Source organism: Haliaeetus leucocephalus, unplaced genomic scaffold, assembly GCF_000737465.1.
Source record: "Haliaeetus leucocephalus isolate CR32 unplaced genomic scaffold, Haliaeetus_leucocephalus-4.0 Scaffold0, whole genome shotgun sequence".
NCBI lineage: Eukaryota > Metazoa > Chordata > Aves > Accipitriformes > Accipitridae > Haliaeetus > Haliaeetus leucocephalus.
This window is the reverse complement of record NW_010972436.1, coordinates 28,686,389-28,830,567: the sequence shown is the minus strand read 5'-3', so window position 1 is coordinate 28,830,567 and position 144,179 is coordinate 28,686,389. Positions and strand designations below refer to the sequence as shown.

Sequence of the window (144,179 nt, the reverse complement as noted above, 5' to 3'; positions counted from 1 at the left end):
CCAGCGCTCCAAGTCCGAGAACTGGAGATCCTGAAAGCAAGGACGTTCACCCACAGATGTCCTGGATGCTCTCTGCATGGTACAAAACATGTGCCTGGAGTTTTTCAGCTGAGCCTGGCTCTACTAGGCAAGGCTGGACATGCTGCTTGTTGAAGCCAGTGGAAGGGCTCTCCCCAAGGGCAGCTTATGGACTGTTCCCAGATGAGAGGGGAACCCACCAGATGAAAACCCTGGAGCTCAGCAGAGATTCCAGCCCTAGCTCTGCATGACATCATTTTCTAGCCATTGATCACATAGTGATGGGCTCTGGTACACACAGACATGCTCCAGCACCACAGCTTCCCTCTGAGATGAACTCACCTAACTTATTTTCCATACAAGCAGAACACCTTATCCTGAATGAATTTCAATTTGGCTGCAGAAGTTTTCTTGAAATGTTAAACTGATCTGAAACAAAGGCTGACACTTCTCTTGAATAATCTGAAACATGGGATACCCGTCAAAAGAAAAAGAAAAAAAAAAGGCTTGATTGATTTGAGCTGGTGGGAAGCTCAGATAATGAGGGCTCTTTTCGAGACATGGCAGCTTTTTGAAAACTGGCAGCAATCTTGGGGTGAAATATGGTGTTTCACAATGCATAGCAGCATAACACAATACTGTCAGACAGGAACTGAGAGCAACTAATATAACTTCTTCCACCTTTGAGGTTATTTTAGGCTGTCATTAACAAAGAATAGACAGGACAATGAATTTTGGAACAAAAGAAAAAAAGAGGTAGTAGTAGAACACTTAACAGCCAAACCCTCTGTTTTATAAGTACATCAGAAGAAAGATCCATTCACCTTCATATCTTTTCTCCATTCCATGATTATTAACCCAGGGGGGATTTAAAGGAAAGGGATTATACTCACTGGATTAGTAACGCTATGCTTCCCAAATTGGACCTCATAAATCCAGGTGGATGCTTACAGCATCTTCAAAGCAGAGGAAATTAATCCGTGAAGGTGAGATTTGCAAGTGAAGATGGCAATATGAGTGAGGTGAGGAATCTGGAAGTGAAATTACAAACGGTCCCTGCACAGTTCCCTCCGTCTACATGGCCTCATACCCTGCTTGCGGGTGAACATTGGGCTGGAGGTAGACTGCAGAATGCAACCAGCCAGCCCATATTTTGGGGATCTGAATGGCTTCTCAGGGCTCTGGAGAAATGCAAGACACTTGCCTGTATGTGGTTTCTTCTTACGTGGGGAATTCTGGGCAGGTTACATACCCTTCATGGAAATGGAGCAGAAGTGAGATCTGCAGCAAATAGGCATGAAATCTGCTTTCCTTGGTATTCAGCTTTTTCTTCCATGGAAGCTCTCAGCTTGGTGCATGCTTTTGTCACTATAATTACTCGGTGAGTACATTAGATCCCTGCTTTTCATTTTTATTCATTCTCTTTTGTTTCAATGCTCTTTTTCACTGAGAAAGAGGCATTCACTTCTGGTTGCTGGTCTTACATATAACGACCCACGCTTGTCACTTTGGGGTGCTACTTGCTGGGGGTGAAACAAATGTTTTCAGGAAACACTGCTGCTTTACCAGATTCTGGCAATGTGTCAAGAAGGGGGAGCTGACTGTCAGGAAAGAAGCACTTCAACTGCTGACGGGCATTATACTTGAGTTTAGGCCAAGCGTCTGAGTCCACTTAGTCTTCTGATTAAACGAGGGAATGTGCCTGTGGGGCTTCATGCAATTTGTCACCATGGAAGGGGCCTGGGAAAGCATAATTTACTAGGAGAGGAAATGCATATATTTGCAAAGAGCCAAGAGTCCTTATGTACGGGCTTATCGATAGGGTGGAAAAAAGAGAGGCTGGTGGCTGTAATACCCACGTTCCTATTTACAGTCACTGTATTGTCACCAGCGCGTTAGGCTGTTGGAGTTCAGCATTTCTTCTCTGGGTTCATACAGCGTCTAGTACAGCATGTGTGGGAGAACATGAAGGATCCAGACTATGCCTGGAGCGTCAGGACAAAAAAAAAAGAACAATTATTCAATTAAAAGATAGCGCTTTCATGCCTGAAGAACAAGCCGTATGTGGAGAACAGATGGGCTCAGGCAGAAGGGCTGTTTTGGAGCTGATAGAATTAAGAACATTGATATATATGATAGACTAATGGAGATATGATGGAGACGGATGGAGACGACAGATGTGCCTGGGACCTACCCCCTGGCTGTAAGGAAGGTAGGATGACTTCCTCCAATCTGGCTCTGTGTGCAGGGGAGAATTCAACCCCAGGATGAATCCCAGGATCTCAGTGGGAGACTGACCATACTTAACAAACAGACCTCTTTTCCTTTGCCTCCTGACGGATGAAGAAGTTCTGTCAGGCAAGGTGAAGTTAGGGACATGAACCTGTGATCTCTCCTCCTGCAGAGTAAATGCAAAATGCATGAGGTTTAGACAAAGGAAAGTTAATCTGCTTGCAGCTATGAGAACCAGTCCCTGGCTTCCCTTGCAATAGCATCCCCCAGGTGCTCAGCAGGGCTTGCTAAATGATACAAACAAATTAGCCATTAATTGGCCCTTCATTTGCGCTGAATATTTTTCTTTATTCTTTATCTCAAAACTCCCCAACTGCAGAGAGTCATGTAATTAATCCTTCTTCTTTTTTTTGGCCAAGATCTATTTTATAATGAAAGAGCATTAGAATTTCCCCCTTTGAGGGAAAAGAAGAGTGTTATTCCTGGCTGTGATAAGCCGAGAAGTTATTAAGCTTCCTCCATGAGTCCTTGAGCTATTCTGCTCTTCTGTAGCGCTTTCCATTAGCAGTTTGCAGAGTGCTTTGCCATGGACATCAGACTTATTGCCTTAAAGAGTGGCTGCAAGTTACACAAAGGACGATGTCGTGAGTCCTAACCTGCTGCTTCCATCAACACAGACAAAATTGCACTCCTGGCTGGTTTGGCTGCATTTAATGCTGGTGAAACAAAGACAGAACAGGGTCCTGAGCACTGTCCCACCATCATCTATATTATGCAAATATTGGCATGATCTGGCATGGTTTTGGCCCAGGCCAGCTGGTGCTGTCCTGGACCATGCAAAGGTGCTGTTCTGGGCATAGTTCCCCCAGGGCAATATGGCCAGGTCTGCATTACGTTTGATTCCTTCCACAGTCCTCCAACACTATCCCAGAACTCTCTGGAGTTTCCAATGCTTGCTCACCCCAGGTTGCTCCATGTGCAGCTGTGGTGTCCACCAAACTTTCCTTGCAGGGCTTTGAATCTGAGTTTCTCAGAAAATGCGCATTGTGTGTTTGTTTTACAGCTCAAGGCTGGAGGCTGTGGGAGGATTTCCTACCTTCCCAGTTTGCACCTAGAAAGACAAGGCAGAAGTGGGAGATCTGCAAGGAAAGGCCTTTCCCTCTGGTGGTGGTTGCAACCAGGAGAGGGGAAGGCATTTGTAACTGAATGTGGAGTTATGACAGATGTAGAGCTTGGGGCTGGGTAGCCCTGGGGTGATAGTAAAGGCTTTGCAGGCAGTGTATAAACCATGCTGTGCATTGCTAATGTATGGGCAATTGCTTACTTAGGTCCCACCAGAATACTGGGCTTGATCCAATCCTCAGGAGTGTTCCTCTGACCTTCTGTGTGCTTTTTCCCTGCTGCAGGGGAGAAAAAAAATCATGCCTCTGGCCAGACTGGTGACCCCCTTCAGAGAAAAGCCATTGAGAGCTCAGCTGAGGGACACCTGGATGTCCTGCTGGGGTTCATCGGTCCTGGACAAATCCACACCAGCAGCACACACTTGGCTCCTGGTGTCTTAGCTTTGGTTGTTTTCTTGGTGATGGCACCTAGGCAGCTTCCAGACTTAGAGGGAGGTTGAGTCGAAATGCGGCAGGGGAACAAAGACCCTTTAACATTTGTCTCTAACATAGAGATTAGAGCCAGGGCATTTTCCAGGGTTCAGTTCCTGGCTGAGAAGAGATAATAAACTAAACTTGGATTGGGTTTGATTCACCTGTTTAAGCTAACCTGGTGTGTCCTGATGGAAAAAAGAGCAGTTGATTCTCATGCAGGCAGCTTGGCAGGTTGATGGATGTGAGGAGAAAGAGGACTTGGGGAAATGTCATCAGTAAAAACTTTTTCTGGGGAAATTTCAACAGTGCAAAGTAAGCAATAATTTCTATATGCTTTCATATGGATTTAGGTCTTTAACTGCTTCCAGGTTTTTGGAAATCTCCCCTATGGAACAGGCTTGATATAAACATGGCAAGGACAGAGAAATGCACTCATCAGCAAAAGCATGAAGAGAGGTATACAGAGGGAGCTGTTTAGAAAGTTATTTGAGTATACAAAGCATTGAGAATGATGAAAAAATCATTTCACTTTGCTGCAGAGAGCAATCTCTTGGCATCTGCTTAAACCTGGATGGTGGACAAGTGTCTTCTGGCCTGTGCAAGGCTAATGAGGCTGAAGATGTACGTAAATATATACTATTTACCAGGGAAGAGGACGTTAGTTGAGGAAATGAATAATTTCAGAGAGTATAAACTAATCAGAGATGTTTGGAGAAGGAAGATGCTCATATAATTGGATTTGATCCAAAGGATAATGCAATCAAATGATAATGAAGGCCGGTTGTTTATCACCTGTTGTAAAAGAGTTGTCTGGGCAGAGAATAAAGAAAGAAAGAGTGTTATGTCTCTATAATAAGAACCTCCAAATAGACTCTTACAGATTTGTAGGGTTTAGAGCAAGATGGAATAATGAGATCTTCAAATCTGACCTCATGTATGCCATTGTCCTTCCAGCTTCACAGTCATCTCTGTGCTGACTCTGTTACATTGGGTTTGATGACAATAAATCTTCTGGAAGAGTATTGAGTCTTATTAAAATCTGTGAGTCAATTCTGTAGCTCAAGTTCCCAGAATTGCACTGATTTAAAGTCACGGAGATTTTGATGCCATACTTAAAGTAATAATAATGATAATAATAAAATTTGTTTCTCAGTTTTTTATAGTACTCTATGAGATCATTAAAAATGAACCTCTGTTAGGAATCATCCTGGCTTTTAACTAAGTGCACTCTCTGTTCAGTTTAGAGACTGGAAGAAACACAAGCCTTATTTTCTGATCAAATTGTTTTTGCAAACCAGTGGGGCTTGCAGTAGCTTGCAGCTTTTTGCATCTTGCAAAAAATCCCTCTTTTGTGACACTCCCTAGGATTCTGGTTGAAAAGTCACCTCCCAGCCAGCAGCACATGAAAGGGCTGGCATCTTCAGCTGACTTTCATTAACCCCTCAACCCAAGCTGGATGCATTCAATAAAGCTGCTAGTTTTTTACCATCACACTGTGACCTGTTGAATTCTCTCTGTTGCTTGGACCTGGCATCTTTAGTAGGTGAGTGGTATCATAAAATATGCTATTAGTCCGCAATGCTGCACACCTCGGTGGCATTCAGAGTCTTCACATAGACTTAGCTCACAGGCAGGCTGTGGAGGGAATTACTGAATTACCCATGCATGCAGTTGCCTTGGCAGTAATCCCCGTGGTTGTAGCTTTGAATCACACTAGAAACAGCTCATCCTTCTGAGGTAAATTAAATTCATTACTCTGTAAAGGTCATTTTGAAGGAACTTCAAAAAATGGAGGCCTGCTTTGTTGCTTTCTGTAAGAGATTAAGACTGATTTCTCTTCCACTTCCCAGCATGTGTCAGAGTTGGGATTCACCGGTGCTAAGTACCCGATAAACAATTTGGAGATGGTTCTTGCACCACTGGTCTCTTGCCTCCCCCAAGCCTGGCTGCTCGGGAGCCTCATTCACTGCTGAGAAGCCAAGTGCAGGAGATGGGGGTTGCCCCAGAGGCCATGGCAGGACTAGGAAGGTAATTCAGATCCTACAGACTTGCATCTGGGCTTCTTAAATTTATTTTTTCTCTACAGTCTTGCACAACGAGTGACACACTGTTTCTCACAGCCCACGTGGCTGCATGTCTGTGTTGGAAGAATATAGCTTTTAAAGCACATTCAGATCGTTCAGGCAAGATTTCCTCAGAAGTGCTTTTCCTTCCAATGATATAAAAGTGCTGAGGACTGTGGGCTGAGCAATGAGTTCCCCAGGGTTCACCTTCCCACCCAGCAGCATCATACGCTCCAGTGCTGAGTAGTTCTGAACTAACACGAGAAAGATATGCATTTCCTCATCTTGATGTTAATCCTCTTTACAGAGACTATGAAGTAAAAGTAGTTCAGGGACAAAAGAGGAAAAAGCAATCCATGGAATATTTTGGTTTATCTGAAGTAATAGGCAAAAATCTTGGGACAGCTTTTTTGTTGCGGATCTGGAGTTTACCTAGAAGCTAAAGAAATGGGATATGAATGTAGAAAAGGAGGAAGCTTGAGGGACAAACAGAGAGAGGAAGGAATTGACATGGAAAGTATGAAAGTATGCGAGATCCCAGGGCATGGCAGTATCTGCCCATGCAATATGCGTGGCTGGTGGAAGAAACCCCTCCCAGATCTTCCCATCCTCTGCAGACAACATTTTGGAAGCTTCCTGGAATTTCCCACTTACTCTGGTCTATGAACCAGCAAATCCACGTGAAATTCATGACTGCCATCTCCAGACTCTACACTGCTCACCAAAGTCCATGAACAGCATCCAGGCAAGTGAACTTTTATTAGAGGAGTGTTCACCCGACCAGAAAAAGGTTCATGGACAGGGAAAAGAATAGATTTGACTTTTCTTTCTTTTTTTTAAATTTTTTTAAATTTATTTTTGTTTTTATTGCCTCTTTGGGATTGTTCAATCAGGTTGTCACTTAGGGATATGGGACAGTAGATAACTGGAGTCAGGTTGATGAAGAACTGAGGCTATGTTGGGATCAGTCACAGGGAAGTGAAGAATTGTATTTCAATGTGGGTTTCTGCATCCCTGCTACCTCCTGGGCTGGGACTATTAGAGGAATGGGGTAATTAATGGCTGTTTGAGCTGAACCCAAAGCAGGACTAGAAGTCTGAGTCTCTGAGCATCCCATGAGACCCATAGGGTGGAATTCCCAATGGATAGGGTCTCCACAGATCCACCAGAGGCCAATTTCAGCACTTGTCCAAGCGGGAATGGCCTTGGTGCACCACGGGCTACCACCTACCTGTGCACACCTGAGGCTGGTCTGTACAGGCAATGGAGTGCCCCACCTACATCTTAAGCTGCCACGGACCACTTCTGGGAGATAATTTGCATTTGTAGGAGACATGGGACATGTTACCATGTCTCAGCTCTGTAAGTGTCGTGTGTCTTGCAAAGTACCAGCCGAGTGCACAGGGTTTGGCACAGTCCCGTAGTGCTGTCTCAGCAGGAATTGTGTGCCCACACAAGCTCATGCTGTATTTGCAAGTCACGAAACACCCACCCACAGGTTCATGCTATAAACATATTGCTCTGGCAGGTGGTGCAACAGCCTTCCCTCTGTATCAATCAGGCACGCTGAACAGAAAAAAACCCCATGCACATGTAAATAAAAATGTCTTAGACTGACAGGGACACCACATGGGGTTGATGACAAACTGCTGTGTAGCTTTGACATTCAAAAATAAAACTTTTCAGCTTTTGCCTTATAGAAGTGGAATGATCCATTATAAAGTGACTTTAAATTCAAAGTTGAAGCATCAAGAGCAGGGCTGAATAACTCCAGGACTAAGTGAAATATTTTTGTGTCAAAAAAAATTTCTCAGATTCATCCAAAATGGAAAGATCAGAATTAAGTAATTGTCAAAAAGCATTTTTATCTTGTCTGCTGAATCCTTTCCGCCCTCCTCCTTCCCCTTCTTCCTTAGTTTTGAACTCAGCCACTGAACCAAAACTCCCATTATTCACCCAGCTCCATGCCAGCCATTTGCAGAGGGTTTGCAACAGAAGTGTGGAGAGGGCAGCTCACCCCATTCATCTTAGCAATGCATTAATATAAATCTGGGGTGATAATGCATGTGTCAGCACAGCAAACTCTTTCTTCAGCCTCTCAAAGGCTATGTGGAGATGGAGGGATTTTGTTTTCAAGGTCTGTGCTGCCTATCTGGAGTGACAACACTCTTTCTTTGTTTCAATATCATGCGAGGTGTTTTTGGAAAATCATCCCACACAGTATTGTGGGCAAAAGCATAGACAGTATGAAGAGCAAAAGAATAGCATTAAGTCAAAGGCAATGGAAAACCAGATTCAGCAGTGGCTAGCAAACCAGTAACAGCATAACTTAGATAAGAGCATGTAACTGCAGAGATAGTAGAGATATGAGCATGAGCTGTAACATCCTGTACAAGGGGATTTGGCTGGGCAGGAACAACCACAGGAGAGGGTTAGTGTGGTTTGAGTCAAAAGATCTGATGGATACTGTCTAAAAAACTTGCTTATGAAGAGAAATGGCCTTACTCAAGGGATAACACTCAGAAAAACTGGCTGGCCTAAAATTGTTAGCCCTGTGAGGCTGGCTGGTTCTCACGTTTGTGTTTGCATGAGAGGAACCAGAGGCAGGATGGTCTTATGCTGAGTGAAGCTGGCTTTTATAATCACATTGTGCTTCAAGTGCAAAAGTAAGCAATGACCTGAGTCTCTAGGACTCTCTTCTGTTCCTGATATCCTCAGTACCTTGAGGCACCAATTGTCCTGACATCTGACTCCCCCCAGGAAGAAAAAAATCCGTAGAAGTCTAGCAAGATCCTTCAAGGTGCCTGAGCTCACAGAGGTAAAGTCCTGGAACAGTGACAAAACCAAGGAGGGTCCCTGAGAGACGCATTTTGGGTGGCATCTCTTTCTGATGGCTAAAAGCAAGGAGCTTAATTGTAAAATAGAGGTACCTCCTCTGTCCCCCTCGTCTCCCATCTAAAGCTTTCCCTAAATAATTCCTCTGCTGAGCTTGCTTTCCTCTCTTTCTCTGTGTCAGACTGTTCCTCTTGCATCTTCACTGTGACACAGAGGAAGGAGATGATTCTACAGCAATAACACTCATTCTACCCATCAGACTTAAAAAGCATTACGATAAGAGCATTTTAAGCACTCTATATATGAGAGCCCTCTAATAATTTGAACTGGATATTGATGCCCTGGTGTGCTGAAAACCTCTCATGTAGTCTCCTCTCAACAGACAATGTCTACTCTTAACAGATCCCTGTCAAAGTGAATGAGAAAGACTGAAAACTGAAGGGGAGCAAAAGAAAGAGGTACAATTGATTTAAATTGCAAGAAATTTCTGATTAGATACCAGAAAAATAAAAAAAAAATACAGTGACAGTGGTCAGAAAATGAAACGGGCCCAGAGGATGTGGAATCTCCATTCCTGGAGATACTCAAAACTCAAGAGAATGTGGCCCTGAACACACTTTGAGGTTGGATCTGCTGCTAAAGCTGGCCCTGCTTAGAGCAGGGTGTCAGACCAGACAACCTCCAGAGGTCCTTTCCAACTTAAATTATTCTACAGGAATATAATAGGCTTCTTCCAGACTTGCCACCATGCATCCTGCTATCATGTCCTCTTGGTTATCTTGGCCTGGGTCTCCTTGGAGAGGACTGTTGTTTCCAGTTTGAGGTGGAGTAGCATGGAATGCTGCACACCCAAATATCACTGTATTGGCAAGTAATGCCAAATCCAACAGTGTGGATATACATGGAATGCAAAGTCTAAGAAGATATATGGAGGGATGTGTATATACAAGTTTTCCTATACATATGCATACATACACAAATATATTTTTATATATGCATGTAGAGAGAGGAAGATATATGGAGGGAACATGTACAGAGTGACCCTGGTGTTCATCAGATGGATTAGTGTTACTGGACTACCACAGAAACCTTGGCCAAGAATTTGGTCATTCTGAAATTTTTAGAAGTCCCTATGTTATACCTAGGGGCTTCTTTTTATGCCAGATTGCCTCTCCAGGCATTCTCAGTCATGCTGCTCCATGCAAGTCCCACTGCAGGTCTTTCGAACACGGGACTGATCACGATACTTTGAGGGGAGAGGAAAGGGGAGAGGAAAAGAAAGTTCTAAGCTGAAGCTATCTCACCCTAGCCTCACATCCCCTATAAAACAACCAATTTATTTTCCCAGTGAATGAGACCCTCTAATCTCGTTACCCATGTGTAAATCACTCTTTTCCTCATTTTGGCTGGTTATCTTTACCTGTGGCTTGTGAGTCCAAGGGAACTGCCTACTTGGCATAATAACCAGACATGAGTGTCACACCGAAATTTCCAGAAGCACTCCTTTCTCGCTGAAAAGGTATTCTTTGAGCAAAGCACCAGGGCTAAAAATATGCATGGTGGGGATGTGATGGCCTCTGGCTGCCCAGGACAAACTGATGGGGCAGCTTGCTTAAAGTCACCCAGCCTTGTACTCTGGAGGAGAATGTGATGTCTCTTCATCCCACTTAAAATTTCCAAAAGTGTCAAGGGACAATTTAGTCACAAAGTACGGACCCCCTGAACACCTACACTGCTGCCTAATCCTGCCCCTAACCAGGGTTTATCACTGGCCCAGCCAATGAATTTTGGGGAAAGCTTAAGATAAAGTAGACCTTTATGCCACTGTGGCCCAGTGGGTATTTGTCAGCGTGGAATGAATTTTAGGCCGATTTCTATTTTTAGGCATGGAATGCAAGGAAGATCTCAGATGTGTGTGAAGATTTATGAAATTGCCTTTACCCCAAACCCATAACAAGGTGATGGAAGATGTTGGGGGGTGGTGGTGAATGAACAAGGCAGGACAGAGTGAACTCCAAAAGAAGGCAAAACCTCCTACCATAGCTGTAATTAGCTGAGGGACTGAGGGAAAGATATATTTTCAGCATGTCTTTTGCAGCATTCCAGATGTTTAACTTTTTATTTCTTTGTTGAAACTTAAGACCCCATTCCCCCCAAAACCCAGATACTTTTGTCTAAGGAAATGATTCAGAAGGCAACAAAGACGTGTTTTCTTCACTGTGCAGATTAGGACTCAGTGGCTTCACACTGGCAGATAGGAGCTGACCAGAAAAATGTGCACAATAATAAACAAGAATAATTGTGTTGGACTGGATGAATCCCTCTGGATTAGACTTGTGTCTTCTTTTCCTTCAGCTTTTTCTTGCCAGACACTCCCCCACATAACTCTCGTTCCCCTTCAAATGGCATTCCTGGTTCTTGTGAGTTTATTGCAGGTTTCCCAAGAGCTGGCGTTTTCCTCTCAGGACTCCACTCCTAAAGTCCTGTGGTTACCAGAGAAGCCAGCTTTCTTTCAAAACCAAAATTAAATTTCCAGTCCTCATGGCTGTGGAGAAAAACTAAACATGGCTCAAGTCTAATCTGAAGTCAAATATAATATGATCTTTTTCTTCCCAAAAGCAAAATAGGAGATCATGTTTTATAGACTTGACTCTGGATTGTGGATCCAAAGCAGTTATCAACAGTGCAGGCAAGCTGGCTAATTTTTAAGCTATGCTTGATGAGTTTGTGAGTGAATTTACACAGCAGGGTCCCCTAAGCAACCCCGAAGATCCTCTGTATTCCGTAGTCCGGTGTCCCCTTTCCCAGATTTCCTTTCTGCACTTTCAGGGCACAATTCATGGCAGTCACTACTGTTTCTCTGTAAGTAACCAGAAGCAGCAGCACCCTCCATTTGGGAAAGCAAGGTTTTACAATGGAGATACAGATCAGGGAAGTACAGACAGCATCAGTAACCGAATATGGCACTATGTAATATTAGAAGAAGAAGAAAATAATCATTTAATAATGCAATACTAGCTGCTGTTTTATTAGTACAAAAAGTAATGTGCTGTTTTTTCTCCAAACACTCCCCCGTGTAGAGCAGGCAGCTGTACAACCACCTTTGCCTGCTTCGTTCAGGAGAGGGAGGGTAAGGTCTGGGATTTTGTTAGGGAAGGGAACAAAGTGGAGCACGTGGTGAAGACCATCGGCATGGAGGGGCACATGGGAAACCTGCACCTGCCTTTCCTAGTACTAAAGCTGCAGAAGCTCAAGCATGATTATGAAGCTGCAGGTTGAAAACAAAAGGTGGTGGAATTTCAGACTGTGCCTAGTCCAGCTGCACCTCTAGGAAGTAGATCTAGAAAAATGAGGAGGGACAAACACAAAGGAAAACCCTTCTGAGGGCTGTGAAACTCCATGATACCCCTGAGCTCCAGCTAGCAGGTGTACCCCCTGGGAGTGCCTTTGCTTGGTTAGCCTCCAGGTATATCTGCCCCATTGCAACCTTCCTCTGTGGGCAGCAGAAGAGCTTTGGGGCAGGGAGGCACCTCTTCCACATTGCAAAATGGGAGAAAGATCCCCAGGGTGCCCTCAGGAGGGGATCATGTGCTGACCATAGCAAAAGCAGGAGGGAGGTGTTTCAGCAAGACTTCACTTTACCCGCTTTTACGACGATTACACTCACCAGCAAGGACCTTGCTTCATGCCAAAGACCTTTTCCACTTTAAATCTTCTCCCTCTTTTCCTCCACCATATCCTGGCTGGTAGCCTAAGTATCTCCCCACCAAATGAGGCTGTGATATGCCTGTGTAAATCAACATCATCCCTTGGAGCTCAGTGACATTTTGCTGATTTACTTGCGTGCAGGGTCTGGCCATGCCGTTGTGTGTGATTTAAACAAGATGTTCCTCAGGCTTAGACATAAGTGAATAAATGATGCTTGACATTTTGGAGAAGCTCGTGTTCGCTAAAAACATTTCTTGTTCCAGCGGACTTACCCTGGTCGTTTATTCAGTTAGTTCCTCTGTATACTTTCTCCTGCTCCCTTCATCTCACCTCGGTACTATAAAGCTTCCAGGACTCTTATGTTTAGAGATTTTTCTTCATATGTGAGCTAAATCCTTCTTGGTCCCATCTCAGGTTCCTTCAGCACTTTCTCTGCAGATATTGTCTTCTGACTGAACTCTCAGTGTATCTGCAATTATCTACTGTTAGGTAGGAACCAAGCCTTGAGGGGGAGTTGGGTTCGCTTCTGGTCAGTGATATCTCTCCCATACAGACGTAGCTCCCTCCTTCCTATTTGGAAGACCAGTATCTCATGTGTTTTCAGTATCAGGGTTTCTTTCCTGTTCTGTGACCCCAGTGCCTGATGGAAATTATTGATATTCACTGCTGACCACTCAGATCTAGACTACAAGGTCATGGTATGGGAGAGAGGCGAGAGGATTGTCTTGGGCTTGTCTTGTCTGGAGCTGTCATGGGTAAAAAGTGATTCCTGCAGTTGGGTAGGAATAATTTCCCAGCTACAGGCTAACTCCTGGGCTCTCCCACAGTGAGGGATCTCATGTGACAGATGAGCCTTTCAGCTCATGACCCCCAAAAGTGGCAGTTCAGCCCACTGGAGATTTCATTGTTTGAGAGACACCATGGTTCCTCCAAAAAAGTTAATGAGGTCTCATCTGTTTAACTTCTGGAGAGCTAAGGTGTCCTCCAGGATTGCTTACTCCTTCAGGAGAGAGGAAGGACTGCAGCAATATTGGGGGAGACATGGATAGAAACCTTGCAAAATCAAGCTTGAAATTTAAGGTTGGAAGAGACAGTCCATTTAATTCCCTCTCAGACTAGTAGGAACTGTGCATCAAGTAGGAATGAGCAGCCTTTAAGAATAGGAGTTACAGGTTTCTGCTTTATAATGGTGATTTTTCTACTTTGCTATCTCCCAAGCAGCCCATAAAGCACATTCAACAAGTATTACATGAGCTATTTTGATGTTGGAATTGATAGAGATACTCCAGATAGACTCATGGAGTAGCCTAGCTGGCTCACATACTATTGCATAGGTGGCTGCAATTTACCACTTGATGAAGCCCTCCTACCTCACCACACACACGCACAAAGCAGCTTGAAACGTGGTTTGCAATTCACCTGCTGCTGCAGATAAATCATTCACCATTGTTGCATCCAGTGTTCCTCCTACAGAAGATTTATACAGCACTGCGTATAAAACCCAGCTGTTAGCACTTTGGCAGATATCAATCCTTCTCTTCTCCAAAGGGATATTTCTTCCAAACAGACATAGTTTGGATTTAATTTATTTTTCTTGCTCAAAGTTTGGCTGCTTAGATGTCCTCTATTTTCCATGGGCAGATGAAGGTACTCCAGTGGAGCTAATATTACTTGTTAATCTCTGTGGCATTCAGTGGAGCACAGAGAAATGGAAAATTCTTTGCAAAATTTTCGTTCTTCGAGAGAGAACTGAAGAGATTAGGAACTGCCAATTGCTCAGCCAGCAGCAAACTGAGACTTGTTTCTCATGGGGGAAAAATATGCATGTGTCAGTCTAGATCTGGCTTGTTTATTTGTCTTCGATTCAGTATCACTACCTCCCTTTCCAGGTTCACCAAGGTTGCATTTAAGTGCTTTTAGCTCTCATCTGCCCCTGACTGGGTCGAATTGTTGGCTCAAAGTGCAGAAAAGAGTTGGAGAGAAACCGTCTTAACAGTGAAACTTCTGGCAGCATGGGTGGGAGTAGAATGGCTAAGTATCTAGGGATATGCTTAGGTGCTCACTGGGAGAGGGTTACACTTGTGATTCAGCCCAACTCCAGGCAGAATGCACCCAGCCCACCTTGGTTCTGCCAGCTCTTTGCACCACAAGACCACTGCAGGAGAACATCATACTGTGCTGGTCATCTTCCTTTCTGCTTCACAGGCAAAATGATTCTGCCTAATTAGACAGCCTGTGTATGATCAACATAGGAGCTGCCAACGTCCCATGCTGCTCTTGCTTCACCTGTGCCCATAAGCAGCCCAGCATAGTGAACCTGCTACCCAATCTACCCCAGAATGGGATGGTGCATAAAGTCACATTTTCTCCAACTGGTGATGCCTGGGAAGAAAGCAGCTGGCTGCTGTGGAACCAGCAATGCAGGATGTGCACAGTTGGCATCAGCTGGTTTAATCCACCGTTTGTTTGTAGAGCATAGAAGGGCCCCAATCTCACATAGGACTGTGTGAAGCAAGAGTCTCCACTAAGTTGGGCCTTGTGCATAACTAAAATTGAGTGCTTAGTTGTGGACTCTGAAACCATTTAGTTTTGGATTGGCTAAAAGAGAAGGGAAAGGTTACAGGGGGAATGAGTTCCAAAGAGTGCTTGAAAGTACTGAGCAGTCTAGCCAGTGGGGATGACATTCTGTAAAGGTCTCCACCAGTTAGGTTTTACTGTGATTATATATCATACTCACGAGGAGCAGCGTTTGCACTTGCCCAGTTACAGCCTTCTCTCTCTGCGAGGGCAGCGGTCCCTGCATTGTTTGTGCTGTGCTGGATGAAGGCATGGAATAGCTGTGAATGGAATGAGGTGCCCCTCATGACACTGATACCGTGAGTGTGTCAGGTGGCATGAGAGCATCCTTCAAAATAGCCACTGCAACCACACTAGAACAATAGAGCTAGAAGGCACCATGCTTTGGGACTAGGGAAAGAGAAAAAGGTGATTTTTTTCCAATTTGCCTTTTGCTGCTGCTTTATTTTGTTCTGCAATTTTCTACTGCATTCTCCAGCTGATGTTTAGGGCCAGGGCCAAAGAGATGCCATGCACCCTTTTACTCCAATGAAAGTCAATGCAAATGATGCAGGAAACAGTCCTAATGTGATATGAAGGGAAGGCTCAGACTTACCGAACTGCATCACCCAAGCAACTGCTATCCACATGGTTGGCCATTTACCAGCTTCTGTTGGGTTTGAAGTCACCCATGCTGTGCTTGGAAAGAATTGAGGCCAGGACACCTGGAGGTGGACAGGCTGCAGTATGCTCTGTCCTGTTCCTCTCTGTTCAGGTGAAAGAAAGCCTGGCCAAAAGCAAAGATTTGGACTCTACCTGGCCTATCTCTATTAAGATCCAGAGTTCAGGTTAGAACCTGTGAGCAAAGCTTGCTTGTGTGTAAACAAAGTGAATAGGATGGGAGTCACACCTACTCAGGCGTCACACCGAAGTGGCATTGTAGACACCCACACGGGATAAGCGTGAGGAGCTCTGTATGGGTGAACACCTTCTGCAATGTTATTCTCTCTCCTGGTTGTTATCTGATGTTGATATTGAAGTCAGTAAATGGGATAAAGACACTCAATCTATACAGTAGCCCATCTCATTCTCAGCCAAGACCTGCAGAGCTCCATCTGGAGCCAGTGTTTGTGCAACTGCCTTTATTCAGCAGTGTTCTCACTCCTTCCTTGCTGTGGGACCTGAGCATTTTTGGAAATCAGGCCAATCATTCAAAGTTTGTCCAATTAAAAGAGCAGAAAATTTTTACTCCCTGTTTTCACCTGTAGTCATTGACTGGCTTTCCTGAAAATATTGCTGGAATGTGACTGCTGTTGGAGTGGTGGTACACAGCCCACAGAGTGTATGCGATGTGCTAAATGTTGGGACAAAGAGTGCTGTTGCCCAATTCTTCCTCCTGTCCAAAGCACACTTTTGCATCAAAAGAAATGCCATGACTAAACTCAGGGAGGAAAAGCCTTAAATTTCAGCTTCAGTAAATCAGCTTGCTTATTTAGAAGCTAAACCATGCGTAAGGAGAAGGTTGTCAGCAGTTGAATTAGCAAGTCTCCAGAAGCTGCTGCCCAGCAGGAAGCACGGATGGGAGCTGACCACGTTTGTTCCTATTGCTCCTGAAAACCATAAAGTTAAGTGGGTATTTAAGCCACCCAGTGTGAAGTGTTCCCAAAGGTTTTCCAGAGACATAGCTCACTCCCATCTTTCTGTATCCTTAATGAGCCGGAGGAGCTCAGGGAGCTCCTTCCTCATGAACCCAGAGGAATACCTAACACATGTGATGCCCCTGAGGCTCTGAGTCCTATAGGCAGGAAAAGACACAGCAGAAATGTTCCATGAGAATCAATAAAGGTTTCTTTTTATTTTAATTCCCTTTTACATACACCTGTGGTTTGTCATTTTCCGCTTGTTACTTTGGTCCGTACAGAAAGCAGAAGTGGAGGAATGTAAACCAAATGCCTGCCTGACGACACACACAAGGCAATGTCCCCGTAACGCATAGAAAGAAATCACAGTTTTGTCCTTTAGTTTTTCAGTTTTGTCCCTCTTTTGAAGTGAAACAAGGTCTTATAAACCACTTCAGTGAAAGCACTCCCGTTGGAGGGGGGAGAACACACCCCAGCTCCTTCCCCTCCTGCTCGGACTAGAAAAAAAGAGCCAATATCTTGAAAACAGACTCCTCGGGCTGAGCCTGGCAGACCGCTGGGAATGGCTGAGTCCTTTTTCTAATGCCCAGACCCCATCACTTCTGGTGACCACCATGGCTGGGTCACCCTGAAGTTGATGAGACGAAGCAATGAGTTTTAGCAGCAGGTCTGTCTCTTCATGCATACCCCAGCTCATGCAGACGGCAAGAGATCGACATAGTGTTTCTGAACACGGGGATGGGGCAAGGGGATGGGTTTGGGTGATGGTGCTTGGCTATGCCTGTCCTTCCTCTTCTGCCACCAACTGACTTTCCTCTACCGCCAGCTCTACCTCATACAACATGTCCTTTAAAAGATTTCACATCTAATGACAAATGGCTTCTTGTTCATCCCTCCCTGCAGCTCTCGAGGAAGAATGATTAATTTAGACAGAGAAAAATAAAAAGGTAAAAGCTTGGCCTGGCAAGAAGCACCCAACTCTCTATTTAGAAGGGCTCATGCCTGTCGTAATGCTCTGGTTTAAATAGATGACGCTTCTCTGGTGAAGTCATTGTTTTGTCTTCTGTTTTAGGTGCTTGAGGTCTGCTGTTTGGAGAACACCCTTCATTTAAGCTTGTTTTAGGCAGTCTTTCAAGTGGATATTGTATCTCTATTTCAGAGGATGTAGGCCCAGGCATTTTGGAAACCCAGTGCACACTAATCCCATTTATCTCAAACATTTTAATCCCATGCCTTTTTCTAGCCAAATATCTACCACATCCTAAATCCCCAGATGTAGAAGCCGATACCAATACAAAAGCCTAATGTTGTCACTCGTGAAGCATTTCAGGAGACAAGCCTGCCACTCAGACCGTCTTCTACCTCTTGATGTCTGCTTTCTGGTCTTGTAGTGCTATTGATCTAAAGAAAAAAGACACCCTGAAATATGGGTAGCAAGTAAGGTTTTGGGAACAGGGGAGGTAATTTATTGGCATCAGAATTTATGGGTGAAACCCACTCCACTGATATCAACAGACATCTTGGTGTTGATTTTCATGGGGTCAGGATTTCATCCCAAATTGATACCAGCACATCTGTGTTGTTGCACACCACATTGCTAGCCCAGAATCATTAACCCTCGGTCTGAGGAAGATAATCAAATGCCATCAAATTCCTTAGTTAATATGCCAGGAAAACAATTGCTACGGTCACAGGGAGAAGTTACTCTGTGGGAACCAGGAGAAATGGATCTGAATCCTAGGTTCTCATGTTGAGGTTGTTCTAACGTACCCCTTTTTTCAGGTGAAAAAGAAGGGAAAAGTACAAGTCAAGATGAAGAAGAAGAGAAAGTTGTACTGACTTTCTTACATGCCCCCATTTGCTCTCTCAAGACATCCCCGGTTTAGAAGGGAATGTAACTGTGCAACAGAGTCTACCTCCGTTAGATCTGTGCTGGATAGAGAGGTCTTCCTGAAAAGAAGCCAGATTTATAAGACTTCCTAATTACTCATGATCATCTGGGTCAGCTCTTCCCTAACTTTTTCTTTTGTTCCTGGCCCCTTCCAGACATTAAGCTGATTTCCAGCCCTGCCCTGCCTCACTGGAGTCTTGCAAATCTGTTCTGAATTAGGACAAAGCTTGTTGCACTCTCTTCTTGCAAACGCTGCCTTTGGCTCCCTTACAAAGCAGCACTGCTGCCCGTCAGTACTGGATGCCATCAAGAGACGCGGTCAGAGAGGAGATGGCCCCAGATGGGTCCAGTAATTACTACCTGCCACAGATACAAAGGCACTTCAAGGGACAGTTCTGGAAGTGTGCCCCAAAGCAGCACTAATGTACCAACCTAGGGAAGGATACAGAAACCACATGAGCAGATCAGAATGTTAAACTTCAGTTAAACAAGAATATTTAATAGGAGTGTACCAGCTCTAACCCCAAGCCCTCTGAAGACAGTGGAAAGACATTGTGTGAGCTTTGCAGAACATACTGAATGGCTTGAGATCTTCTATGAGCAAAACATGAGTGAGTTCAGTAGGAGGATGAAATGCTGTGCCAAGGTTTGCAAACCTTTCCCTGGCCCGTGGGAAAGGTTTCAGAGGAACCTTGTTTAATGTTTCTTTTAATGCTCCCCTGTGACATTCTTTTCCTCACTTGTCTCCCAAGTCCTGGCAACATGTTGATATTATCTTGAACTTTGTATACTATGGGGCTAGCGTGAACCTGGAAGACAGCAAGAAAACTTGGAGGATCTGAGTTCACATGCAATTAGGGTAGAAAAGAAAAGAAAGAAGGAGCTAAGAAAAAAATCCCTATCAATTGAAAGAGCTGAGTGTGGCTAAGTGACTACAGCGTATGGCAGTGGGGAGAACACGCTAATCTGGACAGGAACAGATAAAATGGGATTGTTTTATGTGACCGCTGATGCCTTGGGTGTCCTTTTATTTAATCCCAAACAGCAAGCCTGGTCTCTAATTCTCAGCAGAGTATTTCTGTAGCTAGAGTTGGAAGCTTTATTTTCATTCCATTATGCAAATTGTACATGAGTCCTGAACTGTGGTCTAGAGTCAGACCTGTTTTGCCTTGGCATTAGACCGAGTTAACTCGATTAACTTCAGTGGCGTAGCTCTCGCCTTCTGCCAACAAATATAAAATCAACATCAGGTCTGTTTCTAACTGTCCTGCCCTAGAGACCGGGTTTGAATGACTCTGTCCGCTCATTATAGCTATTCTGTCCACCACAGAGAACTCTGTCCACTTGGGAGAAGCCAGAAAACCAGACACTGCACAGACCCCATCAGAGCACTCAACAGAACCTGAAGAAATAAACAAAGGATAACTTATAATTACTATTTAATTGTTTATAATCTTTCTTAAGTGTGGCATAAAGACAGCGAGTCTTTTTTTTGCTGTCTGTACCCTTTTCTTGTTAATTCACTAAGAACAAAAGACTATTTTGATCGATCGACATTCCAGCTCTGCCAGGGTACCTGTGCTCTGAACCCAGTGCGATGGGTATGATGAGACCAGGGCACCGTGCAGCTGATCTGAGCAAATCATGTTCCCAGCCCGATGCTCTAGATTGGTTTTGAAACTGAGAGTTGAGATGGGCTTCTAGCAATAAAAACCCCTGTATTTGCATCCAGTTAAAACGGAAAATTAAATGCTTAACCAAGTTCTTTAAATAAGTTTTTGGGGGTTGTTTTGTAGGGTCAGTTTGGAAAAAAGAAGTTAAGTGTAGAGAAGGACTCCAACCAATCTGAATTTGGGATCAATATAGAGGGTAGGAGTGTACACCCTGCTGGTGTCCTTTTTGTGGGCTTCTCTACCTGCTAGGGACGAGCAGCCTCAAAGGTCTAAAACAGTTGATAGTCCACCATCAGCCTAACGCTACAGGTGAAGTAGCTACATGGGAGTCCGCTAGCACTGCCAAAAGATCATGCCTCAGTCCTGTCTTGAACTGGTGGACTCTCAGTAGAAGATACCTGCTCTAAAATCTTCAAAACCTGCCACAAGACAAAGAGCAGCCAGCGAAGATGTCTGTTAACACTGAGTAAAGAGGCACCCTCATTAAGATACCCTTTGCCTATTACAAGTTTTGATATATAGACAACGAATTAATTTGGGATTGACCACTAAATGAAGCACATCAGCAATATTTCTGTTTCAACACAAGATTGCTTGATGTCTCTGAGCTTTAAATGACCAGTAGCTGGTCATAGGCAAAGGTGGATTCTGAGTCCTATGTCCATGTATCGCTCTCCATCCCAACTCATTTACAATGGCTTGTGGAACATTTCCTACAGAGAGGTCAAGGAGGACATGGAAACACCAAGGAGATGAGATTTCTGGCTCAAACTTTCTGGCCAACTGAGCATTATTGGAGGGGGAAAAAAAAAAAAAAGAAAAGAAAAGCCAACCTGCATTTTTTTGTCTTTTTCCTGAATGAAAGAAAATTCAATCTGCATTTCCCAGGCTTTTGTTTTTTTGGTTTTTTTTTTTTTTTGAATCAAAGTGGTAGAGTTATGTTTTAATGTTTTTCAGTTAATTATGTGTCTTTACAACAACTCACCTCTACTTTCTTTTGCTCTCCCACCTTTAATTAAGAGCTAAGCTTGAGTCTTGATTTTATGAGAAATAGTTTGGGTGGAACAGGATAAACCCAGTAATTTGTATACAGATAGCAGGATTTGCTGCCTCTAAACAAAACATTCCTTTGGGCCAACAGTATTTGCTGTCTGGCAGATTCAACCTTTCACTTCCACGGGCAAACCCAGGAGAACTACCTTCCAATGAATGTCCACAGAGAGGGACATGCTCTTTATTTTACTTATACAATTCATGAACTATTATGTTTTCCAGGCAAATCCAGACAGCCATGGCCAATCACGATGGAAATTTATTTATAGGGTCTTTCACAAACTCATTTCCTTTACAGTTTAATATTTTTCTCATTTCAAGACACCCTAGAGGAATGGGATATAAAATCTACTCTGTCTGGAGAATCACACTGGATGCTTGAAAAGCTCTGCAGCTGGCCAGGGATATCATATATGTCCTCTGTTTACTCTGCAGAACATGGCAGCCCATCAGCAATAGCAGTAAAAATAATAATAACAAAAAATCAATCAGCAAACTTGTTCCAGCATAAAGCTTGTTGAAAAACCCCTGATTTTCCTAGACCTGTCTGAGGGTGCAATGTGATCTCTTACCTAGCAGGTGCTGTCAGCAGCGAGGTGGCATGGTGAAGACATACTTTAACCTGCTCATGGCCTTGAAGCAAAGTTTCCTCACCTGCTGAGCAGTTTACAACTTGCAGCCATTAGCGAATGCCAATTTGTGACATAGGATATACAGCTGAGGAGCTGTTACCCCCCAAGTTTGGAACATGCTGCCCCAGATATTTTTTTCTTTTTGCTTCCTGTTACAGCTAAAATGTCATAAAATTCAGGTAAGGCCAGAAAGAGATGATGTGAACCACATTACTTCTGCATAACTTTCCATGAGGAGGGACAGATTTGTTTTCAGCAAACTTATGGGCACCAACAGGTGGAAAAGAGCATATACACTAATAAGAATCAATGTTGCACATTAAAAGACTTCACAGGTTCATACAACCTCTCCCTTAAAGGTCAACTCTTAAAGTGCTTTCTCTCATTTCATGCAGTCCTATCTCAGGTGAATGAGTCTTTGACCATAGTGAGAGATTCAGGTGAGTTAAGAGATATGCTGATCACTCTCCTCATCATCAGTAATTCTGCTTGAAGCTTTCTCGGTGGAAGGTATGCAGAAAAATCAGCCAGTGAAAGAGCAAGAGAACCCAACCTATAAATGATTTGTCTTAACTTTTTGAAACATCAGAACCTGAAATTTAAAAAACTTTTAAGCCAGCCACTGAGTTTATCAAAACAATAAACAGGAATAAGAAACTGTAGATCTTCCCTCTTAATGTATTTTAATAGTTTATACAATGGAAAATTCTTACCAGCACTGTGGATGTTCTATGACCTTCAGCCAATTGCTCATAAACAGATAAACAAAGCCAATCCCTGGCTGAAGAGCTCAATTTTGGGAGATCTTTGTGAACTGATTTGGCTCTAATATGTGTCAGACAACAAGAAGCAGAGTTGAGGAATGGTGAGGAATAGGACAAGACATGATCTCATCTGAACCAAGACCAAGCAGTATATAGGAGGTGTAAAAACTTTTGTCTGCACATATCCAGACAAAGCAGGAATGACAAGGCTGCTGCCAAAAGTCATCCTTAAGAAACACGAGGCTGAGGAACATTTAACAGCTCTGTGTCCATCCAGAAAAGAGGTAGATTATGTAGGAAGGATTGATGAGGAAAAGTATACTGGGCTGCTGTGGGTGGGAATAGAAGAGCTGCTGGGCTGGTACGATGAACCTGGCAGGGGGTGAGATTCCCTGCCCAAGCCTAACATCTCTGTGGCACTGGAGAAGAGGACACCCACCCAAAAGATGGGCAAGGAGATTCCGCCTTATGTGAGCCGGTCAGCCGGGATATTGGAGTGAGCAGCTTGGCCTGTGCCAGCCCAGCAGGCTTAGAGAAGCAAGAAGGTCTATAGGACTCCTGAGAGTTGTCAGCTGCTTGACAGGATGGGAAGAAAAGGGGCACAAAGCTGACACCAGGGAGGAGGGAAAACTGGAAAAATACAGGCAACCAGCTCCTTTGGACCTAGGCCTCCTCCTTGAAGTGAACTTGAGAAAGTCTCTTTGCCTATGTATTCGCTGCACACTGACTCCAAAGCAATCTGTTCTCTCTGCTCCCCCATCCCATGTTGGACCTGAACCAGGATGGGCACAAACCCTGTCCTGCTTGCAAGGTTTGCAGTGATCACTAGATAAATCACAGACAAATGCGTCCTCACCTCACCATGTTTCTGTTTCTGTTTAAGGCCTTTGGGACTATGTTTGCACTAGTAACTCAGACAGGAGAAGAACTGTCACCCCAGGTGGACTCAGACCTTTGAATAGGGAAAAACCATCCTTGAGAAACGTCCTCATCTTCCGGTGATGGAAGAAGCGAAGGGGACCCCACTCTGAATCTAGAGGCTTTGGCTAAGCACCAGCAGGACTGCTCTGCTTGCCCTTCCAGGGCAAGTCACAACAGCCAATTGTGGTTTCTTCTCTGGTTTTAGACATCACTGGTCTGATCCCTTCCTCACTAAAATCAGTGAAGGATGTCCTTGGACCACTAGCTAATAGATGGTGGCCTATACACTCAATCAAGAGATTGTGATCAGCCCAGGAAAGGTAGGAACAGGCTTTGACAAACGTACAGTCTGCTATGCCTTAATGGCAGTTATTCCCCTGTTTCGGTATCAGCATTTTCCCAATATTTGCATGAATATTGTTCATGCACATGAACACCCAGAAATAAAAAAAATATTATGTATGATTTGTAATTGAAAGGATTAAGAAAAGATTTCTTTCCCTGTACATCCCTTGTGCGTGTAATTTTTGTCTAGGTTTAACAACAGTTTTTAGACATTTATTCTAAATAATCCAATGATGAAGGCATTTCAGTGAGGGCTGCATTTTATGAGGGGTGTTGTATTTGTTTATAAATAATTTTATGGCTTTTGCTAATTCCTTGAACCTTGCTAAGTGACTGTCAAACATGTTATTTATTAATCTTGAGTTCTCAGTAACAAACACAAGCAAATAGTGAGTCACTGGTGGGGGGTTTTTTGGTCTTTTCTTTGCTTTGTTCCAGCAGTGTAACGACACTAAGCAATTTCTTTGAGTGAGAAAAATCAGGAGGGTCATTGCATCTACTTGGCAGGATTTAAGCACAACGTACTTCTGGAAGGGTAGAAAGCCAGAGCCAGCATATTCAGTGTTCTTCTCTCTGATCAGCGGTTCAGCCACATGGGATGCTAAATAACACAGCTGTATACACTCTGACAGCCCACTGTTAATAATTTCTGCCCCCTTTGATTGCCTCCAGAAGCCATACCAGCATCTGTGAGGAAAAGGCGAGCAGTGAGTGTAGCTGGGCTGACCCAGATTTCTGCAGAGCTGGTTAGCTCTCCATGCCAAACTTTCGCTAGAGTTGACTTCTCTTGCAAGATTACTTAACTTCTCTGTAATACTATTGCTGGTATTGTTATATGAATAACAACAACAATAATAAGGGAGCATGAAAAAAGATTATTCTTTGAAAACCTTACATTTTAATAGCTGCCATTTGGTGGTAAATGGTTATGATGAGCTTTGACTTATTTCAATGATGCAAAACAAGAAAAGAACATCACAAATAAATACTGGCTTTTAAAGACCTGCTCATGCATGTCTGCAGCTGGTGGAGAGGTGCTTCAGTGCCTAACAGAGGACTGCCTCTCAGCCACCACATCCCCTACCAGGTCTGAATCCAAAACTCAGAGATGTCAAACGGAAGAGGTTTTTTTCCTTGAATTCACTGGGATTTGGATCAGGCACTAGTCTGAGAAGTTGTTTAAAGATGTGGTACAGAGAGTCAAGATCCCAACTGCTCTGTCTGACCTCCTTCAGAGTTTTGGGGGAGTTAGTCCTTAATTTGCTCTCAGAGGACCAGCTGATTGCATCGACTTGATGTATCTTAGAAGTACTGGTTGATGTGATGCAGCAGCTCTATCTAAAGGATCAGGATAGAGAGTGGATTGTCCCATCGGCCCCACCTGCATCCTAAAGGACTTCTGCAAACTTGCCTAATACTTCTTTCCTATTCCATTTGAGTAACAGCCAGGTGAGGTCAAAATGCTTCAGGTACTAGAAACTTGCCAAGAAGGAAAAAAAGAAATAAGAAAAAAAAGCACCATGAGGACCTGACTCTTAGACTGCAGCAAGGGAATAGCGATGTTATGACAGGGGCTGAAGAGAGTGGCCAGGCTGGCTCAGCCAGAGTCCTCCCTTTGGGGAAGCACGTGCTGCGATAGGAAGTTTAGTTATTGTTCCTAATTTCCCACTTCTGGGCAATTCTGTATTATGCTTGGAAACTGGCAGAGACCCTTCGCTAGATGATCAGGTGGTGTGAAACGGACCCAGCACGATGCACTGTTGGCCAACAAGGGCTGTACCTCTTCATCGCTGCTGAAGATGACATGCATCAGAAAACAACTTTTTCACACACCCTGCAAAAAGCACTAGCAAGGGAAACTCTGCACGGTAACAAAATCTTCCTGGTCTCTCTCCTGTAGGAAGGAGGCATTTCCTTGTGCTCTTCCCTTTGGAGGCAATGGCAATAGCATTTCCTCATCTGAGCATCTCCATGCAAACTCAGTGTCTTTGGTTGAACTTAGACTTGTTACACCAGCTGAGTCTGACCTGGTGTACATATGTGTGTGCTTGACCAAAACACAAAGAATAGGACAGTTCGGAAGATGTTCAGAAGGTGACCATCCACGAGCAATCCCTGTGCTTTTACCCAGCAAATTTTGCCTTTGGATCTCATGAAGGTGGGTTTGTCTGGCTGTATCCAGCAGCTGGTGCTTCTGAGTGATACAGGCAGACTGTTGATGGAGTCTTTCTCCTCGTGAGGGTTTGGACAAGCGAGAAACAGGAAATTCAGAGGGCAGAATGAGAAGCAATTTAGAGGTTTAAAAAATGACTGAAGCTTGTTTCCATGAGCACCCACAAAACGGGAGGGCTGAGTTAGCTACCCTCTGAACTGATTTTAGCCACACACACACAGGCACACATACCCAAGATCTGCAAATTCCCTGCCCTGCCTCAACCCGCTTGGTGGGCCCCTCTCCACTGCTGCATCTGGAAGAACAAAAATGTCGCACATTCTGATAACCACATTTTCCATCCTAAAATTGCACTGGTTTCTGGCTTGCTACTGGGACTCAGGTCAGGGAAAGGAGAACAGAGTTTTCTGCCTGCAATGAGCAGCCATGAGCTGTTCACCCTGCCCACCCCAGAGGAGCATTTTGCCAAGGAGTGAGATTGCCCAAGGGAAGAACATGCGACCGGTGGTACCGAGCTGTCCGCGTTGAGCACTCGTCTGCAAGACCGGGCAGCACGAAGACCCCCGAGAGGTCTTGATCAGTGCTGTGTGTGTTACCAGGCAGACTTTACAGGGAAAGCGCAAACCAAACTGAAGACACGGATGCCCAGGGTGGCTTGTACCCTCACAAGAAGATGGTTCTGTACACTCCCTGCAAGACTCTTGCTTTACTGGGTGAGACTCCTGTCCTCCTCGGCTGCCCACGCTCTCCAAGAGGTCCAAGGACCACGTGCTGCTTTGCAAACCTCCCTCGCGAACTCTCAGTATCTCTGTTGTTCAGCAGGTAGCAAGGCCCGCGGGTCTGGATAGCCCTGCCTCCGTTAACACCAGAGAGACTTAGATCACTGACTATATGGATGTGATCGACAGCTGGCCACATTGGTGGCTCACTTTTTTTTCCCATATAACTTAACCTCTCGTTCCACAGAACAGAGAAACTGTATGGAAACCCTTGGCATCCGATGCGTGGCCTGATATTCTTTTGCCCACTAAATGCTCTCCAGGAACCTTTTTCACCCTTTTGCTTCTTTTTTCTCCTCCTCTCTTTACATCACTGTCTCTCTTTCTTCTTCAACAAGTACTGTGGGTCTGTCTCCATCGTAAAGCCCAGAGCCATTCAGATACTCCTCATCTTTGTTGTACTGCTCTGGTCCAGAAGAAGGCATGGAGTTTTCAGAAATGGAGCCATTTTTTACATAACCTGGCAAATTCCGGTGTCCATTGAGGGTCCCTGGTATAAGTCTCGTATTGAGATGGAGGGCAAGTGCTCCTCTTGTGGCTACATTTGTGATGCTGGTGTGGGAAACCATTGGTCCATAACTGTAGGTTGTGCTCCCACTTCGTGCTTTCCTTTTAAAGTCAAGTGCTAATGTCCACCTGCTCCATGACTTCTTTATTTCTGCTTGGACCTGAGAGACAAGGGGGGAAAAAAAAAGCATGAGTGGGAGGAGAGAGGGGCAGAGAGTATCAGAAGGAGGTAGCATCCACAGACAGAATGGGTGAGAAACTCTCTGGGGAGTGAAATTGGAAGGAACAGTAAATTCACATTACATGTGCCCTTTCCAAATGAAATATTTGACATTGGGAAGCTTGAATGCCTGAAAACATAAAACTGAAAATGGGGGTTAACTCTCTCCCAGGGTTAAGGGTTGGTGAGCAGCACATCCAGGAGACAGTCCTCTCAAGGTACCATTGGCATCAATTATAAGCAGGGTGAACCGCCATCAGAGATGCCTGAGTCACTAGAAACTTCCTCTAGAAAGGAGTTAGCTGACTACTTTAGACTGAGTATTCCACTTTTAGATGGCTAAAGGTAGGATGAAATCAATTCCCCTTATGGTATGGATTTTATCTTCATTTTGTGCTGTAGAACATAAGCAGCATATTTGTAGTTGCATTTCCCCTTAAAATACATAAACTTAGGCCAAACCAGCCTTATGCTGGGCCATGAAAGTAGCTCTGTTTTTTTCTGATGTGCATCTACTGACCATCTAGTTTCTTAGTTTGCAGCCATAGAGGGAATTAATGGAAAAAAAGACATTAAAACATATCACTCTGGAAATAGAAAAGAAGGTTCAAAAAGCCTGGACAATGAAAAGAGCTTGCTGGTTAGGCAGCTACTCTATCAGTCCACTTTTCTTCCTGCCACACATCTGAAACTAAGCAGCACTAAACAGCACTCATGCTGGGAAAAGAAAAAACACACTTTTTTCTCCATTAGCTACGTTCAGTAGCTCATTTATTGGTGACATATTCACCTGGATGTCTTACATGACCAAAACCGAGCGTATGAACTTTCTATGTGGACTGACAGATCTCTCACTGAGTACAAAACAGGGTTGTGTCTCTAGAATAAGTGAGGATATGCTGATGTGCATCCACTTTACCATCTGTGTGTGGAACCAATCTAATGAAGGAGGAAAATAATTAAGAAGCTGGTGACTTACCTCTCCATTGCAAAAACAGTATATGATGGCAACAAAAAATCCCTAGAAGGAAGAAGAAATGACATATTAATGTTAATCTTGCTGCATGTGAGTACCTCTTTCCTGATGGTGCTGCCCAGCATCCCTGTGTTCCTCTGAAATCAATGACATTCTTAATATGCTGTATACAATATGTGTAAGAAACCTTGCATTGTTCAGTAGCACATGAGAGACAGATAAACATAGACATTTCCTTGCACACTACTGACAAAGTAGAGAGACTATATAAGCCTTCTGGGTCATGGTTTAGCTACCAGGTCTATTTTCACCCCCAGGTCTTTTGCAAAGATCCTGAGATGGTGATGGTGCCTGGGATGGTGGTGGGGTCTACCTCACTGGAGGCGTTTATGAACTTATGGGATAAACATTTCCAGTGTTTTACATGTAGCTGATCCTGCTGTAGGATGGGAGGGTGGAAGATGGTCCTGACGGGACTTTTCCAGCTCCGGCTGTAAGTGGGGCTGCCTGTGTGCGAAGCAGAATGGGCTGAGTGGGATTAGCAAAGGAATTCAGATGTGAGCAAACCATCCACATCTTTTTTGTTTTGCCAATAGTTTACCCAGGTCTTGCTAAGTTCTCCCACTATTTTAACCCATCTGCCCCAACAGGACTTGTGAAAGCACATGAATGAAGCTTGGTCCCCATCTCCCTTGCAGTTTCTTTAAACTGTCATCTGGCCAGACCCCACTGTCCACCTTTCATCATTCACGCTGGTCAAACAAAAGGTAGTCTCTCAGGGAGGGGTGTGCAGTGACGATCAAACACTACTCTGCTTGTAGAGAGTTGTGTATTCTTGCTGCTGTGTCTTATATAGGACCAGTCCTGTAACTGAACCTGCCTTTTGCCCAAACCTAGAACTGAGGAATCCATTCACAGGACTGAAAGACAACTTGGAACAAGCAAATTGGAAACAAATTTGAAACAACGTGTCTCTGTGGATCTCTACCAGCTTACATCTAACCTGGATCTAAAGGGATTTATTTTGTGAGGCAAGCTATCTTTCAACAGGAACATTTTTTTGTTGGACACACTGAGCCTTTATATGTTATGTTTTGCAAATATAAACCATACTTGATGCTAAAATACTGTCAAATCACCTTGTGAATGAAAGCTGGTGTATTGTAAAAACAGTCCTGCTTCCAAAGACAACCTTGCACTCTCATTTCCCTCCTCTTCCCATAGAAATTCTCATAGTTTTCCCCCATATTTAACAGTTACAATACCTGGAAAGAGTTGAACAGCATTTCATAGTGCATTTGAACTTGCCAAAGAATCCCTGACACATCTGTGTATGGCATAGCCATGAAAACAATATAGTGAACACCAAACAGAGGCATAAGGACGAGGGTAGATTTCAGCAGCTTTCTGTAGCAATAAGGAAAGAGAAAGACACAGAGAAAATTAGTGGATGGCGTAAACCTCCCTGTCAGGCTTGTCCACCTCATACCTTGGGCACAAGTTGCATGTAATTTTGTTCTTGCTTACATGTCCCCTTGGCATTTACACAGGCACTGCATCCATCTGCAGTTTCAAACTGTTGCTTCTCTTATGGCGTGTTGACACAACCCCCTCCGTCCTCCAGCATGTCTTGATGTGCTAGTCTAACCCGCCCCACATGCATGCCCCCACGCGATGCTGCGGTAGGTACTGGAGATGACGACGCTGAGATGTTTTTTTCAGCCTCAGACTCTCCCCAGCTTTGGGTCAGGATCATGTGTACAGGGTGGAAGGGTGACTGGAACGCAACACGCGCTGCTGCTTCCAGCCTTCAGCCTCTGACTGGCTTGTCCGTGTCCCTGAAGGATGGTTCTGCTTCAGCTTACAACGACTGGACACGGTCCTATACAACCTACAGTAGCTGACACTGCTTGAGTGGGGGGGGGGTGGTCTAGATGACCTCCAGAGGTCCCTTCTAACCTCAACGATTCCGTGATTCTGCCTGCTTATTGAGGCGAGGCACAAAGGTCCACCCTGAGTTAGTGCCTCCTGTGCAACAAGCAGCGCTGATGGAGAGGGAGGTGCATCCAGGAGCAGAGTTGCTCTGGATATCAAGGGGAAGAGGACAGTGCGCTATAGGGCAAGCAGAAGGTGATCACTCTTAGGAGATCCTTTGGACTGCAGTATCGCTTGGAAAGCCCCTTTTTAAAGCAGCAGCTCCATCTCAGCATAGGACCTATGTACTTGGCTGGGTTTGCTCCTGAGGGAACCAGCCTTGCCTGGAAGTGATATTAATTGAAGGATTAAACCTTCTGCCAAGAGTTACAGCAAGTCACCAAGTGCAGGCAGTTATTGAGAAGGGCAGACATCACTACCAGAAAGGCCTGGTACCTCCTCTGTCCAGCAACTGGAAACCACTGAGGGAATTGAACACATTAAAAGGAGAAGGCCCCATCCAAACCATAATTAATAGCAAGCTTCAGCCAGGGAGAAATAAATAAATAGATAAATCAGAGCCCTGACAGGGCAGCAAAGAAAAATGGAGAGGTGTTTTCCTGCCAAATCTCATTCCTGCTTCAAATGAAACTTCTTGTGTTTGGAGAGTGAGATGGTAGCAATGAGCTCATGGTTTGCAGCCCAAATCATTCTGCTCTCCCTGCTTTGTGTATGTCATGCTGGTCAGTCGGGCTCAGGAGGTTATGAGAAGCCTTGGGAGCTCTCAAGCAGCCGAGGTGTCTCAGCAATCTGCTTTTTCTGTCCAGTTTTCACCATGCTACAAATACCCTTAATTATCAAGAGAGAAGAGCTGGCAGGACAAAGGAAAACAAAACAAACAAGGAAGCGCCAGATTTCCAGCAAAGAGTCAGGAATCTTTTTTTCATTTCAGCAAAGGCACTGAAACACCTGCTGAAGGGCAGATTTAACAAACACTACCAAGTTTTACACAGCACAGGAGGGAAATAAATAGAAATAAATAAATTGGTACAAATTTTAGGGGTTTCAGCAGCATAAGCAATGCTTTTATTTTTGCACTTTTGGTTCAAGGCCAGCACAGTCACTTCCAAACTGGCTGAAAAAACTGAATTCCTCTCTTTAACCTATGAGGCAGGTCCCCCACACTGGATTTGAAAGGTTTAGGGGATGTTTAAACTGCTGTTGATTCATTCTGCATTACCAGACTTGGAAGACAGCATTCTTCTCACCTTATTTTAGGTGTCTACAGTGCAGACACCATGAACTAGTCACCCTGGGCTCCCTCAGTAGTCAAGGGCGTGAAACAAGGACTTTGAAATCTCCCCAAAAGTGGAGAGGGTATGTGACTCACCTGTACTGTTGTCTTGAGTCACACCTCCCTGCATTCGTCTCTCGTAGCTTGGTTGCTAGGACTCTGATAATATTGATAAAAAGAATAAAATTTACCTGGAAGAGGTGGGGAGGGAAAAACAACAAAGAAAGAATAACTGTTAAAAAAGATCGAGATGATGACAGTGTTGTTTAGTCAGTGCTTTCCCCAAGATGAGTCAAGGGGCTGTGGCGATGACCTGATCGTGCTGTGTATGAAGCTCCTCCTGGGAGAGCTTGTCCTGTGGAGGGGAGCTCCCCAGCAAAGACCCAGTGTTTGGTGGGATCTAGTCAGCGGTGTTTCACCTGGATGCTTGAGAGAGAGAAGGGAATGGCTTTCTCTGACAAGGTGTGGGCATTTCACATGGAAACACCTACATCTGAGCTAGCTAGCCCGGCAGACACCTGATAACTGGATATGATATCAATATATAAGGTAGTGCTTACCAGGCATTTTGAGGTATGGACTACAGACAACTCAGTATTTTTCACATCAACTTTTTTTAAAACTCCATACAGTGATATGGGTCATTTTCATGGCCTCATAAATCTTTCAAACTTAGTTCAGGGTCTAGGGAGCAGACTGAAATTAGGTTATATTTGTCTCTTGCAGCCCACCTGAGATTAAGATCTCCTCAGGCTAAAAGAAGTGTTAGTAGGATGCCTTTCCATATTTCCATGTGCAAAAGCAAAGAAGAGCAAGCAAACTGCACTGTGATGAAGACAGAGAGCAGACCTAACTAGAGATGACAGATCAAGAATGCAGAAGGGCAATACAACTGTAAAACTTCTCTTGTATGTCTACCGCTAACTCTCCCTCTGGAGGAGTGTTTATTATGGACCAGATAAGGAGAGTAAGGAAGCAATATCTACTTCCCACACAGGGAGCCACATCTATGAACCCAACTTGTGGCCAGCTGCTCAGCCAAGCTAAGCTAGTCCCACAGGAATATGCTCATGGTGACCCATGCAGCAAAAGGTAATGACAACATCTGGTGGCTACGCTGCCACTTAACAGAGATGAAAAATGGTGAGATACTTGAGGGATTCGGAGACTGGTTTCACCAGGGCTGGGATTACACCTGCTGCTGCCCCATACAAACCCATTCTTGGGACTAAAGCCACAAGCAGAACCATTGTGTAACTGTCTGCACTGGGCAGATCCATGTTGCTGGGCTAATGCTGGTGCCTATGGGTTTCTCTGAAGGCTTGCAGCACTCATTTGAATCCTGATGCCAGTATAGCAGCATTTCAAGGAAACAAATTACCATGCCACACACAGGTTTATAGTTTTACTCCAGAAGGGACCATTGTGAACCTCTAGTTTGATCTCCTGCAAAATGCAGTCCATAAGACCTCCTTGTATTCATTTTTGTTTGAGCTATAGCAGATCTGGGTTTCAGTGTTTCCATGACGGAGATCCTACCACAACCATTGGTAAGTCGTTCCAACAGTTAATTATCCTCACTGTTAAAACAAGTAGTTCCCTGAGCTGCTGAATGAACACAGCCTGGTTTGCTATGGCTTTGTCTTCTGTGGTTGGATTCCTTCTCCTTTAACGAGGTGCAAGTTCATTTTGAACAGCTCTCCTCTGTGTTAAAAAGGGGGTAAGGTCGTACCTCACCCTTTCACTTGAAGGGGCATTAGTAGAATATCTCTCCCATATCTATTTGACTGTTTTCATGAGGTTTGTGGGAATTTAACATCCATGCAACCCCATTCCCTTAGTTACATTTGGTTGGAATTTACTGACTGGCACTAAAGTTATAAGGGAGGGATGGATAGACTGACAGGCAGAGAAGCACACAGCCTGGGGGCATAAAATTCATTTTCATTGGAAACCAATCTGAAAGGAAAAAAAAAAAAAGCAGGCTTTGTTTCTCATATGAGCTTTTCTAGCTTCAAATGCTCAAAAGTGGGGTCTTGTTCTGCATTTGTCGGCTAAATTGAAGATGTCCAAGCTTATCACTGTCAGGAGGAAAACTCCTCTGACTTCCCGAAACATGTGCTAAGTTTTAAAAGAAATCCAGACTACTGAATAACATCAAAGCTAGCAGCAGAATGGAGGGATTTTTGAGCCCCTATGTCTCCAAATTCTATGCAAGTACATCCAGAAAATTCATAACTTAGTCCAGCAACTTATGACCAGCCAGTGTGGGAATTGAAAAGGCAGCCAAGTGAACAATATGAACCCACAGAAATTAAACAGAAACAACCCACAGAATATTTTTGCATGATAAATAGCTGCATTTGCAAATAGCCAGGGTACAAGCACAGCAGAGCTTCATGGAGAAGCATTATTTTTGCAAGGACAAGCCTCAATTGAGCTCTTTCTCCTCTGCTAATTGGGCTTTAAATTAAATGCAATGGGGTTGCTGGCATTCATCTGGTTGAACTATCTGAACTTTCTTCTCCATCCTACTATTTCATTTCCAATGACCACGATGTGGGCTTGGTGATTCGTTTATTCCAAGGTGCAGAACTAATTGCTAGAGCCAGGTGGAGAATTTCCACCAAAAGGAAATTCTGATGAAGAACCTCTCCCCCCCTCCCCACCAAGTCCAAAGCAGCTCACCTAATTGCACATATAAGCATATTCACCTCAGAAACTTTCCTGCTGTTAATATGCATATGGTCTGACTTTCTTCTCACCCACACTGATCATCTTCCAAGGCCTCCTGATTTTTGAGTCAGAAGGAAGTATATAGAGCTTGATGCAAAACTCTCTGAAGACTATAGACAGATGGTTACTGACTCCACTCAGCTACTCATAGATGAATGTAAAGGGGAACTAGGATGTGTGGGAGTGGACAAGTTATTTTTGCAAGCACTCATCTAACCATCAGAAGATGGAGTAATGGAGATCCACAGGGAAAGACAGAGGGAGGAAAGAGGGTAATTCATGAAAACTGTGAAGCGGGTTCTCTAGTGAATTAGGACCCTGCTCAAGCAAACGCATAACTACCCACTGAATTCCCGTTGTGCAGTTAATCACATCTTATAATGGCCTCTTCAGCTTATGAGAGCTCAGTCCTGTGTCTGAATAATGTCACTTATATCCTTTTTGTCCCCTCTGGCTCCTGGGTAGGGGCTGAAGTAATCCTCCACCACTGATTAACATCATGTCCATTCATAGCTGGGATCATTAACTTTTATCCCCCGCTCTGAGGTATCGCAACCTTTTATCAATTCAGAAAGGTGACTCTGAAACAATCTGATGACACTGAGGCATGCCTGGGAAAAAAGTCTGGCCCAGCTACAGAACCCAGATTCCAGTTCTTCCCACTGGAAATGCCTGGTGAGAACGTGTTATGACACCTGAAGGTTTCCAGTATCACATGGGTTGGAAATAGTGGCTTGTATGTTTGTTTCAGTAATGATTTTAGGGTCTTATCCCTGTGTTATTTTTCTCTCCTAAGCAAAACTTGAAGTTGCTCATAAACCCCTCTGCTGTATGCAGCTATCAAACTTAAAGGCAGGTCAAATATAAGGCCCTTAAACTGGATATACAGAGACTCCCCACTGCTAAGGCAGGAGCTGTATTAACAGGGGGATTAGAGTAGGGCAGCCTGGCTCAACTCTTCCCACTGAGCCTGCACTGACGAAAGGCGCTGCCTCCCACCCCTGCAATCAGCCAGTACTCACCACGATAGCTGCCAGGATGGGCACCTGAATAATCCATTTTAAATTGCCAGCACTCAAGTCCCAACACCTGAGAAGAGATTGACATCCCATCAGGAAATCACTGGTTACAAAGAGCAACAGATTCAAGCATCTTGTTGGAGAAATCCACCCTGGAAGGACGGGTTCCTCCACAGCCTGGTGCAGTGGAAAGACCTAGATCTAACCCTGCCTTCAGTCAGCATGGCTTCGAAATAGCCCTTCTCCTGCTGTTATACTATTCAAAACTGAAACCACTACTAAACACATTTAAAGTTATTCTCTCCAGATGGTGGAACAGCTCTTTCCACAGTCATCAAGACTTGTCCCTTCTGGGCAGGAACCCACCCTTTTCCACTTCTTCTTCACCTCCTTACCAGAAAAAACTACACGAAGAGTAATCCAGCTTTCATGGAAACAAGAGAGGCTGAAATGGCCTAGTATTATCCCTTAGAATAAACCCACGCAACTTTGCATGGTTGTCTTCAGACAGGTCCTGTCTGAAGACATGGTGATGGGGACAATACTGTGGTTCTACATTCCGTTCCTGTGCTTTCTTCAGCCCTGCTCTTGCAGAGAGACCCAGCCATGCCCCCCAAAAGTCTTTATCTCCTTTTCATCTTCAGCCCTTATCGAAGCGAGGACTGGAATGGCAAACTGTTGGTGGCGTGGATGTTGGGCTATGGTCCTCCGTCTGCCAAGAAGGGGCTGAACGTTATTTCCTCCGAGGCATTTCCAGCAGCCATTGAATAAGGTCGCTCAGTGTTAATTACTCTGTTTGAATTCTCTCCAACCACGGAGAGTGGAGTGCCACAGGCTTTTCTTTATCTGAGCCAGACAGCCCCCACATGGCAGCTGCAGTTTTCATTTCACGGGCCAAATGCTGCCCAGGCAGCTATTCAAGGAAAGCGAGAGGCAGGGGCAGAGAAACCACCGGTGCTGACTGAAAGGCTCTTCAAGGACGAGCCTGTGCCAATGCAGATGCGTCACACTTCAGTAGCTGTGCCACCCCGTCCTTCCAAGCCTAGAGCTGAAATCCTGTTTGGAAAGCAGCGTCCTTCCAGGCAAAGCCATTTGAAAAGTTGCCTGGGGACCCCCACACTTTTGCTGGCAGATCGTGGGCAGATGAAAACTGTTGTGTGGTCAAGCCTGTGCATTATGGGGGGAAAATGTGATTGTTCGGGGGTTTGAAGATTGGATGCTATGGATCCTTCATTCAGCATACTGTAAGAATATGAGGCCATGAGGATGCATGTGTAGGACCAAAGAAGCAGCTGATCCATATCTTGTTTCTGACAGTAGCCAGGAGCTGGTATTTAAGGTGGAACAGGTAAGCAGGCAGTAATATTTTTCTAGAGTATTCTTCCACAATTTGCTGTTCAGGGTGGCTTCCTGAGCCAAAGCATTACTGAGTACTCCTAGAGGAATTTATCTTCCATGAATTTGTACAAATGGTTTTTAAACCTAAGGACATGCTGGCATCCACATCTCCGGCGGGGAGGAGTTACAGCTTTAACACCTCATCAACACCAAACTGCCTTCTTTGTGCTGAACCTGCTATCTCCCAACTTCATTTCCATTCATTTGGGATTTTAAAGATCCCTGTCCTGTCCCTGCCTACCTGTGAAGCAGCCCCCTTTAGCCCCAGGGATAAGAGCTGCAGGTGTTCGCATTTATCAAACTCTGTAAAATGAAAGGAAATCTAGGAAGGTTGCACCCACTTTATCCTTCCCTGCCACATACACTCCCAAAAGTTTGCTAACTTCGTAGTAGAAATCACTTCTGGCTTTGCCTGGTTCCTTTTTTCCTTTCGATTCACCCACAGTCACCATTGCCAAAAGCCCCACAAAAGCATCGCATGTAAAAAGGAGAAAAGAAAATCCAATGCGACTCACTCTGTGTCGGCTAGAGTGGCTCTCACGCTGGCCCACGCTGTAACAAATACAGCAGGGAGTCCTGCAAAAAAAACATAGGTCAAACAGGGTGAGTAGGGGGACTAGAGGGCTCCGTTCCCATAAGCCCACGTGGAGTGGGCCAAAGGAAGGTGGAAGAAGCAGTTTTAAAATATTCAAGCATAACTGAGACTAGGAAAGCCTGATCTTGGTCTCATGTCTCTTCTGTAGTCCAAATGGTAAACCAAACAGTGGCAGGGAGACTTTTCTGGAAGACAAATGTTGTGGTCTGGATGTGTCCACCCTACTGAACTCCCCTGGCTTTCAAAACGAAGCAGCTTGCTTTCCCAAGTTGCCAGCCGGGAGATGTCCAGGCTTAAGCTACCTCCTGATTCATGTTTGGGAGATACCCAGTTGCTCTGGGCTTGAGATGGGTCATGGTCTTGACAGGATAAGTCATCAGGTCCTATGCCTTTCCTCTAGCACTACTTTATAGATACATACCCAGTAGTGCTTGAACCCAGGTGACTTGATACCTGCTCTAGCCAACTCATTCAATTTGAAGCAGAGAAGGGTTTCATGCAGCACACCCTTCCTGAGATATTTTTCTCTTCCCCTGACGTCAAGGAAAGGCGGATCTGGAGTCAGGCTCAGACCATTTCTCCCAGCACAGGGCTGGATGGATTAGAAGCTCTGTTAAGTGTGAGAGACTTGCTGCATGAGGCAGATAAATGCTAGAATTTAGGGTAATGCTTGCAAAATACTCTAGCCAAGGGTTCATTCCCAAATGAACCATCCTTATTTCAGCACAGTTACACTGGGCATCATCTTTTCCCTGTGAAAAGTAAAAGAATCACCAATATCCAAATGCAATCTTCTATTTATTTTTTTAGGGTCCAGTTCTGCTTTATTTGTACAACTGAGTCCCCTACTGGCTTCCCTTAAAAGGCAGGATCAAATCCACAGTAGCTTCCACAAATTCAGGAAGAATAGTCCCTTTCAGGTGAAAAAAAAAATTAAAAAATAAATAAAAGCAACATTTATCACTGATGACTGTAAATATGCTGTTCACAGTCTAAGCTCATTGGGGCTCGGCATGCATAAGCACACGCTTAACTTTCAGCATGCACTTAAGTCTCATTAGGGTGCTTAAAGGCTTTCCTGACCACGGACGCTTTCCTGAGCTGGGGTGTGGAGCAGGGACGCCTGTCTCATACACACATGGACAACGGGGCCGTTATCTTGGTTGGAACCTTTAAATGCCATGGTAATATAAGAAAGCATAAATAATTAAACACAGAGCCTCACTCAGGACCAGAGCAGCAGCCCTGCCTACAAAGATACATTTATAAGGAATGCACCCTGCTTTACAGTCCCCTGCGATGGCTGGCATTGGAAAGAAAATACTTAACCTATTGCACTGGGAACCCGTGAGCGTGTTGAAGCTGAGGGCTTGGGGAAGTTGGTGATTTATTGTGACAAGCACCATTTATTTCCTCCTCACTGTTAATCACCTATCTATGAAAAATACGTGCATGCTCCAAACTACTGGCTGAGCTATCGAAGGCTTAAATGCACGTAACTTTGCTGATATCGTTGGTGATGTTCCAGTTTATATCAACTGAGAAACTGGCCATGTTGAGAGGCTGACATGCCTGCTGCCTGCCTGCGAGACGGTGGATATTCACCCACTATTGTGACGCTCTGAGTTTGAAAGACGGATTGTTTCAGAGATGTGGATGTTTGACACGTATTTGTTCCTCCCTACCCTGCCTTGCACTTCAGAAGAGACACTGTTCCCATTCATACTAATCATGTGCTGTGTTCAAGGTTCCTACCAACAATAAAATATACAGGAGAAAATAATTATACCTAAAAAATCCCTATGTGTGGATTTATTGTGCCCTGCGCACTGCTGCCTCACTCCGTTCAGGCAAGCTTAGGAAAAGGATCCTTGACATATTCTGCAAAACACACAAAGTAAATTCCTGGCACCAGTTTTATTGCTACATTTGTCTTTCTGTATCTCTTACATCGCTCTTTTTTTGCAGTGTGAACAGTCGTAAATGTTCTTAAATGTACAAAGAGTGATATGAATCCTCTCCCTCCCTTTCCTTTGCCTCATTTTTAGATTCTCTCTATGTCAATGCAACATGGAGTGCTGGGGCCATCAGGTAATCTCTAGAGCTCAATCTTTTTCCTCCACTCTGGTAAGCTAGTCTTTCAATGTGAAGAGTCAGAGGCTTAGCTTTGTCTCCAGCACCTCTTCTACTTTCAGAGTGTGATGACTGACTTTTTGGTGTCTCTACTTTGAAAGTCCCGGTCTGTGATGCCCCAAGATTGACAATCCCTCCTGCTGAGCACTCACAGCGCCCATTGATGGGAGAACCATGAACCCCCAAATCAGGTCTGAGGTCCTCAAAGTTAGACATCCAAAGATATCCACAAACAGCAAGACACCCAAGAGGATGCAGCTCTGTAAGCAGGAAAGTCATACGTGATTAAATGCATCTGGCCAACCCACCAGAGAAAGGAAAGTGAGTCTCCAAGAAGCCTGTGATCTCCCGGGTGGCCGTGAGCACAGACAGATGCAGGCGTGGATGGATGCATGCATGTCCTCCCCCTTGCACGTATGTACCCCACGTGCCCGACTGATGTGATGCAGGACGAACCCTACCAGGCGGCGATGCCGTGAGCGACTTCTACAGAATCCACATTGTATGCGCTGTGCATTTCCAGTCAATACACACAGTGTGTACAATGCAGGTGCTATAAAGTCAGGTATCTCCCCATCAGCTGGAAAATGTGCACACTGTAAGCTGGGCGAAGTCTGGTGGCCACCCCAACACCCTGCTCTCCTCTGTTGCTTTTCTTGTGTACGTGTCTCCTGGCAGTTGGAAAAATGGCTTTCATGCATGTGTCAAAGCTGTGAGTAAGAGAGGCGGTTGCAAAGCGACTGCTAGAAGAAAGCTTATGAATAAAGACCTTATGTAGGTCTGGAGAAATCTGGTCTCAGTTCCCTGCTATTGGAAAACCTCTCTGAGGAACAATGCATGTGTTTTTTCAGTCCCTCTGTGTCACAGTTTCCTAATATTAAATGGGACTAATATACCCTCTTATGCCTCTTGTCCTGTTAGGCACGAATACTTTCAGGCAAGGATGACTTCTGCCTAGATAAACATGCGGGGCTGACCATCATGGGTTTTTGGACCTGAGCACCTCTAACAGTAACACATCGATCTGTTTGTGTTTTCCAGGTCTCCCTGCAATCCTCATTTGCACCGTAGCTGAAAGCCAGTGCAGTCCAGCCAGCGGGGGGGAATTAACACGGTGTGAACGAAAAATGCCAGTGGAATCAGCTTGGGTTTTCTAGCTATTGGTCATGCTTCTTAGACTTCCTTCATAAAACAGCTGCAGGGAACTTGAAGTCTGCTGGGGAATTTATTGTTGCCCAGAATACCATTATTTATTTATTTTTGGTGGGTGCTGGCAAGGAACAAGTTCCTTTCTGTCATCAGTGTCTCCCTTGCAAGAAAGACGCCGTGGACTTTCACAGAGCTGTGCTCCCTTGTGCCAGTGAGGATGTGGATTGAAAAGACTTGACAGAAATCTTTGGGTCTGACATCAAAGAGTAACTATATGCTCTGGTTTCTTCAGTAGTCTGGAAATAAGATGTTGTAGGGTGATTTTTGCTCCCCGCCCCCACCTTGGAAATTTCCAGGCAGGATAAATGCGCTGCTGTTCATTGTTACACAGGCAAAAAAATATCCCAGCTTTTGGGGCAAACTTGTCTTTTTGTACCTATGTGGAATGCCGTAATTATTTATCACTGATTCCCTGTCATTCGTTGCTGTGGTATGGGCAGGATCCAGTGCCCACTGCAGGGAACTGGAGTTTTTCCACTGACTCCAGTGGGTCTTGGATTGGGTTGCCCTTTCCAGTGCCCAAAAGCTATCAAAACAATACGTCTGTGCGGGTGTGTGTGTGTACATTATCATGCTAATCAAAACAAAGCAAAAACAAATGCAACTGGAGGGTTCCTATGTTCTCATTCCAGAGGAATTTAAATTGAGCAGCCTCAAACTTTTGGAAGCACATAGATGATTGGTGTTGTGACAGGTGTGACTTCAGCTTTGTGGTTGCTCTGATAAAATGATTATACTCTGGCAGTGGTTGGAAGAATTAATGAGAGGAACCCATGCCTGTTAGACTGTTTTCCTTTGGCTGCATTACGAGCAGCGTCAAGTTGGTTTTTCTTGTTAAACATATGGCATTATTTTTCAACTGCTTCCCTCTCTACCAGAGTTTGCTCTGGGGAATTGCTTCTTTAAGTCTGCTCTGTACAGTTTAGTGCCATTTTCTGCGAAGCAAATTTTACATAGCTTGAAGGTTTGGAAGAGGAATTTTATTTTTTTTAATCTGCTTTTTGTTAATTTGTTTTAAAAAAGAGGTGACATCTGAAGTCCTCTCTGTCTCACAGCAGCTGAGGTAAGAAATGCCCTGTCCCCAAAATATCTCTATTTCTTTACTTTCTCCCAAACCTACCAGCTGGCTGGGACTAGACTTTGCCGGAGAGATGGGTGCCCACTTTGGGACTCGTATTTACACCTCCTGTCTTTATCATATAGCAGCACTAGCAGTTTCTGACCTATGCACCAGCTGAACATGAGGTTAACAAGGAGCTCATGGTCCCCTTCGCCCCCACATCACACTTTGGAAGGAGGAAAACTGGAGAGAGTCCTGTGGGCTGGACTGCCCTGGGTTACTGAATCCCTTGCTTGCTCTCACAAAGCAAAAACCTGCAGTCCTCCCTAAACTCGGTTCTGCACTATCTGGCTCGCTCAGAGCTGCACTGTTAGTGACACCAGTTTTATTCTGGAAGAAATCATGTTCTGGAATAGGGATGGTGCGGTGCACACATTAATCTTGTCCTAAAATGCAGTCAGGATGTGGCCAGGTGCATTTTGGACCTGGAAGCTGGGAAGTGCTCCTGGGCCATACGCTTTAGAGGTAACCATAGACATCTCTGAACAGGCTTTTCCTGCTGCAAGCTCCTATGTAGACCTACACCCCATTATTCTTCGTTATGTCCTGGAGGATCATCTAATATGTTTCCTGTTCTCCCTTACAGTCCACACACTTCAGGCAACTGTGGGCAGTTGTTTTATTGTCCTCAGCCTACCAGCACCTCATAACTCCTTGCAAGCCAAAGCTAATGCCAGAAGTGAATGGAAAACACATTCTCGTCCGAAATGTGCATGCCCACAATGCCTTCCACTAATGAGCACCCTCCCTGCACCCACATCCCGCCCCTTTCTCCTTACTCTGAGAAAAGACGCCCAAGTTAAAAGAAAAGGAAAAAAAGGTCTTCCCCCCAAAACTGTAGGTTTCTACTGGTGCTCCAACGCTTATGAAACGTCAGGAGCTTTTTAAAGCTTAAATCTGAGGTAGGAAATCAGAGCTTAGGTCTGCTGTGGGAAGCAGATGCTCACAGCCTCACGCAACTTTCCATCCCTCCAGCCCAACGCCTGTTTCTCAGCAGGAGGCACTTGGCAGAGATGGAGATAACTCAGAAGGTGCACTAAAATCAGCTGTCGCATGCACACATCTGCTGCCCTGGAAGGATGGCAAGATGTGCTGTCTCTCCAAGCCTGGGCAGATCCTTCCAGAGATCCTGGAAGTGCCACAATGTAAATACCACAATTTAGAAATTATAAAGCCTTCACAAGAGAGCTAACCTGTCCTTGCAAGAGTCACTGTGTCTCTGATGCTCACCCTGCCTCCGTCCCCTCTCCTGTATTTATGTATATGCACTAGCTGCTTCAAAGACTACCTCCGACAGGCTTCTTACAGATCAGACGTAAGGAGCAGCCATGACTTACCCCAGCCAAATAATGTGAATCCCCAAAGATACTTCTTCTCTGAGAAAAATGCCATGAAGATGAGGCTGTGGAGATAGAGCCCTTCCACCAGAATCCAGTAGTAATTGGTTGCCAGGAAGTAGAGGAAGAAGGTAACCGCTACTTTACAGCCCACCTGCAATGACCACAGAAAGACAGGGCTATGTGAGGAACATGGTGTGAAATTCTTGTTCTGCATAAAGCCATACTTTACCAAGATGGGCTGGAAAACAAGATGGAGAAAGAAAAAAAAAAAATCAGAAAATTCTGTTGCAGAGCTTTTACAGGGGACAAAAATCAGTGCAAGAACAGAAGAGATGAACAATTGAGAAGGAAGCTTCCCCTCAGCCTGACATCTTGTCTCCAATAGCAGGTGCGTTGGGAGGAGTAGGAGGACAGGGCACATGTGGAGAGATGCTGACCTGATCCTACTCTCTTCCAACCCTGGTGAAGAGGGGATCACACACCTTCTAGGGCAGCTGTGTTTCATCTTTACCCCGTGTCTCTTGCCCATGTTAGAGGACAAAGGGCTGTGGCCAAGTCGCCTCATTCTGGGTGACCTGGTGCAAGTCACATCACTTGGAAGTATGACTCCCTCCTTGGCTTGTGGAGAGATGCGGGCACTGTGCTGAAGGTGAGTCATGCCACCCTGTCACGAATGTCCAAGACAGGGTTCTCCAGGGCTGCCTGTCTTTCCTCAACAAGCGTGAAGACACCCTAGATGGCTGCTGTAGGCTTTGGTGACTGGTCCTCCAAGAGCAAACAGAAGCTGGAGGATTTCACCCACAATGTCAAGGTGTTTTCTGAACAGACCTGAGCTGTGAGGTGGAAAGCCTGGTAGAGTCTTCCAGGACACACTGGTGTTAAATGGGCTCCTAAGCTGACCTCTCACTCCACACCGACCTGCAAGCCTTTGCTTTCTTGAGAGGAAAACCCTGACTGCGACTGAATGCTCCCCTGCCCTTCTGGCAGAGTGGGGCAAAGCCACCCTTCTTCCAACATTTCTCAGCCCTAGTAGAGAAAGGCTGCAAAGTAATGATGATGGGGTTAATTGGTACAAAGGGACACATGAAGCCATCTCTTGTCAATGTGGAAATGCTAGGACTCTCGGTAGTTTGATTTCGCAGGAAGCCTATGATTACCAAACACATCCCGGGGCAGCAGTACATCTCCATACTGCTCCTTCCTTTGAGAGGAGTACAAGCAACTTGCAGAAAATGTCAATAATATGCACCTTGTAAATAAAAAGAGAATTTTTTATTCTGGCACAGCTTTTATGCTAATCCTTTGCCAATCAAAATGAATATGCACATGTTATATACATATATATGTATATTTATAAAATATGGACACATTTACAGCCAGTTTCTTTTACAGATAAAGTGAGTTAAAATAGAAGGAAGATGAATTAAAAAATCCCCATTCCGATTTAATAATAATTTTTTATATTTAAAAAAATCACCATCTACCCACACACAGGGAGCAACAGGCAATAATTGCAAAGGTCCCACTTCACTTGGAAACAAAAGAAATACTTTAATTGTTGCCTTCATCACTTGTTTGCCTTTCAATTTGGAAGAATGGGAAATGCCATTAAATTGCTAATATTCAAAGAATGCAATGTATTATCCCAATTATTGCTTATAATGAGTCCAGCCCAAGGAGAAACAGAAAACAATACAGTAAAACATTTTGTGTTCTTTCCAAAAAGGGAGTGTTTTGACGTGTGCTGAGTGCTCCAGCCAAAGACTCATCAAATTAATGAAATGGATCTCTGAAATGGGAAGGAAACATGATAACAAATTTCCATTTAGGGGGACTTGGATGCGCAGTGGGACACTTCATATATGATGATTTTATGCAGAGGTGTTGGTGGCCAGGTCCCTGGTAGTAGCACAAGCTGCGAAAGACTTGAGAACCCGAATGAATACACAGGCAGAAAGTTTGTTACCACATTGTGAGAGCCACTCCACTAGGATGTTTGAGCTAGCTCAGATTTTTTGTGTAACCCTTGATCTTAGATACTAAAATCTACCTCCTCTGTCTCTGCAGCATCTGACAATTCATGGATGGTGAGCTATCATACCTAGGATGCACCATGGGAAATCTGGGATGAGACCAATGACAAGGAGAGCAGACATCTTCAGCAGGTGGGGATGACTCTGAAACCCGAGGATGGGCTTCATCCCCCCCCCATCAGATGGACGATGCAGATATTGCCATCTGAGCTTTCTATACAGTGAAAAGAAACATGTACTTTTGGAGACAAGTTCAACTGACCTCACTTCAATTTTTTATTTTAGGATGTGGCTCGTCATACCCTTGACTCGACTGGCTGTGTTGACCATACTGACTCAGCTGACCATAGATTGAACCTGAGGTGACTAGATTGAATGAAGCTGTCTCCTTTGTAGACATCTGCTTTTTGCAGATGAACACTACCCTTTCTTATGGTAGTGCATAATCCCTCCATTATCCCTTCTATAATGTCTTTTTTTTCAGAGATGGGAGTGATAAATCAGAACAGGAGCAACCACCTATGGTTTGCTGCAAAATTACAGTGAGGTGAGATGTCTACTGCTGACCTTCTTCCTTACAAGCTACCTCTGCTCTGGCTCTGGAGTCAGGGCTGAGAGCCTCCCAAGACACGTTGAACCATGGCTTTGCTATATCTGGGCTGTCAGTTTGATGCCACAGGTGTTACAGCACAGTGATGCCTCCATGTGTCATGCAGAGAGGAGCTCCAAGCGGAAAATCAGCCAATTGCACATTGTGGTGGAAGAAGCACACGCTGTGAAATGCAAGCACTGACGTGCCTCGCGCTGAGATAGCCAGGGGAGTTTCCAGAGCCATACACTTTAGGGGGCATCAGGGGAACATTGAAAATAATAGTTGTAGATGGGAACCAAGACATCATCCCAGACTTTACCTTTGACTGCCATGGGGAACAGCTCTTCCTTAGCTCTGGGGCTGGGCAGTCCCTCTGCGCCAGTGATTGAGAGGTAGTGGGAAGGGATGGGGAGAGGCTGTGGAGGGTGACCCTCAGTAGGGTGGAAAATCCCCTCGAAAGAGGCGAGGTGTTGAACAGAGAGGACAAAGGCACAAAGGCTGGAGAACCAGCTGCTCCGGCGATACTCACAAACTGCGATTTATCTGCTGGAGGTGCTTCAGTAATGGATTTCAAGTCTTCCTCTGAGATCCGTTCCATCTCCTCCAAAGCCGACCCGGAGTACAAGACTGCGTCCTTCACGAAGATGCTCACGGCTCTCAGCATGAAGGAGACAAACAGGTGCATGTGGATGTAATTTCTAGTGCAGTGCAAACGTCTGGAGGAGGAGACAGAGAAGGATTGGAGTAGTTTAGCCCACCTGCTAGACAGTCTCAGGGTCACCTCTGCTTCTGAAGAGCCCCAGCTCCTCTCATCAGCACCTTGCCATCATAGGGAAGCAGTACTAGTGCTGCTGCCCTGCACTTACGGTTCACCCATGGGGTTGGTAAATGAATTCATACCTACTCCAGGGGTTTGGTTGCAGCACACTGCTGCCAACTTTGCATTAGGACGATGCTGTGCCTGTACTCGTATAAACTCCTTTATTTCTGACTGGGAAATCTTGCAAAGAAACAGGGATGCATTTTGCCTGTATGGGGCATGGGTAGTGAGCATGCATGCATGCAGTGGGCAGTGAGTCTACATCTGGAGGATGGCGTGTGTGCAGTGCACATGCAGCTGGAGGAGGGTATACGATGTGCAGTCCATGCTCCGTGTGTGCAAATGTGGAGTGCAGTGGGTGTGCAGTGTGTGTGCAGTGTGCATGCATCTGGAGGCAGGCAGAGGTGCATTCGCTATGATGCACCTGTGCAGTGTCTGCACATCTGGTGAACATCAGGATGAACGCAGCGGGCGTGCAGCCAATGCGTAGGGTGTGTGCAGTAAGCGTGCATCCAGCGTGCAGTGTACCTTCAGAGAATGCACATCTGCTGTGCAGTGCAGTGCAGTGAGCCAACAGCTGTGCAGTGTGTGTGCATCCCTGTGTGCAGTGTGTGCATGAGGAGCACGTCCCTGGTTTTCAGTGCACGTGCACGAGTGTGCATCAGACATGCAGTCATTTTCCAAGATGTACAGCCAGAAGGCAGGACACACGCACGGTGCTCACTGATACTAAAGTGGGTATCCTGTGTGTGTCCCTTTCACTGTTAAATCCATCCCTCCAACAAATCTACCCTTCTCAAAGTCAAACCCTGCATTTAAAGACTTCACTTTTCTCTGCACTTTCTGCAGAGCAAATGGACTGCAAAGGCTACAGAACTTGTGGCCACTAAAAACCTTGCAGAGGTTCTTGTAAACTGCTAATCTTTGCGCCCACTCCAAATTTAGTAGCAACTATAGCAGTAACTATAGTGTGCTGGGCTGTTTTCTCTGTTTGCTGTTAGAGACACTATCCTTTGCTTGGTGATGTTGAACAGTTTCTGGGCTCCACCCCAGCAATGGCAGCAATGACCCCGCAAATGCTGATTGTAAAGCGCTTTAAGATCCTTTTGGGGGAAAAGCTGGATGGTAAGAAGTGAATGGGTTAGACCCATATCTATCAGGTGTGTTTTAGAAACAGTGATCATGCCTTTGGAGAGAAGAAGGAACTAACTAACTGATATGTTGGGGTCCCCTTCTGTCCTCTATAGCTCTGTTGCCTGGCTAGCCATGCATGAATTTATGAATGGATTTATACCCTCTCAAATCCCCAGCTCCAATAACAGAAATAAAAAATAAAAGCTGTGTTTTTTTCTCCTTTGGAGGAGATTGTAATAGTAATAACAGTTGTTTCCTGTGCTAGTATAATAAAAATTACGCCAAGTGGAACTGCTGAGGTAGAAATGAAGATGGGCTTTGTTCCCTGCATTTGAAAGGTAGTCAGTGAATCTCTGGATCATGTGCTATCTGGAATAAAATCTGGTTTGGCCCCTGCTGCTGCTTTGATCCTTGGACAAAGATGCTTTAGCCCAGTCGCCCATGTAGTCTGGGCTGTAAGTGAAGTGCTCTGACTACGTGAATAAAGAGAGAGCATGTCTCCTGAAACTAGGAGTACTCTTGCATACATGGACATCAAATATTTTAACAATCTTGCCGGTGTCCTGTGGGAAATGAAACAGGAGAGAAAGGGTTGGGAGGACAGGAGGGTGGTGGGACGGATGGGTTCTGGGACTACCTCATGTGAAGTGCCTCCAGGAGGGGTCTGCAGTCCCCTTTGGCTTGTCTGTGTCACAGATTAGGGCACTGGGACGCTCTGCTGTCCAAGCAAATCCCCCTGACCTCCTTTTGCTGACCACAGAGAGGTCTGAGCACTTTTAGAGCCAAAGGCCACGCATTTTATTCCCAGTGGTATGTGTCTGGGGCTTAGCTTGAGCTTGCATGGTGGGAGCTGCTGAGTCCGTCTGCAGACACCACGTGGCTGTTTGCTGCGTGGAGAATTTCCCTCCACAGCTGTTGTCTGGGTCCTGCTGTCTGCTAGGAGAAGATACTGCCAGCCACCAAAGGGAAGCAAAGCTGGGGCTCAGGAGATCGGGGCTCAGCACCCTGCTCTATCTGCAGCTCACCAGGTACGGTTTCCCAAAGGACAAACTTCTTGCTGGGAGTGACACCTTTCATCCCTCCCATCCCATGGTCTCTGTTTCAGCAAGAAAATGCAACAGCCAGGTCTGAGGAATGGATGGCATGGGTTCAAAATGGTATTTAGGGGTCTACATCCCTTGGCAGGGGTGGTGGAAAGGGAGGTCAGACAATCACAGATAGGAGGGTGAGTGATCATTTTTGGATCCCTAGGTACAGCAGCAGCATGGGGAGATTGGAGGAGTCAGTCCAGCACTTCTACATGGCTGGGGTTCCCTTCAACTGGTCTATCCTTCATGAATATTTGGGTTTAGAGTGGAATTTCCCTTATGAAACCTATCTAAAAATTAACCATCTAAATCTAAGCCAGTCATCTGAAGGGGTAATAGGGGCAGAAAACCCTAGATAGCCTTCCAAGGGAGACAAACCTCTTCCTGGAGACACCTCTCTTCCTGTTTGCTACAAAGAAGGTCTAGAAAACTCCATTGCAGGCAAGTGGAAGAAGTTCAGACAACCCACCCACCATCCTCCAAGAAGTTTGGCCTAAGTGACACTAACACAGCCCAAAGCACAGATGCAACCTCTTGTGGCTTGCTGAAGAAGCACATGCCACCCCAGTTTTATCCTTTAGGAAAGCCCGAGGCTTTTCCAGTCTAGTGACAACTTGCTTAGGTAGAAACAGAGCCGCCTACCTGAAGTATCCCAGGATAAGGACAGCAACTGTGAGGGATCCCAGAGAGATGGAGTATCCAACAGTATAAATCAAATAGAGGCGATCAAAGACCTCCTGCAGTACAAATGATGGAAAAAATAGCGTCACATTAGAACGCGTCCTACTGCATCGTAACACAACCGTGGTAGCAGCACAGAGATTCAGGCTATCATACCTGCTGGGGGTGTACAGCTCTGGGGCTGGGAAACTTTGGCAATCACATTTGTTGTCGCCTTTTTGACATAAGAGCAGCTTGGAAAGCGGTATTCATCTTTCCTAAAGACTGGGGGCAGCTGGGATTTTTGCAAGGGACTAGGGATGGAGTTGGGTTAATCCCATGCCTGGGAGGTTTGCAGCATTTTCATCCCAAAGGAACCCAAAGCGCTTTACAAACTCTCAGCTAAATCCAGAGATCACTTGGCAACTTTTGCTTGAACAAAATGCCCACTGACCTGGGATTTTCGCTGGAACTGTAAAATGTAGCCATAAGGCTATGCCATACCATTGCTGAATGACTGATGTCCAGGCTGGTGGAGTGTCAACCCACCACAGAAAACATGGGGAGGATATACTTTGGCTGCAAGATATGAGAAGTCACCTGCATATATTTTTCTTTTTTTAAAATCAAAAGCAGCCTATGACTGTGGTTATCCAATCCAGACACAACTTTAGCTTGCCAGAGTCCCATTGGAAAAGGTCCTGTGACAGGAGAGCTCATAGTAATTAATTCTGTAGGTGGTTTTAGTTCTCTTGGCCCTCTATATTTTAGCTTTGGGCTTAGAAAACCTGAGCTTTCCATTAAATATTGAGATGTTTTTCTTCATCCTGTGTTGGGACATGCAGCTTAACTCAGGGATTACTGGATATCTGCCTGAAAAGGGTTAAAACGCCTGCCACCATCCTAACTTGTACTGCCTTTCATCGTCTGAAATTAGAAATAAACCCCAAAGAAACCAACCAATTCAGCATCTTTCTCCTCACTCCCTCCTCCCCTGCCTCCCGTCTTTCCCTCACCCCACCCGCTGGGTTGCAATAACATTAGTAACGCTGGGCTCTGAATGACAGCTCTGATTTTGATTTGAGGCTAGAAATGCTGTCCTGGAATGCGAAACCTCAGCCCTATTACATCAGAATCCCCAGATATGTGAATGTTTCTTTGCGGTTTCCATTGGCAGAGTGGTGCGATTGCCAATATTAATCTAGTGTGTGTGTATGCGCGTATTTTTATATGTGTGTATATATATATCTCTATCTGTGGAGGCAGCAGGCAGTAAAAAGCCAATGTGAGCAGATTTGAGAGCTTTGGGGGCGGGGGGGGAAGCTCCTTCCCTTCAAAGCCTGGTGCACTTTTCCCAAGCTGGAATCCTCTTTGAACTGGAAAACATTTGCCTCCATGGAGAAAATTTAAAAAAAAATAAAAATCCTACTGCAAGTTTAGGATTCTTGGTCAATCGGCAGTTGTGAAGCATTACTCTGCCCAGCTGAACAAAAGCATCCCTGATCCCCATTCAGAAATTTAACCGGAAAGATCCACGTTCCTATCGGACAACGACACCGTTGTAGCAGCAATGGGCTTGGGAAGGGCCTGCTGATTGGCTGGCAGGACGTTTTCGGAGGCTGTGGTTAATTCCTCTGATTAACCACAGGGCCTCTTTTTGAAAGGATGTTGAGTCAGAACTGCCAAGACACACACATGCATGCATGCATGCATGCATGCACGCTGGTGTGCTTTCTTGCAGACATAGGTGCCGCAAATCTTACCCGGTGTCACAATGGGGAGCCTTCAGGGAAGGTGATTTTTTGGATGGGGTGCTTAGGTCCTTGGTGAAAGCCTTGGGAGCAAAAGGTTGAGGTTCTCCAAAAGGCGGTGCAGGGCAGCCCTTGGGAGGGCAGCTCCTGCTTGCTAGTTCCCAGGAGTGTTTGTCCTCAGGAATGGTGAGACCTGGATTTACCCAGGAGGAAAAAAAAAAAACCTCTAAAGGCAATTCCAGGTCTCACTCATCTCCTAGCACAAGGGAGGTCCCAGCTCAGTGGAAACCGCAATGCTGAATCAGGAAAGGTCCTCCAGGTAACAAAATATTGAGTCATTTGCCAGCTGAAACAACCACCTCCATGGTCTGAGAACCCTCTTTTTGGAGCTGAGATGTATGGGAGTTTAAATAATTCACAGAAGACCACAAAGGTCATGCTTGGCCGAGCCATGGACACAACCTGGACCTCCATAGTCTCAAGACAGTGCACTACTTACTAGACCATCCTCCTACAGCAGGAGCTCTACCTAATGTCTCTTATGAGTACACCTTGAAGACAAACTGACCATCACTGGTCATCCACTGACCTATTGGAAGAGGCAACCCCACCTGCAAAAATCTGGCCTTGCCATATCATGGGACCCTGGTTTAAAAGGTGTGATACTTTAACCAGTGTCATTTAATTTGACTCCTGCAGTAATCCTTCACTGTTTCGACTGTTGACATCTGCACTGAAAAAAAGAAAAGTTGAAAAAAAGCTAAAGTAAAACCAGAAGGACAAACCCTCCATATCTATGATTCCAGGGGCTGGGATTATCAGCAAAATATTGAAAAACTCACAATACAGTATCAAGATTAGGAAACATCAGTTTCAAAACTGGCATCCTTGAACGTTGCCCTCTGCCCACTCCATCCCATGCCCTGCTGGGATAAGGTAATGACGGGGAAGGTGTGGGGCGGCTCTGACCCCCTCTTTTTTCCCATCTTTTACAGCTTTCCTGTGCCTCTTGCCATCTCCCTAAGGAGCACCCAACTTGTCCCCTTTCCCTGCCAACAGGGCCTCCAGAAGAACGCTCTGGAGGCCTTGCCCTTGCATGGCTGAGCCAGTCGTGGTTGCTCCTGGAGGGTGCTGGGCAGGATGAGGCCCCCTGATGTGGCTGAGCTGGTTTTGGAGTTGGTGAAATGACTTCCCATCAAGTCATGCACCACGCATCCTCTCTCAGTCATGGTCTGTAGTGGTCTCAGGCACTGCACAGCCTCAGGGCACTTCTTTTCCCTCATCCTCTCTGGTCACACATTGCAAAGCTCCACCAAACCAGAGCCATCTATCTTGTATAGCCACGTGAAACGATCCGTCTGCAGTGAGCTAGCCCACCTGATCCTGCCTTCCCGACCTCACTTCAGCCGTAACTCAGAGACTGACAATAGAGGGAACCGCAAAAAACGTAATTATTATTTCAGACGTATTGCATGTTGAACCCGTAACAAGATCTCCCTTTCCGCCTCCCTCTTGGTTTGGTGGGAGACTTACTCTCTGCTCCCATTTGCATCTCAGCTTTCCACCAGCCTGACCTCAGGGTAGAAACTTCACAGCAGCCTGGTGGCTTTGGGAGAACGTGAAACCAAAACAGAACTGGCGATGGCTTCTGCATGAACTCAGTGCGTAGAAAAAACAAAATAAACAAAACCTAGCCACCATGGGCATCCACGGGCTGGATGTGCCCCCCTCCCACAAAGGTCCCTGCATTCCCCACTCCCTGCAGTTTGGGCACCTTCCAGGTGTGCTCCTCAGAGCAGCTGGCGGTTACTTTTTCATACTGTGCTCAGGGCTTAACCTGACTCCTAATTTGTATACTTCCACCAATGGGGAGATAATGTGCATTGATCTGAATCCAGAGGAAAACTGCTTTCCTCTGCAGGACAGCTGAGAGCTACATCAGAGCACCAGGCGTGGGGTTTTGAGGCCCCATCCATTGCAAAACCACGGCTGTGCTTTTATTTGTGCCTTGCAGCCAGCTGTAGGACAGTCTGTGTGAAGACTATTTCTGCTCCCTCAAATTCTAGCATGGGTACATGGAGTTTGTACATAGTGGATGTGGTCCTCTAATTTATATGTCTATAGCTCTATCAGAGCTGGCCACCTGAGGTCTCAGCAGCAGTAAGAACGGAGTGCTGTAAGCTGCAATTTATCTATTTTAATCACAGGATGGTGCCCTCAGCTGTCAGCTGCATCGACTGGGTTGTCACAAGAGGACTCCAGGGTGACTAGCTCAAATAGAGGTGTTTACATTTATATAGCAAGTCCCATCCATCTGACTCTCAGGTAAGAGGCCTTGTGACCCTTAGGACTCAATTCAGTTGCCCTTCCATGTGTCTCATGCCATTTTAGACACCCAAGTGTCCTGTCTGGCTTCAAGCTGCTTTTACAGTAGGGAACGAGTTTCCTGTAGGTCCCATGTGGTAGCTGCAGTTCCCCTGTAGTTGTCTCATATACCCTAGGACATCTCATCTAACTCTGGGCATAAACATAACCTGTGTTTCAGCATCTGGATGAAACCTTCAGGGCTCTGGTGTTCATGTATTCTGTTTCCTTCCAGTGTCACAGGAAGGGACGTGGGTGACTGAGACATGTATTTTCCTGACGACGGGTGGCAAACTCCATCCTGAGTGAATACCATTGCACTGTGCCCTGTATCCAAATTTCTCCTTTCCTCCTTTTTCTTTCCCCCTTTGTGAGACAATAGCAAGGCTTTGCAATATTCAGGCTGTGAAGCTGAAATGGATCCAGTGGTCTATTGAAGGGTTGGCAGGCTATGCTGAAGGGTGGGATTAGCAGTATACGAGGATGGAAGCATATGTAAGGGCTTTCCAGATCAAGTATCTGCAAAGTTTCTCAAAGCTGCTAATTCAGGTGTTGCTAATGACATGTTTGAAATTAGCAGGGGAAGCATTTTACTGCTTTGAATGATAAGCAATGCCAGAAAAGCCTCTGTCACTAGCTCTAGTCATTGCCTTTCTTGTCTTTTTTTACAATAAAAGATGTGACTAAAAAAAACCCAACCTTAATGGCAGGGAGAAGGGATATTTGCAAAAGGCACAAAACAGTCGCTGATTTCCAAAGCCTAAGGGAAAACACTGAGTGTTGAACATGACTTTTTGCTACAGAATTCTGTTCCCCTCATCTATAGAGGTGCCGGGCACTTCACATCCTCACAATCTGGATAGCGACTGGGGTCAGCTCTCAGACTAAGGTACCCCAATTTAGATGTGTAAATGTGCATCTATGTGTGTGTTGAGTGTCTATGTTCACATGATAGTCAACAAGGAGACATCTTCAGATTCAGTTGCCTACACATAAGCACTAAGTGCTGTGTGAGATGATCGAAAGTACCCATGTGGACCACAGAAACTGGTCCAGAAGAGCATGGGTCTTGATATTTGCCAGCCTTGTGCTAATACCGTAGGTAGCATAATGCATCTCTGGTGGTACCAGGTGTCTGAGTGTAGGCAAATAAATCGGACTGCTTAACTGCAGTCAGCAGAGCTGGAGAGTTGTTCAATGCTATAGAACAGTCTATGAAAAAAAAAGGAAAAAAGAAAAGGGTGGGAGTAGACCCATGTCTCAGAAGGCATCTGAGCTCTTTGTGTGCCCCACAGCTGTATTCCTGAAAGGTAGCGCTTTTCCATGTTGTGCCCTACAGTATTCACAGCCACAGGATATCCAGGAGGCCACAGAAAAACCGTGCCCCAAATCTGCTGTTCACATTAATAGAAAAAAAGTTCTCCAAATCCTAGCTACAATCACATGCTGAGAATGGCCCACAGCTGCAGGCTCTTGGAAGGCTGTAAGTAGGGACAAGAACACTCTTTGCTTGCCAGCCTTTATAAACTGTCCTTGAACATCTACTATGGGCCAGCAATGGTTAAATATGGGGTAAAAGGGGACTGTATCTGACCCTGTGTGTTGTGTTGTGAGAATCCTTGTGCTTTCATCTGAAATATTACTATGTTGCTGTTATAAACAACCAGACTTTCTCAGCAGACTTGAGGCATGGACTATTATCAGCAGCACCATACTAAAAGGTGATAGAGCATTTACAGGAGCCCATAGACCTAACCTACAGGCATGAAATGAGGACTGCATGACAGGGTTGTTTGCAAGAATGAAGAACACATCTCAATGATGCTTTTTTTTTTTAATTCCTACACGCAGTTTAAAACATCTGCCCATCTTTCATGGTGCCAATAAACGACACTTTGATGGCATTTCATCTGTGTAACTCAGTATACACTATGTAAACAAGTTTTATGCCATCAGTTTGAGGCTACACAAAGTTGTTCGCTTTTAAAAGGACCCCAGAGAGCTCCAAGAACAAAGGCCAGGCATAGAAGATTTTTGGTTTGAACAATGGAGTTTAGATAAAGCAGCCCTGCAACATGCTGTGCCTTTCCCATAGTGTTTGGTATGTGATAGATTCTCGAGGCCTCTCTGATTTCCCTGGAAGCAGTAAAACCACCATGATATAAACAAGCAGTGACAGATGAAGACAGGATTGGTGGGCTGAGGTTAGATCTTAGGACAGTCCATCTTGCTAAGCTGGTGGTTTCTGAGCTGAGCTAACCTCCCAAGTTGCTGGCTCATATTCCCCTTCCCCATGATTTCAGTAGATGTAGGTCACATTTACCCTTAAGCTCATCCTTGAAAACAGGATGGGTTTGACCTGCTTTAAAAAAAGAGGTGTTTGGCATTAATGTTGTTTTGGGGGAGATGGGAATGAAGGAAATTTCTGATTATTGAGCAAAATATGCCATTACTCCTGCCAGTGTCTGAAAACAGAAAAATGACCATGCTGAAGGTGCTGCTATTAGCTGGCTGTGCAGAAGGGAAGGCGTCCATAGTCAAAGCGCTACTATGATTTTTGGAGAGAAATTGCCTAAAAAGCTGCCTACTAATGCCAGCGGCACATCAGGACTTCCCACGTGTGCCACGTTTTATTCAAAGATTGAGGAGCTCCAAGAATACAGGTTGCCCTCACTCCTGTTTTTAAGGGAACCTAAGAAAGCTGTAAGGAGAATGGCCAATCTGGGCCAGACCAAAGGTCCTTTTAGCCCTGCTGCCTGTCTCCTACATGCCCACGAACAGATGCTTAGGGAAGAGTGTAAGAAGAGAACAAATACAGAGTAAATATATGTATATACACCTATGTGTCTATCATCTCGTGGTTACGTAGCAGTGCTGTATACCCTCTCCCAACGTTCAGCAGCTTGTATAACAATGTGAAAAATGCAGCACACACGTAAACAGCTGGTGTTTAACCACACTGCCCTCCTCAAAGAGTGAACACTGGCCAATCCATTCCCCCTCCTTCCCTTGTCCTACTGTCTCTCTTTAAGCATGGGATGGAAAATAAACAAAGCAGAGCTGCCTGGTCAGGGTCCTGGGGTGGGAAGCCACAGATCTCTCCGCTTATCTGTTCCGAGGCAGGGAGACTTTCTGAAGATCCAGGGTGCAATTGGGATGGGGGATGCCCACACGTGTCTCCTGGGGGAGGAGTGGAAGAACAAGATATTCCACCATCTCTGCCGCACTGGTGAAGGGTTCTCTTAAAAGCAGAATATGAAAGAATATATACAGACTGTGGTGTAGCGGTGGCTTTCAGCACTGCCCAAAGGCACAAACGAAACTGCCTTATCTTCCCTGCTAAGATACCTTTCCACAAAACTTCTTCCTAACCCATGCTAAAAAGTTGTCTTCCACAGACCGTGTCCGAGGCATGGTTGTTCACGGTAAGGTTAATGCTATCTGCAAGGTATATGGGGAAACGCACTTCAATAGCTAGCTGCAGCCTACCTGCTCTCCTGGCTAAAGAGAGGACATCAATCTTCAGGGACGTCAATCCAGCGTCCTTCAGCAGTGCTAATTTTCCCTTAGAAAACAGCCCAAAAGCAATTGCTTGCTGGGCAGTTACGAGCTGTTAATTCTCCTGGCTCTGATGGCTTTAGCACACTTTGCTAATTTCAGAAAGCGGTTTCCGTGCTGCTCTGTGTGAAATAATCCTATTTATACGGTTCAGGAAAAGGTAGCGAAAGACACAAACTTTCTCTGGGGCTCTCTGTTTGCTGCTTTGGTCAATCTTATAATTACCCCACAGTGGCTAAAATGAGAAAACTACACACCTAAACAAACATACATGGATATATATATGTGTGTGTGCACATGGACGTGGGTGTTTATTTAGGTGTGTATATCTGTATATATAGCTATCTATAGATATAGGCCTATTTCTAGAGATAGCAATGCAGAGAGAGAGAGATATATATAGTCACAGACAGACAGATTTTTCCTAATGCTTTCTAATGCATAGTTTCTTCAAAGATCCTCTGGTTACATCTGCTCGGATGCTGTCCTACTCGGAGTCAGCCCACGATCTCCTTTCAAAATGTTGGTTAAATGCAGCTGTTACTGGTGACGCAAAGATGCTGTTCCCCAGGGGGGGAAATAATAATAGAAAACAATCTCTCTCTAAAGACGACTAGTCTATCTTGCCAAATTCCCTGATTCTGACATCTCTTGACATATTTACTTCAAGGAAAAAATCAAAGAAAGGTTTATTAATACCAGTGCTTCAGAGCCATGCTTGGGTGTGAAAGACAAGAGGCCTTCCTTGCTCTCTGAAACTCATCACCCGACTGAGAAAAAAAGGTCATTCCTTTTTTCTTTTATTTCCAGAGCACTTTTCATACTGGAAGGCCCAAGAGACCCACAGTGGATGTATATGCACTGCTTCACTTGTCACTAAAATGCAGCCACCTTTATGGTAAGACATGGCAACTACATGACAGCATGCAGCATCTCTAGGAGGCGAGTGCAGGGCTGGGCTGAGGAAAGCAAACCCTTGCAAATACAAGATTAATAGTAATAATAATAATAATAATAATCAGTAATAGATGCTGTTGAAAAGTATTTGTTAATCAAGATACAGTTCCAAAGCTGGGGGAAACTTCCATTTTTTTCTCACGTTCTTTGCACTGGGCAGGCATCACTTAGGCAATACCATGTTGCCCATTTAATCTGAACAACGATGATGGTCTAATTTGTCTTACTGTTAAATATCATTAAGTTCACCCCTGTGTAGCTAGAACAGAAAACTCATGGCAAAAGATGACTGAGCCTTGTGTACAGAATAATGAGGATGATTATATTGGGACGGTTTATCAAAACAGCTCATAAAGGGAGAGGTCATGAGGAGCAGTAATTTCCAAGTAACAGCAGAGGCTGAGAATAAAAATGAAGTCTTCTGCATTGTGACACCTCATCTAACTTCTCTCCTTTAGGAAGCACAGTCCAAGTCCCCTGTTTGTGCAGTGACCACCTCTACACCCAGGGGACACAAACAAAGACAAGTACATGAAACCCAGGACAACAGACTTTGCTTTCAGCCTTTTTTACCAGCCTGGGAGTGGAAGGTCTCTATTTCTTCCTTGTGCTGCTAACAAATAGACAACTCTCTTCTCCTTTGTACCCTTCCCCTACTGCTTTACCTTGACCAAGTCCTAGCTGCCAGCATGGGAGGTTTAAAAGAAGGGACCTCCCTTCCCTAGGGGAAATCTAGGAGACTTGCTCAGATGGAGAGGTCTGCAGCAGATGACTCCCATCTCAGGACATGGCTGAGAGAGGTGGGACGGGGGAGACAGTGACTTCAGCGAGGTCAAGGAGTTGTGCAACTTAGTAAAGCTCTCAGCGTGAGCAAGATGCTCAATGACTCCGACACCTACTCCAGAAACTTCCCAGAGACCTCTGGTGCTAGAATAGTTCTTTCCACTATATGGACTGGGAAAAGATGAGTCCCACCAAACTTCTAAAAGTGAACACCGTCCAGCACCGAGACAACACGCTTTGCCATTAAGTAGCTGGAGCAGTACCTGGTGCATACAACCTTGCCTGTTCCTTGACTGTGTGATGTAATGCATGCAGATGTTCAAATAACATCTTTGCTCACTAAACAGCTTCATTCATATGTTGCTTCACTGTTGAGAAAAAAAATAAATACAAAAACCTATGCTGTGGTTGGATTTAAAATTAAGAACATTCTCCCAAAGGGACTGTGTATCATCTTCAAGCCTACTCCCTACCATGAAGCTTGTGGTTAGATATTTATCTCCAACTGTCTGAAAATAACCTTTGCTGCAAATGATCAGTCCCTAATGCCGTACCCCATATCCAAGGAGGACGTCTTCCAAGTACCACTGAGAAACCAGAGGTTTCTGCTAAATTCTTTGCAAATTACAGAAATAGAGCAGCGTGTGGGTGGAAATGTCTTTCTCTGCGAAACAAAAAGGTCACATCCTCTCAGGTGACTCCACTGACAGCTTTGCTGTCACATTAGCACAGAACTGCTTCTGTGATGCACTCGGTTTGGGAAACATTCAGAGGCACTACAGAGCCCCAGCTGGGCTCAGACCCAGACAGAGAGGTAGGAAATTTCTGCCAGCTACTGTTTTGCCAATCACCTGAATTTGTGTAAAAATAAGGCCCATAGATCTGATGTATAGATAGAGACCTTTTTTTTCTTTTTTTTCCCGGGAGCATACAAACCCTCTCCATATGCTATGAATCCCTTTTCTAACTTTGGACTGGTGTCCCCGTTTCAAAATTGTGACTATACTAGAATTAGTTAAATCTGTTCTTACCTGTTAATTTGCTTTAGCAAAGGACTTTGTCCCCACCCATCTCCAATGAACAGACCACGTAAAATGTCTGATCCTTAATTTATACCTCTCAATAAAGAGGTTCTCTTAATCACCTACAGAAGCAGGGCTGCTACTGGTTTGATTGACACAACTTTGAGCTCTGTGTTTGTACATCCCCTAGCACAGACAAGCACATAAGCATTGGAATTTTTGGTAACAACCTGGTAGCAAAAGGATTGCCTGGTGGGGAAGAGGGAGTCTCAACGGCATGGAACAACCTCCAATCACTTCTTAGTGCCCCTGAGCCCGCCTCAAGTTTCCCCAAGATCTCTTTACAAATGGGATTATGGCAGCTGGAGGAATGTTTTCTGGCTTTGAGGACAACTTCCAATTCAAATAATTCCCCATCAAAACAAAGATGTGGCTTTGGAAAACTCGGAGCTAGTTTCCAAGAGGAGGCAGCAAACTAGAGAGTTCATCGAGGGTTTTAAATGAGACAGTGCTCCTTAGGTGAGCCCTGGATGAGGCCAACACTTCATGCTCCATGCACAAATGGAATTGCCTACCCTTTCCCTCGTCTCATTGGTGAGGAACTTGGCACATTCACTGTAGTTTGCCCAGGTGCGGTTGTTGCCTGGGACCAATTCCCAGCTCCCGTTCAGGTCACACCGGCGATAAGCATGGCCTGTAGGAGAGAAACGAGAGACAGAGTAAACAGGACTAGACCTGGTAGAACAAGAGAAACTTCTTCCAGGGATGGATCCCATCAACCCTGATGCCTCCTGTCTGCTTTGAGCTCAGCTGCAGGAACACAATTTCCATCTCCTTAGCAACTTTATAAAATTTCTAGCTGGGAAACACCAGAGAGCTAATAACAAGTTGCACTTAATTTAGGTTAAGATACTGGGTCCACAAATGAAGGAGAGAAGCTTTGAAAAGTCCCAAAGCACAGAATCATCCTCAGAGTTGCAGCTCTCCCTATGAAAATAAACAGTGATCTATATTATGCTGCTCTTTGTTTACAGATTCAGTGCATCTCAAGACAGATTTTTCTATGGCTACCCTACCCATGATGACGGAGAAAGAAGAGAAGGCAAGGTCTCATAAGATGAAAATATCCTTGTTCAGATGTCTGTGTGGGATTATCATTGCATGTGCTGTGTGTAAAAAATCCTATTACAGTTAACAGAGATGAAACCAGTCAACAGATGTGTCTGTCCTGTGACTACAGAGGGAGAATTTATAGACACCTCTGCATATAAGGGTCTTAATCTGAATCCCACCCTAGCTGACTTGACCAGTGGACATCAGTGAGGTGGGGAATCCATGTCATGCTGGGTTATGGAGAAAAAAAGGATCGATTGCCTGTTCCTCCTGGCCTCTGATGTGAAGTGCATGTGCAGGGGTCTCTGCGAGAAGTCATCAGCCAGGCGTTAAGCTGGCTCAGCTCACAGACCCTTACAGAAAAGGCAGGACAGACTGAGTGCAACCAGGGTGCACTGGAATATCATTACTTGTTTTCTGAAAACAGCGTCAGTGCTCTTCTGGGAACATATAGTCTTAATTCTTTCAATTAAATCTTTCAATTTTTCAGTCTTTGGGTGCACAGCTTTGCCTGAGAAAAGAGAATGCTTTAGCTTTGAAAATACACTGAAGACCGAGTGTACTTCAATTGCTTCTAAAAACATGCACAGACTTTGCGGCACCACAAGCAAGCCAAGAAATGTGCTGCCTGAGGGAATGAGAGATAGGGAAGAATTCACATGTTCTGGTTACCAGCACTGTTCTCAGATACCCACCGTAGGGGTCTGGGCAGAGATCAGGGGCTAGAATTAACAAACCTATGAAGTGAAGAATATAAATTGGAAGAATATCTTGTGGGTTTCTATTGCTACGCAAAGTCCGTGGCATCAAACAAATACAGGTTTGTAACACTGCAAGACTACTCAGTTGTAAACATGTAATCGGTGCTTATGATGCCCTATTAGAGTCTGGGTGGGGCAGGTAGGAAATTTGTCATTGTTTAGGTTAAAACAGAACATTTTTTTCAGCATAAAAAATGATGTCTGTTTCTTTACTTCCTTTTCCCTGGCTTTAGTCCTGCTTGGAGGGGAGTCACCATGTGATAAAAAAGGGATGCTAAAGAGGATTTCTAATTTTCTGACTCCCAGGCCTCCCCTTGCTGCAGCTTGCCTGGCTCTGCTGACACTGCAGACAACACCTACCTTTGTGATTGAAGTCATAGATGTATTCCGGACATGGCATAGCCACCACTTTGCCTGGCACACCTTCGGGCCAGCAGACAATACCATCCCACTCAGGAAGACAAAAGCCATCTGTGGAAGAGACACAAAGATAAAGAGAAGTCACTGGACCCGCAGAGGTGACACGAATGCCCCACCGTTTGGAGAGGGCTCTCCGTGAAAAAGCCAACAACACTGTCGATCAATTCAAGAAAGCCACTCTTGGGCATCATTGCAATTTAATTCTTAGTCTTTAGCTCCAGAAGGTGCAGCTTCTCTCAAGTTTTATTTCAGCAGGACATGGTTAGACAGGGGATACTAGCTGAGCGCTCACTGAGAGGGGTCAATGATTCTGGAAAGTTGCTTTCCCTTGTGGGCTGGAAGAAATGAAATCGGGGCAGGAGAGCAGAGTGGAGAAGAGGGGGACTTGAGCATTCAGGACTCTGTAGACTGATGGACAACCTGGAGATGCCCAAGGGAGCCTGGCTGGGTATAGCCTTGACATGGCAGCACAGATTTGAGCCTAGGCTACCAAGGAGCTAGATTATGCTGTGGCTACATTACTGTGAGGCTCAAAGCTACCAGTTCAGGCTTCCCTGAAAGGTACTCATGCCTACAGAGTAGATTGGCTATGATTTAATGCCTACGGACCATTAATCCAAATTCAGCTGTAATTTTAACTCATTATTTACATCAGCCAGTGCCATGCTATACCATGATGCTTTGCTGCTTTCTCAGATGCATTTGTGTGCCTGAATTTGGGTGCGCTTTTAAGTAACACTAAGACTAGCAAGAATCTATAGAGAGGTGTCTGTAGCAATATTTCTAACCATAAATAGAGAATATTTCATTACTTTGCTTCACAAGGAATGAAACAATGGAATTTCAGTTTCCTAAAGATTTGCTTCCTTTCCCATCTGATATCCTTTTCGCCTATGACTTCACTTGTCCCACCTTTCCTCTCCCACCATTTCCCTGTGATGTCATCACAGGGCAAGATGCAGGTCATGCACTGACTGACTTGGAGCCATGCCCATTGACCAGTCACCTGCTGCCAAGCACAGCATACAATGGTTGAGTTTTCCTAGCCTTGCCCCCGTGCTTACTCCCTATTTTGGATTTCTGGTCTTTGCTCAGTCATGGGTTTTCAGAAAAGGGGCAGAAAGAGAATGAGCAGGTGGACAAATTGCATGAGCTCCGTTCCCTTAGGAATGCAAATATCCTGGGAACTCTCTCTCTCTGTTTTACCACTTTGCTAGGCTCACTGCTACTTCCTAACCTTTTGAGAAGGGAACGGTGGGGTGGTTGTTACAGGATTTTTCTTTAAATCGTCCTTGTTCTCCCTTTTTGTTCATTGAAGAAAGCCAAAATAGCCCTGAAGGAGAAATCCTGCCTCCCCCCATACACAGGTCTCCTATTCCCTCTGTGTATGTTAGTTTATTTGCAGAGATTTGTGATTTATGTGCTTAGGGCAAGGAAAAGCAGAGATACAAACCAAGAAAAAACTCCTTTCCCACTTTTCATGTCTGCCTTTTTTCCCTCAAACCTTTGAAAACTGGCAAGTATATAAGTATATATTTAAAGTTCTTTAATTGTCATTTTGCAGTTCTCCAGAACTTGAGGGGTAATTCAGCAGGTCTTCTATCAACCCGTAATTATGAGAAGCTTCACTTCTCTCTTCACAAACAGAGGTCCCAGCCAATCATTCAAGGGCTCCAGCACCATGTCCTACGTGAACATGTAGGCTAAGAGGGTCATGAAGGAGCTCTGCAGCCCATGGGGTTTGCCACCAGCCTCTGAAGCAGCTGAGATACCAGCGATGGAGGCAGACTGCCCTGGGAAATGGGTTGCTCACCCTCCTGGCAGTCTCATCTTCCTCACTCTCTATTCATTCAGTCTGCAATGGACAAAGCCAGAACTTATCCATATTTAGAAGGGCTGAGAAATCCTCCAGGCCTCTGAAAGCTGTGGGAATTGACCTCATTTTCAACACTGCTTTAAAAAGAGAGAAGTCAAACCCTGTTCCCCACATCTTACATCCTTCCAGCTTGTCAACCACCCATTTCTGCAGTTTTTGATCCATAAGCTCCCAGTCCCACAAGGGAACAAGTTCCCAGTCAGGTGTGGATGTTCAACGTGGGCTGCATTTCCAGTCCCTGAGGAAGGAATATGCACCCAAATCTAGCCTGGTGCTTACACACGCCTTTGCGTTGGGCTGTATTAACTGCACCTATCAGTTAAAATCCAGCTGCGGTAGAGTGAAGTGAAAAGCAAAAACCAGTGAATCTGCCTCAGCTCTGCTTTCAGAGCAGCATCTGCTCTCTGTACCGATGGCAGCCCGTGAAGGAGTTTATCAACAGCGTACAAAGTGTCTGACAGAGAGGAGTTACGTGCGAGTCAAAATAAAATGGAACAGTCTGCTTTTATCTGCAGAAGAGTTCCACTAGGAAAGAAATGATAAGCACGGCCAAGATCTCAGCATGTTTCATTAATATCAAAGCTAGTGCCTTAGCAATCTTTCAACCAAACAGTAATTTATCCTTTATAATGAATGTGCATTCACAAAATTAAATAAGAATCCAGGATTGCTTTAAAGACCTTTGGCTGGTGTGGTGCGCTCCAGGGTCAGAGCTGACAGTGATCAATTCAGTTTGCTGGTATTTTAGGACATGAAAAACAACTCATTGCTTAACAGCTGTTTTCTTATCTTTAATTTAGTGCTGATGAAAACGACTAGACTAATCACTGCCTATCTTCTAAAGCATTAACTGGGAGTGAGGGTAGAGGAGCTAAAATCCCTCAGCATGGGTGTGATAAAAAGGAGGAAGACGTTTATTGCATTTTCTTTGCTTCCAGTCACATTAGAGGAAGAATAATACTAGATTTCCTATCCACGAAAACTGGGAAAGCCCTTCCCTTTGGCTCCTTATGTTGCAGGATTACTTACACTGTGAACACCAGTTTATTTATTTTTCAGTTCTCTGGAAGGATCAAAAGAAAAAGGAAAAAAAAGTGCTCCACAAAGTTTGGATTAGGACAAAATGTTATTGTCTCTGAGGTTTTTTTGCAGACAAGAAAGTAAATAAAGATTTAATTTAGCCCTCAAAGTGGTCTTACTTAAAATAAAACCAATTCTTTTTACAAAATAAATAAATTTGGGTAAACTTTAAAATGAATGCTGTGGAGAAACAACACTGAGGAGAAAAAAATTCATCTAAATGTCATGCTCTGAAATGCTGAGAAAAAAACCTTCCACTTTTCTAAGATCTTCAGAACAACTTGCAAATGTCAGCCTTCACTTGTAAGTAGTTTCATTTAGTATCATACTGCAATATTTGTCCAGAAAATATTAATGTGGAAAAATATCTGGTGGGTACGCCCTCCTCATGCTGTAAACATACACACACACATATTTGCAATGGACTCATTCAAAAGAAAACTGATGTTTCTGGATAACAAAGTATGCAATTATTTCTTTTTGGTTACTTTGATCCTCACAATCCTCCCCAAAAGCAAAGGGTTGAAGGCTCAGTGCAGGAAACACAGTGCAAGCCAGTGTTGGCACACCTCTGGACTGCTGCTTTATCATGTGGACGATTTGGGAAGCCATAAGCTGCCCCAGAAATTTGAAAAAAAGATCATCTTTGCTGCCTCTCACTGCAGCTGAAATCTTTCCCTGCCTCTGTGTATTGACCCGTGGAATTGATTCATTAAAGACGATAAGGATATGGTGAGACTTGATCTTCAGAAAGCATCTGAGTCTCCCCCCAAAAGATGCAAATGAATCTGTCATCATTATCATGAACTGTCACAACATAGAGAAACCTCTTTAACCCCTCTCCATCTCTCCATCACCCCCTGCCTCTCTCTCCCTGCTTTTGGAAAACCCATTTGAGCCAAACTTGAAGCAGGGTAAGACATCTCAGTCATCATTTCCTTCCTGCAAATTTCGTGGTGATTGGTGATTAGTAGAGGGAAGGGCATTTGGCAGGTGCCTTTGCTGACTGACCAGCCAACTGGCGTATGCATAGCTTAAAATTAGGCACAGTGTGCCTGTGTCTCACCAATCCAGGGCACCATGGGGGCAAGGGGAGAGAAAGTGGGTTGGGAAAAGGGACTGCACTTATTAGTTCGTGGTAGGGGAAAGTTGGGGGAAACATCCCCAGGTCAAGCCAGGTGCCTCTGGACCTCCTTGTTGCAGATGAATTGAGAAGTTCCTACATTGACTGCAAGTCTTGGAAAGCATTTTTCAAATGGAAATATTGACTGACGTCAGGACCAGCCACACTTTGTGACTGTTGGATCCACATTCCTGGGTTTTAATGCAGCCAAAAGCTGTCTCTCCCCTCTGTGTCATGCCTGTTGTCCCAGACAGGAGCCCCGCCGTCCTTCTCTCACTCCTATCTCTAATACCTCCATTCCTCCCATCTAAGGAGACAAACCATCGACCTTCTGATAGGACAAGGAGTAATGGTTTTAAGCTAAAAGAGGGTAGATTTGGACTAGATCTAAGGAAGACATTTTTTGATGATGAGGATGGTAAAAGCCTGGCACAGGTTGCCCAGAGAGGTGGCAGATGCCCCATCCCTGGAAACATTCAAGGCCAGGTTGGACGGGGCTCTGAGCAACCTGATCTCGTTGAAGATGTCCCTGCTCACTACAGGGGCAGCTGGACTAGATGGCCTTTAAAAGTCCCTTCCAACCCAAACCGTTCTATGATTCCCCACAGGCTTGGCTTCCTCCCTCCCTCCACTCCCTCCCTCCTCTAGTCTGCACAGCCATGCGGCACCTTTACCACTAATTTCACCAGCTTGAGACCACCAGTGTGATAACTGGGACCAAATTCTGCACCTTCTGCCTCCAACTTTCTCCTATTTCACTCACTCTGGAGGTCACTTAACAACTGAGCTGATGATAAAATGGGGCGGGGGGGGGGGAAATACCATCTATTCCATTGGCATTCTGCTGGAATCCAAACCAGACTTTTCTTTTTGTTTGTTTTCCCAAATATTTCCTCCAAATATTTTTTTATTGGTTTATAAAACTATTAACAGTACTAACAACTTGGCTTCTCTCTGTTGTTTTCCTTTTCTCCTGGTCATTTCTCAAAAGAGATCCATGCTGAATTACAAGAAATCTGAAAAATGGTGAGGAGTTTCAGGAAAACAATAAAAAAAAAAAAAATCCAAAAGTCGACAGTTTTTCCTGATGGCTATGCTTTAAAATAAAAAATAAAATCCATTTTTTACAGCCTTTTTTATAAGCTTTCATTAGGAAAAAAAAACCAAACACCCCACCACCTGCAAGCAGTGTGCTTTTGACATGCTAAAAATAAGGCAGTCTCTCCTGAGACACTGTTAACAATATTTAGAAACATAGAAATCAGAAGGGATCCAGTTGGTTCTAAATGCTGAATGAAAAGTTGAAAAACTTCTTTTTTTCTGAAATATAGTTTGAAGGTTCAAATATACTGTTTGAATTGATACTGGTGGGTAGGTTTGGGACATGAAGTCGCATGTTGCAAGTGAACTGGGAATGCGAAACGTTTCTTTCCTTGGAAGAAATAGTAGGATTCACTGAAGATATAAGTCAAAAGGAATTAATAAACTTTAAGAAAATAAGTAAATCTCATACATATCCCACATCCTAAGTGTCTGGGATGTGTATCTGTCATTCAGGCAATGCTGAGTAGAGGATATTGCTTCTGTCTCAGGCATGTATGTATGTGGGTGAAGTTCCTCCAAATTCAGAGCTGTAACTCTCATGAATAGAGACAGGGAAGATGGGAATTGCACTGGAGTTTCTCATGTTTAGAGGACATCACTGACCACTTTAGTGCTAAAGAAATTAGTCTTGCAGGACAACATGAGTAGTTGGAAAGTGAGGCAAGACCTTTTTCTTCTCCAGAGACTTCACAGATGCTTCATCCTGGTGTCTCCCTTTCTGTCTCCACAGTTTGATAGGAGTTCAGGGAGACAGGGTGACTGTACTTGTGCAGAAAGTGAGGACCGGTGACCACCACACTCCCCGACTACAGACCTAACACAGGCGGGTAAGTGAGGTTGGTAAAAGTCAACTGCTGAGGCAGGAATTGAAACTTTGTCTCCTAAGACTTATTCTGCTTCTTCATCCCATAGTAATTTGCTAGAAGAGGCTTCACAGGTCCTGAGACATCCTTGCTACTGGTCAAACAACCTCTCCGGGGAAAAGCTCAGCAGTCCCTTTGTTGAAAAAGAACAGAAAGAAAAAATCTTCCAGCGATAGGGAAGGACTGGTAGGGTAGGAAGATTTCGCTGGTGGCCCTGGAGGAGAATAAAAGGCTTGGTCTGCTTAATCCAACAAGAGAGAATGAGAAAGAAGGTTTTTCTCATCCTATTGGTAAGCAGTATGAAGGCAGATGAACTACAAAAGTGGAAAATAATGCAAAATTAAACAGATGTAAACTGGCAGTGAACAAAGCTTATACTGGAAATTAAAAGAGAGCTTCTACCCTTCAGATGAATCATGTTCAGGATGAGGTCAGTAAATTTCATGTCCCTGAGTGATTTTAAGGTGGTATCATTAGAGCAAATGGAGGCTGCGGCATTAATGGGCCTGGGAGGAGAGCACCATGTCACTCACAGCTTCCTCTGCGTGTAACACTCAAGCTCTGCTGCCATCCGTGCGCTGGCTGGGACAGGTCAGTGCATCTTCATCCTACTTCAGTGTCCTGTATGCCGCTGTCTCATGATCAGCAGAGTCCCTTGTACTTCCCAAAGACACCTCAGTTTTCCAGTGGCTACCTACCTTCACTCCAGATATTAGAAATCATCTTACTTACACTGGTGGCAATCACTTCCAAGGACAAGAAAAATTCCAAACCAGTCCAGATTACTCCTTCCTTCCTTCCCAGGCACAAAGACCCCATACACAGCTCCCGTATGTAATTGTGCTCTCATCTCTTGGTCTTGAGACACCGAGCTCATCACTTTCTCAAGACAAGCTAAGCCACAGCAGAGCTCAGCCTTTCTTCCCACCACTACATCCCTGCATCAGTAAGGGTCACCTCCTCTCGTTTCCTGATGCATTTCCTATAAGGGTCTTTTTTACTTCTCAGCCCATCAATCCAGCTCACCCAAGTCCTCAACTTAAGCTGAAGGCAACCCCAAGGGTTCAGGCAACAAACCCCTCATGGAAATACAGACTTCATTCTGAGGGACACATGTTGGGAACGATGGTGCTAAATGCTACTTTCACCCACTGCCTTCCTGGGGCTGTGCTGGGGCAGGGACTCACGTCACCAGCAGACAGCTCCTACCTGTCCAGCTCTGCAGAGGACACCGCCACCATCACCACGAAATAAGCACTTTGAGAAGACAAGACGTGTGGAAACGTGTCAGTTCACCATCTAACTAGAAGTTACCAACACCTCATCAAAATGCATGGAATGACATCTTACTCTAACATCACTCACAATAGGAGAGGTATATACTTGCCATGTATAAGTCAGAAAATCCGATTTCCTTCTCTGTATCTGCGTGCCTTTTTATCACAGACTGTCTTTGCCCATCTGCTAAGGCTAGACTGTAAAATCCTCCAGGCACGGCATGTGTCTCAGTGCCTGAGGTGTCTGAAGGTTACTATTATAGTGTACCCATTCATCTCACCGTTGCTTGGACTGTCATGAATACTCCCTTACAGTAGTACTATACTACAGAGTGATTATAGTAACACAGATTACCGTAGTTTTAGAACAGATGTGCCTTGCAGCTCTCCTTAGCCCTTGAGGGTTGAAATCTCAGGGCATGGAAATCGTAGTCATTATCACAAGCCAATGCGGTATTCAGGATGGAGCAAGCAAACGCTCTGATGTCATTGCTGCGGGACTTGCCTTTTGAAGGCAGAAAGGCCAGTCACCGAGTGCTTTGTGAAAGGGCTGCGCCACAAACATCTCTCATTTTGCTCTTTCTTCTTTTCTGCTTGCCCACCTGAGCCTAGTCAGAAATCCCAGCATGCTGCACGTTGCTTTGGTGGAAGAGAGGAAAGGAGAGGCATATTTGGGCCATGCCTGTTCACTGCTCAGACTCTATCCCCAGGGTGCAATGAGGGCTATTCTCTCCTGCCTGCTACTTTTCCCTTGCCTCCTCCTTCCTTTCCTTCCCCCAGTCTCAATTCTGAGTTCTGTGCAAGTGGTACATGCACGTGGAGAACACATTAAAACCATCTGCAAGGCTGCTTGGCAGCTGGTTAAATGCAAACACGGTCTCGAGGTGTTTATCTAGGGGTATGGAATATAAATCAGCCCGACTTATTCTGGCACCGTGCAAGGCACCAGGGAGACCACATTTGGAATACGGTGTGCAGTTGTGGTCACTCTATTACGGGAAGGACATTTGGTGGATTGGAAACAGGCAGGGAGGAGCGACCAAAAAAATGACCCAGCGTTTTGGGACAGGGGCGGGAGAAAGGGAGGCTTGGAGGGCCAGTGCCTCTGTATGGGGGGTTTTCATGTTGCAGATGCATTTAAACCTGGCTGTCAGAGCATGGTGTATGAATGCCTCCGTATGTATATGTATAGATCTATAGGTGGGTATGTCTGTAGGAAGGGGTGTGTATTGTTGTTGACCTGTGTCGTGCAATGCAAGGGGAGCATGTGTCTGTTTTGGGGAAGGATGCTCTGCATGCATCCAAAGGCATTTGCATGGGTAGCTGGGAACACAGTGCTACCGTGTCTCTCAGTGGAGTTGTGTGCAGCGTGTCCTGCACCAGTGCGTGCGTCTCTGAACATCTCTGTGTGTGTATGGGTACTGTGTGTGGGCCAGCAGGACGGGAGGGTGAGGAGAGCGGATGGATGAACTTAGGTTCTGCCTGTAACTACTCAGAGACCTTTGCTGGTCTGCACACCAGGGTTTAGTGGGCCAAACAGCCCTTGCATGCTCAGGCCTGGAGGAACTGGACTTTGGAGGGGAAGGACGCATGGGCCAGGGGCTGTTCCAAGTCACAATGTGTCTTTACTCACCCCAAGGCAGAATGGGAAAGTCACAAGGTTATGAGCGCTACCAGACAATTGCTAGCATGGCACAGCTCCAGAGAGCTGACTACCCTGACATTTCACATGCTGCCTGTCCACTCACTGTGCTCACAACCTGAAAGGAGAAATGTCACCTTCAACGTCCCATCCGATAACATCCGACCTACCACTACCAGCCTGGCTCAGCCCAGGCATCCTTCTTTCCTCATTCCAGTACATCTAGTCCTCCCCCCCACCCCTCAGATCTCCCTCTGAGAGGGGATAATGTTGGTCATACCAATCATTAAAATAAGCATAGAAATAAGGTTGATAATTAGCAGTGCAGTTTAGCCATCCTATGGACTGTTTTTCACCCTTTGTCCATGTTACTTTACATAGCTAACACATGGATCGTTTATGCCCATCATAACTCCTGAGACCTATTCCTCCTGTGCATTGCAAGACCTATATAGCTGCTCAGCAAACATTTCTCAATGGGATTAGAAGCCCTTGGCCCATAAACCTTTGCAGGTAGAGGCCAGCTGTTGGTATTTCCTATCTCTTGCTAGCTCTAATTCAGGCGTGACTGGTAAGTAGCCATCTGCGAAGAACTGCGAGCTCTTGCTAGTCATCGCAGTCTGCTGGCTTGAATGGTAGCTGTGGTAGATGGGTTGGGTGGGAGATGACCTCTCTGTAGGGTTTCAGTGCTCTTTTGACCCATCCCAGAACCACAGATGCAAGGAGAAAACCCAGGCTTGACCAAGACTCACTGATTACATCTATACTAGTCAATACAACAGACCGTAGCCCACTTTCAGGCCCTTCAAGTCTAGCATGGCCCATATACACAAATCTGAACTCCCCCTCATGCCAAAACTGTGCTGGGAGCATGCTAACAAGGGACAGTTTGGTTGTTTGCAGGACAGTATTTGGCCAATGTTCTGGCCCTGCATCATTGAGTCACAAAGACTGAGAACAGAAATATGAAGAAGATAGAAAGAGCAGAAGATACGGGTTTATAGAGGTCTGGGGTGTTTAGGGCAGACCCCGAGTGCCTGGGATGCCTTTGTCTCCTTTAACTTTTAAGGCACCTGAAGTTACTCACAACCTCTGAGGAGACCCTGGCAGGATGGATAGTCAGGGGATGGTGCTTGAGCCTCTGACAAGAAAACCAGGAGCAGGTCCTGGGCTTCTGCAAGCCCACAGAGAGCCTGCGCTTGGGTATAGGTCCTTTAGGGACAATGGAGCCATAAACTCAGATGCACAACCCACACACCTTAGGTAAATACACACAGCTTCTCAACTAAAAATAACCCCTTCCCCTAGCAAATAGGTTTATTTATTAAAATAACAAGCCATTTTGAGGCCAGCTGCAACACCTTGGACTCTGAGAAAGGATTGCCGATGGCCTTTGCTAATAACAGGTTTGTGTAAAAATCTCTCTTCCCCCACAAAATGTCCCATCTCCTTTTCCAAACCAGGGAAAGACAGGCTTTTAATTCATGGGGGGAAAAAAAAAAAAAAAAAAAAATCAGGTCTGATGGCTTAAGCTGGGAATTTCACTTCATCCCCTTCCAGGTTTAACTTTGGGGTGGCATCAGGCTGCCCACCATGGCTGAAATGTAATATTTGTGTATGTAGAAAAGAAATTTTAGGGTTTCCTGTTCTTTCCGAAAGGCTTTCATCTAGAGACTAAATTTAAAGAGAAAAGGGTGAGAAAAAAAAGAGAGAAAAGAAGAAAGGAAGCCAAATGCTTGTGGGGACAGGTTTTTGAATTTTTTTCTTTTAATATTTTGGGTCTCCGACCCTCAGTGCCTTAGCCAAAAGTGGCAGATGACACACATATCCTGAGACAGGGCTGTGTGGAAGCAGACTGGGCTGGCTCAGGCCTGCCTCCCCATGGCACATGTCCATGTGGGGCTGTGCCCATGTCACCCCATGGATCAGAGTCCGTGGCAGGTCCTCAGGCTCTGAGATATACCTGGGAGGTGGCCAGGGGACAGATGACACTGTCTACGTGATCTGGCCAAGGAGGACAGGAGGAGGCTCACCCTCCACTAGCTAGCATAAAACTAAAAGTTAACATTTTTAGAAGGAAAAAAGGGAATTTAGAGTTTTTAGCATTAATGAACCACTGTTTATGTGTAAAGAAAGTTTAGAATTTTATCAATTTTTTACCTTTTTGTTTGCTAGGACTTTCCTTTGGACTATCAACCCTACTAGCAATCACATATGTAACAGCCACACGTTCCCACCCTCCAGAAATGCTTGGCATGTCTGTTGTTCACCCTGATGCTCCTTAGCTCCTAATTCAACTCTTGAAATGTAGCTCAGACACGTACCTAATTAAATTGCATCTCATTTATTTCAACTGAACAGGATATTGCTGAACCATGGTAGCAGATAACATATTTGAATACTCCACTTGACAGCTAATTGCCTGATCTTTCAGGGCGTGGGCCGGGAACAGATGAAAGTTAAATCCAAGAAAGACAGTGAATATCCCTTCCAGCCTCTGGAAGTCTCCTTCCAAAGAACATCTCCTTCTGGTCTCTACAAGGTGGGTAGACATCACTACCCCCCATACTTCCATTGGCTCTTTCCTTTTTTCAACACGTGCAGTTCAAGTTTTAGGCCTACTCTGTTGGGTTTTATGGCCATTTTTGGTAGCTGGATCTACAATAAGATCAGCCCTTTGGCACAAAGGTGAAGCCAGTGTTGGCCAGGCTTGTAAGTGTGCAGGTTGGTTGGGAGAACAACATAACTGCTCACTAGCCCCTTTGACAGGAGCTGCTCTGGAAACTGCTCCGTGAGGCACATGGCACTTGCTAATAATCATTCAGGCTGAAGAAAACTGTGGATTTAATAAAACTGAGACCAAAAACCAGCAAAGGGAAAAGGACAATGCTAAGTGGAACAGATGGGAGAGCAAGGTCTTTCTGCTTCCAGAGGATGGTGGAGCGTGATTCGAGATACTTATGTCTTCTGGGCTGGCTGCTTCCTGGGGAAGAGCTCCTGAAGTCCGTGCACAGGCAGGATCACATTTTCCACTCAAAGAGCCAGTTCTGGTGCATGATCCATGCAAAATCCAGGTCTGTGCTGGAAGAATGATGCACAGAAACTTGCTTCTCAAAATTTCATTTCCCCTTTTGGGGGCAAGCAGTGTTGCTGGACTCACAGGTCCTCCCATGGTGTGTCTTATTCACTTGTGTTAACCTGTGTAGCCATTTCCAGCCTGTGATTGCCAAGTAAATGCATTAGGGGTGGGTAGCTGCAAGGTGCGAGAGGGAACAGCAGATATCAGCCCAAAATCAAGGTTTGGTGCTGATCCAGGCTACCTCTTATCTCTTAAGACCCACAGATATCTCTGAAATTTGCATTTTTCCCTTTTTAAAATGTTGGTTGAATGAATACTAGAGGGGAAAAAAAGTAAGTTGCAGTGCTGAACGGTGGGAGAAATCAAAGAATCTGCGATAAATCAATGCCCTCACTAAACTGGACGGGAATCTGCCAGTTTATACCAGAAAAGGACTGGCCCAAGAAATGCACTCAGTGATGAGACAAGCAAAAGAGGAGAACCCAGGTACCCATTACACTGCAGGAAATTTCAAATGTTTTCCTCATTTCAAAACAAAATGAAGGCTTTAAAGTGAGAGTGATGACGAGAGTTTTGAGTTTCAGTCAAGTGGAATTTGTCCAATGATTTTCATCAGTTTCTGTCCACCTGGATTTGAATCTTTGTAGCCTCACCTTGAATTCCAGGACAAAAGGAAATGTGGTTTGTGGCTTGTGCCCTGGCTGAAGAGTAAGGAGATGAGAATCCAAATCTTGGCTCTGCCACAGACTCTCCTTTGAGATCGGAGGCGAGGCGTTGAATATCCCCATGCGTCAGCTCCCAAGAATGAGGACAGCAGCCCTAGCAAACTTTCATGCCAGCTTACGTGATATTTCTATCTAAAAAATAAATAAAAAAATCGAGGTGTCCCAAATTCCCTCACTGCTTCCGAAAACACAGATCGTTGACTATTATGGAGTAAATCACAACACTGGGCTGCAATCATACCCAGGCAGAGGCAGGATCCAAGCAGCCCTCTGCCAGGTGGTGTGTGGCAACTTCTGATGAACACTGATGGACACGGGTCAAGGGTGATCGCAGGACAGGATCTGACAGCACTAGGTGGATGCATACACCCCTTGATGTGAAGTGAGGCTGCGTGGGAGCAAGGAGAGAAGGCAATGGGGGATAAGTGGGCTTGGGTTTTCAACACCTCAGATGTTCAGCAGGTAATGCTCAATGCAGTAGTGCTCACACCAACACCTTTCTTTCCTGGCACTGCTCCTTTCCCTGCGATGACTCTCTTGTTTATGTGGCTGCAGGATGAACCAGATCGGGAAGCTGATCCAGCTGAAAAACAAACCTCCTCCAAAAAGGCTCTTTCTCAGGTCAATCAGTGGCGCCATTGGCCCGGCCCATACTTGCATGCTAAAGGGAATCTGAAATAGCAACCGAAGCCATGCTTTTTCGTGATAAGAAAACCGGCCTGTGTACACACACAGGTCCTTAGCACCTCTGTCACCATAACTGAGTGATGAAGATGCCCTGTAGGACCAGGTCGGGACATGACATGCAGTTAGGAGTCCATGGGACTCCATCTTCTCCTTGTCTGAGAGGAAAGACATTACTGCTGCCCCCTCGCACCTTCCATCTGGCTGCCCCTGAGCTGGCAGAAGAACAGCGCTTCATTCAGTCTGGTTCAAATCCAGGTGTGAACTCGAAGTGTTGACGAGAGCAGGTTTGCAGGAAGAAGTCCTCAGAAGGCTCCCTGGAGAAGCAGAGGCTGTCTGCAGAAGCGTACACCCCTATTTCTCATGGCCTGGAGAGCCACGAGAGGGAAGTATCCCTGCGTGCTGATACCAATGGATGCATCTCTCAAAGTCCTCTTCTGACTCCATCCACAAGCTGTAATATTGAACGTTGAGGGGTGCAGGACAAAACCCCAGAGCAGAGATGTAAAAGCCAGACCTCAGGCAAGTCTTCACTTGTTGCAGAGCTTGCGTAAGTGTCTGGTGCAAAGCAGCTCTAAACCAGCCATGGGGTCAAAAGCCTCTTTTCCTGTGACCTCTGTGGTTAAGAGTTCCCTGGAGAGATAGGACTCTCAAGTCCAAAGCCCCTCCTTGCTGGCTCAGGCCAGGAATTTTAAGTGGGAACCTTCTCCTTTCCCAAACATCCTACACCACTGGGTTGTCTGCAGGGTGGTCCCACCAGTAAGAGGTGCTCCGTGCTGAAGGCTCCTACAATGGTCCCAGAAGGATACTGGCTCTCCATGCAGACCATGAGGTTGGGCAGCTGAGATCCAGCTTTTGCACCAGTGCTTTTTGGTACTTTCAGACATCGTGAAGCAGAACTAAAGGAAGAGATTTCAACCTCCTTTTTCACCTTTGGCACGCTAGGCCGTAAAGCATTGTTTCTGGGAAGTAATAACAGCTTTAAATTCCTTCAAGCAGAGCTGAATGTGAATCTTTGCCCTCACCACAACAAACTATCTAAGAAAAGCTGAAGAAGTCTCATCCTTTGATGACTGTATGATATGCTTTCCTTATTATCTCCTGTTGTGGCTTAACCCCAGCCAGCAGCAAAGCACCACGCAGCCGCTCACTCACTCCTCCCCACTCCCAGTGGGATGGGAAGGACAATTGAGAAAAAAAAAAAAGTAAAACTCATGGGTTGAGATTAGAATGATTTACTAACTAAAGTAAAATAAAATATAAAACTAACAATAATAGTAATAAGATATAATAATAATAGTAATGAAAATTAATATAACAAAAAACCCACAAACAAACAAAAAACCCAAGAAAAGACAAGTGGTGCACAATGCAATTGCTCACCACCTGCTGACCGATGCCTGAGCAGCGATCCACCCCTCCTGGTCAACTCCACCCAGTTTATATACTGAGCATGACATGCTATGGTATGGAATATCCTTTCGGCTAGTTTGGGTCAGCTGTTCTGGCCATGCTTCCTCCCAGCTTCTTGTACACCTGCTCGCTGGCAGATCCTGGGAAACTGAAAAATCCTTAACTTAGGATAAACACTGCTTGGCAACAACTAAACACATCAGTGTGTTATCAACATTATTCTCATACTAAATCCAAAACACACTGTACCAGCTACTAAGAAGAAAATTAACTCTATCCCAGCTGAAACCAGGACATCTCCCCAAAACTGCTGCCTCACTGCGGGCTTGTCCTTTTTCATTCTTTGGAATGACAAACCAGGACAAATTTGAACATGCAAGATAACTGGAAACAACGTGCCCCTGCACCCCCCCCCAAAAAAAGAGGAAAAAGAGACAACATGCAAAGCTCCCCTTCTTTTCCAACGTAAAAGACAGATGAATTACCCAGACTTCCCCTTCTCTCCTTGTCCAGCTCTGTACCTGCTGCATTGTAGTTAGGCCCTCACCTCACCGATCTTTGATAACTGAGCCCTGAAGTCTACAGGGAGGAAACAATCCCTCCGAGGAGCCTCAATACTGTTGGCTTGTGATCCTAAGTCCCCTGGCCAAGACTATTCATAGAAAAGTTTGTTGGAAGGGACCTCTGAACATCTGTTGTCCAACCTTCAGCCTTCAAAACCAGCATGAGGTCAGGTCAGTGATGGCTTTGTCTAGCCAACTCTTGGAAACCTCTGAAGATGGAAATCCCACCACACGTTTAGGTAAGCTATCTTAGTGCTAGGCTACCCTCCTAGGGATCACAGTGTCATCACCAGTAACCATATCATACTGCAGCATGTGTTGAGTGGTCCATCTAAATCAGCAATCCTAGGTTTAATCTGTGATCAACATCTGGAGACAGGTGGGAGGCAGATGCCACCCCAAAAAGTGCTTTTCTCTGTCCACCAACTCTAGAAGGAGCTCAGATATTCAAGGTCATCAGTAATCTACCTCTGCTGCACACGACTATCACCAGCACTGTGACAACCTTGGCTGAAATTCATAATGGCCCCAATGACCACGACTTCTGCTTTATGAGTGACTTCTTCACCTGAAGTTCACTGTGCCACTGTCACATCAGGTGAAACCGTACTCGCTTTTGCAGGGCAGATCGTTTGACCTTGGATGCTACTCCACAGCATCCTTGGATGGCCTCCAGGATGCCATGGAGTAGCTCTGCTTTATTACGGACAGAGAGAGCAGATCGTGCGAACTTTCCGGGGTCTCATGTATGATTCTTATGGCCATTTATTGACCACATGAGGACAGTTTCTCCCATTTAGAAGACTTCCAGGAACTAAATGTAACATGGGTAGATTGAACCAGGAGAGTATGCTGCCTCCTGCACTGCATACCTTGAGCCTGGGCTGATTTACTTCTTTTTGTGGTCACTTCAATTGTTGTTTTTTTTGTTGTTGTTCTTGTGGGGTTTTTTTGTGGTATGGTTTTTTTTGGTTTTTGGTTGTTTTGTGTTTTTTTTTTTAGTATTTTAAAGGGGCTAGACTGTGCCTGTTCCCTTTTGCCCTTTGGACACCAGCCAGATCAATAAATCATTTCAGGCCAAGGCGTGCACTGCTCCCTGTGATCTACAAACATACTTCTCAGCAGGGCATGACCCACCTCTAATATAAAATAAATCTGTTCTACACTGGCAGAAGCAGCCTTTGGAGCGGGACCTATTCCTCACAGTACTGAAAAAAAATAATAAAAATACAGGGGCAGGCGTTGAGTCTCCAGCCTTGCTTTCAGGAGGCACTGGGAGCTGTCAAGACAGGAACGAGCACGGCTGGCTGCCATGGGAGAGCTCCGGCAAATAGACTATGTCCTTTGTGCATCTGACACGGGGACCATCAGTCTGCATTGCCAGCAAGTAGACTCGATACAGATATAGTGGCACATCAACGCCACAGGCTGCCATTATTATCAAACAGAGGGTCAAATGGACCTGGGCACAGCTCTCTGCCTGCCTGCAGAGTCACTTGTTCTCCTTCCAGGAAAGGCTACATCTTGCAGAGCCAAAATATAAATGCATCATGAGGGACGACTCTGTCCTAGACCACTAAAAATCCAAAGACAAGACAGATAGGGGACCTGGCAAGGTGGTAACAAGCCCCAAGTCCTCCATGGCAGTTAGAAGAGTTCTCCTGCCACCCAAGTAGGTGCTTCTCAGAAATACTCTGAGTGATATCCCAGGAGACTGCCTGAAGACTTGGCGTAGCCACCCAGGATTTCTATTGCTCCCAGTCACAACCACTTTGCTCCCATGAATATTATCTGCAAGTGGGGGCTGGTGCCTCTTCATTGTGAAGGCCCTGTTGCCCTTCCCAGGCCTTTTTTTTGGGGGGGGGGGAGGGGGGGGATCTGTAGTGAGGGACGAGGCAATGGGATGAGGTCCTCCATCTAGCCGAGAAGGGTGCAGACCCGTATGTCCTTTGGTGATTAACACAAATAGAAACCAGGCTCCAGTTTCCATATCATCAAAGAAGGAAAGGGACTGGACCTAACCACTTTTCACCCTGGGGTCTGAAGCCTTTGTGCAAAAACTAAGCTTCTGAGCCTTAGCCAAGCAATTAATTGCATTAAAGCTAACACAGTGCAGATTACAGCCTTTTATTCTGTCAACCCTCACCCCACAAGAGGATCTAAAACTATCCATCCCCTTAGAATCCTGCAGCATGCAGGAGCAGACACACTGCAAAATGGAGATTGAGTTAGTCTGTTCACACATACCCCACAACATTATCATTTCATGTGTCCAAGGACACCTGTAGTCTAAAAAAAATCTGTGGATGGCAGCTCTTCTGCAAAGTGGGAAGTTCTTTTCCAAATTGCAAAATCCTCTGTCTGTGACCATCGACCCTTTAGACTATCTCAGAGATTGTCTGGCAACTTGCTGCCTTGTTTGTGAAGTGTTAAGAGTGAATTTCTGGGGTGTTATGGAAGTGCTGCCACTGGAGGTTCTTTCACAACATCTTAAGAAAAAGTTTCTTGGGAAAGGTTAAATCAGAATTCATTCTGCCTTTGGATTAGTGGACCTCTTGCAGATTAATTTGATCTACCTGCTTATTGCTACTGATTGCCTTGAGTGTTTAAAGCCTTAAATATACTGCTGTGGGTATTGACATGAAGATGAGTCCTCCCCTTGGCTGTACTATTTAGGATTTGACAGAGATTTGCTACAGAGGATAGAGCAGCGAGCCCAAGTTTTATTGCACAAGCAGCTCAGAAGAGCTTTTTCCAAAGCCAAGACTTGGGTCCATGAGATATATAAATGACAGTGTATTAAATTTCTTTCTGTTTCAGTCAATGGCAGAGCTAATGCTGGTCTCAGTCGCAGAACCAGGTCTCAAAACAGACCCAAGAGCATGTTTGCAAAGCCCTGTGATTTGATTCCTTTGCTCTACCAAACTGACCATGGTAGAGCCCAAAGTCTGCTTGTCAGTCATGCATCTCCCCAGCCCTACCAACACTGCTGCTGACAATTAAGGAGATCAATACTAAATGCTAGCAGTCTCATAGAGAAGGGTTAGAAAACAGGGTGTGAGAGCAAGACCAGCGGGTTGATATCACCAGATGCCAAGGTAGGCAGGTGGTCTATAGTACAACAGAAGGAAATGCCTTTGCACATATGTTTTTTAATGAGGTGTTAATTGGGCATTGGGTGAACAGCACAAAGAAGCAACAGAGGATGTGGCTTGAGGTTTTGGCTGATGTAAAGCTGGAAGCTTGGAATAAAATGAAAGCTGGGCTTTTACGGTCCCTTGCTGTCATTTCCAACAGGAGAGGGACACCAGGTGGGCAGGAAACTCTGCTCTAAAATCACAGCTGGCTCTGGGGACCTTTCCCTCTTCTGGTGATGTCTTCAGGTACTCCCACAGTGCTGGCTGTGGGAGGAGAGAACTCTCAGATGCAATGGTGAAGGTGGGAAGCATCCTGGCTTGTCCCCTTCTCTCAGGCAATAGAGGGAGATGGGACAGGATGCCCACCCAGGACTAGCTGGGTGGGTGCAGGATGCCTCAGCATACGGCCCTAGTGCCAATAATTAACACATGTGAAACTGATGAAAGAAACCAATGGGGGATGATTACTTTGCTACCCACATGAGAGAGCTTTATCCCTTCTTCTCACTCCAGCCCTACATCTGGTAGTGTTTTTGCAGCCCAAAATAGAAAGGAAGTGGAAGAAAGGCTTAGCTGAGCTTGGGCCCATTTGAGAAGAATAGAGAGAGAGCATGTCAGAGGGAAACAGAGAAGGGCTGTTGGAAGGATGGTTTGTTTCCCATACCACTGGTGTCTTGCAGCAAAGGATCTTGGGAGAACTGATGGTTGATTTGCCTGGGCTTTGTGTATAGCGGTAAGGGCTGCAAACCCACGACCGTGACTCTTGCATCCTCCTGACCCCTTGGCATCTGGAGTTCTGGAGCAGGAGAAAGAAGCTGTGACAACTTTGCTTTTCAACAAAAGATCTTCCCCATAGCCTAACGTGAAAAACCAATGTGTTGGGCCTTCTTCAGCTGCCTCCCTCGCATGCTTTGAGCTCTGCATATGGGGCTGAGCAGAGAGGGGCCCAGCCCCAGCTATGCAGTCTGGGTTGCTGTGGGAAAACTCACCATGCACCTTGGGCACCTTGGCTTTCAGGTGTCGTTCGCACTTAGCCTTGGCTTTTAGCAGTAGGAAGATCTGCTCCTCTTTGGTGATGACATCATCAGCATCCACCTGCAGCGATGGGGAGAAATGAGGTTAAACCTCAGCATGCAAAGAGCAGCAGGACACAAACTTCCTAGATAATGCAGGCGATCCGAATGCAAATCCTCCTTTGCATCAGCGGTTTCCTCCACCAGCCTTGCTCTGTGTATCTCAGTTTGCTCAGCAATTAGCGTCCCAAGCAACACCTCTTACAAGATGCCACATGGAATCTTCTGCGTACATAGCAAAGGAAGCACACGCTGCAATTGCTCACATCATACACATGCACACACAGGAAGGGAGCAATTTCTGGGGTGGCATGCCCCAGCTTGCAGGGATGAGGCTACTATCCAAGAGGAAAAAAAATCCCAGTAAATGATATTGTACCAAGAACTCCTCTTAAGAATTGCAACCTGCCATCGTCAAGGCAGTGCTATGTCCACTTCTGCATGCAGGCCTTCAGCCACATGGCATCAGGCTCTATAAATATACTACCTAAATACAAGAACATATGCGGAAGGGGCTGCTTTAGGCAGGGCTGTGAGCTGACAGCATCTGCCCCCCTGAGACTGAAGGCTTGGGGAAAACCAGCCTGTGAGCATCATCCTGGAAAGACTAAATTTCTCCTCCTGTAAGGTCTCCAGAGGTCAAGCGACAAGAAGAAGGGGGGCACGGAACGTGCTTTACTCAAAGCCTGTTTTACCCTCTTCTGTTTGCTGCTTGCTGATACATGGTGATACTCAGCCCTCAAAAGCACTTGCTGGTCATAAAAAAAGAAATAATAAAAAAAAAAATCTTGCTTCATGGAGCTAGAACGTTCCCATCAGGCATGGCTGGCCTCGGGGAGCTGGGGGTACAGCCATGGGGAAGGCTTGTTCTGGGAATGCTTTGGTTGTTATAGCATATAGAGCTTTGGTCTAATGCAACATGGCTGCTTTAATTTTCTGCTGTGCCTCTTGGGTACTTAGCTTGTGTGTCCTGCTCAGACATCCAGGGCCTGTCCCACTGCCAGATAAAGCCTGAGATTAGGAAGAACTTTCTCCCGGGTTAGTTTGGCAGGAATGGATGGATATTTCACTGTACCTATCCCAGCTACACTAGGATGATAGTGCCTTTGTTCATTCCTGTTTTTTTTCTCCTGAAAGAACAGTATACTTACTCCTACATTCATTTTCTGCCCCAGATTTGAATGGATGATGCAGATCATACCCTGCAGGTGCCTTGTGATTTGCAGCATAGAAGGGGGTGAGGAAAGTTGTGGACTGTGTCCATCTACTGGCAAGCCTCCCTTGCAGGCCCTAACCTGCAGGATCTGACCATCCTTGTGAAACTTTTGAGGTTTGGGTCCATCCTTGGTACTCTGCCAGTCATGGAGGAAGAGTTTCTGGGAGGTCAGGACTGGCTGGGATCCTCACCCACCAGATCACCCCAAAGCTGGTTCAAAGCACAGAGGATGTAATACCTTATAGGGCTCCTGAACTGGGGATGTTGGTAAGGCACTAGCCTGAGAGAATTAAGTCATGTAGTAAGTTGGGATAAATCACTGCTCTTCTCATTGCCTCTGTTCCCCTAATATTTGTCTGTCTTGATTAATCAGACTATAAATGCAATGAGAGCAGGTGTTGCCTCTCTCTGGATTTGTACAGAACTTGGCACTCACTCGTAAAAGCATAACGTAAGCAAGAAGGGCTGCAGTACTGTTTTAAGCAAAGCAATATATTTCTTTTTTTCTTTTCTTATATTGACTGTGCTGGTGAGACTGGCCACTGTAAATCTGTAATGCAAAACCTAGGGTAGCGCTCCATATTCTGACGGATGGAGCAGACCTAAATTTCAATGCAGGCAAAGGAAAGAATAAAAAAACTTGTGAAGCCAGTAGTGATCTGCAGATAAGGAAACCTGTCAAGAAACAGGTTGTAGAGCCTGTCCATGGAGGTGGCTGCTCATTTCAGTCCCTTTGAAGAACAGACTGAAGGGGGTTATGACATTTTGTTGTACTCCCCAAAACCACTGCTAGTCAGAATTAAGGTTCCTTCAGTCATTTTAAGTTAATTCATTTTGGAAAGCAAGTAAGATAAACCAGCTGAAGGCCAATCAGTTCTCGAGCAAGACTTACTACAAATGAAATAATGAGGGTTAATGAAATCCAGCTTAGAAGTAAACTCAGATTCAATTTCCCAGTGTGCTCCTATGGAGAGGAACGGTGGATGTTTGAGCAGCTGGTGTGGTAATGGACACGCAGATGGATAGCTAGATCTGATAAGGGGATTCTGAGTAAAACAGAAGTTAGTTTTTCATGTCCTTGGAAAAAATCCATGCTAAAAATCCTTCAGAAGTGGGAGTTGGTTTCAAAACCGCGTTAATGTTAATGCAAAACAAAGCCATCCCTTTCCAGATGTTTGGCCTGTCCGCATTTAAGGCAACATCCCGCATTTCAACTCTTTCATTGGAAACATAAAACCTCTGGGTCAAAACCTGCTGTCATTTATATCTGCACAAAACCTGAGTGATTCCACCAAAGCTGGAGGAGCTAGTCTGGATTTATAGTGGCCAGAGCAGAGCCTGACCTCAGGCATTTCAAATGATTCATCTCTCACACGCTTAGTCCTCAAGCTCCTTCGGCCGTGCTCTGAGTAGGGCAGCTCCCAGCCAGAGGGATGTATGGTCTCCAGGCCAGGCACAAAAAATAAATTTTAATTCCCAGAAAGGGAGATAAGTCACCAAGCACTGTGCTGTGCTCAGAGCTGGGAAGAATGGCTGGGGCAGAGCTCAGAACTCAACCCAGGTTTTCAGCTTTCCTGAGCCCTGGTTACTGGTCTTAAATTTCCAAAACCTGCCAGACCCTTAAAAAAACCCAAACCCCTAACAACTCCCCATTCTCTTCCCTTCTGCAAAACTGGTTTAAATGCTAAAAGAGATGTTTCAGGTGTGTCTTTCTGTGTTTCTCCTTGGTCAAGGAGGCTGAAACATGTATGTAAACACATATATGAATAAGAATAGAGATTTTCATTAAACCCCATGTCTTCAAGGAGACATCTATGCTCAGGAGACTTGTAGGAAAACTATGCAGTCTGGCAATGCCGCTCCTTTGCTGCCAAATAACTCACATTAAACACCTAAGTAAAACTGGGCTGATAGCTGGTGGTTCTGAACTTCTTGTCTCATCCTGTCCCAACCCCACGTTCCCATCCCTTGCCTCCATCCTTTGTCAACCCCCTTGCTGAGCCATTTCAATGCATCAGCCAGACTGAAAGCTTTCCGGGGACACAGGACTGAGCAGCACGCTGCTGGATCGGACACTGAAACAGCTCAGCCTTGGGTTCAAGAGACAGAAGGTAGGACAGGGCAGATACCCACAGCTGGAAACTGTAGAGCAGCTTTAGACCTGTCAGGTGCCAGAGCACTTTTAACTGTTCAATACCACTTTTTCCTGTGCATCTGATTTTCTTGCTCAGGATCTTCTGATCCTAAGACAATGCTGCCCTACTCATCTTTCCATCCTGGCTGTCAAAGGTTAAAAGAATTCCACAGGAACAGTTTCTTTGCAACACAGATGCACTCATGATATTAGACATCTTTGGATCTGGCTTGGCAAAACTTTCTCTTTGACAATCTCACCACCTGATCCAAAAATACTGTGGGATAGCCTTGCTAAAATCATTAGCAGTTGCGTACGCCAACTTTTTGGAATCTGAATATCCCCAGGCAGCAAAATAAGTGGCTTCATTTTCAGAAGTACTGAGGTGTGGGCAGCAGGAGTTCATAACAGGTAGGAGCTACTGCTGGTGAAGCAGCCACTGCTTTGGAATGGATTTGGATCCCTTGGGTTGGGAGACAGATGGGGCTGGAGATACTGGCATGAGAAGTGTCTGTAAGATACTGGGTGGTGCAGAGAAAGGGGGCTAATTGGTCACAATTGTACAGAATTTGAGACCTGGGAGGCACAAGATGAAGAGAACAAGGTCTAAAAAGAAACAGGACAATGCATGCAAGCAAATCGTATCAGTGGATTTAAAATAGGATTAGACAAATTAATAAAGGACAAATCCATCAGTAGCTGTTAAACACTGTAGCCTGGATGCAAATTTCTAATGCAGGAAGGTCTTAAACTGCTGATCACCAAAAGCTGGAAGGTGACAGTCATGAGAGCTGTCTCTTTCTCTAAACATCCTAACTTGGCAGCTCCTTGGAATGGTCTGTTAGGATAGAAGATTGACTGAATAAGGCTAGTTTTATATATATATCTCTCTCTTCATAGGCCTTCTATTTTTCTAAGGCCACAGAAACCTTGTGCCCTGCTGAGCATCCAGGAACATACATGTACATTCTGGGTATGGTCCAGTTTGACATGCTCAACACAATCTACTGTGTATATTCTCTGCACCTGCTGTTCAGGACCATGAAAAAGTAGCTAAGAGGTGCTAGAAGCACTTCAGCCAAGTGAGTGCTGCAGCCACAACTCACCAAGATTTGCATATTCAATGTTTCACTTATCTTTTATCAATAACTTCTGCTATGAGCCCACCCACTTACAGCCCAACACCTCTCATTCTGCAGGTGCTTATTAGCCAACAGAAAGGAACAAACATAATACGTGTTTTCCAACATAATACCTGCCTTGCTGGCCAACTGGGAACATCCAAGATGAGATTTACCAGTCTGAGGTATTCACCCAGAGTTCCCTTTATAGTCACTGATTATTTAGATACACAGATCAGCTGAAATTCATTCCCTCCTCAAACCACTACCTAAAATAAACCAGATCAGCTGTGGGGATTTTTTTTTTTTATTTATTTTTTTCCTTTGGGCAGCTGGTGACTGCAGTAATTGGTCATGTTAAGTAGCACTGAGAGGATCTGTGGAGCAGAGCTTTTGCTGGTATGAGCTCTGGGGGCAAGAGAAGCATCTGAGGCAAGTCAGAAATAGTGTCGCAGACAGGTACATCTCCCAAATCCAAGTATTTGGAAGTATGAGGTCATCGTGTCCCTGCAGAAATTAATCACTCTAAAAGAGCTGACAGCAAATCCCTTTTCATGAGCCTTCCCTAACTTGCTTCAGCATAAATTCCTGCGCTGAGCTTCCTTGGCATTAAATTTGTACAAGCTCAAGTGACGGAGACAGGCTGGGGACTACGCAGGTAGGTGCAGAAGGACAGCTTTGCCCTTCACTCCTAGTTACAGACTAGGGGAAAGGATGGGGGCTCCTCCCTGGTCTCCCCAGTTCTGCAATCAAAACCCATCTGCTACTCTTTCTCAATGTTTATCACCTCTCAGCTTTCCAGCACTGTTTTTTGCCAGAAAAAAAAAGGTCCTTGTGGGGAAAAGATCTAGGAATGCTTTTTTTTTTCCCTCCCTCTTGTTCAGAGAAAGCAGAAACGCAGAGCAGGAGGCAGGCCAAGCAGGGAAGGGTGAAATGACAATGCTATCCAGAGGCTGTTAAATCAGTTTTGGTTCAGCTTTTTTATTCCCTTTTCCTTTGCCCCCAGAGGAGGCCATGGGGTAATTATGATAATGTTTTCTGGTATTTCCATTTCATTGGCTGATCTCCCAGCCACTAAAGTAAACCCCAAATCTCAACGGGGAGGTCATATTCATTCTTGTTTATGGGACTCATTTTCAGAAATAACACTATCCTTTTTGTGAAACTTCCCTGGCAGCAACTCAAAAAATAGCTAAAGGCAAACAGATTCCTTGGTCGGGGTTGAGAGCATCACGGCTGCTTGACGGGCCCAAGGCAAGGGGCTGCTGGTGATCACCATCTTGGACAGCCGTAGACCAGGTAATCGCTGGTGTGAAGCAGAAAGGGGGTGCAGGCAGGAGGGGGGCTTAGGAGAAAGAAGGGAAGAAGGGAAATGTGGAAATGAAACCATCGATGCTGGTGATAGGGAGGGAAAATGGAGGTGGGTCCCAAGGGTGTGGGACCAGGGTGGGACATAGGTAGAACTGGCCGTGCGGGTCGCACCCCAAACCAGCCCTGCTGATTTTGGTGGTCACCTCTGGAAGGGTGATCATAGTGCTGTCTTTTTTGTGAGGAGTGAACCTGATGGACTGGGGTGGGGACACAGAGACCAAGAGTTAGCCAGCTTTGGGGAGCACGACAAAACTTTTCTAAGGTTTTCCTTTAATGGTGCCTTAGGTGAGCTGGGTGAAGGGTCTAACTGAAACACCAAACCAAGCAATATAAGGTCATAAACTAAGTCCTTTTTCTGCAACAGAGACTGCAATTGAGCTGAGGGCATGAGCGGGAAGGAAATTAAATTAGAGCTTCATTCCGGCCTTGCTGATAGAGCAACCCCTCTCCTGAACTCTGTAAGGGTCAAGATAGTTGTTAGAATTAGGAGATTAATCTAACCAAGTCTAATCAAATATCAGACCTGCACCTGCCGTAGGTGAGCACACCTCTACTGATATCAGAGCATCAGGCTGGGCTGAAGGCAACGTGGCATGGATGCCAGGCATGCAGACAAGGGTGGCACAACTAAATAATGCCACAGAGTAGGGATCCAGCTGCCTTTGGCAGGAGCTGATGTAGCCTTCACCGTGGGCTGAGCAGAAACAGTCAGTCAGGAGCTCGTGGTGATGGGGAATTGCTCAGAATGGACATGGTTTAGTGGGCATGGTTGATGGTTGGACTCGATGATCTTGAAGATCTTTTCCAACCTAAATGACTCTATGATTCTAGAAGCAGGACAAGGTGGCAGGGTGGAGGTGGCTGGGAACACAAGGTGTTACCTAAGGTTGGCCAGCAGTGGGGTGGCAACATGGGATGGTGTAGAATTGAGATCCTGACCCCTGTTTTTTATAAAAGGAATTGCCTTCCTTTGGATGAGAGATGATGGATTCTTTTGATTATTTTGTGATCGGGTTTTGATACCTAGTTTGTCTTCTCTGTTTTCCTACACTTATGCAAGGGAGTGTTTGTACAAGCCCTGCATCTCCTGGCCACTGGAACTTGCTGGTTTACTCAGGTCCAGATGAAGCCTGGCAAGTATGGAAGGACCAGGATTTGTGTGTGCTGTCCTGGACAAAATGTACCCTGTGCAATCTCTGTTACGGGGTCTGCTGCCAGTCCTATAGCAAAGTAGGATCTGCTGGGCTGCAACTCAACTGGTGATTAACTGTGCCCCGTGTCTGGCTGCATTTCACAGAAGAAATACAGGTATGCTTGCCATTTGCTGGATTTGCATGCTGGCTTCTGCCGTCGCTCAGGGCACATGCTCCCTGGCAAGAAAAACTCCTTGTTGGGTTCAGGAGGAGATCGTGACCCCACCATTTGACTCTGGAAGCTGGCACTTCAGGCAAAATACATCCCCTACCCCCTAAAAGCTGCTCTGGACTTGTGCTTGGACTGGGAGGGTCTGGCACTTCATATTTCAGTGACAGCTTACAGCATCTCCCTTGTGGAGAGACAGAGCAGAGTAAATACAGATGAATGGCATTTATTCTCTTCTAATTTGGGCAATGCTGGATTTGCCCACTGCCCAAATAATCTAATTCCCTCTCTTAATTTCCTGCTACCTCTGTGCTTATTACCCTCTGCCTGCCTGTGTGTTATCAGTGCCTTGGCGTAAAAACCATACAAAAACAACAGCAAAAAAAATCCACTGGGGGCAATTTGTTGCAAAGAGGAGCTAATGGGGGGGGGGGGCAGAGAGTGGTACTTCTTCTGCCCTGAGGGATTTAATTTAACTGAATAGGCATTATTTCCAACATTAAGGAAGAAAAATGTGGTTTGAAACCTATTTCCTTTCAGGTTAATGCTGGAAAGATTTAAAAATAAATAAAGCCGAAGTGCCAGTTGGCCCAGCCGGAGGTACAGTAGCGAAAGCAGCAGAGGCACAATCCACTGCCAGCAGCTAATTGCAAGAGCTGCGGAGCTGTGGTTTGCTCAGGACATCGGAGCGGCGAAGAGGATGGGGGGAGGAAGGCCGTTTAGTAGCAGGAGCCTCTGGACTCCTGGACAGGCCAGGTCCAGGTCCAAGAAAGCAGATTTGGAGCCCCCTCTGCTGCTGGGTCTGCAGCTCCGCTGGGCTGCTGCAGCGGGACTGATGTCTCTTCCCCACGTTTGGCTGCAGATGCTTTGCTCAGTGCATGCAAATGGGGGCAGGGGGGTGTACGACAGCAGCAAAGCTTAATTCCTGGGGGGGACTAAGCATCAGATTGACCCACCCGTCATGGGACCAGATGTGAGCCTGGCAAGAACTCCCGTTCTCATCCCTGAGCTCTGCTGTGCCCCGCGATGGACGAGCACCCATCTCTCTCTCCCCCTGCCAAGTATCACCCATAGTGATGTTGCAATTATGGCAGGAATTCAGATTTGAGAGCTCAGGCAGGTGGGTGCTGAGCTGAGCTCTCTACGTTGCTGTCCTGCCGTGTGAAGCAATGCCTGTGTCTGTCCCTCACCCCATCCCACTGACGGGATGGGAATCAACCTCACGAGATGTCTTACTCCTTCGAAAGACTGAGTTTATAAACGCCGGAATGGGACAATCAAATCAAGAGGGTGTGAAGACAGAAGGGTGAAAGGAGGAGGAGACCCAAGGGGCACCCAGGTGAAGAAGAGGGTGGGGGGAGAAGGAGTTGATGTGAAGGGGAAGGAAGAGCTGGTTGGATCCTGATGAAATAGGACTCTGGCCACAAGCTGGGGAAGCACTGAGAGACTAGTGCACAAGCTGCTCTGCCCTCTACCTGCTTTTCCCAGCCTCCCAGAGGGTAAATGAAGTTGGTGGTTTTGCCTTAATCTCTTGACCACATCACCCAAACCACCGCCTGCTCCAGAACAGCAGGGCGTCTCTGCTCCAGCCAGCCGGGCTCGGGGACCCTGCACTGCAGCTGCAGAAAGCTGAATAACTTCACGCTGTGTTCAGGGCTGTCTCAGCCCTTCCCACGAGTGCCCTCACCAGGCTGGCTGGTCCCTGCTCCTCATCCTACCCTCAGGCACAGATCTCCCATGTTCAGGAGGTGTCTGCCCACTTTTGAGGAGCTTGCCCTCCTCTTTCCCAGTGCCTCCTTGCCCTGCAAGAAGGACACACTCCTACCCTCAATCATAAATCCATCCTCTCTACCCATGTACAATGGAGTCTGGGTCTCAGCACTGTTCTGCCATGACTGCTGTAATAAGAAAAATGCCGTGAATGGAAAGAGGGAATGTTGGCATGGAAAGACGCGGGGCAGAACTGGGAGTGTCGCATCCTGTTACTGTTTCTTGGGGAATAGGACAGGCTGAGCTGGTCTCCTTCACGTCCCTCCAGTCCCATTTACTCCCACTTTGCCTTGGGGAAGCCTCATCCTTCGAGCAGCATGAGAAGAATGGGAAGAAAATCTGCCTGGACAAAGCACAACTTGCAGACTCACGAGAACTCATGCCAAAGGAAATTAACTGATTTGAACATGGATGTGCTCTGCATTTGTGACCATATGGCAAAATATTTCTTTGGGATGGAGTAATACCATGACAGCAACAGAAGAGGACCTTTATCATCCTTGTCACTTCCAAACTCTTCAAGTTGTTTACCTGTATGGATCTCTTTCCTTAGGCATCCTGGCATCCTAATGCCTCTATTACTAAGGGATCTCCTGATTTACGGTCAGCACATATCATTTATCAAGGAGAACTGACATTTATGGTGCATTTCCAGGACCTGGAGTTTTAAGACAACATCTGTCTCACCAAAATGATTGCTTGCTTTCCTGCTTTACATCCCTGGAGCAAATGAGGTGTAACCCAAGAGGCTGAGCTATGAAAAAAATCCTTCCAAGCAAGGAGGAAATTCACCACGACTGCTTATCAGTGCTGCCCAAGCAGAGGTGGTCTTCCCAGTGATTAGAAGATGGAGCTGGTGTAGGGAGGTCAGCAGTGATCACTACTGATTTATGTTCTTGGATCATAAATAACACACATCACACTCCGCACTTGTGCAACAGGATTATTGTAGTCAGGAATGATTAATCCCGACCTAAAGCTAATGTCTAAAATATTCACATGAATCACACCCTGAAACTGCCAGTTCTCCCCTCTGACTACAGTGGTTCCAGAGAAGGACTCGCTCAGCTGGAGGCATCCACGTGTCTCCAAATCTCTTATGTGAGATGAGACAAACTCTACCCTGAACTTCTCAGCTGGGTGTCCGAGCTTGAGATCAGCTGAAGCCAAGGACTGCCTCCTCTGCCTAGACCAAGGCAGGGGCTGCAGGCTTAAACCCAAGCTAGAAAAGCAGGTCTGTGCTCTCTGAGCTGCCGGAGAGATGTAAGATTGCTCCTTGGTGCCTACTTGGCAGCTGAACGTGATGCCTGACCCTCCTGTGACTTGGAGGTGCCCGTGTTTGCTGCTGAAGGAACCCTGTATCTGTACCCCACTGGTTGAAATATTGGAAGGACCATAAAAAAAAGTAGAGGTCATTCTGACATTGTGTTTTGATCTGTCTTGGCTCCCACCCATACCTTTCTCTCATCTTCAAGGGATGATACAAAGGAGTGTGCTGTAAGACCCCACATTTCCCAGCATGTGAGCCTAGCTACAATGCTGGCTTCTGTCTGTCTTTTTTCCCCTTTGAAAGCAGATGGTTTGTTTCGGTTTCACACCTTGCTGTCTACAATGATTGTTTCACAACTACCAAGGCTGCAAGGCTTGATTTCTGCCCTTTCTTTGTCCTTTTGCATTTTATTTTGTCATGCAAAACAAGAGTCCAAAAGGCCATGGAGGGGGTTCTCTTGTGAAAAGGGACACCTCTTTCCTCCTTGCCATGCTCCTACCACAGATGCAAGGAGGATCATCTCAGTACAGACCCTCTGGCCCTGAAATTGTTTTCAGTTATGTGACAGATAATGTCACTTGGACAGAGCAACAGAAGGGATGTATTTTTCTTGATTCATCATGGGAAAGTCCAACTCGTTCCCCTTTGTCTCCCCAGTTCTCTTGCACCTCTCAAAAATAACTCCCTCCTCTAGTTTTCTCTCCTGGTTCTCAAAGCTTCAGGCACTGATTTTTTTTTCCGAAGTCTTTCTAGGAATACCCTCCCTGGACGAGGGAGTTGGAGTTCAGCCTTTTACTCAAGTACTCGGAATTGTCCTCAGACAAGACAGATGGTTGCAGTCAGCTCGGCCAAGGATGCAAAGAGAGCTGTCTTAACACACTCTGACACGTACTCCCTTGTTATCCTCCCACAGTGGAAAGTACCGATAAGAAGTGCACAAGAAAGATCTATATCAAATCATGAGATTAGAACTCTAGAAAAAGAGTACTTTTTACTTTCATTTCTCATACCAGCAGCTAAAGAGCTGGAGGTTATAAAGCACAATATGCCCCGCGGGAGTGTGCTTGGGGGGAGAATGCCAACAGCCTTTGCTCAGCTCTCCAAACTGCACAGAAATGGGATTCTCTCCATTTCACAACTAACTACCATTGCTTGTCTGAAACCAGGTCAACACCATTAATGCTGAAGAATGAAAGACTCCCAGTAGATTGTCTAATTGAAAGCCATTAAAGACAACAATTAAAAGAAAGGTCTACAAGTAAACACCTGGTATTAAGGAGTAAGAATTAATTACCTATTCTTAAGTAGTAATACTAGCAGAAAACATTCTGTTGGCTTTGGTCCATGAGTGCTAATAATTGGTGTGCCACAGTCACACCTCAGTCTTAAGATGCTCAACATTAGACAAAATACAGATTCATATATAGAAATAACAAATATTGCATATACTTGTTGAACACCATACATACAAATATTTTTGTTTTTCTTTCAAATCAAGCCAAAACAAGGCTTTCCTATATTGCTTGTGAAATAGGCATTAAAATGTTGACTATAATGTCATTAAATTCCTCCGCAGGTGCAGCTGTAGAAGGAAAATCTTATTCTTGCTATTATTTGCCACAAAAGTGACAAGAATCCCATTTTTTTCTGAGCAGTGCAGAGGTAAGAAAATCAGATATCCCCAGAACACCAAGCTTTGTTTCCCTGGCAATACGCATGGACGGTCCCAGTGTCAGGCTGCTCTGGCTCTCCAGCCATGCCCAAAGGCACAGCCACTCTCCTTTGCGAAGAGTGTGCCAGAATTGCTATTTCAGGATAAAGGTTTTGGATCCAGCGACTGCTGGAAAAGTCTTGATAAGAACATCTCTGAGCTGCTCTGCATTTGTTTATGGTAGAGCAGTGTCCTTACTACCACCAGCTGCTGGGAACTGAGGCACGGAGTGATAAGGGCTGGTGACATCGCACCTAACTTGAAGCATCTAAAATGCAGATGTGTCGTCGGAACTTGACACTCGGGTCTCTTAGAAGAAGAGAGAAATAAGCACTTTCAGGGCGCTGCTGTTCTGCTCTGCACTAGGACTTTGACACCGGGATGGGATGAATCATGCTCTGGACTCTGCTAGCTGTATTGGTTATGCTTCCACTGACTCTACAAGAAGCCTGGGGTGAATTCAGTGTGAATAAGCTAATCCATGTCCCCTGTACGTCACATCAGTCCCCAGTTCACTGTCTGCCACCAAAGATCAGGCAAGTACCATGCAGCATGCGAGGGTTTGAGCCTGGAGCGTTAACAGTGCAGGCACCTCTCCTCTCCTGACCCCCTCCCTGCCAAGGCTGGATGAAGCTCACCGAGCAGCCCTGAGCTCTCTTCTGTAATGCCCAGGTTAGTGGGGTAAATCCACCTGACCAGTACGGTGTTACCAGCAATGGCAGGTGGCACATGGCCCTCTGCACTGGACCCATCCTACTGGACTGATGGCATCCAGAACGTTTCTGAAGACCAGTTAATAACCTCCTGGAGCAGTGTGGCACATCAGATCTCATCTTCTGTACAGCATCCCTGCTCATTTCCACTAATGACCGCTGCTCCGGAGCTGACAGTGTGATCAGCTCTGCAGTGCCATTTTGCAAAGGTAAAATTATTCCACTTTCAGTAACAGCGGGTGTCACTCACAGCAGTCTGGAGGAGGGATTTGGGTTCACCTTTCTCAAAATAAATGTTTCCAAAACAAATGTCCTTGTCACAGGAAATGCTGGGACTTTGGACCAGTCCCAGGGGGAGACGAGGTGGACAGTAGCCCCCCATCGCCAGCAGTAACCCCAAGCGGCTATGCTTTTTGTTGAGCTATGAACGCAGTCCAAGGAAATACTTGTGAAGCACTGGGGAGAGATTGGAAGCCACTAATGCCCCCAACACCCCGTCCACAGCGCCAATCCTAACTCGCAGCAATCCTGCTAACAGCAGCCCCCAAATCCCCACGGCCAGCCGAGCGGTCAGATGCCAACCGGCGCATCCTCTTTGGCATGCATGATGCGAGCCACGGAGCTATTTTAGCAGTGAGGTCAGGTCCTGCTCGAAAGACAGCCCTGACAACACAAAGTCCTCTCTTTTTTGAATACATTCATCAAACAAACTCAATGTCAGGCATTTCGAGACCCAGCTGTTGCTGGCTTGGCTTTCAGGTGGTGGCCAGACAGTGGTGTATCAGCTGCCTCAGGCTTTGGAGTTTGCCCTCTGAGATTTCAATTCGCTGATGAGATTGAATGGTTGTTCCAGAGACCTATGAGGATTTCTCAAGAGGCGATTTTGTGTCAGCTGCTGCTTAACTAAAGGGGAGGGAAAGACCCAGCTGGAAATGCTTTTGTGTAGCATCACCCTTGGCATGCCTCAACCGGAACATCACCCTTGGGCCACTGAAAATCTCAAGGCAGAGCTGAGGAGCATGTAGAAAGGAAGGACGCTGACCTGGACAAAAGGGGTTGTGTGATGGAGAGAGCAGTGCCAGGCTGTAAAATGAAGTACATCATGCTCTAGAGTCCACTGACTTCATGGACTAGATCTCCATAAAAAGCTACTACACGGAGGACATCCCCACTTCATCATCTGAATCCCCTTATATCCCACCTGCCCTTGCAGTCATGGCACGTTCCTCATACTTCTCAAGCCTAGAATGGCCCCATATTGCCAGCCAAAAGGGAGATAAGATGTGGAGGTGACTCCAAGCTCAGGCAGCCCATAAGGGCACTTAAAGGAGTCGGGCCAGGACTTGGGAGCCCGTGCGGTGCCAGGCAGCTCCCAGCACGGACCGGCACGCGTGATCCTATAGCAGCAGCTTCAGCTCCCTGGTTCAGCTAACGAGTCACAACTCGGCACCCACAGGGCAAAGCATTCGCCAAGAGGCAAAACAGGCTCAGCTGGGAGTTCAGAGTGATCTTGTCTTACTAATTTGGCATTGAACTCTGAAGATGTTCAGGTCCCTACATACCTTTGCTAATCTAAGCTTTCTAGGTAACTACATCTGTATTGCTGGGAGTTTGAAAAGTGAGTGCAGGTGGCGGCCTTTCTGCCTCAGTTTCCCCCAGGTACAGCAAACCTTCTCACCTTTCCTTGCCTCATCTGTTTTGACTACCTCTAACTTTTTTTTGTGCAGATATGTCTCACTGAGAGAGGGAGTGGTGGGAGGAGAGGAAAAGACAGATTTCAGAGCAGACAGCTACAATGAGCAGTAACAAGCTGCAGAAGCATTACGCTCTCTTCCCTTGGTGTCAGGGAGAGCTCTGCTTGCAACAGGAATGAGAAAACAGCTCCTGCAGCCTGAATTGCTGCTCCACAGCCTTCCCATTGGCAAATCATCCGCCTTTTTGTTTGAAGGCTTGACTGAATTTCCAATGCAGCTGCTCCAGGCCATGCTATGATTGATTTCTTTTTTGCCTTTTTTTTTTTTTAATTTTCTTTTTTTTTCTCCTTCCAAAACATCAACTCTTCATCTTACAGCAGGCTGCTGAACCCTGATCAGTGATCAAGCACAAGATCACACCGTGGCCCCACTCAGCCCATGAATTTTACGAGGGAGGCAAAGTCTTGGCACGCCTTCCCTACTGCAGCTTCGAGACCTAGGACACCACAAAACCTTTAGGTCAGGCTAACCTGCTCCTTCCCAGAGCCCTGTGTGCATTTTGCTCTCTCAGTGCCAGACATCCAGATGTGTCCAGCCTCTGGTCCCAGCAGATCCCCAGCCTAATGTGATGTAGATAATGTTACATCTGTACACACACAAATGTAACAGAGACTCAACACTGAGCTGGCTTGGTGCAGCCCTCTGTTCTTCTCTTCTATCTGGGGAAGAAGTCAGCTGGAAGCTAAATTCATTCTTCCCATCTTGGATGTCCATAAAGGGGCTTGGTGGATGCTCGTGAGATGTTTCTGCTGCAAATGGTCAATCCCACATCCCTCAGCCCGCTGCTCCAGTACTAGGGTTTGGGATTTACTCATGCCAGCTCACGTCTGCTGGTGGGATGCTACCACATACGGACCGCAGGGAGACGAGGAATTCATGCCCTGTGTGTGCCGTGCCAAGGCTGTGGGCCAGGCAGGTACGGGCTGAATGCCATCTCCCCCCCTGCACTGTGTGTGCCAGCAGCCACGGCTGAAAGCAGAGAAACCTCGGTGGCTCCGATAGCTCACAGCAAAGTGGCAGGATCTGTTCTCCCTGGGGTGCACCTCCACGTGCCCTCCCGTGCGGGACATGCTGAGCGGCAGCACGTCTGGTAGCTGAGGTCAGGTACTAGGGACTGGTGGCAACAAAGGGTTAAGGCACAGCAAGGACAGACGCCAGCGTGGGTTTGGTCAGGAAAATAGTCCCTCAGTGGGGGTAGCTGCCATGGTGGGGGTCAGGCTGCTGTGACTATGCTGTGCCCATACATGTATGTCACTGGGCTTCATATCACCTAAGTTTAGAGGTCAGTGCAGAGAAATAAGCATTTCCAGGGTGCGAGGTATCACCTCCTGCACTAGATATCACCAAAATAAGGCCTGTTTGTCTGCACTGGTTTTTGGCTATCCAACTGTGTCTGAGCATCTCTGCAACCACAGGAAGGATATTGGTTACGCACATTACCCAGGGCAGAAGGTGTTCTTCCAGCCCAGCGGCAGAGAATCACGCTTAGGAAAGATGCTGTGGGTCTGCAGGGGTGAATCAAACTGTCCAGCACTGTTCTCTGCCCCTGAGGTGCATGGGACAACCCACATCCTTGCTGTCAAACTCTTGCACCCTCTAAAAGAGGATGGCTGCATCCACACTGTCCCGTGGGAGCGATGCCTGATGCACAGTGACTCTGAGATAGGGAGAGGGCTCTTTCACCCAGGTGTAAAGCATCCAAGGAACCATGCTCAGCATTTAATGTCTGAGATTATCAGCATGAACCCAGAGCCAGGGACCTTTCCAGTTTATATATAACTTATAGCAGTAGTCACTGTGTCTCAGTCACAGCTTTTCCAGGGCTGAAACCGGAGCTAGAGGGTCCAAAAGCAGAAAGCTGTGAAAATGAGAGTTTGGGCTAGGCTGGCTTGGTCTCTGTTGAAAATATCTTTGGTATATGGAGACTTACTTTTCACTTTGAGTTCTTACAGCAAGATACAAGTTCAGAGCCGCAGTGGAACTGAGATCTGCAGGTACCTAGATGAGTGCTGAGAGTTTAAATAGTGTTGTGGATGCAGGTCCAGTATCTAAATGGCTTTGGGGAGAGTCGGTACAAGCTACAGACTCCTGGCAGGAGAAGACATGCAAATTACTGTGGCTTCTGCAGGGTGTTCGGGGTGGCCAGCCCTCTGAGACAGGCTGCACACAAGCCCATTGCTTCGATGCTAGTCTCAACTTCTCCTTGGCTGCACGTAGGCAAGCGCAAACAAACCTTCAGAGCAGGAAAGGGAGGTCAATGAGGGAGGGGGGGGTGCAAGAATTGGGGAGGACCTGAATTTCTGGCCTGCCAGAACCCCTCCCAACCCCAGGACTGAAACCCAGAGCCCTGCCCCGCTGCGGTGGAGCTCTGTGGCGGGTGGTGTGGAAGAACGTGGCCTGGTGGGATCTCCAGGGCGGCTGCAACACAGTGCACGTATTCTCTGCAGCCCTGGAGCGTGCGGCACCGCTAATAGCTCTGGAGGAGCCGGCGTGCCAGCATTCCTCGGCCGGTGCCAGGAAAGCCACTCCGAGTACACAAGGAGTTGGCTCCCCTCCGCGATCACATTAGAGGCATTCTCGGGTCTTCCCAGCTTGTGCTGCAGTAATACATCATCCGCTTCATTCTCCACGGGAGGCTTTGCGGACAGCGTGGGATGTGGGAGGAAACTCTCGGGGGAGTCAACCCGTGCACTGTCGCAGTGCACCGGTCCCCTTTCCCTTCATTGCTGCTACTGAGAGCGTCAGAGCAGACGTGCACAGGGTGGATTAGCCCCACTGATTGAGGACCAGCCTACACTAGACTACCAGAAATGTGATTTCTATTCCTTGCTATGCTGGGTGAGCTTCTTCCCTTTTCCCCACTTGTACAGCAGGGATGATAGCCCTTCTCTGACACCGTCTTCTTTTATGGCCTTGGGCAAATCATTTAATGCCCGTGCATTTGAAACATTTCATCTTAGTGGATTCCTGAAGGCTTTATGATAATTAACAGGTCTATATCTCATCTTCTGCCTAAGATAGGCCACAAAGACCATCACCTGTAATGAAAAGGGACAACTCATACTGAAATTACTGCATGTTCCAGAGTTTTCCCCAGATGACTGACGGACTGCCTGTCACAATACATGACCATACCTCCTGTTAGCATCCTTGGGAGCAAAAATGCCAAGCAAAAAAGACACAGCCGACAAAAAGTCATCTCAGCATGCCTCTCAAATATCTGGGACCTGAAAACAGAGAGCTGGAAGCAGGTCTCTGACTGCAGGTGTATAGTTTTCCTTAGGACTCAAGTTGGTCCTGGGAGCATGGATCCATTCCAGGTCCTAGTCCTGAGATGGTGGGAGAAAAGCCCTGCAGGAACAGAGGAAACATTCCAGCCCACCTTCAGGTTTCTGCAGATGTGACCTCACTTTTCTTTCTTGAAGGAAATTTCACCTCATTTTTCTGGGAGCCTAGATGCTTGCCCAGGACTTTTTGGATATTCAGCCAACCTGTTAGACTGGGCTGATGCATTTTGCATGTGGATAACTACCTGCTGGAGAAGACAGCAATGGGCTGATCCTGCTCGCTGTGAGTCAGTGCGATAAGCACAAGCAGCAAAACACAGCCGCTCGGGCAGGCAGAGCCCTACGGGTCCCGTAGGTGTTGTGCCAGAGGATGCCGACACCGGCAACCCGCCGTCCCTGGAGAGCAGCTGCAGAGAACTCTCATGGTACTAAGTTTTCCAGGAAAACCAGGTTTCTCTCGACTATGACATCTGTGTCCATTATATTAACTGAGACCACTGTGACAGTAAAACCCCTGCAAATCAAGGTAGTTTCTAGCAGCAGTGAAAAAACCAAACCAACGCAAACACCTGTTTTTATTTTGAAGGTGTGTTTTCTCCACAGGAGATTAGAAGTGATGTCAGGAAAAGCTTGTCACATCGGCAGCAGTCCTTTGACCAGCAATCAGACCAGGAACCTAACAAGCCTCTGCAACGGCATCCAGGAGAGCAGCTGTACTCAGTGTGTCGGTCTGGGCTCAGGTTGGTGAATACGGCCCTGCTTAATCCCGAACATATCCGAGAGATGGGAACAAAACAAAGGCACTCAACAAATCTTGTGCTCTGAAGGCCACAGAGTCTTGTCCTGTCTAAAGAATCACTCCATAACAACCGATTATCAGAAAAGAAAAAAAATAATCTTCTTGGTGACCAACTACTTGTGAGCCCGTGTTCAGGCCCAAAACAAGTGGGTGGGATGGAAATCCTTATGGGGCCTCCTATGGCTCTTTCTACATCATGGAGTGAGGATCAAGCCCATAAGTGGTCGTAGGACCCCAGGTATTATCTGGCTGTCAACCCACTGCAGCTCCAGCTCAAAACGCCCACACTATGCCTATGTGGAGCCAGCCTGGGACATCTCCCGGCAGAGCAGCCTACAGCATAACGGGTCCAACCTGTTCCCCAGATGCAGCAGAAAAGAGCTCCTGGCTTGTGCCCAGATCTCTTCCCTTGCAAAGGGCTTCGGGTAAATAAAAGGCGCCCCTCCATTTCTGTGTACATTGGTAAAACCTCAGGTGATGGCTGAGTGCAGGCCCAGCTTTCCTTGCAAGTGTGGCTGAAGCTCCTGCTTCCTACAGACAAGGATTATTTTCCTTCCAAGGAAGCTCTTTCTTCCCCTGCCTCTAGATTGTCCCTCACCTGGGTGAGACCCACAACATTCACTCAGTCTGGGCTAGCGTGGACAAGGATGTAGTGACTCAGTCTGCACCCCCTTGGAGGTCCTGCAAACAGGCTGGCAGAAAATAGAGTTAAAATAGATCATAGAGGAAAACCATATTATTACTATTACAGTCTTGACAGTCTTTCGCCCTCCTGGGTTTTCCCACCCTATTCCCCAGCTCCACTGTCCACCTCCAACACATCGGTCTTCCTCTGAGACATTGCCATGCTCCCACCACCCACTGGTGAGCTCCCACCCACCGGTGAGCTCCCATCACCCACCGGTGGATGCAGGCACTGAGCCATCAGGCCTGTTTTCGTTGAATGGCATCCTAAATCGGGGACTCGGTAACGCCTGGGCTTGTGTACCCTTCTTTATTGGGCTAAAATACGACGCTGTTTATTTGGCAGTAATGATTTGTGACAGCCAGAGAGTTGCCTGGCTTGCTGCCCTCTGGGGAAGAGAGAGAGCCTCTCCTCTCCCTGTTCTGGGGCCAAAAAGCTCTTTTTTCTTTGCAATTTGCCAGATGCCTCACAGAAGTCTACCCAGATGGGCTGGATGAGGGGAGCAGCCTGGGTGTGACGGACACTTTGTGAACCCAGGCACCTTCCAGCCTTGCACTACAGCATGGCCAACAGGGACTGCCAAGAGTGTAGAAATCACTGAAGAGCAGGTAAGACTGGAAGTCGCCTGTAGATGTTTTGGGAAAGCTGAGAGATAACCTGAGGATGACGTTCTGGGATAGCCATTTTCAAGAGCTGGTTCCCAACCTCTCATCATTAGAAACTTGCAGACTGAGTTTACAGATTCCCTGCAGCTCTAATTCCCTTCTCTACCCTCCCAACTCACTTTTTGCAGTTGTAATCCTGGAAATACTTGCTGTCTTTTCAAATGTCCAGTCCCCTGGTTCTGACTGCAGCTCTTGGTTTCCATACCTCTCTTGTAACAACAAATTCCTTAGTCTGGTAAACCTCTGAAGGTTTCTCGACGTCTTATTTTGTCTCCCTGTTGAATTTGCTCAGAAAATCCCCTTGATCTTTTGCTATGAGCCACAAGACAGATGTCTCTGGGCACCTTTTCCTCATAGGTGTCTCTGTTCTCAGCCCTGGCTGCAGATTGTATGATGCCTTTGCTCCATGAGTCAATGCTCATTTGACCCATCTGTGACCCAAGTGACTGATTTCAGTGGACGGTGCTGTTCCAGACTAACCATAAACAGAGGCAAAATCAGGCTTAGGCAGATTTCCATGAAAAGCACAAGAAGTGGGGTGAGGGACATTATCAGAAGAAATAATACACCCTACTGTTTAAGCCCCAATGGGGCAAACACGATGGATCTCCAGAAGCCAGATTCTCATACCAGGTAAGCAATGGTGTAAATTACACAGTAGGCGTAAGTTGGAGCAATGCAAGTAGGCAAAGATAAGGTGTTGGGGTGAGGTTTCCAAAAAGGGTGTAAGGGACTTGGGAAACAAGCCAGTGACAGAAATCTGGATCTGAGCAAAGCTCTTTTCATCCTCACACCAGAAGCACCTTTGCATGAAGTGGTACGAAGAAATTGAAGCTGCTATAACAAGGGTATGCAACAGCACCGGGTGGGATACAACATGAAAAGGAAGGTAGCTACGCTCAGTTATAGGTCTTTCTAGGATATTACAGGGATCCATACCACGTAACTTTGAGCACCTACAGCTCAGATACCTACATTCAAGCTCTGGAATCCCTTTGAAGCCAATGAGGAGAAACAGACAGTTTATAGCCATGATTGATCAACTCTATTTCAAATGTCTACTTTCAGGTGAACCTAAATAATGCCTCATGTACATTGACAGCATGAACAAGATCTCCATTATCTATAAGGATACAGAAAGCTTCCTACACTGCGGGTGTGTACACAAATCCTGTGTGGAGTGTTTCTCATATTCTTTGCATCCTCAGTCTCTTTTCTACACAAAAACGTCAATAACAATATTAACATTGGCATATACTTTCGCATTCAGCAGCAATTCTGAGCACTACAAAACGGCAACTTTAGAAATAGATTCCCAAGGGAAAACCCAATCAAAAGGATGCCAAAGTATTATGTCATTCCTAGGAGCTGCAAGGCCAGTTCATAGGGAATCACTGGTTTGGATCTAGGTAAAATGCCTTAATACACACAGGACTTGCTGCCAGGACTCTGGGGTCTTCCTTTCTTTTCCCTTGCTGGTGGGACTGTGGTTTTTGGCTGTAAGGAAAAAGACACAGAGCTAGTCGAAGAGCAATTAGTTCTGCAACAAAAGAAATTGGCACCATTAGGAATGTTGCCGTTTCTTTGTACTGTGGTAGGTTTTCATTACAAAAAATAAATATACACATGCAATTATTAGACCAATCTGTTTGCCCTGAAGAGATGATTTTTTCCCTAGGCTTAAATTTTTGCTCTCTGTGAAACGAGAAGACAGATTTTATGCTTTTTCAGGAAAAAAAAGAGAGGTTTTTTCCTATGAAAAGAGCTTTTCAATGAACATTCTCATTTCGTCAAGAAGCCATTTTCCATTGGGGGATAAAAAAAAAAAAGCTTAGGTAAACATTCTGACCAGCTGCTACAATGCATCTTACCACTTCAGCGTGGTGCTTGCAACTTTAATTAGTGGTTAGGATAGTAACGCGCTGCGCGATTTTCTGATGTGAAATGCCGGTAAATGATTATTCCAACCACCTGCTGGGTCCTAGTTTCTTCTGTTGCTTCTGTGTCTCACTGGGGTTTAGCAGTCTCTTGAGATCTGCAAACCCTTTTAATCACAGGGACCAAAGATGGTCTTTTGATCAAGAGCACAGCAGTGCCGAGCGTGAAGAAGAAATCAATTAGTGAAGGAGCAGATTGCTTTCCCCTCTCCTCTCCCACCTGGCAGAGCTTCTGGAATGGAGGCAGAGTGGTGTTTCGACGACACGACTTGGTAAAGGAGAAGGACCACCACTGCTGTAACTTCGATGCTGGACTTGGCCACTCCCAAGCATCAAGGTCACCATGACTGACAGTTCGACCTCACAGCCCAGAGCAGAACAGTGGCTGAACTGAGTTTGGGATGATTGAACGCATACGTGCTTTAGTTACTTCAGAAGGGAAAATGGCTTATTACCAAGATAAGCAACACCTGGGCAAAAGGGGCTGAACCACACTAGAGGGAAAAATTCAAATTAATAGAGAAATCAGCACAAGAAGCAATACATAATTGTCCCAGGGTGAGACTCTAAATGCAAACAAATTTAGCTAAAGGCCCACTCCCCATCTGGCTGCATCACATATCGCAAGATACCGGGAGTTTCAAGAGGTGCTTATTCAAATACAGCAAAGAATCACAGCATCCCTCATGGCCTTAAAGAAATGGCAAGTGTATTTTTTTTTCACATTGGTGGGTCAATGGTCCAATGGGACAAGGTGATAGGTGGTCCGACCCTGCCCCTGAAATCAAGATAAAGCCTTAAATTATTCTGTGTCAGTCTAGGTGCATACAAATACTTAGTTTTCCTGAAAGTAGCATGGGAAAACATCTCTAGCCCTCCCTTCATCAGCACCGGAGCTATTTAAAAATATATTTCATCCACGTCTGTCTGTGTTGGTGCTTAACAGAAGTGTACACAGTGAAATCCTGGATTTTATCAGAAATCAAACAAGCAGTTCAAAAGGGGTTTAGTTTCCAGCTTCAGCCACAATAAAATAAAAATACTGAGCAAAAATTCTCAACAAAAACTAAACCAATCTCGTCTGGTTTAAAATGTTAACGGGGGAGATGGATTCTATAATTTCCTGAGCAGAAAATTATAGACATAGTCCAGCTCTAGCTCACTGTCAGGTCAGCTCAATTCTTGCTGGAGTCCCCTCCTCTTGCTCATCGCTCTCATTTTGCAACATAGCAGTATTAGTTGTGGGGACTCACCGTACCCAGGGTCACCCGGAGCTCCTCAACCACCTCTCTCACAAAAAGGGAGCTGCATGAAGAATTTTTTACTGCAGGAGCAGCTACAGCCACAGCGATATCCAGGCTGTGGGCTCACAGAGCCAGCCGCATCCTGGCTCCCACCCCTGGCTCCCTGAGAGCTGGTCCTCCTGCCCGCCGAGCGCACGCCGTGCCGAATATCCGGGTGTATGTCGGTGCGTGCGCGCGCGTCTGTGTACGCATAAATCAGTATTCATCTGCATATGAGCAGGTGGGATGGGAATCCCTCCTGGGTTCAATCCCTTCACAGGTTCCCCGAAACCCCGCTCTGAGTTCAGGGGAAGGGTGACTCTCTGACCGAAGCCTCTGCTCCCTGAGCAGCTGCAGTAAGAAAAGACCTACAATCTCTTCTGATGCATAGCGAAAGAGAATGGAGTTGGACTAGGTGACCTTTAAAGGTCCCTTCCAACCCAAACCATTCTGTGATTCTCTGGTAGGATAGACACTAATCCTGAAATCAGAGCAAATTTGGTACAGAAAGGGCTTCGGGTTTTTGTGTCTGGCAACTGGCTATCCAGGCATTTCATCTATTACAGAGCAGTCACACTCTATTTTAGGCTCCTATTTTAGGCTTCTTCATCTCCATGACTCTTGACTGGAAGGCTGTTCAGGAACTTTGTACGTTTCTTAGAAGCCCCTCTTCTAATTTCCAGCCTAAAGCTATTCTTGCTTGTTATGCACGTTTGTCCGGGTATCAACAACGTGTAGTTTAATAATGTCCAGGGAGCAACAGGCCAGAATTTTGGGGGCACTGTCTGCATCCCTCTCGCTTGGGAAGGGCATTGCTGGTCTCAGAGGGGTTTGTGGAAGCAGTCTTGGCTCTGCTGGGCATGTCTATGCTGTGGAACGAGAAGGGATGCCAGTGCCCCTGGTGTGTGGGGTCAAGATAACCCTGTGGTGGGCTTACCCTGCTGGGCTGTGGAATAGCATAGTTGTGCAGTGCTGGGACAGGCTGCTCAGCCTCCTTGCACTAAGCTAGCTTGAGCATCTGTGATTTAAAACAAGCTTAGCACACTGAATGCCGTGCTCTTGGGAAAATCCAGCCAGGGATCCTGCATCGGGGCTCGTTGCACGGTAGTGGCTTTTTCAAATCTTACTGAGGTGCTGAGACAAAGGCAAAGCTCTTCTGAAAGCTGGGTCTTAAAGGTCCCTTGAAAAATCAGAATAAATTCCTCTGGATAACCCGGCCTGATGCTTTTAAAAGTAATCTATCTAAAAGTGCCTTTGGGAGTGCAAGACACACGCACCATAGGGGAATGTGGGTATCTCTGTGTGTGTGCCTGTGTATTATTTTCCTCTATTTGCTTTCACACTTGTCTTCACAGTTGTTACTGTGCTTTGGGAAAAAAAAAGGAAAAAAAAGAAAAAAATCAGACAAGTATAAATTGCCAGCAGCCTTTTAAAATAACATTTAGAAAAGATTCAGCTGACTAAATGCAGATGTCTCCACTGGAACTAGTCACCTTGGGCTGTCTTCAGTGCCAGCGGAGATCTGCTTAAAATAGATGGTATTTGTGTTCGTTAGTGAATGAGTTATTGCTGGGGAACCCCTCTGGCCCTGGAGCAGGCACCGGAGCGATGGTCTGCCCAGTCCCTGGCACACCTTCGGCTCAGGCTTCCTCAGGCTGTGCCTGGGCATGGGTCAGCAGCAGGATAGGCACCATCCCTGACATTCTGCTGGGATGGGGCCACCCTATACTGGAGGTGAGGAGTTTAATACTAAGGAAAAGTCCCAGCTGGTGTCCAGGCACTGGCAGTGTTTATTTTATTAGAGCCGTTGTTGCGTTGACTGCAGTGCCAGGCATGATTTATCTCCTCCTAAAGTAGACGCGTAAACAGGGCACATGAATCATGCCTTAAAAGTGCCTGTTTTTCCTCAGCGGCTATAAAGGGAGCCTGGGATATGAGCTCAGAGGGAGTGGTTCCCACTCTTGTCACCGAAAGTGAGGTGGGTGAATTGCTCTCCGTCCTCCTGCACCTCTGCATCCTCTCCAGCTGTCTCCGAACAGCTCTTTAAAATACCAGTGCCTTTCTGTTTTTTTGTTAACCATCCCCTCTCAGAGTTTATAAAGTTAACAGACACGGCTTACGCAGGGACAGATGTTCCAGATAAGCCATAGCCTCCTTAACAAGTGCTTCAACAAAGTTTTCCTTCCAGTACTCTATCTGCCGGAGCCAGAGCTCTGCAGTGGGGAATAGCAGATCACCTGGCTGGATCTGAGATTTTTTTCTTCGGCTGCTGCTTGCTCTGTGCAAAATCACTTTGCTAATCACCAGGCTCTCCTGCAAATGATGGTGACCCCTGCACTTGACACCCTGTCGCCTGCCCCAGGACAAATGACTTGCTGATCTCTCCATCACAGCCAAGCCTCCCTGCTACACTCGATCTTTTCAGCATGTACAAAGGCAGATTATCATTATTTATGAGAAGAAAAAAAAACCCTAAAAATATCTCACTGTATTTAACCGCCCCAGTTCTCTACAGTTGAAAGCTTTTCCAGAAATTCACTTTGGATTCAGAAACGAGCCAGCCACCAGTGTGCATCAACAAGCCTGTAAAACAGCTAATGAGTTTTTGTCTGTTTGAAAACAGATTCTTTGTGGGGTGAGGTTGGTGGAGGGATTACGACAAACAGTGCCTGCTCACATCCTGATTTGGAGGCTAAGCTTGTGTGTCAACAAGAGGCAGAGGGGAAAGAATTTCGTTGGAATTGGGAGGATGTTGGAGAGCTGTGAGACGGAGCAGGAAGGTGAGACCGAAGCAGGACTCTGGGGTCATGATTATATGCAAATAGAAAACAAAACTGTGAAAGGAAACCTGAAGTCAGGGAGGTTCACCCTGCATTTATACTCTGCAGGTGAGCTGGCATTGTCAGTGGGAAGGCAAGGGAAGGGAAACTTAGCTATTAGAGGCAAAAGGAGTAAATTTTTCTGGCTCTGGAAATCCTCCAACTCTGCCATCAGGGAATATTCTTGATCGTGACTTTTGGACATTTCTTTAAAGATGCTGCCCGGAGCTCTGGGTTCAGCATCGCACTGAAAAAGGCCATTGCTCTTTTTTTGGAAACAGGATGCATGCAACTTGTCATCACTAGCCTAAGACCTTATTCTCTTCGTTTTTGGCTTTACTGACTAAATGCCCTGCGTTCAACTGCTTTCCCAGCAGTCACTAGGTGACCCACTCAGCCTATGTTTGGGGTGATCTTGATTTCTAGGAACCCTGCTCTGCAGTAGCCATACGCAACCTTCTGTGATCCCAACCCTCAACTTCTGTCCGTGTTCTTTGGCACTTTAGGCCTGACTGACACGAACTGACCTTTCATGGCCATTGCTCAGCTTGGGTTCATCACACCTATCTCCAGACACATAAGAGACACCATGACAGTCAGCTTGTCTCCCCAGGCTGATTCCATCACTGGGGGAGAGTCCTTCCAGCCAGCTACCACTCCACTCAAGATCTGAAGGTGCCCATTGGTCATACACAGAGCAAGCTGACCCTTGATATAGTCATTTTGGGCACACCTGGAGTTGGACTACGTGTCACACATCAGGGAAAAAAGGCTATTTATGCATCACATTTCCAGGGCTGATCTAGACCTACCCAAACCCAAGCAAGCCTAGGGCTCACGTAAAAGCACAACATCATCCAGTTACATCTTCTCTTCGCAGCTTCTCATCCTGAAGCTGGGAAAACCAGTGCTGCATTTCTTTTGAGTCCTTCTTGCTATTTTTTCAATGCCTACCGCAGCTGAATGACGCAAATTCTCCCATCATCGGCAGCCCCAGTGAACCGACCGAGACACAGCAAATGGACCCAGAATTTCTGCCGATGTAAATCGAGCCACCCCACTGACGTCAGCTGGACTATGCTGGGGTAGGATCTCTTACTGAGAGACTGGTTCAGAATACCAGCGCTCTCACAATCACAATACATGATTTGTATCCACTAACATCTAGACAGATATGGCTATCAGCACGTGCAAATATCAGATTACTGTTTCCCCAGTTAGAAATACTCAGAAGGAACACTGGGCATTTTGGTGCACACCCAGTCCTGTGACTTTTTGTTGATGCATACACATGCGTCTGTGCCTTAAATTTAGCACAGGGCACAGACTACTCTCCATCTGAAAAAGCAGATTGGATGCCTCCTGAAAAAGAGACACCCCATCTCGGCTGCGAGAAGTGGGCTTTGTGCTGGAATAATGGAGCGAAATTCTGTCTTGAGTCATACAGAAAAGCCTTCTAGCTTTTGTGTCTAGGAATAGCTCATGCTACCAGATCACTGAATAAATAGTAGACACAGTGAATGCTAGTTTTCTACAACCTGGCGTTTCAGGGACTCTGGATGCCCTGTTGGTTAATAAAGCTGAATGCAAGTTTCAGCTTTAAGTTTGCAAGGTCACCTACTGGTTCAGTTGCTTTCCTCTAACTGATGGCCGATTTTTGCACAGCTTGCAGTCACTGGCTGGCTTTAAAACCTGAACTAAAAGTCAGATTTGTTTAAAGTTTTCCAAAAGATTCCAAACTTGAGAGTTATAGCTGCAAAGGAAAATACCTGCATGAGCACACAGATGTAGACGTATAAACAAATAAATCTTATTTCTTTAGAGGACCAAATTAAAAAAAACAAAAAAACCCGAAAAACCACTTTTGGACAGCTTATACACCCCTCATGTTTCGGGCTTTTATTCAGGAGTCAGAGATCAGGAAATAAACCTGGATGGAGAAGAGGGGGGGATATTACACCACATATATTTAGAATGGTGTTTCTTCTACTTCTTCTGAAATGTCGGGGGTTTTTGGCCACTTTGGAGGCAGGAACTGGTGTAAAAAGACCCCAGCTGGGTTCAGCTGAGCCCTCTCTCTGTTCTCCTTGTGAGAACTGCACAGCAAGAGCAATGACGTCCCACGATAACCGCCACAAGACACTCAGCCCTGCAGTCACGGTCTCCTCACTCCGAAAGCAGCTCTCCCCAGTGGGTAATGAGTCCTAATTGGCAGGTAACGAGAAGGGAAACAGGCCTCGGAAGGAGAGAAGGGGAAATGTGGCCTCTGCCATCTGGAAAGCTGGTCACTCAAAAACAAAGACCTGCAACAGGAAACCACTTCTATCAACACGGTCGACAGCCCGAGACAGAAGCCAAATGTCTTTAGTTATAAGCAGGGTCAAACTTAGTAAAGCAGATGGAGGAGGGATGAAATCAGAATGGAACAGCTTTCACTCCTCACGCAGGAGACGATGCGTCTCAGGTTTCCAGAGACACAGGAGGGGTTTGGTGAACATTTGCTCAGGATCTCATTAGGTTTGCGCAGTACCTGAGTGGAGGAGGGACATGTTTCTTGTCCCACGCACCTCCCCTGCCCCTTTACCTGCCTTCTGGTGCTAGCTTAGCCTTTTCAGTGGGAACTGAGAAGGAAAACTGATAGCAACACCATTCACTTTAGGCATTGGTCCAAGAGCACTTTACTTCCCCTCACCAAATGTGATGGTGATTCAATCCATGCTGAAAGATTTTGGCTTCTCTTGACACCCCAGAAGAGGATCATGGCCAGGAGATCATCGCTCCTGATGGTCTCAACCCATCTAGTTGGCATGCACCATGCTAATGAGCAGGTCCCTGCGCTGCAAGAAAAACTTTCAACTAAGGCACTTTGTAAGACTTTATGAACAATTTGAAATGGTAGGAGACCGATGTCATGTGGATGCAGGGGGGAAATCTGGGACCATGCTGTGCAGCACATAGCTCAGGCAGGGAGAAAGAGTGATCCAATGCCTCGAGGAACCTGGAAGGATTTACTAGTAGGAACATAATTCTCCTGAGTAAATTGGGTCTTTTGGCTTGCATGTAACTTCAATGACAAGCCATTGAGATGTAGGGTTTATGTTTCCTTCTAAAAACACCATTGCCACAACTCAGATGTCTTTCATCTAACTTTACCTACCACAGCACCTAAATGAGGAGCAGTTTTGTGGCAGCACCCGTCCACCACAAAAGGCAGGGGATGGGCTCTGGAGGATGATTCAGCCCATCCCAAATCATGAGTCCTGTTGGAGGAGCCTATGATGACTACTGGGAAAAGCTCAGCTGACTAGGTCTTAACTTAGGCCTCTTGGCAGCTCTCCACATTGTGGGGGAGAATGTCTTCATGTCTACAAATAGTCTTCAAGCTGTTGGCTTAGATGGAAGAGCCTTCCTTAGTAAACCACCACTGGCATTCTTTGATGTATCCCAATATCTCCCAGTTTGGGAGGTTAGCCAGCTGGAGGATGAAATGATGCAGGCCCTTGTCAAGAAAGACAGCAATTCAATGGCCAAGGGTGACATCTGGTCATAAACTGCCCTCAAGAAAACATAGTCTTGAGTGTGTCTCCCACTAATGGGTGTCCTTGCTAACCAACAACTTGTTCAGCCAACAACTTGTTCAGCCTTTTCGCAGTGAAGAAAGTGCTCCGAGGACTGCACTGCCTGAGTGTGGGTTTATATGTATGCAATAATATATGCTAGAAAAACCCAGAAGCCATGCAATTTTCATTCCAGAAACTCTCAGCTGAAAATAAACTGATGATCCCTTACCTTCCTCTCTGCCTCCAGAGCGGACAGCAGTTGTCTATAGATCATTATTTATGTGTTCCTGACTAGTGCTGTGGCAAAACGATCCCGACTATGCCCAGCAATGGGGCCTCTGAGATAATACTGTTCGAATCCTGATGTTTTTCTCCCCAGGGGCAGGTATGAACTTTTCTCTTCACCTTTGGGCTTTCTGCTGGTATTTGGGTTCAAAGTCAATAGCTTCTAGACAAACACAGACAAAAGCTGCCCCAGCCAGACCTTCTGGGCATGCAGTTCAGTCCATCACTACTGGAGTGAGGGGAACCAGCCTGGAGATCATGAGCTCATGTCTTGCCTGGATTAGGGAGGAATCTTCAAGGAGACACTGAATAGCATCCACTCATTTTGTTTTTCACTTTTCCCGTGACAGAAATAACATGCAGCAACTGCACAGATTCATCTGGGTCCCAAATAGACTTGCCTGCTCCCTTTGCACCAACCTGCCAGGCCCAGACATGCACACTGCTTTTCCACACCGTTCTCCAGGGGCTTCTAAAAGAGACAATGGCAAGTGCCATAGCTACAAGCTATTTAAAAAGATGCTACCCGTTCCCTATCCTCCCACACATTGTCTCCTGGTGAGCACAAAAGGTTAAGTGAACTTGGCACGTGTGAACTTGGACCTGGCGGGAGTTTGGAGTTTGCAACAAAACCCAAAGGCGAGCAAGCTGCGGGGTGGGATTTTGTTCCAAAAGGCTGCGTACGGTTCCCCGGTGCTGGGACAGGACACTGAGTGTCTCGCCTGATTCTGGGAAGATGTCCTGCTGAGCTGGAGGTATTTCAGCTCAAAGCTGATTCCTGTGCTTTAAAGGGCAACATCTTACTTGAACTACACAACCTCAGAGTCTTGCCTTTGGCGCTGGCACGCATGAGTCTTAGTCAGCACAGGGGTCTGAGGTCTACCCAGAAGCAAAAATCAAGGCTGAGACAATCACAGTGTTGTTTTCTGGGGAAGGAGGGGGAATCTAATTTTGGGACCCATAATTTTCAGCCCCCCCTGTCCCAAGCTGTGCACTAAGTCGCAGATCCAGCCACCCTTATCCCATCACAGGACATGAATGGAGCAGCACCCCCAGGCACTGTAAGAGACTGTCCAGCTCCTCATCTAGCTGGGGACAGAAAAAGGGGGGAAAGGAAAAGCTTGGTGGGAGGGCAGAGAGCAGAGCGATGATGAGGAGCACTGGGACGAGGGAGAAAAGACATAAAGCTGGGAAAGAGGTGAATTAAAAAAAGACAGGTCAGTGGATCAGAGGAAGACGAATACTGTGTAGACCTGCAGCTCAGGAAAACAGCTAGGAAGCAGAATCTCTTCTCTCCTCTGACACAGACTCATGGGGTGACCATGGGCACCTTACTTAACTGTTCAGACTGTAAACTCTCTGGAGTAAAAAGAACACGCAAAATTGATCAGCACGGGGGAGCTCAACCTCCTTTGGAAATACTAATCAGGAGGAGACATGGAGCAGGAAAATAAGTAAATAAACAAAAAGCATAGCCAAATAAACAAAGGGTGCGGCAAAGAAAGTTTTGATTTGGGTTTTGACACTATGCCCTGAATCCTCAGTATCTCTGTGTCCTGAGAAGGCAAAGGATTTGTCACAGCTGTATATTCACTGCTCCCTTCTGGTTTCATTTAGCCACGTGCGAGCGTGCGCGTGTGTGCAAGAGGTGGAGCTGTGGACCAACCTTAACCCTGCACTTTTCTCAATTGGAAACAAATGGATGCTCTCTGTTTTCCATTCACTGGTTTTATAACAGTTTGAAATTAGACTGATGAGGTGTTTCCTTGCCAGCACCATCTATCTTGGTCTAATTACACGGGCTGTGCTAATTGCAGGAGCCAACCTATAGAACCACAGCATTCCTGTCCTGCGCTTCTAGGGGGAAACTTATGGGGAAACTCATGCTCCTGCTCACTCCATCTCTCCCTCCTGCTCTCTCTCCCTCTCCCCTGGGTGATTATGCTCCTGAAATGATAATTAAAGGATTGCAAAGAGAAGGCGACCTGGCGGAGAAACAGCATTCCAGGCTCTGGAGAAGAGCCACGGGTCTGGAGCCTGGCTAACAAAATGCAGAACAAAGACCTGGAGGGAGAGAATCCAGTAATACAGCAAACTCGAGTCAAAGTGAGAAACAGCAGGTCTTGCAATGCTTTCTCCTTGGGGTGAAGGGATTGGGAAGGTGTTCGCTTCTCTGCTTAGATAATACAGCTTGAAATAGTAGGGGCAGTGAGGTGCACAGATACATTTGACCCCTGCAAAGCTGCTGCTGGAGGTAAAGCAGGATTAGTACACCCTTTCTTACAGTGAAGGAACTGAGATGCAGCGGGAGGCTAAGTGACACTACCAAGGCTATCCAGCAAGCCTGGCCAAGGCAGGAGCCTTAACCCATATCCAAGTGTGAAGTTAGTGCTGTAACAGGGGACCCAGCCTGCCTCCCCCAGCAAGTCCAGCACCTGCATGGGATGCAGGAGACAGAGGGATGGACTTCAGGTCCATCCTTAGTTCCCTCCTTGAGACTGCAGAGGAGAACAGGGCTCTTCACCAGGCTGGGATGTGTGGGACTTGATGGAAAAGGATGGCTCCACTCTGAAAACAGGACACACGAAACTCCTGCTAAGACACACAATAACTGAATGGAGGAACAGCTGTGAAACACCATGAGCCGTCACGCACCTCCAGAGCTGGGGGCCCTAAAATGGCAGCTGGGGCAGGAGAAGAGGAAGGATCACACTCAACAACTCTGTCTTTTATTTCTTTTCCTCAGCACCTGTGACTATCCTCTATGGGAAACAGTGCCTGGGGCTGGATAGACTTTTGACCTGATCTTCTCTGGCTTTTCTTAAGTTCCTCTAGAGCAGGAATGATTGTGGTCTTCCTGGAAAACAGGGTTGGTAAAGTCAAAGTTGCCTTGATACAGAGGTGGGTATGTAGAACTACAGATGGAAAGCCTTCAGTTTTGTCTTCTTTTTCTATACCTGGACAAAACGGCTGTATTTACACTGGCAAAATGAACCAAACCAGGGCCCTTTCTCTGCTGCTGTCCCTCCTGCCCTGTTGCAGGACCTTGTCCATCCTGGGGCTGTGATTGTCCACACGCTGCCAGGGGCAGGGACAGGTTTCACTAAATCAGGTTGCCCAAAGCCCCATCCAACCTGACTTTAAACACTTCTGATGATGGGGCATTCACAACTTCTCTGGGCAACCTGCTCTGGTGTCTCACCATCCTCATCACAAAAAATTTCTTCCTTATGTCCGATGTAAATCTACCCTTGTTCAGCTTAAAACTGTTGTCCCTTGTCCTGTCTGTCACTATGAGCCCTGGTCATCTCCAGGACCATTCCAGGTGAGCAATACTGAGGGTCTCACCAGCCCTGGCTCCCTCCACAGTCCCCCCATTCACCCCAGCACCCTGGAGCATGGGGGCCTGGAGGAGATCCAGGGCGTGCTTGTTAGTGGCCACTAGACCTGCTCTGCTGGAGATTCCTGGATGAGAGCAAGCAGGTGACCTGCACCTCTGCTCCTCTCTCCCTTTGCAGAAGGGACCATGCTGGTACAGCAAAGGGATGGAGGAATTTCCCTGGCTTGTGCCTCTGCTCCTGCAGCTGCCAGCTGCAGCCAGCCAACACAGCGGGATGCTTCGAGACGTTTGCTGCCATCTACGGCCAATAATAAATAATGCAAAAGCAGGTAGACAGCTGGGGTCTGGCTGCAGACTGGACTTTTCCTCAGCACCACATCTCCACAGGGGTGCTTCTCTCCCATGGGGGGCCAGGTCTGGCCATGGGGATGGGTACGGGGAGGCAAGGAGGTGCTGTCCGAAAGAGACTTCACAGCGATCCTTTCCTAGCACAGCTATGCCACGAAAAACTTCTGTCCTGGGATCCACAGGAGACCAGGGTTCTGCTAGTCATTTGACTCAGAGCCCAGCAATAATAGCCATTAAGTGCAGTGACAACAGAGAGAGGAACAGTGATAGTCTGGGGGCTGCGAATGATTCTGCACAGCGGCCCCGCAGGCAATACACGCGCGCGCACACACACACACACACTTTGGAAAATATCTCTGCCCTTTCCTCTTGGTGCCATTTCTCTCCCTTTTCCCTTTTACGCCCTGGTGTCTCCAGAGCAGATGTCTGGAGCACATCCAACTCTGAATTTGGGACTGCCATTGCATCAGCATCCCCCAAACCTCAGAGAGCTATTTCAAATGTACATGAAAGGTTTGAAGGTGGTGATTTTGTCCTGGCAGGCCTGGCACTAGATCATATATCATCTCTACACCCTCTTTGGTTTCCTACCAGATCAGCTGCAGCCACTGCTGTAGCACAACCCTGTTTTCTGTGTTCTGGCTATAGCTGCAGAAATGCAGGTGCTTGATCTGTCCTGGCTTTTTTGGGACGTTACAAGTCACTGGCACAGTTTTAATGGTCCTGGGATAATTGGGAGAAGGCTGGTTGTTCAGAACAGCTTGCACCTTTGCAGCAGACCTTTAGCAAGTTTTTCCTTCTCCTTTGTCCTGTGCAACAAAAGGGAAGACAAAAATTAGGTCCTCGAGGCTTGTAACTGCCAGCACGGTGGACATAGCCAGACACTGGGGAATGGGATGTACATCTGGGTCATAGACTGGGACCACTGGGGATCTGGATCTTGCTCTTTGCAGAGCCGTGTGCCCAGACAGCCGGGTGCGAGTGCTCATCTGAGAGCGTTTCAATGTCCTGCTCAGTTTGTACCTTAGTGTCTGGATATGTCTTAGCCTTCCTGCATCCGTACGCCGCTCAGGCTGCTTGCACACCCCCGTGCCCGAAATGAATTCCTGGTGCAAGTGCCCCTGTGCACACACACGCCGTGCGAGTGTCGGGGCTGCCCGCGAGCACCTGGGAGCTGCACAAGCGAGCGCATGGTGCCTCCCTCCCTCCTTCCTGGCCAGGCAGGAGAAAGCATTCCCAGTGTGGATGGCCACTGTTAATGGCCCAGGAATCCTCAATGCAGCTGTTTGTTCTGGCACCGGCGCAGCAGCGAGGTCCTGAAGTCAGTTGAACCGCATCGACTTCCCTGCCAGGGTCACATTTCAGAGGTATGCGATTGGGGATGCCCCCACTGAATGTTTCCAGCACCTGGCCTCCGCCTCCTTCCCCGAGCTTGCCATCACTTCTGCGGGAGGGAAACCTAAGCCTTTTCAACACGGGCAGGAGAACGTGGCTGCCAGGAAAGTGATTTACAGCCCTGTGAAATCCCATCACCCAGCCAGCCCACGAGGCAACAGTGCTGCTATTGTGACAGCCGGGTTGGCAATAGCAGAGGACCCCTGGGCCAGCTCCTCTTCCTCCGTTCCCTTCCTCCCCTTCCCTTCGCAAACCCAGGTCCCATGGCCCCGTGACCCTCTGACATCTGGGGGACTCGTGTGGCAAAGTCTGTAAATGAGCTCCACGGTCCATGGTCCGGATGGGTCTCTCGGAGCCAGCGTGTCTGCTGTGGCCACCACGTTGTTTAACCTCAGAAATCAGAGAAACTGAAACCAGGACGGGGTGGCAGGGTTACCTACACCTCCCCAAGGAAACACCGTGTCCTTCCAGCTCAGTTTAGCCCAGCCCGTGGGGAAGCCTGTATCAAGAAGGTAGCTGGTGGGGAAACCAGGACCACTAAGCCCTCTTCAGAGCATCCTGCGGCAAGGAGTTCCACACACCTGCTGGGTGAACTTCTGCATGCCCAGCTTCAAACCATTGCTGTGGGGCAGGATAGTGATGTCTACCCATGCCTCAGACCTTAGAGGAGCTGAAAAAGGGTTTGTTGATGCCCTCTCTCTGCTCTGACTTCTGAGGCAGCCAGGTGGACCCAGACTGCTCACTCAGCTCAGTCAGATTCTTTACTCCAGGTGAAACAAACTTGGACTGTTTAGTTCAGAAAGTCGAATGGAGCTCAGAATGTGTCGAGGAATGGCACAGTTCTGAAGTACCATCTAGAGTGTTGGTAGCCAGGATTTTTCCAGAGCCCACACGTGACTTTAAACACAGAGATGCCCTGGCTGCCTAGGGAAAAGCAGTGTGTGCCCAAGAGCCCCCAGTAGATCTGTGGTAAAGCCAGGTGTAGAAATCAGCTTTCCCCATCTTACCCCACCAGCCTGACCTGATGATCAGCAAAGCTCTGCGTGAGTTCTGGTAAAGTTAGAAAGCTTTTTGATGCAAAAGACTGTGGATGCTAAAAGTTTAAGGGAAGGCTGGACAGATTAAAAACCAACCAAACAAAAAAAGCCACCCAGGTCCAGTATGTCCATGGGAAAAAAGTCTTGCTCAGGAAGTCCCTGAACTTTGTATGCTTTGGATATCGAAATGAAGCATTGCATGAGGCTTGACCTGTTATATGTTTCCAAAGCCATCTGCTCTTGGGCACCTACAGAGAGGAGACTCAGGAACCTTTGCTGAGCTGTAGGGCTGCTCTTCATAAAAAAGCTGTGCAGATTAGTCTTTCTGCATGCTGCTCTCTTGGGTACGAGTTCTCCCCCTCCAGAGACCTGGAGCAAATGTATCTGGAGTATTGCACTGAGCAGGGCAGGAAATTACTGTGTTTTCTGTGTGTTTTGGGAGGCCCCAGGAAGGACTGGGTGCTGTTGTGCTGAACGCTGCATGAGCACAGCGAGGACCTGAATAGGGTTTCCTCCATCCTACTTCAGAAACTGAAAGTACCTGAAAGTTAGAAGTTCCTTCTGAACTAATCTCCGCAGGCTGCTTTCAGCCGGCTGAGAGAAATCAGTTCTGGATGAGGACAGCTCGCTTTAGGAGAGATCTTGACAGCTGGATATTCCCTCCATGACCTATGTATGTGTGGGCTGGGGTGACCAGCTCAAACAGAAATGCTTATCTTTTTGACATCTAGAGAAAGGAGAAGCGCCTCAGCTTGAAAGACAGCACAGCCCTTTCCACCTCTTCTCCCCTCTGGAGGAAAGCCCCCGTGCCCAGGGCTGAACCACAGACCGATGGGCAGACGCCGGTACCCGTGCTTGTCCAAATGAGGACCTCCTGCAGACAGAAGGACCTTCTATCATTTCACAAGAGAAAGGCGGTGGTGGGGAGAGACCCAGGGAGCTTCTGGTACTGCAAGGGGTTGTACGGTGGATTGCAGGATGAGAAAAGAGGAGGTGGGGGAAAGGACCAAATCGTTTTGCACTGGAAAGAGAGACAGGACTCCCACCAGACACAAGCCTGGAGTGGTCCTCATGGTCTTGCATCTTCCCTGCCACAGCTACCGACTAGATCTGCTCTGGTGGGCTGGTGCTGCAGGTCCCCACACCACTGCCTGCGGTGACGACTGAGATGCATATGCACAGCTTATCTGTCATCTGAGCCAGGTTTGGTTTGAACCATTAACTTCTAGTGTCTGGGCTGCCCACGTGTGTGTAGGAGTGTTCCTGTTTAAAGAAAGCATTTAATGGAGGATTTGAAGGTGTATTTCAGCAGGAAACAGTAGCAGACTCTGCAACTGTAGTACTCCCTCCGCTTCCTTCTCCTCCCCTGCCCTCGGAGGGCCTGCAGAGCAGATCAGTCCTGCTTCATAAATATTTTACCAACTACCTAAATATGCACCAAAGAGACTCTGCGCCACAGATCAGAATCCTGTCGCCAGAAAATTACGCTGTGTCATCAGCGCAATGCCCAGACAAAGCCCCTGGGACGGTGCCAGGAGAGCAAGACACAGCATCTCCGTGGCGGTGACTCGGTGTCTTTTTGTTACGGGGTGGAGAGGGGGATCGCTGCCAAGGGGGCCAGGGCGTCCCCTTCTCACGCGGCCCCTTGGCCCTTCCTCAGGACATTTATCCCAGCTCCTTTCTGTTGATAGGGGAAAACATGAAGAGCCTGCGGGGAAGGATGCAGGGGGACTGTCCATCCAGTTGATGCTCTGTGTCCTCCAGCCCTCATCACTTGAGAGGGGTTCAGAGCATCTCTCTACCCTTTCTCCAGCTGATGCCTCCAGGGAATCCTGGGCATCCCCCACATGGCAGGTGTAGATGGAGAAGGAAGGACCAGGCAGAGGCACAGCTTCAGGTTGGGGGGATTGCATTCCTGCTGGGGCATCCTCTTCAAGAGTTCAGCCTCCCAAGAACATCCATGCCCTGGACATGCCCTGTCCTTGCTCTGTGCGTGTCCCTGTCCTCACTGTGTTCATGTCCCCTCATGCATGAGCGGGAGGGAACTTGCATGAGCTGCGTCTCCCATTGGAGTCCCATGACCACTGACCGAATGTCTTCCACCTCTGGCCCATTGGGGGCCAGATCTGATCTCCAACTGTTGTTTCCATCAGTTCACAACTGCAGGACAAAGATCCCTCTCTTAGCCTTTACTCCAGCCTTCTCAGTGACACAGGAGGGTCATTGCCCTTGCCATTGGAGCAAGTTCTAGGATGAGTAGGAAAAGATACCGCTCAGAGCACGAAGCCTGTCAAACTAAGCTTTTCCTATTGAGCCCATTGTGGGACATTTTGGGTCCTGGGACTGCTGAAGCTCTGCATGAGCTTGAGACTGAAATATTCTGTGTTTGCTGAGCACGCTTGTTTCTCTGATCCTTCCTGAATGCCAGTTACACCACGTGAGCCGAGCAGTGATGATGGGCTGTTGGGGTGCATGCTGTGTACACGCACGCAATACCTCTTGTAGCAGACCTGCTTTGCATGATGCTAAATTGCTCCATAAGTGCTTTGTGAATGAGTAAGAAAACCCAGGGGTGGTTGGGTAGCCATCAGTTTTTGAAGGCTGTAGACTTGCTGGGACAACGTTTGCCCCACTTCTTCCTGCGGCTGCCAGAGGCCATGTGCAGAACTGGTGCAGGCCTGAATTTTAAAGAGTGTAGCACAAAAATATCACTGCTGCAAGGCCAATTTCATTTACCAACCTGATGACTTTTACAAGAAAATAATGCGTTCTTCTCCTGCAAGGCAGACAGAAATATGCAGTATCAGGCCTGCTTTTATTTCCCACCCTTCTCGGTATTAGCAAATGCATCTGTCTCTTTCCAGTCTTCTGCATCTTTTAGGTGCTTTAAACTATTAGATAAACCCGTGGTAGAAGGAAAGGAAATTGAATTAAAAATTGATCTGCTCTACCTCCTGGGAACTCTATGAAAGGCAGCATCCCAACATTTCCTGGGTTGAATGGGAGGAAGGAGAAATAATAACCCTTAAAAAGGAGGAAAAGAAGAGTGGGAGCATTAATTAGACTGAAAAGATACATTGGTTGCACTGCCTATGTACTTATTCAGTAGATAACCAGATGGGTGGTGCACAGGACCACTCAGATGCATGACAGGCGATATTTCCAAAAAGCACTGGTGACTGAGGGAGCAAAACTGGCACCAGTTCAGAGGGGGCTGGTTCTCCCAGTCGTGTGCATGCATACATACGCAGGTGATAATGGCCCAGAGTTTTTTGAAAGTATCTGATGTTTTGGGGGTCTGAACTTGCAGCAATTTTAGAGGGCTCGAGTCTGCAGATCCATGTGTGTGTCTGGAGAACACGGCTCAGCAAGACCTGGAAATCAGGTCCAGGTTCAGAGGACACAGGTTTCCTCATGGATGACCTGCCTCGAGCACAAATTGAGGCTGGTCCAGGTCCCCGCTGTGTTCACCACCCGACTCCCACGCGCCTGTGCTCTGCAGTGACATTATGTGCCTGCCCAGAAAGTCAGAACACGAAGCATATGTAAACACACCGTAAAACACCACCAATACAGTAAACACAGTGAAGATCACAGGGAGGGATTCGGCTGGCCTGCATTAGCTGTTCTGCAGGGCTCCAGTGATACAAAGCAGCTGCCAGCCTGGTCATTCCTGTTTTAGCCCAGCCTCGCGCTTGGGTCTGGGCACGCTTGGGAATCTGCTCCATGGATTGCACCCTCCATGCACATACACATGCTCGGGACAGCGAGGGGTGTCTTCAAGATACTGGCATGCTGTGCAAGTTCCTGGCAGCTCGGGACTGTGAATAAGAAACCCATTGAACCGAAGCCAGCTGTGGAGAATGTAATTACACAGTTAAACTGGGAGACCACTGGCAGTTACATAACAAAGGAAACCCAGCCTCGCTGGAGGCAAATTGCTTTTGTTCTGCTTGAGAAAAGCAGGTTTTGTTGACAGCCCAGATATCTGCTTTCAGACAGGAGTCGCACAACAATGTCTTGCTCCATTAGATAGCTCTACCCAGGCTGATGGGCTTCCCTGTCCTAGAGGCCTGCCATTCTGGGCTGGGGCCATTAAAATAACAAGTCAGCTCATCTCACCCTCCAGTCATCACCATCGTCTGCAAAAAAACCTTCCAGGAGCACATTAAAAATGTAGTGATTCATTTAGGACATGCTGTTTGCTCCCTCCTCTCCTTCCCTGAAAGACAATTGCGTGCGGAGGGGATTGTCTCTGGGTTTCCGAAGACCCTGATCAGGTTTCTTCAATCTGTCCTCTGCTGGGAAGTTGCCTTAGAGAAGGACGGTAAAACTGAACAGGTCTTGGGTATGGAGAGGAAGGTGGAGGTGGTAGGCTGGGTGGTCTTTGGGAAAATCATGTCACTGCCGAACTGTTAGAAAGACAGGTCTGGTGGGAAGAACTGTGTCCATTTTCTTAATCAAATGCACCATAAGCTCTGTTGTAACTGCTTTGGCGAGGTGCTGGAGCTGTTTTAGAAAGTCAGTGATAGCCTCTCTCCCTTCAGGAGGCAGTCTGCTCCCCTGCCCTACTATCCTCTGTTAGAAAGCTCCTCCTGACATTTAATGCCATTGCCTTTGCTGTAATCTAAGGTCATTACCTCTTATCCCTGAGGGACATGAGGAACATTTTTTTCTTTTCCTTCCTCTGTGCAGAAGCCCTTTATGTGTTGGAAGGCTGTAATCATGTGTCCCCTTGATCTTCCCTAGACTAGACGTCTTCTCTCCTCAGCCTCACAGATCATGAGTTCTCTGTTGCTCTTGGGCCACCTCAGGACACGGCCGGGTGTCTGCACAGATGATCTTTGCACTTGCGCTGAGGAGTTTTATGGCAACCAAAGGATGCTGTTAGTAATGTCTGCAGCCAAAGTTAAAGATTTCTCCGATACTCTGGACGTAGGACGTGGAGCCTCTAGAAGGAAGGGATCAAGGTCTCAACGTTGAAACCAGGCAGGCAGAGTAAAAAGCAGAGGAACTGTGATTTACCAGCCTTTGATGCTAAGGACATGCATTGCCATGTTCTTGCCATGTTCTGAGTGAGACTGTGGGGTCTCATGCAGGTGCTGGAGAGGTTTCTCCAACATACAGACATGCTGTATATAGGCTGGCAGCTACGGACTGTGAACAAGAAACCCACTGACCTGAGGTCTGCTGTAGTAGCCACATTGGGATGAAGTCACCTTCCCCCCGGATGTATGAGAAAGCATTATTCCTGGTCTCTGTTATCTAAGAGTGACGAGACTGCTCAGCAACAATGAACCAAAGGGGTTCTTGTGGCAGATGCATAACCTTTGAGCCAAAAATCTTCAAATGTACCTACAAGTCCTTGGTAGGTGGATACAGGCTAAACACATCCTTGTGGTCTAAGGAGCCTTCTCAAGCCCACTGGGTCTTAATAGCATTGGCAGTGCTTGGCTGCAAGAACTGTGGTATTGTGGAACATCAGCTAAAGTCAGGAGGTGACAGCTTTGAGGCACTCACGCAACGTGTAGTTAGACTCATTGCTTCAAGATGTTGTGGCACAGAGGACTTGCAATGAGTGAAGGCATGACTGAACCAGAATTTCTTATGGAAGAGCGATCCACTGAGGGTTATTGAAAGCAGAGACCCCAACGCTACCTCACAAGTTTGGTGTGTCAGTAGAGTGGACTAGTCTGTGACTTTCTCCTGTGGGAAAAGCATTTTTCTCCTTTAAAGAGTTCTGGAATTTGCTTGAGTCTTTGAACTCTCATGACTACATCACATTAAATGCTCTGCTTTGTTGTCTGGGAGTTGGGAGGTCTCTGACCTCTGCATGAAGGAGCTGCAAAACCATGCTTGGTTGTGCTTGAATTCTAACATCCTGCCTTGTTCTTGAATTCTAACATCCTGCCTTTGATTCTGGCCAGCATCACCTGCTTCAGATGAAGGTGAAAGAAATTTTGTGATACACAGCTATTAAGTAGTCTTCCATTGGAAGAAACTTCTTCTTGGCCTTTATTTAGAGCAGACTGGCTTATGTCCCAAAGCATTGTAGTATACCCCCAAAATGTTATCAATGTCATATTAGTGGTACTTCTATCCATTTTTATGCCCATACTTGAATCCTTCTCTACCTCTGGTCATAATGCAGTCTTATGGCAAAGAGTTCCACAGATAAAATGTGCATTTGCATATTTAAAAATAGCATGAGGGAGGGAAATTTCACCCAAAGGCTATGAGAGGCTACCCCTCGCAAACATTCAAAAGTTTCATAGAGTTTTTCATGAGAAATAAGAAGAAACAGGAGACAGTTTGGGAGAAAACAAACTGATACCCTGCACAAACTCAGCTTATCCTGCTCAGCTGACCAGGAGTCTGAAACAATATCCATGAGCACTCAGATGCAGGAGGAGAGGGAAGATAGTTATTTCAGAGTGGCTGCTGAAACCACAGGGCTGTCGTGCACAGTTCCCGTTGTAATGATCTCTCAAATCCATTAACTGTGATTCTTTTACACTCCCCCTCCCTCCCTTCCTGGGTTGATTTGCAGCAGAGGCAATGAGAAAGCAGAAAGCTTCTCTGGCCAGACTCCATCCTCTACAGGGGCAAGCAGCCCCCATCCTCATTTTCCCCTCAGATCATCCACTATAGCTCTGCTGGTGTCAAACACCTTTGAACAGGAGTTGGCATAGCCAGAGTGTCCATGAGATGCACATTTCTCTATACGTGCTCCCCTCCGTGCTGAGGATCTTTCGCAACTGAAAATGAAGAAGCCCCATCTGAAATGAGACGCTAGATTCACATAATAGATTTTGGAGGGGGAGGACAGGAAGATGTTATTTTTGGCTGCTTGCCTACAGCGAAACCAGCCACCACTCTAAAGCCAATAGATCTGTATTAGTGACTCCTGTGGGAGGCACAGGCTAGAGATTTACATCAGTTATTTGTAGGACAAACACATTTTGAGGCCACAGATAAGAGTCTGTTGCTGTTATGCTTATCTTTATGCAGGCTTGCAGCAAAACACATCTCTCCTCTGAGGAACTTATGGCTCAGGGCCCAGAAATTAGGGTGTAAAGTTGTTTTGGTGATAACTCCCTCAGATTTCAGTTAGTACCTAGATGCTTTGAAAGCCAAGCCTGAAGAAGCAAGTTAGACAAAGGATAGAAGAACCAAAAAAGGAAGGGGCTTCTCAAAGTCACCCCAGGGTGATTGGCAGAGCCAGAAATAGCACACAGGTTATTTTGGTGCAGAGCCATCTCCATCCTCAGCCATATAAAGGTTAAGCATCTAACCTAGCGTGTTGTTCAAGGCTCTTTCTATAGACCACAAAGAAAAGCAGGAACAACCAGCAGGCGATACAAACCACCTTACATGGGATGAGAGGAGAGGTCGGACTGCCATACTGAACTATAGAAGAAACTTCAAGAAATAATTCTTAAAAGTCTCGATAAGGTGAGCTTAATCCCACCTGCTGGGCTGCGGTTCTGCAGAGGCCAGCAGCACACTTGGTCTTCATCTAGGCTGGTGTTCCCGTGCCACGGTCCACAACAGCCAGTGACAAGGTCTTGACAAGTGAGCCCCAGTTTCTCTACAGAACCGGAGTAAACACTAGCATTTCCAACTAAAAGTCAGAGGATTCAAATCGTGGTGGTCTGAAGGAAATATTGGCGGCTAACTGTTCCCTTGGCCACAGAAATGTGGAAACTATTGACTGAGCGGTGGCTTTCAACCTTTCTCTGTCATTTGTGAGCCCTTCACCATTTCTTGGTGGAGGTGTGGACCTTGTATCAAAACTGCATGTCTATTAATGGCAGACTTCAGGATTTTTATCCACCTTTCACAGACTTCTCAGTGTCCACTGTTGCCAGCGATTGGCAGACTCAAAAGCAGGGAGGCACGAGCTGAAGCAGCAGGTACTGTTTGTGGTTCTAGATGTTCCTGAAGGGGATGGGAGTCTGTGATATAACTGTACCAGCCACTCTTCAGCGTTATATGACAATGCAAACAGATGGCAGGGACAGGCACTTGCCATGATTTTCTCAGAAGTCCCTGCTCAAGTGGATGTTTTCTTTCTGGTCTTTGAAATTAGTAGGTTTATTTGACACCAGATAAATGGCTGTTTTCTGGCCTTTTTTCCCAACAAAAGCATTTTTAAAATTTTATTTAAAACACACCGTTAGATTTGAAGCCTAATATTCTGGACAGAAAGCAAGGATAAAATTCTCAGCCTTGCTGCAGTCTCGGAGGGATTTTTATTGGTAACAACCACTTGCATTACTACAGCAGCTGCAGGTTTTGATGAGGAATTGGAACTGTCCAGAAATTACTACAGCATAATCACTTAGGCCAAAATCCACCACAGGTACCTGAGCTGTCCTAGGGTAAGTCCCTCCAGCTTAGTCACCAGAGAAAGACAGACACTGCTTGTGAGGGGTGATGCACCCTTTCCAGGTCTCTGTCTTACTCCACTGACCACAGAGAGGAAAATCCCAAATCTCGCTTTGCCAAAGGCTGTTCAGTGGCAAGAAACAAGGTGTTGAGTGGAACTCGATGCCCTGCAGTAGCTCACTTGGCCTCCAGCTTGCTGCTGGTGCTGTGCCATGTCTACCTGCCCTTGGCAGGCATCTTGGACACCCTGGGTGCCTCTAGATGACTACATGAAGGCAAATGAATTGAGCCTTCATTGCCTTCATGTAGAATGAACTCTCTTCCAAGGCTCATTGCTGTGCTGGCTGGAGCTCCACTGACAGGCTCAGACCACAAAGCCCTGGTAGACACCTAGACATCTCAGAGCAGGCAAGAGGAGTCTCCTGCTCAGGATGCCCAGGGGGAGCGGGGATGAACCTGGACCAGAGCATGGGGTAGTCTCTGCCTCTACAAGCTTCCAGCTCCAACACGGCTAAAAGGAAACAGGAGCAGTTGGAGGAGAAAGCAGCTTCCTAGGTATCCCCCTGTGAGATGCTTGCAATACCTGCGCTCACTCCAAGACAGTCTCTGCATTCCCCAGAGACCACTTTTAGCCCTGGGGTTCTTACCATGACTGTCCTCTTTTAGTCACGTTCAGGACTTTTTTTTTTTTTTTAATTTTTAATTCACCCACAAAATGCAGGGTTTCGCTCTTTCCAAAGGCGCATTTCCCACACCTAAACATGAAAAATTCAGCGTCAAGATCTCCTAACCCTGAACATCACAAATGCAACAGAAGACCTAATCATCCCCAAAACACTGAACAATGAAACCAATTTTCTTTTGAGGTATTTGCAGAAGAACACGTATTCTTATACAAACAAAACACACAGCAGTAATCCCCAGAGGAGCAAAAACACAGGACATTATAGTTTTCTTTTAATTTGCCCTGACACTTTCCTCTACCACACAGTGACTGCACAGATGATGAATAAGAAAACAGCAAAAGAACTTTTACTTTCAGTAACTCCCCCAAACTCTTTAGACATCTACTTTGTCAACTCCTTCCAGAGGATGACTTGCTGAAGGACGTGCAGGAAGAAGATAATAGTATTTTCTTACTAATTTCCCCCTACCCTTTAAGGACATGGGTAGCCAGCCATGCATCAGGACTGCGAGTTCTCACTCCTTTATCTGGTGTTTTTTAAGTCTGGTTTTCTTTGAGCCTTAGATTCTGGAGTCATATGTTGGGGGACACACTGCTCATATTTAAAATAAAAGCAAGCATTTACCTGCCATGGCAGCAGAAAGAAGCTGGAGATTATTAACTCTAGAGTGCCAGAATAAGGGGAGGAAAAGGAAGAGAAATAAAAACCTCCCCTTTTCGAAAAGTTCATGATATTTTAAGGAACTGTCATAATTTTGGGAATATTTTCCACCTCTAATCGTTCAAATGGGTTGCTGTGACAGGGTGTCCTTCACTGCAGCACTGGGTGCTACCTTCAATCCTCTTTCATTAGGAGGAGAAAGAGATGTCCATTGTACTGCAGAGGCTGAAGAGGTTTTTTCCTACACGGTAGAGGGGAAAAGACTTACAAGGTCAATTGTTGGCATCAACCAGCAAAATAAATTCAGAACAGACAGTGTTCATGGAAACCGGGAAGCCTTTGAGAACATCCTGCTGATACTGCTAACCATGATTCCACAAACGCAATATCACTGTCTTAAAAACAGGGAGGATGGCCTAAAGCCCGCTGTGGTTAAAAGATGCAACAATAAGAGTACAAAACCAGAAGCAGGTAAAGAACAGAAAAAAAAAATTGGAGAAAGATGCAATGCTAAGCCAATAGGTCTGGGCTTTGCCTTGTAGGGTGGCCTGGCACCTCCTGTTCGGAGGCGGCTGACGGCTGCCGAGACCACAGGCAGAAGCAGTTTGTGTCAGTCGGCACTGATGGTACCTGGCAGACAGACACGGAGTCTCCTGAAGGCTGCTCTGCCTCAGTCTGACCTAGCGATACAGCTCTCCTCGTTGCAGATATCTACGGAATCACAAGCTCACACCACCCAGGGTAGGGCAGAAACCAGCCATGCCGTGGGGTGTCTCATCTGCTCCCCTTTAGACGCCTGCTGTAGCATCTCTGATCCTTGCTGGATCTCTGCTGCCTATGGATAAAAACTGGTTTTCCTCTCTCCCTTGAAGACGGAGAGGTTGTGGCCTCCAAAACAGGTGAGCTCCATCTCATCTGACTTCCAAGCAAGCCTGACCGTCATGGTCAGCCCCATGCTTGCTATGGGGACTCCTGCCTCCCTCCAGACAGCAGAAATAGCAGGGAAAACACAATTTTGCATAGCCAAGCCGTCCGCACAAATCCCTCACGGCACGCTTGGGTCTTGATTGCAAATGCAGAGCTGTCTCTCTCTTCACACTCCCCACTCCCCCAGCCTTGTGCATTTGCAGCGTGGGGTTATGATCCTTTTCCCACCCTGGGATGCCCTGTGCTGGGCATGGCTGGGCCAGCTCTCCTGCCTGTGCTCTCAGGGACTGGCAGGACGGAGGGCTGGGCGGGAGCTCTGAGACAAGGGACCGCTGCATGCTTTTTCAAGGGTAGTCCCCAGAGGTGGCTGCACCCTGGCTGGTACACCGCTGTCTTCATGTGGTTTGCCTTAACAGATCCCCCAGTTTTCTCCCATCCTGTGAGCTCACCCATGGTGTCCTGTCATGGGCAGGGAGAAACCGGCATGGAAAGATCTGCAAGCTGCCTGGGTGGACCCAAACCTGAACTCCTGACAGCTTTCCTTAGCCTTTATAACACCTAATATCAGCTGAAAGCCAGACGCGGCTGAGAGCCTGGTTCATGCTGCCTTGGAAAGCAGAACAGCCTCAATCACAAGGACAATGGAGGGGCCCTGTCTCCTCTGGTCCCCCCTTCCCAGGAACAGGAATCCCATTTATTTCTCTCCCAAGCTCCTGGCCCAGCCTTTAGGGCCTTGCCTTCCCACACTCCTCTGCTACTTCTGCCTGGTTGGTGTAATTAATTTGCATGCTCTCATATCCCCACTTTCTTGCCAGCGCTGGTGGGAAGGGATGCTCGGCAAAACTCCCTGCACGGAGGACGCGAGAGGCAAGGCAGAGGCTCAGCAGGCAAGTTTTAAAGCAGGCAGCCCTCCCTCTCGTACTATGTAGGCAGAGCAGCCAGGAAACCCACGGAGAGGGTTTCTTTCTTTCTTTCTTTCTATTTTTTTCCCTCTTCCCTTCGCCTTTCCTTTCCCGCCCCCGTCCGCAGCCCGTCCCCCGTCGTCCCTCCCGGCACCATGCCTCCTGGAACGTCGCAGCTCCGCTCTTTCATGAGCAGTGTGTGGTATTATGACTCCGGCGATGCCGAGCCCTGCCAGCACGCCTCAAACCACAGGTATCTGATCCCGTCCCAAGCCCCGTAACACTGATTAATGTCCTGATTCACAACCCGATAGGGTCGGCACCATCGGTGGCCGAGACGGGGACGCCGCCCCACTCCAATTTTTCTCCTCTCCTCCCTGCAGACCCCCTTCTCCCTTCGCTCGGGGAGCATGTGTGTGTGTGTGTGTGGGGGGATCAGTTCCAAAAAAACCACCCGGCAGCAACCGCGGGAGCGGGGGAGCCGCTAGCAGCAGCCAGGAGCTGTGCATGGTCGGGGTGCCGTTACAACAAGGCCAGCTCTGTGATTACGGCACATTAAACCTTCAGTGCGGTGCGGGCAGCTCTGGAGCATGACGTCCTCCCAGTTCCAGCCAGTCAGCTCCGGCATCTTTCTCGTCTCCTCCTTTTGCTGGGCATGGAGGGGAGACACTGGAGGGCTTGACGTGCTGCTCACCTGGAGCTGGGGGTCTCAGAGCCACGGTGGGAAGGCACGGCCAGGAGAAAAGCTGCGGTGGCCGTGAATGCCTTGGCGGGAGATGGAGGGGAGGGAGGAGGAGGAAGGTCCCCGGGTTGAAAAGCACAGGCTGGGACCCAGCGCAAGAGGCCAAATCAACCCGGGAGCACGTTGCAATGGGGCATCCGTGCACCTCACTGTGGGGATAGAAGCATCCCCACACACCGGGGGTACTGGGTGGTAAATGGTGGTGGGGGTCCCAACAGAGCCTTGTTTCGGGGCTGTTGATGCCTCAGATGTGCCTATAGCAGGAATCCAGCCAGGCGCCCGCGGAGCGGGACCTGCTGCAGTGTGGGATCCTGCTCATGGGACCGCAAGTACCAGCTAATCCTGTGTGAGAAAATAAATCACCTAGGTCCTTGTCCCCTTTGCCCATGCCCACATCCATATGTCTACAGTATCTTTTTCCCAGAGCAGCGTGGCCTCATTCAAGCCACCTCCTACAGCCCACAGTACACCTGGAATGTGCCTAAGCATTATTTGGGGTGGTGCGGGCTGGCAAGAGCTAAAGCAATGCCAGGGACTGTGCTGGCAGTAAAACAGCATGGAGGATTGCAGAACAGCACTTTGTCCCTGGTCTGCCTGTTTTTTCTTATTAGTAAAGGCAAAACCCTGTCAGCTGGGAGCTTCTTTAGGCAGTGACAGTGTCTCGTCTGTCCTCTCTTGTCCATCCTTCTCGTGGACTGGAGGAAAAGCCCTGGTCCTCAATGCTTCCTCTCCCTTGCCCGGTTCAAAAAGACCCTCTTGCCCCATCGAAGCACTGCCAGCCCTTGGCATAGGAATGTCGCCTCCCTGTACGCTTGTACATACCCCTACCCTGTTCCAGGGTTCAAATACCAACCCAAGGCTTTAATCTAAGGCCTCGGACCCTCCCCAAAATGGTCTTATCACCTGCCATCTCATGACCTGTCTTCACTAGAAATATCATCTTTGTGTTGCAACAAGCCAGAGATACCAGCTTTGCCTTCCTAAGCACCATGTTTCCAGCCATGAACCAGGTGATTTGTAGGAGGTGTGGGACCTGTTCCAGTGTCTGTCATGCTCATTTTCCCCAACCTTGCAGCAACAAGGCTGGAAAAGAAGACACAAAATGCTGGGATTTTATGGGTCAAACAGCCTTCTCTTCCCAGTTCATTCTGCTTTGCATTGCCCTGAAGGCTTTCTGGGAAACATGAGCTTCCCAACCTGATGCTTTTGGAGGTATGAACTACAGATGTTTGCCTGGTCCACTTTCTACAGGGTGTTAACTCTGAACCCTAAGAAGGTACTTCCCATTGGAGTATTCTTCCCTTCCATTTCATTTTAGATGTCTGTTTTGAAAGCTGGGGGCTTATCTGCCCTCTGCCATCCAGAGGGACCTTGACAGGCTTGAGAGGTGGGCCCATGCGAATCTCATGAAGTTCAGCAAGGCCAAGTGCAGGGTCCTGCACATGGGTCAGGGCAATCCCAAGCACAAATACAGGCTGGCCATGAATGGATTGAGAGCAACCATGAGGAGAAGGACTTGGGGGTGTTGGGCATAACGGTGTTACCAAGAGGCAAAAGGGAAAGTGATGAATAAGGAAATCCAGAAGAAAAGCAAAAGTTACTGCCACAGCAGTGAGACGATGCGTAATTGGTTCTTCTGGAGGACTGACAGTGCTGATAATGAAGGCTGGCACTGTCAGCAGGTAGAAAGGATTTAGGCACCAGGCTGGGAAAGGTCTCTGTGCACACCCTGTGGACCTTCACCCGTGCGTGCTCCCAGTGACAGTTCTGACAGTTGTTTTGCAGCAGATTTGGCTGCATTGCAGTTACAGGAGGGATGGGTGATTCACCTTCATGGCAGCAGAAACAGGAAAACTGCAAACAGAAGGATGCAGGGATCTACCTGGGCTGTCTGCTCCTATTCCACCTCAGGCCTCTCCTCCGCTCAGCTCTGCTCATGGGATGGCAGTCAGTTCACCCTTTGGCTTGGCCATTGTTCTGCTTATCTGGGTAACTCAGAGCCCTTATCACCCCAGGAAGCGCTGAGTCAGGTCAGCCAAGCTCATGCCCGTATTGACCCCTACGGAGATCCTCTTTGTGTTCAGACTTGTTGGCACCGAACCAGGGCCAGACCCTTACCTGGGTGCAAAACAAGGGCTGACTCTGTTCCATTTTCACCAGCTGAAGCACTCTCCCCGCCCCCTGCTCCTCTGTAAACCTGAGTCATCTTTTGCTGATGATAGAGTAAATTAGGAGTACACAATAGCTGTAACTTTGAGTGGCCTGATTTCCCACTTCCTGTCCTACAAAATATGTGCAAAAGGCACTTAAAGTTCAATTTGTTGATCACACCAACCTTGTCAATGACACCAAGGGATGCAAGGGCAAAATTAGTACGAAAATTTGGGTAGGAGAGAAGAAAAAGCAATCATCTATTGCACAGTCTGCTTTAAACACTGATGCAAAATTTGCTCAAATCTCAGAGATTCAGACATCATGATTTGGCATCCTGTAAGAATGGATCCAAATCCACAGCTGAATTCAGCTCCGGCCTGTGGTTTGAAAAATCCAGCCTGCCAGCATGCTTATCATCCTTCCCCACTGCCACCATAGCCAGAAACAGGAGCGACACTCTCCCCTTTCAGCTCCCCCCCCCAAAACTGCTCTTGTTTAAGCGCTTTCAAGAAGGCATTCATTGCACAAGGCAGCCAGCCACAAAATAAGCTACTGAAGCATGGCCGAACATGGTTTGGAGAAGCATCTGGAAACTGGGGGCTTGTTATCTGACCCAGACCTCTCAATTTGCAGAATCCTCTCCCTTCCCATCCAGATGCAACCCAGGGCCAGGAGACCAGGACCAGCATGTGCAGTTAGGCTTCTCCAATTTACCCTCCGGCTCTCTCCTTATTTCCCTGCAGTGACACTGATTGACATCAGATGAGATTCTCTTGGCCCTTCTGCACTCCACAGGAATACCACTGATTTACGCCAGCAGAAGGCTCTGGCCCCTTGAGCTTTGTGGTTTCTATGATGAGGTTAAGGCAAATCACGGAGAAAATCTGATCCCAGGAATGAAACAGAAAAAAACAACAAACATGCTTCATTGTGGTGGTGAAAGGCTGACGGAGAAACACCAGTCATGGTGGGAAATGAATTGGAGATGAAGCTGGTACTCTGCAGTGGGATCATCTGGTGGGATGCTCGAGACTGTTTAACAATGCTACGGCATGAGTCAGAGCCATGCCGTTATACCCGCACGCTCACTTTTGTATATGCACCCATACATAACAGTTTTGTACCAAACCCTGCGTCTTTGGTAGCTGAGGAAATAAGATCTGGAAGCCCACCCGGGTTCTGTGGGGTGCCGTCACAGAGGAGCTGATCTGTGGCGGGATGCTCTGCAGCTCCGCGGGTCCCTTGAGGACATGGGGCAGCTCTGAGATGCGCGGACACCCACTGCTGACATCTAAAGCCAAGCAAGGGAAATCAGCCCTATCCTGCTTTGTCCCCATCCAGTGGCTAGCCTGGGTAAACAGTCCTGGTAATTTAGTAAAAGTGAAAATAAGCCACATCTGCATTAGATACAGTGCATCAGACCCTCTGACCACCTACGGGTGTGTGTTTTAGTAACCATGGCTATTTAGACTGGGAAAATGTTTCCACCTCAGTGCCTTTCTTTTATCCTTTTCTGGGAAGAACAATAAAAATAAACCACGTTTTCAAAGGCACAGAGTCCACCTTCATTCCCACAAGTCTTCTGTGCCATTGCTGCACATACAGAGCAAGAAACGCCTGAAAGCACGCAGAAAATCAATGGGAGAGCTAAATCTCAACTCCTAGTCTCCTCTCCTTACTGAAGAAGCCATTTTAGAGCAAGCAATTCTGTGAGTGTAACCTCGAGGGCACTGGAAGAAAACACAAGCTCAGAGAAAACTTTGGGGATATCAACTCTGAGAGGTTAAAAGGCTTCATAAGCTGACGGCTCTTGATAAGCCAGCAATTCTAGCTTTTGAAGCTCTAGATGTTAGTCATCTCTTAGCAGTCCCACCGCTTACCAGCTCCCTCCCACTTTTATTTTAAATTTTTTTTTTTGCTGTATTTTTACTGAGCTGAGTGAAATTGCTAACCACAAAATAGATATGCTGTGTAATGTTGCTTTATTGATCTTACTCTTCGAGTGCAGCCAGGAGAAACAGGTCATTTCCTTGCAATCACTCGCCATAGCCGGTGTCTCAAAGCTACTTTAGCTGCGATTGCTCATTATCTGAAAGGAGAAGTGGTTTGCGATGTAGGAGTCGAGAGGAAAGTCAAGGTAAGGTTGGGGTGAAGAAGGAGTTTAGGCAATAAAAGTGGGATAGATGGAAATAGCATGTGAAGTCCATGGAAATCAGTCCAGTGGTTCCACTGAATTTTGGAATTTGATTTGTATCTTTGCAAAACAAGAGAGGTGACTGGCTATTTGCTCCTGGAGGAGATCAGGCATTGCATGTTTTTATTCACAACAGCAATGAATTAATTACTCTGCAGGTCAGCCTATGGTTTCCTACAGCTGAGCTGTCCCAGGACCCCCACTACCCCCCGAAATAAAGTGGGTTAGAGACCATTCTCAGGTCGTGCGGGTAAGGGAAGTGGCAGTAACACGGTCTGGGTGCAACGGAGCCTGTGCACGACCCAGAGTCAGCCTTGTCTTTTGGTGGGCTTCCATGTGCCTACAGGGAGAGGTCTGAATGCAGCCCCTTGTGCCTTCCAGGTTGGTCAAAAATGTTGATTTCTTTCTGCCTAGCCTTGTGAAAGAAAGGCCAAAGACAGAGACAGAAATGGCAGAGCAGGCTGTCACCGCAGCGGGGAGGTGAGGCAGGGGAACAACACAGTGCAGGAAAGCGTGAACAAAATCAGGTTCAAATGATGCTCCCAAGTCCAGGAGTCCCAGTCTTCCTGGGCAGAGCAGGGCCAGGGTGTTTCCAGCTTCTGAAACCCTCCTTCTCCTCCTGAACCAAGAAATGTCCCACTCCGTATCTGCTACCAGCACCATTCCTGTGGTTAGTGTACAGGATGGGCTGGGGGCTCTCCTGGGTTGCTGCAATCCCTTGAGTGCTCAAGGCATATAAACCAGATGAATAAGTGAAGGCAAGAAGATAATGATTACGTGACTTACTAGTAGTCCTAAACAGCGGCAGAGTCAACCAAAGCCCCACTGAGTCTCAGTTAATTGATTATTTGTCCTCTGCCACATGCCCAAGAGGTGGTAGTTCCCTACCGTCTGCTGCTCCTTACAAAGTGCCTCATCCCTTAACCCATGGCAAGCATGAGCTAAGTTTTGCATACCACTCTCTTTTCTACTAAAACATACGAAAAAAATGATTTAGGTCCCAAGCTAAAGTTCAGTGAAGGGAAGAGAAGGTTTTCTAAGGACACCCAGTGACTTTCAAACCTGCCTTTACAGATGCAATTGAGGCTGCTTCTTGCTCTCAGTGTGGCAAAACCAAGCAGATAAATAGACTGAAATGCTTGGAGAGAGGGGAAGGGAGACTGAAATAAAGATAACATCGAGGAACCCTGATTAGCAACAGGGCAGCCATGTGAAAAATGAGATAACCAACCTGCCTTGCGTGCTGAGACAGCAACTCCTGTCTCCAGCCCTTGCCCCAGACACTGATCTAGGAGGAGGTCTTTTTCGAGGGGCCAAGTCTCCTTTTGATGAGCTGCCCTTATCTGACAGATGGCCGATACTCGAGGTCGTTAGGGTAGACAGACTCAAAGACACCAAATACCTTTGGACTTTGAAGGTTCACTTGTTCTGCACTTTGATGGGGTCAGAGAGGTGGGCTAGGGCAGGAGGGCTGCATTGCCTAGTCCTGCCTGGCTCAACACCTTCCTCTACTTGGACATAGGGGGAACGGTTTGGCTTGGCCATTTCACCATCCCTGCAAGCAACAGACCAGAAAGCAGGTAAGTAGGTACCAACTGTGCTGTATCTCAGCTTGTCTGGGCCACTTCTGAGTCTTGGAAGTCCCTGTTTATGTCTGAACTGCTAAATACAAGGGCTGGGTCCTGTCCTCTGACCCTGAAGCCAAGCGGCACAGCACACCTCATGTCTACAAGCCTGAATTCATTCCCCCCCCCGCAAACCCAAGAGGGTAGTCATATCCAATACCCCCGACCTACGTTATCCTGCGCCACCACTTGCCACGGTCTGCAGGACTCACCTGCTCAGACGAAAACTCTGCCAAGGAGCGTGCTAATGATCAGATGGTGTGGCTGATGGAGGGGAGGTTCGGAGGTAGCACGAAGCCTACGCTGAGCTCCCACTGAGCCCCGTGGCTCACATTGCTGTACGTGTATTTATTGCCAAGGAACGGGAGGTACAACAAGGATGGGGTGTGGATCTGTCAAGTGGAGGATTTGGGGGGGCTTTATGCCAGAGTAACATGACTGTACAACCACGGTGTCAGGGCAAACCTGCACACGTTGCTGGCCACTCATGCCTTCTTGTGCCCACCTCCGTGACCCAATCTCTCCCTCGCGCCTCTCGGTGATTTATGCAAGACTTTGTTGTGCAGAAGCCATTCACTGACCCAGCTACAAACCTTCTCCTACACTTATTTTCATTTTTCCATCTTGGCTTAGTTTTGTGCAAGCTCAGTGAGTTGAATCAGCTCATGGAAGGGTGCACACGGTCAGGAGGGAAGAAGGGAGACAGGAGTACAATCCCTGTGCTGCTGAAATGCCTTGAACCACAGATGCTGCAGGGGTGAGAGGGAAAAGGGGCAGAGAAGTCCACTTTCTGCTTTGCTGGGTAAAGGGAAAAATGTGGCCAGAAAGACAGGCCAGCCTTGCAGAAGATTTCAACAACTGAACTATCACCTGAATGCTGTCAGAGGGATTTGTGTTACAGGAGGAACAAAGTATGATCTGTTAAGAGGATGCCATCAGTCCCAAATTTTCCTTTCTTGAAAATCAGGTTTCTGGAAGTCAGTCCAAGTTGAGCCTCCAAAGGTAAAGCAAAACCCTAAAACACAGAGCCCCTCTAATCACTGTCAAGGGTCAGCCTGGCCTCAGTGGAAATAAAGGGGTTAATGCCAAGCCAGGTATATCAAGCATGAGTTTTGGGTGTTTTCTTCCCAAGACACAAGACAGCAAAGCTCAGTCTGACCCACCAGATATTCTGCTGGCTGAGTTTCAGCCCCAAGGGTTATTTGTTTATTGCCACGTCACGAAAGGTGCAACACAAAGATCATCTATAGTACAGGAGCTCTTGCAAGGCCAGCTGAGGTTTGAGGTGTTAGGGGTTGAGATAGCCAAATGATATTATAACAGTCAAGTGGCTGCAGAGGGAGAAAGCACATTCTCCATGTCGAGGCGAAGTATCTTTGTTATGGTCTAAGCTTTAACACAGGCCGATCCTGTTGAGTTCTTTCTTTTGGTCAGGGCTTGCCCTAAGGAACGAGTTTTCTTTGCCTTTTTTTTTGTTGTTGGTTACTAATTGAGAGACACCAAAATTTCACTTGCAGCAGGAGCTGAGCAGACAGACAAACCCCTCTATGCTTGCCCTTTTGCAGAGAAACAGCCCATCCAAAAGGGTGGGGGATCCCTGCTGGCTTCTCCCTTTGATCCGGCCAGTGTCAGGGGGAGAGGGGGTTTGGAGGGATCAGAGCTCAAAAGGCTGAGATGAGCCCAGCAACAGCCGTGGGGTCAGAAAGCTGCACAGTCTAGTGAGTACCTAAAGACACGGCGGACTTCGTCGCCCTCTCCCAGCCGAGTGGGATGAGGATGGAGCCATTCAGCAGCAACGAGGGCCAGTTCCCGGGAAGGGTTTAAGTTGGAGGCAGCTGTAGTCTGGCTCTGCTATTCCCTCCTCCTGGTTTTTAGGCACAAAGAAAATTCAATGACTGCAGGGTTTAGCTGGAGCCATAGCTCTGCCATGGACTCCAAGGAGTGGGATTCCTCCAGCCTTACATCCCAGCGCCAGGAGAGGTGCGTTACCACCTCACCCCACACTGCTTGGTCGGAGGGAATAGCTGCGATTTGGGGGTTTCAGTGTGATGAGTCTTGTGTCTGTGCCTCAAATAACTTTGCAAACCAGGGACTGATTTCAACTGAATTTGGTCGAGGGGCTGAGCCGTGCATTTCCCAAGCAGAAGGAAATCCTCCAGCCAGCATCTTTACACACTCGGAGGGTCCCTTACCGGTACACCCAGCCCAGGAAAAGAGACGATACAAGACCCACAGCTGTGGGACGACTCTCAGCATCATTTTTCAAAGGGACGTGGGAGCACAGGGCGGCAGCGGCAAGGGCAGCAGCTGTCTGGGCTTGAGCTGTCTGGGCTGGGGGTACCCCTCCGGGACCGCAGACACACCGCCCTAGCCAGAATAATCCCCCTGGTCTCAAAGCACCACTCCGAGGCTATTTCTAGGAGGCCAGAAACCAAACAACAACTGCCCGGACCTGAAAGGCACACCTCGGATTTCATTTCCTCCAGCCTTGACCCCCCTTGCGTGCACAGTTGCCCTGTTGCTTTTCCTCTTCCCGATGCAAGGAGCTCACACCAAACCCAGCCTGCTCGGGTCAGACTTGCCACCGGGCAGCTGAACTTTTTTTGGCTTGCTTGGGATGAAATCACAGCCCATGCATTACCCTGACGCAGAAGCTTGTTTGCTTTATATTTTGCGGTTGAGTATTTTATAGTCCAGGGATATCTGCTAATCCCGAAGTACAATAACAAAAATCGTATCTTTCATAAATACACGGGGCAGGGATGGGCACGCTCCCAAGCGTGTGTGGAGAAAAGAACATTTCTGACATTGTTTCTCTGCACTTGGAGCCTGTCTTTATTTAATGAAGTTAGACAGCTAGTCGGGATTTGCAGGATCTCTATATAGGATTATTTTATTATTATTATTATTCTTTTTATTATGGGCTGTGTTCTAAGGCAGAATATGATTATGTTTCCCTTCCAACTAGAAATTATTCAACTTCAAATCCTTCCCCTTTCCCGATCTATGAAGATGCGGGTCTGATTGGGGGAAAAACAAGAAACGAGTCGAAGAGCCAAACACCATCCAGCACCTCCGTAACCCAGCTGCTTTGTCGTCTGAGCACCGGTGACCTGAGTATCACTCTGGTGTGAACTTTCTGATTTATACCAGACCTTCCTACCAGAGATCAACACCAATGCTGGTGTGGATGCAGCTCCCTTGGGCTGGGACCCTTCTGCAGGTGACCTGGCTGAGCTTGTCCCTGTGTTTTTGGGTTATGCCTGCAAGAAAGGGCTCCAAATCCCTTCCTGACACCCCTTGAATTTCTGGGGGAGTGCTACAGCCTCTCTGCAAAACCAGAGGGAAACTTCTCCGTTGCCCAAGCAGCCTGAGCGGGGCCAGGGCTGGGGAACCGCAGGCTGCAGCAGACAGAAAGGGGTCGAGAACGTTCTGCTGCCAAAACGCGTTCCCCCAAAATGTGCAGCAACTTCTGCAAAGCCCTGAGCGCTGCTGAAAGGCGAGACCCCCCCCCAGTAAAGCGGGAGTGCCTTTTGCTACCCGTTTCATACCCCACATGGACCTGCTTTCCCGGGTCATGTTGAGCTCAGCTGACTGCTCCTGGCTTAGCCTGATACCTGTTTCCCAAAACAGAGCTATTTTGATCCAAAGCCTTGCAGAAAGCTGGTGGCTTTATTATTATTATTATTACTATGATGATGATGATGATGATGATGATGATGATGCAGAATATCTCCTCCAGTGACAACTGGGTTGGGGGCTGCCAGGCTGAGACTGGCAAGAAGAGGAAACAAAGTGAAAACCGAAGGGGTCAGCAGAGCAAACCATGGGGCTTTCGGCTGGGAGTGGGACATGGGGAGGTTTTTCTGCAAGGAGATCTGGCAGCACCTTTCAGGTAAAATCATAATGCCTACATCTTAACTTCTCCCATGCCCTGCTGGTGTCGGACTCTACTTTTAAAGCTCCTTTTGCACACATCTTCTTTTCAAGCCCATGTTTGCAGGGCTCTCTGCCTCAGACCAACCTTCCTTCCCCAGCCCTTGGACCAAATAGCAGAATTAACCCAAATCTATCCCTTCACCCTTGCTGTTTAGGGAGGACTTCTCTGGATTACCAGGGGAGTTGGAGGAGAGCAGATCTTCGCCCAATACTTCACCCCACATCAAAGCTGGCCATCTGTCCCTCAGCTGCCCCTCAAAAGCTCAGGGCAGGGATGCTGACCTCGCTATGGATTTTGCGTGGCTGCAGGCTCAGAGGGGGAAGCGGGGGGACACACGAATTCTGCACACACACTTGTAATTCTGAGAGGACTCACTCCCACAGCATTTTTCTGTGTGCTGAATTTCCCACCCTGGTTTACAGTTAATGCAGGGACACGCAGCCCGTGTGCTGCGGAGAAGTGATTCAGCTGCCAGCGTCCTGCCCCATGATGTTCCAGTGCCATAGGCCATCAGAGAAACTATTTCCCATCCCTGCTTCAGCACTCTTGCTTCAAAAAGTGCCTTTACTATCATCTTTGGTGGCTGACAAAAAGAAATAACGGGACCGACAGCTTCAGATTTAGGTCGCATCGTGCTCTTCCCGATCTCGGCATCACCAACTCTCAGATGCAAAGCGACCGAGCTGCAAAAAGCCCAGCAATTAGGGTCACAGCTCTAAAGATTCAAGTCTTCCAGCCTCAGACAGATGAATTGTGCCCTGAAGCTCTGAGCGGTCGACTGCCTCAGTCTGCGGGAATCCTCCTGACTCCAACCCCACAACAGAACTTTGCTTTGCTCTGCTGGGGGAGTGAAAAATCAGGTACCACTTTTAGCTTAGCCCAAAGCTGCCATGGAACCTGTCTCTAAATTAAGTACTTGCATCCCCATCCTTCTGCAACTGCCCTCATTGATTTTCACTTGTTGCTTTAGGAGAGAAGCACTTGGTGACTTCTATTGATGGCAGCACATAAAACACACTCAGACCCGCTAGCCAAATATCAAGTATATATACAACCCTTCTTACAGTGTAGCTACCAAGACATCACTGTGCTGAAACATGCAGTCAATACCATTCTGCGTATTCAAAGTTCATTTAAAAACCAAGTTAGTCTGGGAAAGAAACAACAGCAGCAAAAAAAAAAAAAAAAAAAAAATTAGGCTCTAGGCACCCTGCAAGTTGTCCCCTGCCTCACAAGTTGTTGTACAGTGGGATGACATGGGGCTGACCTTCTTATTCTGCCTAAGTGGATGCTAGAAGGGACACACAACATCTCTGCAGCCCCTGAATTGTCAGGACAACTTTTCAAACCTTCTGGCAACTCCTTCAGCTGTCAATAGTGGGTTTGAAAAGCAAGGGAAGTGTCTGAACACGAACTTCAGCCTGGGCCTAATTAAACCCATTGGGGTTTCTAGTGGCAGGACCCTAAATCAGTGCAGGAGGGGATCAGGCTTTTGGACACAAAACAGAAGAAATACTCTCGTGCATTCTGTAGCTAACCCTTCCCAGCAAATTTCCCCGCTTTCTTGTGCCTCTGTGATTCTGGCAGCATTATTCCTGATTTATGCCCAGGTCCGGCTCGCCCTGAGCCGGTGCATGGGACACGCTCAGCTGCTCCAGCTGTGAGCCCTTCTCACCGACAAACGCTGCTGAGCAGATCACTTGTGATCTGAAAATGTCTGTTGTGATGGGGGTATCAAAAATAAAATACCCACTGGGAACACGAGACAGCTGACACTTGGTTCACTGGCTGGTCCTCTGCACCTTCTGGAGGTACTGGGATGTACTGGGAGAGGGGACTAAACCGGGACTGGGACTGGAGATGCACTCCACAGCCTCGCCTGGCTTTTCTGGTCCTGAAGTTTGCTGAGCTCCAATCTGGCTGTTTCACGAACCTGATTTTCACTGGTACCAACTAAGACACCAAAGCTAGTGGGAATTTTGGTGCTGACTTCAGCGGCAGCAGGGCTGTGGATGTGGGGGGTAGCAGGTGCTACGGGACCTACCCAAAGTCACAATATGGCCCCGAAGTCAGCCATGGTCACAGAGATGCTAATCCTACCCCAGAACAGGGGAGAAACCTCAACCGTCACTAAACCCTCAAGAACTCTACAAGTGGTCCTCCCAATTTCCCCAATTTTCTTGGGGTTTTGAAAGGTTTATTTGTGCTTAGAGACAGAGCAAGACAGGGATGGACTGCAACAGTGATTGTTTTCCAAGGAGCTGTTTCTTCTCATTTATTGATGAGATGGTTCCCTCCAGCACGATGCTGGACGTCTGGGGGAAGTACCCTCCCTACCAACCTGCACAAGGTCCCAAGCAACCCTACCAAATCCAGGGGACAGAGCCCAGGGTGATGGTTCCTGGAGGGTCAGGGAGGTCCTGGCCGGAGCCAGGGTCAGGGTGAGCCCACTCCCTTTCAAACAACACATCTCCATCCCTCATGGAAAGCACACGCCGCTTTAGGTGGTGGTCGTGCCCCTTCCTACGCCAGAAGGCACTGGGAAATGCTAGCAGTAGTGGTGGTTCCAGGGATGGAGAAAGCAAGGAGAGCACGTGTCAAAGCAGCGTGCCCATCGGTGGGTTAATATCTGGTGGCTGATTCTGTATGACATTTCCCTTCACTTCTGCAGAAGGGCTTTGGAGACCACCTGGGGCTGCAGAGGGGTGTCTGTAGATCTTAGCCCATTCCCCGTCACCACCATCAAGGCAGTTTTGACAGACTTTAGCCCTTTTTGCTACCTCTGGAGAGATATTCTCTCTCGGTGTGTGCGGGAACAGGTGAAAATAGTGCCAAGTAGCAAAGGGTTAATACTACTTTCATGCTCGGGAGTGTAAACTGTCTGCAAGCCCTGAACTCTAAGGTCCTCTCCAAATTCAGTCCCAAAGAGGAAGGCACTGTTTTGCTGAGATTAGGCAGATTTGCAGATTAAGAAGATTAAATTAAAATTAAATTTGTCATCTTGGGGAGGGGCGTGGATAAAAAAAAGAAAAAAAAAAGGAGAAGTTGCCTTTTACCCATAGGTGCCTTTTAATTAATTCCCCAAACCCCTGTCAAACTGCACGCGTTCCTGTCTGGAGGGGTTTAAAAGTGATTCAAACTCTTTGGGAAGCACAGACATTTTAATTTCATCTGGTGCAGCAACTCCGAGACCAACTGCACATACTATCTGCCAGCGAAATAAGCCACTGGGCTGGAAAAAAAAAAACAAAAAAAGCCCAGCGCTCTGCCTTCTAAATCCTTGATACAGTGAATTACTCATCAAGGAAACAGCCGCGCAGCTCGTTCAAGAATGCGAAGGGGAAAAGATTGAGGGACTCACCAGAGCGTAGACTGAGCTCAATACGGAGCAGCAGAGGATCAAACCCAGACTGTGATAAACCAGATATGATCCCATATCCAAGAGGCTTCTTCCAGCATCCAAGCTCGCTCAGGGAAGTAGGAGGACGAGAGGTCTTCCAGCGCTCCGCTCGCAGATGAGTTCTCCTTCTCTTCCCCCCCCCCCCCCCCCCCCCTTCCAGAATTGGTGTTTGTTTGATTGTTTGTTTGTTTCCACAGTTTTAGCCAGAAAGGCACATGACAAGAAACCCCGGTCCTTTGCTTCGTTTTCTCATGGCTGGAGATCTGGGCAGCTCCCGAAACGCGACCGAGGAGCCCATGTGAAGCGAAGCGACTTCGCTCGCTTCAGAGCTGCAGCCCCTGGTGCTGTTTGTTTTCCGTGTGCATCTGTCTCCGAGCAGAAAAAATCACATCCATATGTCAAAACTGCTCTTCTGTTTCCTTTTTATGAGGCAGTGGGAAGTTCAAATAATTTCTTTGTCAAACGCAAACACACAGAAAGAGGGAGAGAGCGAGGGAGGGAGGGAGGGAGGGAGAAGGCGAGAGAGGGGTGGAAGGGGTGGGAGATTGGAGAGGGTGGGGGAGGCTTTTAACCACTGCTTTATTTTTAGATCCAGTAATTTTATCTTTTAGGTTTCAGAGGGGTTTGGGGGGGCGGGAAAAAAAAAAAAGAAGCTTTTTTTT

At 46.7% G+C, this 144,179-nt stretch overlaps 1 protein-coding gene across 1 annotated transcript; it reads right to left on the bottom strand.

Moving 5' to 3' along the window:
- Positions 1–27,037: 27,037 nt before the first annotated feature.
- On the bottom strand, positions 27,038–143,555 carry PTH1R (parathyroid hormone 1 receptor). Its single transcript, XM_010561848.1, has 13 exons — positions 143,479–143,555; positions 81,951–82,056; positions 62,336–62,446; positions 60,677–60,795; positions 49,649–49,743; positions 46,494–46,680; positions 43,337–43,490; positions 37,458–37,518; positions 35,548–35,614; positions 31,886–31,980; positions 29,847–29,988; positions 28,585–28,626; positions 27,038–27,546 (listed from the first exon to the last, which is right to left on the bottom strand). The coding sequence occupies exons 1-13, from the start codon at positions 143,551–143,553 to the stop codon at positions 27,184–27,186; spliced, it is 1,617 nt and encodes a 538-aa protein (XP_010560150.1). The 5' UTR covers positions 143,554–143,555; the 3' UTR covers positions 27,038–27,183.
- Positions 143,556–144,179: the final 624 nt, after the last annotated feature.

What these genes read in the sequence shown, in the direction of transcription:
- PTH1R (XM_010561848.1), bottom strand. Translation starts at nt 143,553, where the DNA reads ATGGGATCATATCTGGTTTATCACAGTCTGGGTTTGATCCTCTGCTGC. An exon ending in CAAGGTGCCCAAGGTGCATG is followed by an intron (nt 62,447 to 81,950) that starts GTGAGTTTTCCC and finishes TCTCTTCCACAG; the next exon opens with ATGGCTTTTGTCTTCCTGAG. An exon ending in CCATCCTGGCAGCTATCGTG is followed by an intron (nt 31,981 to 35,547) that starts GTGAGTACTGGC and finishes CACCTCTTCCAG; the next exon opens with GTAAATTTTATTCTTTTTAT.